Source organism: Rhinopithecus roxellana, chromosome 2 (assembly GCF_007565055.1).
Source record: "Rhinopithecus roxellana isolate Shanxi Qingling chromosome 2, ASM756505v1, whole genome shotgun sequence".
Classification (NCBI taxonomy): Eukaryota; Metazoa; Chordata; class Mammalia; order Primates; family Cercopithecidae; genus Rhinopithecus; species Rhinopithecus roxellana.
The window spans coordinates 186,035,275-186,179,453 of record NC_044550.1 but is presented as its reverse complement, the minus strand read 5'-3'; the positions used below and the strand labels follow the sequence as shown (position 1 = coordinate 186,179,453).

Sequence of the window (144,179 nt, the reverse complement as noted above, 5' to 3'; positions counted from 1 at the left end):
GTCTACACCTATTTTATTAATGTATTTACTGCATACACATTCATCCTGCAAATTTAATGTTAGTCTTTTCATTGATAAAAAATGAAATGGGAAGGAATTTACTTATATTCACTTGTTCCATAAATTAGAGTCTTATATTTGATAATTTACTAGAAAAGCAAATCTATGTCATCATCTATGTATGAGAGATCCATTAATCTACTTAGAAAGTACATATAATTTGTTTCTGATTACAATTTATTAAGCGCTTCTTCCAAGAAAAAATTGTGATATTTTTCACATATATCGAAAATGTTATCACATTTACTACCACTGCAAATTATTTAAATGTAAAAATATTGATTGGTAGTTTGTAAATAATAGAGCTGTTAAAAAATTTCCAAAATTGTGATGATGCTAAATTTTGTTCTGCTGACTGTTAACTCTTTGATAGTATACTCTAAAGCATTGACAGATTTTGTCTACCTTAAGGGCAGGATGTGATCCCTCTCTTTTTATTACATCTTCCTATCTGATATTGGCCAAGTCCAGTCCACCAAGGCAGTTTGGTTTTTCTGTTTCTCCAAATCTACATGGCTAAATGGGTACCTAGACTCAGGGTGGATGAGTTTGAGCTTCCTTTCTCTTAATAGCCCTCTGAACAATACACTGAATAGACCTATTTCAAAATTAGGTTAAGTAAATAGGCCCAGATTACATGGAAAGCCTAAACTCCATGATAGGTTTCAATATTTTTTCAAACCTACTTATTGTTATTATGCTAGTGAAGTAACACATAAAGTACAACTCCTTTCTGATAATATTTGTAGTATGTACAGCACGCTTAGGAATCCTATAAGTTACAGAATTGAATGGCAGAGCAGAATTTGGTGATATCCATTACCTGCCTCTACTATCATGATAATACTAAAATGCCACACTGCACCTCCTAATTATGTATTTTTTTCTAATCACAATGTTAATGCAAAGTATTATTAATCAACACTCTGTGCTATTTTATCATCTATCATGTATATTGTTTTTAAACTGACATCTTTTTGTGGGAATCAGGAGGACCAGAGAGAGTTCTTGGGGTATATACAAGAGGATATCTTCACTGAGTGCACTCAGGCACACTCAGCGGACTTAACGTCCAAAGATTGGGACCCCAACAAAGACAGCACTTGACTTTTATACACACTTTCCAAAAGGGGTGGGCTAATTTGATGCAGGCTTACAGTGGAGCAAAAGCAGGGATACAGAGGGAGAACAATTGACCAAATTGTGACAGCTCATAAGTCAGGATTACGCATGACTGTTGCTGTGCAAACTAGATGTCTGTTATCTAGGTTTTGCTCAAAACAGCCTTGCACTGGTTTACCTTCTAATCTTCAATATGGTGCCCAGACAGCTGTAGTTCAGGCCTGCTCAGGCCTCTCATGACCTTCACTGTACTTTTTAGACAAAATAGAATACTTGAAGTTGCTAGTTACAGAGAACAAAAATCTATAAACTCTTACCATAAAACAGAGGAAAATTTGTTTTTTTTTCCCTATGTTGAAGGAGTGCTGGGAGAGTCTCCGGACCACATTTTTTTGGTGTGTGTCCTGGTTTTTTAGATAGTATTACCAAGACTTTCCCTGGGTCTGGACTTCACCAATTGCTGCCTCTGGGACAAGTTAGTCTAATACAAGAAATCTTATTTCTCCTTTTTAATTTTTCTTTCTTTCTTTCTTTCTTTCTTTCTTTCTTTCTTTCTTTCTTTCTTTCTTTCTTTCTTTCTTTCTTTCTTTCTTTCTTTCTTTCTTTCTTTCTTCTTCCTTCCTTCCTTCCTTCCTTCCTTCTTTCTTCTTTCTTCTTTCTTTCTTTCTTTCTTTCTTTCTTTCTTTCTTTCTTTCTTTCTTTCTTTCTTTCTTTCTTTCTTTCTTTCTTTCTTTCTTTCTATTTTACACCTCATCTCCCCCTTTGATGCCTCCTATAATGGAATTTAATAGAAGGCATCACTATCATTTGGTTCCTCATTACATGTCAGTTCTTCTCTGGTACAGGTTGATACTGGGTTAGAGCCGTCAGTTCAGTGGAAGCGGTTCTGTTAACTATGGATTCTATGGTTGATTGGATGCTTCTGATGAGGAGGGGTAAAAGGCAAGGGAGCATTAGGCAATGTTTTAATACAGCCAACACCATCCCTAATGTTTTAAAACAACCAAAGGATGAAAACCAACCTCCTAAGAGGGAATCTAGAGACCATCCGAATTCCAGGTCTGAACTAGGACATGAGCTATCTTCCACATCCTTGCAGTTGTTTCTATGATGGCTTTCCTGTTATCATTAATTTCTAGGCAGCAATTCATCAGGCTCCACTTTCCACATACTCCTTCTTTCTGGGCTAGGAGGTAGTCTGAAGTCAGTCTATTCTAATAGATGGTGTTCCTTATTTCTGTGGCGTACTGGGCCAACAAGTCTAATGTATTTGCTGTCTCATTAGTGATAATTTCAAGTACTGTCTGCAATCTTATGATGTGATTAAGCATGTAAATAGGGGTACAGTATTCCCTGACCTATCTTGTGTCCAGGTACCTATAGTATGCATGGTACAATAAAATCTTAACTACTGTGTTTCTTATCCATGGAGTGTGCATAGAGTGAGGGCATTCTAATATGGGTCCTCTTCTTTCTAGCACAGATATGGGGATCAGCACAAACAAAGCAAACAGTAGCGTTCTTATGGCCAGCATGGGCAGTAAAGGCATGTAGGTGGTTGGTTAAAGCAATAGCACAAGAGCAATATAATGAATAATACAAAGAAGATTAGTGGGCCTAAGATTTCTGGCCACATTGACTCGTTTGATGATGATTCTTCAAGCTTTGGCCGTGCATAGATTAGTCAACTCTTGGTGTGACTAGAGCAGGGCTTGCTGTTTTCTCAAGCTTCCACCATGCATAGACTGGTCATCTTCCAGAGTCACCAGAGCAGGGCTGTTGTCGTCTCCACTGGCACCATGGTCTCATTGCAGGATCAGCTGGGTCGGATGGTCTGGGTCCTGCTGGCTTGTCCACTGGTCCTGGGCCGATGGTTTCAGCTGACTGTGGTGGATCCAAGGCATGACACCTGCAACTTTAACAACAGTAGGAGTGGACAAGATCACAGTATGGGGCCCTTCCCATATGAGGCACAGAGTAGTTGGATTCTATTTCTTAACCTAAACAAAGTCTTCAGGTTTTAAAGGGTGCACTGGGTCTGTCAAACTTACAGGCATTCTTTCCTGTGCCCCAAACAGACTTTTTTCATGGCCATATCTAAAATCTGCATTGGCCTCCTTAAAGTTAGTTTTTGTAGCTCATGGAGATTACCTTTACTCTGACTTATGATTGGGGGTGGCTGGCCGAACAAAATCTCACAGGGCAAATACTCAGTGTGGTTTGTTTTGTGGGGGTGCACCTGACTCAGAGAAGGACCATGGGCAAGACTTGGTCCCACCTCAGATGAGTTTTCTGACAAAATTTCTTCAGCAGCTGCTTGAGTGTACGTTCATGCACTCCATCTTTCCTGAGCTCTGAGGCTGGTAGGCTGTGTGCAACTTCCATTTTATTTTTGATAGTCGAGTTAATCCTGAACTATTTCAGCCACAAATGCTGGTCCACTATCTGACCCCAAAGTTAGGGGAAGTTCAATTCAAATCTGGGAATAATGTCTCTTAACAACACCTTGGTCACCTCTCATGCCTTCTCTGTCTGGGTGGGGAAGGTCTTGACCCATCCTGAAAAGGTACAGACAAGCACCAAAATGTACCGATAGCCCCCTGCTCGGGGCAATTCGGTGAAGTCCATAAGCAGGTTTTCACAGGACACAGCTCCTGTTTCTTGAATTCCCGGGGGCTGAGTAGGCCCTTTTCGGGAGTTGTTCTGAGCACAAGTTAAACACTGTTTACAAATGGCTCAAGTAATAGCGGTGAGCCATAGCACATAGAAATGATGCCCTAATCATGTCTCCAGCGCCGTTTTTCTCATGTGAGTTCCTTGGTGGAACTGTTTTACAAATCTGGGGGCCAACATTTCAGGTATGGTTAGGCTCCCATTGAAGAATTTCCACCATCCTCCTTCAAAGTCATTCCCATTTTCCTGGGTAAACCAAGCCCTTTTATTTGCAGTGTATGTTTGGGGTCCCTGGACCCCAATCTCCGGGAGGAGGGGGCAAAGCTAAGGCTTGTTCTTTAGAAGGTGGAGTCGCCATTGCAGCTTGCTTTGCCTCTTTGTCTGCTTTTCTGTGTCCTTTAGCCTCTAATGTTCCTGCCTTTTGCCTACATTGCATTACTGCTACCTGTTTGGGGGCCCATACCATATCTAAGAGCCATAGAATTTCTTCATTGTACTTTATTTCTTTACCTCCAGGAGTTGAGTTCTTTTTCTTTGCAAGTAGCCCCATGAACATGCAAAGTGGCTAAAGCATATTTAGACTCTGTGTAAATATTTGCTGCTATCAGACCTATCAGCTCTGCTTTCTGAGAGGAAGTTCCCGTAGACAAAGACTGTGCCTCTGCTACTGAGTCCAAAGTCACCACTGCATACCCAGTGTGGCAGACCCCTCTAGTATGAAGCTGCTCCCATCAGTAACATATTCAATGTCCAGGTGTCCAAGGGGATGGTCTGTCAAATCTCTCTGGCTTGAGAACACTTCATCTACCACATCCACTCAGCAATGAAGGGGGCTTCCTGACATTGATTCAATGGGGAGCAAGGTAGCTGGGTTTAGGGTATTCACAGTTTCTAAAGTTATGCAGGGATTTTCACATAGGAGCCCTTTTTATTGAGTTATTCTCGAATTTGGTAACCAATGGTGTCCCCTTTGGTCGGTCAAAGTTATAACTGAGTGTGGTACCTGGATTGTCAGTTGCTGTCCTAAAGTCAGTTTATTAGCTTCCTGTGCTAGCAAAGCAGTGACAGCTAGTGCCTTAAAACAAGGAGGCCATCCAAGTGCCACAGAATTCAATTGCCTGGATAAGTGTGCCACTGGGTGATGTCATGACCCTATGGCTTGAGTTAGAACTCTTACGGCCATTCCCTTTTGCTCATGGACATATAAAAAGAAAAGCTTAGTTAGATCTGGCAGTCCTAAAGCTGGGGCCTGAGTCAAGGCTTCTTTGATTTCCTTAAAGCCCTTCTCCTGATTGGCCTCCCAGAGGAAGGGCTCCTTTTTCCCCTCTTTTTGGCTTCGTATAACGGCTTAGCCACGAGCAAGAAATTTGGGATCCAGATGCGGCGGAACCCTGCTGCCCCTAGGAACTCTCTTGTCACCGGGTGGTTGGAGTAGAAAGCACATAACAGCCTGTTTCCATTTGCTACCGAGCCATCTTTTCCTTAGGCTTTTATAGAAACCTAAATACTGGTCACTTTTAGGCAGATTTGAGCCTTTTTCCCTGACACTTTATATCCTGCCTTCCATAGCAGGTGCAGGAGGTCTTGGGTCGCTTGGAAGCAGTCCTCTCGGGTTGGGACTGCTAGAAGAAGATCATCAATGTACTGGAGCAAAGCACAGTCACTATTCGGTGGGGTGTATCCTTTAAGGTCTGAGGCCAGTGCCTCTTCAAAGATTGTAGGAGAGTTTTTAAATCCTTGTGGGAGTCTTGTCCAAGTGTACGGTGATTCACCGCATTGAAAAGCAAAAATAGACAGACTGATTGGTGCAAGCCAGAGACAGAAAAATATGTCCTTTAAATCTAGGACTGTAAACAAAGTGGCCCTTGCTGTAATATGTCCCATTAAAGTAGACGGGTTTGGCACCACTGGGTGGATGGTCACCGTGGCCTGATTTTCCACACACAAATTCTGTACTGGTCTATATTCACCAGACAGCTTCCACCCTGGCAAGAGAGGGGTTTTCCGTGGTGACTGCCATTTGACTATGATTCCACGCTTATGAAGGCGCTCTAAATATTTGCGGACACCCCGCACGATCTTGGGGAGTATCAGGTCCTGTCGGACCAGAACCAGAGTTGCTCCCGGTTTTAACTCTACCACCACTGGTGCCTAACTTACAGCCAGTCCGGGTGAGATACTTTTGCCCAAACTCCGGGAATTTTAGTAAGCAACCCATGCATTTCATTTATTGCTGGTTCCAGAGTCTTATTTGCATATAGTCTCCATTCTTCAGCTTACGGAACAGTAAGGGTTAGTGTCATAGCATCTGGGAAAGGTAGCTTTAAAGTTACATTCCCTTTTGGCCAAAATATAGTCTGTGCCTGCAGTTTTTGAAGTGGATCTCTTCCCAGCAAAAGAACTGAACAATTTGGGAAGTATAGGAATTCATGTTGGACTTCTCATCCTCCTATAACACACCTCTTTGACCGACAGGTGGTCCTCTTTTCAGAGACTCCAGTGCCTCCTACAATAGTTGCACAGTTCTTGGATAGTGGCCCTCTAGGTTGGGTTACTACTGAGTGTTTAAGTTTGGTGTGTACCGCAAAGTCCACTAGCTGGCCTCTGTTCTAATCTGACTGTGGGCTCCTCCATGCCCAAAGTGAAGCAGCCTTGGCTGTCCTAATCCTCATATCTTTCATACCCTGCCAGGCTGATCAGATCAGGGTCTGGTTTCTCCTGGGTGTGGCAGCCCCCAACTGGTGGCCTTACTATACCATGGCCCTGACCTTTCTCCTTGATATTATTCTCTGGACACTCATCCTTCTAGTGTCCTTATCTTTTGCATCGTGCACACTGATCTCTTTCCAACCTCGGTGGGCTCTCAAGCCCCTGTCCATACTGGCCTCTTCCCTGCCTACCTCCGTGCCCACATCACGACCCCTTGCAAAGCCAGCTTCCCTCCCTGTGAGGGCTGCTGCCAGCAAATCAGCCTTTTTCTTAAGCCTTCAACAAGCCTCCCTCTTTGCCTCCTGATCTCGGTTAATGTACAACTTGTGGCCACTTCAGTAAGCTGAGTAGCATTCATGCCTGCAAAACCTTCCACTTTCTGCAATTTTCGCCTGATATCCCCCTGGGCTTGCAATACAAATGCCCTGTTCACCATGCGCTGGCCTCACTAAGTCTTTTATAAAACTGACTGGGGCTTTCATCTGCGCCCTGAAGCACCTCTGAGATGTTCCCTAAATTGATTGCCTTTCTCCCGCCTTCCCTTAAACTTTGCAGGGGTTCCTCTTGGTACCTGGGCAGCTGCTGTAGTTGGGCTGCCTCATTTGGATTCTATGGGGGTCCTCTTGTTTCCCAGAGACGCATTCGAATAGCCCGAACACGACCTGACTGGAGACAGCTTGCTTGATTTTCTTAGCATTTCACCTTAACTTCCTGGAGCGAGGGCTCAGATTTTTTCATCTCAGGAGAGACTGGGGGCTTGTATCCTTTTGAGCTTGTCTCCTGAGAGTCAGTAACCCTGGGTAAAGCGGGTTAGATTGGAACATATGGAGGAGGGGTCTCTTTTACCTCTAGCGGTTCTTGCAAAACCGGTTTTTCCTGCGACTTTCTTTCTGTCTCTGAGAAGCTTTCACTCTCCGCTCAGCTCATGCTACAAGCTCCTATGACTTTCTCTTTAGCTCTGTGTTTACAGGTGAAGCTTTCACTTTGTCTTTGTAGCTGCCAGAGCAGCTTATTTCTCTGCTCCAGTGCGAGCATTCCGCAATAAGCTGCTAAACAGGGCTGCATTAGTCCCTGAGTTAGTATAAGGAAATTTGGTCTGAACGCCGTGACTGTCCTCCCACTCTGTCACCACCTTAAACACATGGCCAGTGGTCTCCCTATCTGTAGTACATTTGGCAGGCCAGCCAACACCAAAAGAGGGCTATTCTAATTCACAGAGAGCTCTCAGCATTCGATGGGTTACTTGACTTCCTAACCCCACCCCCGCAAAGCCTTTCTTAAAGTTCTTTAACATGCATTCCAATGGGGTCGGTTTCCATGATTTTCCTCCCATTCCCTCTGGATTGTGACACAGCACATTCCCCTTTCCTTTCATTTTAGACCAATCAGACCCGGTTGGTCCTACACTTTGCTTGGATAGATGCTGGGATTGCTCCAAGGTCTGAGTTTTCATAATAGTGCTGTTATGAATATGGATGTGCAAATATCTCTTTGAGATCCTGATTTAATTCTTATGGATAAATATCCAGAAGAGGGATTGCTGCATCACATGGTAATCTTTTGTTAATTTTTTGGATAAACCTCCACACTGTTTTCAGTAGTGCCAAGTTTTTAAACAAACCTCATCACTCAGTTCCTTTGGAAGGAGGTATGTGCCACAAGGTACATTTCCTCTATTATTAATGCATAGTCATGCAAGTGTGCATGTGTGTATATTTGACTTAGTACATATAATAAGAATTAAAATAGCATCTTTGCACAGTAGTGGAGAAAGATACTGTTAAAAAAATATGGAAACGAGACTCTTCATTTATAATATTTTAATCACTAGTATGGATTCTTAGGAAGGTTAGTGTTATTTGTTTACATATCTTTAATTTTATATTTTTATAGTTCTGCTAAATAATTTGTATTTCTTCCAGGCAGCTTTTCTGTTTAGTCATGAGGATTTATTTACCTGACTATGAGCACAAAGGAAAAGTTACTTGTTATTGGGAAGACGTTATGTATTTCTCTCAACTATGTAATCTAACATAAAACATTTTTTCATGTTCTTATTGGACGTTTACATATTCCCTGGTAAAATTCCTGTTTAGATCTTTTAAACATTTTTTGATTAGGTTATTTGTCTTTTTAACATTGAGCTGTAAGCTTTCTTTATATATTTTTTATATAAGTCACTTATCAGGCATGTAACTTGCAAATATATACTTCAAACTCTGGTTTCTCTGTTGACTTTATTGATGGTGTTCTTTGATGGGTGAAAATCTTAATTTTGATGAAACCCAGTTTATCAATTTTACTTTAGTTGCTTCTGCTCCTGGTGTGATATTTAAAAACCTTGGCAATTTGGTGTTCCAAGAAATTTTATTGTGCTGTATATACAATTGTTTTTGGTGCTTTGAAATATTAATGAATTCATCCTGTCATCAACCCCATGAGTTTGATAGTACTATGACCACCACTGCCATTTCATTGGTGAGGAAGTTGAAGCAAATAAAGCCCAAGTAACTTGTCCAACCCCACATCATCATGTAGTGGTTTCTCAGAGACTTGAATCAAGGGCATCTGGATTCAGAGTGCCGGCTCTTAACCACCATGTTGTGCTGACTCTTCTATTTGGGGTCCAGATATTTTCAAAATATAATATTCCCTATTTTCCACTCATGTAGCTATATATTAATGATAATTTTATTACAAATGTGTAATTTAAAATATGTAGAATTATTATTCCAGTTATGTATCACTACATGACAAATTGTTCCCAAATGTCAGGCCTTAAAACAACTGTAATAATTTTATTATCATCGCTCAGAATTTGGGGGTGTTGGTTGGACTCAGTTATGTGTTCCTTCCACAGAGTTTCTTATGTAGCTACTTTCCTATGGTGCCTTGGTCTATAATTATCTGAAGGTCATTCGCTTACATACTTAATGATTCAAGTTGAAGGGATAAAAGTGCTCGTGGGCTACCAGGATTTCTTAGGCATGTATTTTTGTCTGTCTGCCAAATTGTCATTTATTACGGGGACTACAGATTGAGTTAAGGAGTAATGGAGAGGAAAAGAAACATACAAACAAAATATCCAAAAAGATGGAGAGAAAGAGAGAGAAAATATATTCTGTTTCCAACAGAACTTTTAAAGTTGAGCTGCATTGTTTCCACTACATCATTTTTGTTGAGACAGCTACAAGGTCTGCCAAACTTCAAAGGGAGGGGATGTTACTTGACAGGATAATTTTCAAAGTGTTTATAGTCATATCATAAAATCACAATCAACATAAACTTTTGAAGAAGACAGCAGAAGTTGTTAAGCTATTGTAAGATTCATAAAATATTAAAAATAATAAAAGAACAAAATATGAAAATTTTGTGAATTTAGATATCTTCAGTTCTTGCTATTTTTTAAACATTGTATTTTATGTATCCGTAGATATTTTAAACCTTGAATAAGTGTTCTAAAAAAAAGCTGCAAATGAGTAAAATCACATGTGAGAAACATGATCAAGTTTTTTGAATAACACTAATGAGTTAATAATGAGATGTTAATTTTTCAAACTTCCTGTATTGATTTTATGTTTATTTTACAAATTAATTTTTAAACCTCATAAATAACACATGAAAATATTGTAAAAGGTTAAATACTGCAGAATTCTGTAGAAAAACATCTAAAATTCCCATCCTTGGATTTATGTTTAGTCGTCTAGATTTCTTTCTTTCTTTTTCTTTTTTTTTTTTTTTTTTTTTTGGTGCAAGTTTACATGTATTTTATGTTATTTCATTGCAAGGAAGATTTTTTTTTTTTTTTTCTGGAAACTACTTTTTCTATTTAGCGGTGGAATAAACTATTCTCTGCAATGGCTACACTCATACATTTGTTGGAGCTATATGTGTTCATTGACTGGAGCCAATAGAGTGCTGGAGGAAATATTCTGTTCATTCATGTGCTTATGTGGAAGGATTTCTGCATGACAGATTTTTAGATGTAGAACTTCAGTTTCAAACTGTATACTGACATTTTATTTTAGAAGGTTATTTTACATTATACTCCCTCAAAAATAGATTTCTCAAGTTGTTATAGGTTGCAAATCTCTATAGCATTAGTTTGTTGGCATTGTTTCTATTTTCCTGAGCACCAATTACTTTATAATCTTTCACATGTTTTTGGCAATTTTTACTTTGAAGTGCACATTTATATTTACATTAAGTTTTATATTGGAATACTTCTCTTTTTTGGTTGGTGATTGTAGTACTTTCTAAACAATAGATACCCATCTTTTAAGTGTGTTGTAGAATAGGTTTAATGTGAATTAATTCAGGCTTATAAGAATGATAAAACAACATTATTAACCTTTGCCACCTTATTATTCCTGCTTTTCTGTATAAATACCTGGATGATTTGTATAAAATATTCTGTTGTAAACACTTCCTATAATTTTTTTAACAGCAGTGTTTTAATCTATATGTGTCTGTGTATGACATGATTTATATATACATACACAAATACAAATCTATATATTTAGTGATCCATATATAGTGATATATATGTGTGTATACACACACACACATAGAGTGATATATTTAAATCATGCCTTAGGCTCAAGAATATTTGTTGGGAAACTTGTTTAATGATGAGACTTCTGGTTACCAAAGACACCTGGATTTCTGTCAATCTGGACCACTTTGATCATAAAGTACTTCACTGATGTGCAGATTAAAGGTGTATGGCTTGATTTAGCTATTTTCCACAAAATGTATAAACTTTTTGTATTCTTTGTATATATATTTTTGTTATGCTGAAAATTTAGTGTTGCCATATTATATTTATAGGAGGGAAGAATCCAAAGACTGTGGAAAAGAGAAAAAAATTAGACATGATCATTTAAAATATAGTTATGTAGAATAGTAATTATTATTTCAAACTGTCTTCAATAAACACATTGAATTTTGCAACATACCTATTAGATAGTAAAGTGATGCTTTGTCTTGTTTCAAAAGAAATGGACATGTATATGTGCATATATGTTTAGCAAGACTGAAAATTGACTACATAACTTTAGAATGCATTTCCTTTATTATCATAAACTAAAATTAAGAACTTACATTTGCTATGAAAGGTCAAAAATGAGAATAAAACCAATATGAAATTTAGGATTGTTTTTCCTAGCTCTCTTAAGAATGATGATGATATGTTGATGAGAATTGCACTGAATTCATAGATTGCTTTTGGCTGTATGGTCATTTTCATAAAATTGATTCTACCCATCCATGAGCACGGGAGATATTTCCATTTGTTTGTGTCGTCTATGATTTTTTTTGACAGTATTTTGTAGTTTTCTTAGTGGAGGTCTTTCACCTTTTTGGTTGAGTATATTTCTAAGTATTTTATGTTTTTTTTTTTTTTTTTTCGTTTTGAATCAGCTGTTGTGAAAAGGGTTGAATTCTTGATTTGATTCTCAGTTTGAAGTCTGCATAGCCAAAGCAAGACTAAGCAAACGGAACAAATCTGGAGATATCACATTCCCCAACTTCAAACTACTACAAAGCTGTAGCTACTGAAACAGGGTGGTGCTGGTATAAAAACAGGCATGCAGACCAACGGAACAGAATCCAGAATCCAGAAATAAAGCCAAATACTTATAGCTAATTGACCTTTGACAAAGCAAACAAAAACATAAAGTGGAAAAAGGACACCCTATTCAACCAATGGTGCTGGGATAATTGACAAGCCACATGTAGTAGAATGGTACTGAATCCACATCTCTCAACTTATTAAAAAAAATCTACTTAAGATGGATGAAAAAATCACACCTAAGACCTGAAACAATAAAAACTCTAGGAAATAATATCAGAAAGTCTCTTCTAGACCTTGGCTTAACAAGGACTTCATGACCAAGAACCCAAGAGCAAATGCAACATAAACAAAGATAAATTGATGTGACTTAATTAAATTAAAACCTTCTGCACAGCAAAAGAAATGATCAGCTGAGTAAACAGACAACTCACAGAGTGGGAGAAAATATTCACAAACTATGCACCTGACAAAGGACTAAGATTCAGAATCTATGAAGAGTTCAAACAAATTAACACGAGAAAAACAAACAATACCATTAAAAAGTAGGCTGATCATGAATTGACAGTTCTCAAAAGAAAATATACAAATGTCCAACAAACATAAAAAGATGCTCAGCATCACTAATTATCATGGAAATGCAAATCAAAGCCACAATGCAATACTACTGTCCTCCTGTAAGAGTGAACATCATTAAGAAAATCAAAAAATAATACAATATTTGCATGGATGTGGTAAAAGGGAACACTTTTACACTGTTGGTGGGAATGTAAACTCGTACAATTACTATAGAAAACAGTATAGAGATTCCTTAAAGAACTAAAAGTAGATCTTCAGTTTTAACCAACTATCCTACTACTGAGTATCTACCCAGAAAAAAAGAAGTTATTATATGCAAAGACTTGCACACACATCTTTACACCAGTACAATTCCCAACTGTAAAAATATGGAACAAACCTAAATGTCTATCAACCAATGGGTGGATAAAGAAAACGTGATACACACACACACACACACACACACACACACACACACACACACAGGCACACTTGGAATACTACTCAGCCATAAAAAAGGAACAAAATAATGCCATTAATGGCAACCTGGATGGAATTGGAGACCATTATTCTAAGTGAAGTAATTCAGGATTAGGTAGCCAAACGCTGGATGTTCTCACTTGTAAGTGGGAGCTAAGCAATGAAAACGCCAAGGCTTAAGAGTAATATAATGGACTCTCAGGACTCCAGGAAAAGTCAGAATGGGAAGAGGGATAAAAGACTACACTTTGGGTGCTATATACACTGCTTGGGTGATGGGTGTGCCAAAATTTCAGAAATCACAACTGAAGAAATTGTCCATCTAATAAAACACCACGTGCTCCCTAAAATTTATTGAAATAATTTAAAATATGAGAATAAAATCAACCAGATGAATATTTTAAATGACCAGAAAAAATGGGTAAACTTAGGCTCAGGGTGAAAGATTGGCCCAGCAGAAGGTTGAGACTGGACCCTTGCTCTCCTGACTTTTATTCCGGTGTTCTCTTCACCACTCACTCACTCATTTCTCCATTTCTAATTTTTTTTTTTTTTTTGGACAAAGATGTCTTGATTTTTTTGATATCACATGGAAAGCCTGAATTGGGTCATAGAACCAAAGACTTAGTAAAATAGTTCAATATTACTGTGGGAAGCAGGTAGCAGTAGCTATATTTCTAATTCCACATACATACTACTGGGGAAATGAATAAAACTCTAAAATAATAAACATTTAGCCACAAGTTTTGGGAAAAAACTGACGCTAAAGCAGTATGCACTGTAAAGGCCAAGCAGCACTACTCATCTCAAAATACTAAAAGGAAGAGAAAGTTTTTTAATACAATTCAATTGTTTAATAATTCCTTTAGGAACAGTTAAAATATGAAAATTCTGCTCTAAATGAAGCCAAGTAATCTGAGTATTTGCAAAACAGTACCAATACTGTCAGTGGACTTCTTAATATTCTTGTGTTTAAGTAAAATACGTGAAATGTACTTAAACTCTGTAAAAATTATTTCACGTAACCTGTGAATGGGAGCAACAAATTTCAATATAAGCTCGACAAATTTAAATATCAGCTTGTATGGTTTCATACTTTTTAATATTTTTGCCAATATTTTCCCTCTTGACAAAAAGTATTTCTAACCATTAAACAGGTATTAAATCTCTGAAAACACATTTTTATTTGACAAGGTAAGTAAGTTTTAAACAGATTTCCTGTCACAGAAAGAAAGGAATCTTGCATCATAACCTTTCTTGTTGGAATAAACTGAAGAAGTCCCTTCTCTCTGGTTTCCCAGCTTCAAGCCTCATATACAGCTAATCTCTTTATCCCTTCTTTCCAGTTCTAGCAAATTTCCAGAAATAAAACATACAACATTTTATGATGGTAAATATCACAGTTGCCACACAGGCCAGGAGGAACCCAATCACATCCAAAGAGTGGTACTGGAACGAGGTGAGGTCGTGGGCTGCAAGCTGACGGTGCTTGGCTCCTTTATGGTGCCTGACAATTTCAATCCAGAAGACTGCACAACCTTTACTGGTTGATCATGACCAATTCTTGATAACTTCATAGTGTTCTCTTTATATCTGAAGGATAAACATAGAGATATCAAAATTGAAAGTAAGTTTATTTTCTTGAGCATATCAAGTCCATGTAAGGTTTTAATTTTTATTTTATTTATTTATTTGTTTATTGAAACAGAGTCTCGATCTGTTGCCTAGGCTGGAGTGCAGTGGTGCAGGCTCGACTCACCGCAACCTCCACCTCCCGTGGTGTCAAGAGGTTTTCCTGCCTCATCCTCCCAAGTAGCTGGGATTACAGGCTCACGCCACCACGCCTGGCTACTTTTTGGATTTTTAGTAGAGAGAGACAGGGATTTTCCATGTTGGTCAGACTGGTCTCGAACTCCTGACCTCAGGTGATCCACCCGCCTCGGACTCCCAAAGTGCTGGGATTACAGACATGAGCCACTGCGCCCGACACATGAAAGGTTTTTAAAGTGCCAAATGATTCAAAGTAAATGGCATATAATTGACATAGAATTTGTGCAATTTAGTTTGAGTCATCATAGAGACTTTGGCTTTTACATTGGAATTTTATCACTGACAAATTTTATAAAGTATAACGGAAAGTCAGGAAAATTAATTTCTTACAGGCAAAACAAATATAAGCCATTTTATTATTATTTTTTAGTTTGTTAACTTTTACTTTTTGTGTATATTTACCAGGTGTATATATTTATGGGTTGCATGAGATGTTTTGATACAGGCGGCAATGTGAAATGATCACATCATGGAGAATAAGGTATCCTTCCCTTAAATATTTATCCTTTGTGCTGTGAACAATCCAATTATACTCTTTTAGTTCTCAAACAGGCATATGAGAACATGGGCAATGTCATGAGCAATTTTAAGTGCTTTAAGAAAGATATTAAAATACAATTTGAGAATTATCATGTTTAAGTCCAAAAAGGAATTGTGTCATGGTGAGTGAAATGCCTCATAGCTAGTCACTCTGCTTCTATACTACCTTTTGCCTCCTACTGTTTCCTACCCAGTAGCCAAAATGATATTTTTGAAATAAAAGTCAGATTTTGTCACTCCTCTAATTAAGATTTTTGCCTGACTTCTCATCATATTAAGAATAAAATCCAACTCTGTTATTTGGCCTACAGGACCCTGCAATGTCAAACACTGGCAAGTTCTTCTCCTAACAAGTTTTCCATACACACTAGGTCTTCTAGAGACATTGACCTTCTATTTTTCATTAGGGTGTCAAAAGTGTACTCACCATAGCATCTTTACACATTTTGCCCCCTCTCTCATACTCCTGGAACATTCTTTCTTACAACAACCCAAGGCATGCTTCTTTCTCTTTTTGAGGCTTCCCTCTAAGTGTTACCTCTAAGAGAGGCTTTTCCTGGCCACACTATGATGGAACCTCTAGGATTTTCTCTATTGTTTTATGCTTATTTTGATATTTGATTCCTATAATTTTAAGTACATTATATATCCTATAAAATAAACCTTTACATATTAAAGCCAAAAGGTAAATATACATACACTAAGTGAATAGGTCAACAGTGTAAGATCATCTTGAACATTATCTTGAAGAGAAGATACCAATTTACCTACTGCTCAGATCATGGTGTAGGATATCACAACCTGTCTAGAATAACTCTCTTGTCCTAAACCATTTAGTCACCACTTTTGTCCTCCAATTAAATACTAGCCTGACTTCAAATATCATACATTAGTTTTCTTTGTTTATGTAACTGAATTATATAACATATATTCATTACAGTCTATTTTTTAAAACTTTTGTGTCGCAGTTGTTGGTTAATACCATTGCTGTGTAATATTTTGTTGATGGCTAAACCACAGATTATGTCATCATTTTATGAGCAATAGACATTTGGGTTACTAACAATTTTTGGACAATATTAATAATTCTGTCATAAACATTCTGGTATATGAAATGCATGAGTTCTTTGTCCCCCCCACAAGATGTGCGACAGCTGTGTGACTCATCTGCTCAGTCGCCATGCACGTTCAAGCCCCTTAAGGGAGAAGGAGCACACAGACAGGTAAGTGCAGGAGCCTGGGTGAGCACCCCTGGGCTCTGGCACCACGGCAGCATACAGGGGTGGATGTCTGCAACTCCTGAAGCCCAAGTGGGTATGTGTTAGTGTACGCTTTTAGCCTTGCCCTATACTAATGACTTAAGTGTTAACCAGTTCAGCGTCCTGTTAGTACTCAAGTCCTTGTCTAGCACCCAGGAAGAATCAGGTCACATATGGACTTGGAGGACAAATGCAGGGGTTTTACTGAGTGATGGAGGTGGCTCTCAGTGGGATGAATGGGGAGCCGGAATGGTGATGGAGTGGGAAGACGTTCTTCCTCTGGAGTTTGGTCATCCAGCATCCAATCTCCTCTCCTCTCCAACCGTCTTCAGCTGAACTACTCTCGGCATTCAGAAATTCCTTCTCTTCTCTCTGATGCACCATTCTGCCATTCTTCTGCTCTTCTGTTCATGCCGGGGGGTTGGGGTTTATATGAGTACAGAATAGGGGGGTATGGTAGGCCAAAAGGCAACTTTGGGCCTCAAAACAGAATGTCCGTTCTCGTTTAGGGCCAAGAGTTTTCAGGCTTGAGGGTGGAACATTTGCAGGGGAACCAACCACTTCTACCCAGTATTTTGCTGTTTCCTGTCCATGTCATATACAGCACTAGGTTTCCATATGAATACATATCTGTTGGGTAAATAATTGAAAGTAGAATTGCTGAGATAAAAGTGCATGCATAATTACAATTCACTTCTTGACTTTGTTTTTCTTTAATTTTTAATTTTTAAAGTTTTATTTATTTATTTAATTTATTTTTGGAAACAGTTTTGCTCTTGTTGCCCAGGCAGGAGTACAATGGCACGATCTTGGCTCATTGCATCCTCCAACTCCTGGGTTCAAGCAATGGCTTATGCCTGTAATCCCAGTACTTTGGGTGACCAAGGTGGGTGGATCATCCGAGGTCAAGAGTTTGAGACCAGCCTGACCAACATGGTGAAATCCTGTCTCTACTAAAATACAAAATTGGCCGGGCATGGTGGTGTATGCTTGTAATCCCAGTTACTGGGGAGGCTAAGACATGACTTTAAATTTTTTTGAAGTGTGTTTTCTTAATTTCCAAAATTAAAGATATTTTAGTTATATTTTTTAAAAATCTCCCTTTCTTCAATTAAGGCTGGATCATATATTGTTTATGATATTGAATCTTTTCAAATTTACTGAGTCTTGATTTCTGGCCCACCACAGGTCACTTCAAATAATTATTAACAATTCAATGTGCTCTAAGAAAATGTGTCTTCCAGTTGATATATATAACACATACATGTGCATATATATATGTGCATGCTTGTGTGTGAGTATCATGTTACATTATAAGGTTCCGTTTGTTAACTGTGTTCTTCTAATGTTTTCTGTCATTTCTCATTATTTGATCCTCTTTTTAAAGTCTATTTAGATTTAATGGAAGTATCTGTATATTTGCATTTAAATAAACCACCTTATTTTAGATTTCTTTTATATTGGTCCAACCTGTTTTATGGTACAATCTGTTATAAAAGCATTCCTTTAGGTGATACTTTTCTTTCATAAAAACATTATTGATAGTAGTTATAAATGCTGAATTGATGGTAGCTGGACTGGGTAGACATTTTGCACGCTGTATCCTTTGGAGTATAAATAAATCAATTATTAAAAATTTAATTTATTAAAATTAAATTTTTTGTACTTCAAAAGCCATCATCAAAAAAGTAAAATTTAGAATGACACAAAATATTTGATAATTATATATCTACGATTATATCCATGATATATAAATAGTTCTTAAAAGTCAATAATGGGACAAGTAGCAAAGTTTAAAAATGTTTCAAGGATTGGAATAGACATTTTTCCAAAGAAGATATATGGTCAGTAAGCACATTTAACAATGCTCCACAGTTTTAGCTGTAATGAAAATTCAATTGAAACCATGAGAGATCATTTCACACCCACTAAGAAGGCTATAACAAAAAGATAATAACACGTGTTGGCCACAGTGTGGAGAAATTGGAACCCTCTTGCATTGTTGGTGGCAATGACAAATATAACAAGTACTTTGGAAAACAGTTTAGTAATTCTTCATGAGCATACAGTTCCCACATGAGCCAGCAATTCCACTTATAGTATCAATCCCAAAGAAAAACATGTTTATGCAAAGACATGTGTAGCAATGTTCCTAGTAGCCACAATTGGAAACAATCAAAAGGCCAATGAACTGATAAGTGAACATAGAAAATACAGCATATCTACACTATAAAATATTATGCTGCTTCAAAAAAAAAAAGAAAGAAAATACACACTATAACATGAATGAATCTAAAAACCATTAAAAAACAAAAAAACAAAAAATTATGCTCAGTGAAAGAAGTCACTTATATAACACCCTGAATTGTATGATTCCAGATGGCCTCATGACTCATAAACATTCTAAATATATTGGGATTTTATACCTTAAATAGGTGGGTTTTAAGTCATGGAAATCACATCTAATTATTAAACATGTTACAATAATGGGAACAATAAAATGAATTTTTCATCAAGAAAGTAGTGATGCTTTTAGCGATTTTAGATATTTAATTTAAATATTTTATCATATTCCTTTAAGTTTATCCTTCCTTTCTACTGTGGACTGATTATATGATTTTTTTAAAAAACTGTCTTTTTAGGAAAAGAAGAAGTCAAATTGTCCCTGTTTGCATACGACATGATTGTGTATTTAGAAAACCCCATCATCTCAGCCCAAAATCTCCTTAAGCTGATAAGCAATTCAGCAGAGTCTCAGGATACAAAATCAATGTGCAAAAATCACAAGCATGCTTATACACCAGTAACAGACAAACAGAGAGCCAAATCATGAATGAACTCCCATTCACAATAGCTTCAAAGAGATTAAAATACCTAGGAATCCAACTTACAAGGGATGTATCTCTTCAAGGAGAACTACAAACCACTGCTCAGTGAAATAAAAGAAGACACAAACAAATGGAAGAACATACCATGCTCATGGATAGGAAGAATCAATATCGTGAAAATGGCCATAGTGCCCAAGGTAATTTAGAGATTCAATGCCATCCCCATCAAGCTACCAATGACTTTCTTCACAGAATTGGAAAAAGCTGCTTTAAAGTTCATATGGAACCAAAAAAGACCCCACATTGCCAAGACAATCCTAAGCCAAAAGAACAAAGTTGGAGGCATCATGCTACCTGACTTCAAACTACACTACGAGGCTACGGTAACCCAAAGAACATGGTACGGGTACCAAAACAGATATATAGACCAATGGAACAGAACAGAGTCCTCAGAAATAATATCACACATCTACACCCATCTGATCTTTGAGAAAACTGACAAAAACAAGAAATGGGGACAGGATTCCCTATTTAATAAATGGTGCTGGGAAAATTGGCTACCCATAAGTAGGAAGCTGAAATAAGATCCTTTCCTTACTCCTTATACGAAAATTAATTCAAGATGGATTAGAGACTTAAATGTTAGACCTAAAACCATAAAAACCCTAGAAGAAAACCTAGGTAATACCATTCAGGAAATAGGCATGGGCAAGGACTTCATGTCTAAAACAACAAAAGGAACAGCAAAAAAAGCCAAAATTGACAAATGGTATCTAATTAAACTAAATAACTTCTGCACAGCAAAAAAAAAAACTACCATCAGAATGAACAGGCAACCTCCAGAATGGGAGAAAAGTTTTGCAATCTCCTCATCTGACAAAGGGCTAATATCCAGAACCTACGAAGAACTCAAACAAACTTACAAGAAAAAAACAACCCCATCAAAAAGTGGGCAAAGGATATGAACAGACATTTCTCAAAAGAAGACATTCATACAGCCAAAAGACACATGACAAAAGGTTCATCATGACTCGTTGTCAGAGAAATGCAAATCAAAACCGCAATGAGATACCATCTCACACCAGTTAGAATGGCAATCATTAAAATGTCAGGAAACATCAGGTGGTGGAGAAGATGTGGAGAAATAGGAAAACTTTTTCACTGTTGATGGGACTGTAAACTAGTTCAACCATTGTGGAAAACAGTGTGGCGATTCCTCAAGGATCTAGAACTAGAAATACCATTTGACCCAGCCATCCCATTACTGGGTATATACCCAAAGGATTATAAATCATGCTACTACAAAGACACATGCATACGTATGTTTATTGCAGCACCATTCACAATAACAAAGACTTGGAATCAACCCAAATGTCCATCAGTGACAGACTGGATTAAGAAAATGTGGCACATATACACCATGGAATACTATGTAGCCATAAAAAAGGCTGAGTTCGTGTCCTTTGTAGGGACATGGATGCAGCTGGAAACCATCATCTCAGCAAACTATCACAAGAACGGAAAAGCAAACACCGCATGTTCTCACTCATAGGTGAGAATTGAACAATGAGATCACTTGGACACAGGAAGGGGAACATCACATACAGGGGCCTATTGTGGGAGGGGGCGGGGGAGGGGGCGGGGGAGGGGGAGGGATAGCATTAGGAGATATGCCTAATGTAAATTATGAGTTAATGGGTGCAGCACACCAACATGACACATGTATACGTATGTAACAAACCTGCAGGTTGTGCACATGTACCCTAGAACTTAAAAAAATAAAAATAAAAAAATCTATCTGTTTTATATTAGCTATATTACTTTATAATTACTTTTGTATGGAACATTGTTTCACTATTGGATACCCATTACATGTATGGAGTTCAAAACACGATTTTTAAATAACCACTCAAAAATATAAGATTATTTCAGATTGGTTACATCATGTAAATTCTTTCAAAATTAGTCTCTTAAAAAAAGGATGAAACCCATACCTACTATTGAGAAGATAAGCTATCTATAAATACCACCTAGTAAAAAAAATATTGTTACACTCACAAAGGGTCATTAATTACTGTCTTCAGTGCATTGAGTAAGTCTGTACTTGACACTGTGTTGAAGTTCAATCTAATAGCTGCTGCCCTGGCCTTCATTTGTGTAATGTTATCAGGTTGATCCTCCTCACACAATGGAATGCCCACCATAGGGATCCCATGGTAGATCACCTCGTGATGCCATTGGATCCATCATGAGTAAAAAAAGCACTGGTTTTTGGATGACCTTGGATTGGATAAATTTTAGCAATATTATTCATAGGAATAAAATGAGGAATGAACAACTAAACGCTCAAGTGACAGTGTTTTCTAGCTAAAACCTTGAAGTCAATTAAAATTGTGTTTCAGACTTCAGAGGAAGGAGCACCTACTTCTGCTGGAGATGTAAGTGAAAGCTGTATGGTGTGTGTGACTTCAGACTGAAAAAAAATTAAACAAGATTAACAGTTGGACTAAACAAAAATGCAATGTAAATAAAATGTGCAAAAAAAAAAAAAAAGAGAAAGAAAGAAAGAAACAAAGAAAAGAGGTGAACACGTAAGAATGTGTTCTCCTAAATGCAGTCACAGAATGTGAAATGTGAGATGTGCAAGGCAGCAGGCAGTGGGGTGGTGGTGGTGCTAGGATTGCAGGAGGACAGGTCACACTTCATCATGAAATGTGTCATCACATTATGATTAAGATTACAAATTTAATCCTACAGAAAATGGAGAGTCCCTGGTGATAGCAGAAGAGCTGTTATTTTTAGTGACATTTGAAATAACCTGCATAAAAAGAACAGGTGTAAAGTTACAGAAATAGGAGACAAAGAGACAATCTATGAAGTTGCAAACAATTCTTTGAGATGTAATAACACCTGAAATAAAAATACTCTGATTCTGACAATAAAGAATGTGAATGTATATCATAAAATGCCAACAATTACAGCTTATTATTTTCCCCATAGGAATGGAAAATAAATATAAAGAAGCTTCATTTTATTTTTAAGTTTTTCCATAACACATTTTCAATAACCTTATTTCATGATTAATAATTAATGCTCTAATGGGCTGTTACTAATATATTCAGTATTTGTACTCCAGAGTCATACCAAGAAGGTCAATCTGGGGTATCCACTTGTACACCTGGGTACTGAGTCCTAACGCATGTGGTCTATTCCCATCAAATCTCCACAGAACCTGTTACAGTAAAGAAAATATCTTATTCCATGAGTAGAACTCCAAAGTTATAGAATGTTAGAACACTAAAGATATTAAGAATGAGATCAGGGATGTTGAGTAATAAAATTACTCAAAGACTGATGTAAATAGAATGCCAACATTTCATTTTCTTAACTTCTGTAATTAGTTAAGTGTGTAAGGAAATCAGGATTTTCCAAATAATAGCTTGGAAAAAAATGAGATTGTAGATGAAAAGTTCAAGTATTTAGAAAATTGTTAGGCTTTTCGAAAGAAAACCCACGTATAGCCAACCATCGTATGAAAAAAATTTAACATCACTGCTCATTGGAGAAATGCAAATCAAAATCACAATAGATACTATTTTGCACCAGTCATAGTGGCTATTATAAACTCAAAAGGTAGTACATGCTAGTGAGATTGTGTAGAAAAAGGAATGCTTATCCTCTATTAGTGGGAATGTAAGTTGGTTCAACCATTGTGGAAGACAATGTGGCACTTCCTCAGAAACCTAGAGGCTAAAATACAATTCAACTCACCAATCTCATTAGTGGGTATATACGGAAAGGATGAAGAATGATTCTCTTATAAAGACACATATGCATGTTTATTAATAGCAGTAGTATTCACAATAATAAAAATATGGAATCAATCTTAATGCCCATGAATGATTGACTGAATAAAGGAAATCAAATGGTATACATATATACCATGGAATATTATGTAGTCATAAAAAAACCCACAAGATTTTGTATTTTACAGGTACATAGATGGAGCTGGAGGCTGTTATCCTTAGCAAACTAGCATAGAAACAGAAATCCAAATATCGCATGTTCTCACCATTAAGTGGAAGCTAAAAGATGAGAACACATGGAAGCATAGTGGGGAACAACATACACTGGGGTGTATTGGAGGGTGGAGGGCAGGAGGAGAGAGAAGATCGGCTAAAATAACTAATGGGTTCTGGTCATAATGCCTGGATGATTAAACAATCTGTAAAACAAACCCCCATGACACAGATTTATCTATGTAAGAAACCTGTTCCTGTAGGCCTGAACTTAAAATGAAAGTTAAAAAATAAAATAAATTTAATTTTAAACACATAAAAATTCTAAAAAATTATATGCAGAAAAAATTAAAATAATCATTATAATTCTAGTGAGAATAAGCAGTAACAATTTAATAATGACCTATATTATGTTTATTTTGTTTTATGTATTTTATACTAGTTTTCATCTTCCACATTGAATATTAATTTATTCATTTTTTAAGTAACATAGGAAGTATTTCATGTAATTCTGCTTGTCTATAAGTTATTATATTAGAGTTTTGTGTCCTTTAATTGACAAAAAAGCAAGTTGATAAAATAAGCTAATTGCAAGAAATAAATTAATGCTGCAAAGGGAATATGTATAACTTCTTTCAAATTACAAATTATCAAGCACTACTTGGAGGAGAAGTTTCAAGGGACAATTTCTGAGACAAATTCAGAGTATTATCAGTATTGCTAATTTTGGTTGCTGTTTCAGCATTGAAATGAGGAAACTTTTGGTATCATAAATAAAGATGGAACTGTTGAATAAATTCAGAATTGTGTTTTCCTCAATTTGGTTAACTGATTGTTAACACTTAGACAATGTGTTACAAAGTGTTGACAACAGTGATTAATATGCTCTACATAGCCAAGACATTTTTATGTTTAAGTTACTAATTATAGAACTCCCAAGCAATTCTCATAAACTGAACAATAATTTACAGTGTTTAACTTTTACTTGTTATATCAATATTAAAATAACTGAGTTTTCAGCAAAAAACTTTAGTATAGGTCATTACAAGAAGACTATATCAGATAGGGAACTAAAAAGTATTTGACAAATACACAAATGTCACCATTTTATTCTATACAGAAGAAAATATGTTTCCTACTATGTTCTATGGAGGGAACATCTGAACCTGTTCCCCCACCTGGCTTCCTTCTGTTTGACTCCTTCCTATAATTCCTTCTGCTGCCTCCATTGGGAGGAGTTGTTAATCTGATAGTTAGTGCTGACTCCTTGTGGAACATTTTATGCAGCACAGCATCCACCTTCAGGTCAGGATCTATCCCCATACTTTCTCTTTCATCTTCCTGCTTCAGACATTGGCTGGGCCCAGTCCAGCAAGGGAGGCTGCTTTTACTCTTTCTCTAAATCTACCTGGCTGATGGGAACTTGGACTAAGTCTGTCAGCCAAGGCCATTCTTTCTCTGAATCATACCCTGAAAATCACTCAGATAAGCCTAATCCAAAATGTACAGAAACTATATGAGGCTGGATTACATGGCAAGCTTAAACTGCGTGATGCATATTAGACATTTGCATATAGTATAAGTTTTTAATCATTCATTCATTTAAGATGTTGGATTACTTCCAATGTTAATTTTATGAATATTTTCCATAAATATTAAATATTCACATCTTGACTTATTTTTTCTCAGTATGATTACATGAGACTATATTGTGAAACCAATGGTTATGTGCATTTTTAAATCACTAGAAACATTTTGCCAAGTGTCTTTTTCTCTTAAAATATACACACCTATTCTGAGAATCTAATATTTAATTGAAAAGGAAACAACTTTGGTTAACAATTGTTCTACATAAGAAACAATTAGAGAACCAATTTTACAACCATTGATTGTCATTTAAATCTTTCTGCAACTTAATAACAACAGTTACTCTTAGTAATTATCACTATTTACTACAGGTCATACTTTTCTTGTCCTTTTACACCTCCTACTATCTTCTGCCTCCTTTTGGCACTATCACTTTCCCTTAATGTGAATAGGGAAATCTTTCAATACTAGGGTAGGGTGGCATAGAATTTTTATTAGTCTTACCTCAGCTTTTGTCTCTTTCAAAATTATAAAGTGCACACAATTTGTGTTCAACATAGATATTGTATTTTAACCATGGAATAAATTCTCAGTTTGATATAGACAAAAATCTTAAGAGATTGCTTAATAATGTACTAAAGAATGCTTACTTTCTTCAAATGTCTTAGAAGTATGATATTAATTTAAAATGTATGAGGGTGTTGTGTTCCTTTGAAAAGAATATCATCTTCTAAGTAGAATTCTTTCATTATTGTAAACTAAATTTACTACTATACAGCTACAAGTGATAGAAACTCTTTGGTATTTATAATAAGTGGATCGTTCATTTTCTCCGTGCTTTTCTGTAGGGAGCTTTGGTGTCTAGACACAAGTTCCACCAGGAAGCTGTACTAAGTTGCTCGTCATAAGACTGAAAACAACTTGTCTAATAGGGCAAGTTTCTGATCTAAGATGTAAAACTCTGGTATCTCAGCATAGAATGAGTTACATTCTTGTATAAAATCAAGTGAACAATGGATTTGGCTGCAAATATTATTAGGGGTACACATTTATATCATTGAGTTATTCTTTTAAGTTAGAATACTTAAGATCTGCATCACTTACAGTAGAATTTTAGAATAGCTTTCTTTATTATTATTATTATTATTACTATACTTTAAATTCTAGGGCACATGTGCAGCTTTCCCATCTTACTGGCAAAGATAGTATGTCTATTTTTATTCAAGTCCGCAATATATCTGTCATCCATGACCTCTCGAGAGAATGTAATCTTGTGCTGAACAATCTGGTTCTGTTAAATGAAGAATGATATCTCAAGTGACTTGCACATGTTAGGTAATTAGTAGTGTTAGTAATCATAACAAAATAACCATAATTGAAAAATTAATATATCTCTATCATTGAATATATAACAGAGACATTTTAAGTGTTTTGTCTGTATTAACATTTTTTTCCACAAAATGCAATATGAAGTGGGTGTTCTTACTGTAAATGTAGGCATGATTATTTCTATCAGCATTGTAGTTCACTTTCCATCATCTGCTACCAGATCCCATGCAAAATTTTCCAAATGGTCTGCTCTTTCTTTCTTTGTTTCTTTTTTTTTTAATTACCTTATCACACATCTTCATTTCCTGACTCTTTTTAGTAGTTCTCAAATGTGCTTGATAAATAAGTTAGCTCCTAAAAAGTACCTGGCTCTAACTTGCCTCTCAGCATCATCTGATTCTCACTCAGCCTTTCCCTGCAAACTCAACTTGGAGTCTTCAGAATTTTCCTCAATTCATTACCTTCTTTTCTCTTTTGTGTTTTCCTGCTCCCTCATTATTTCACCAATTTCTACATTGTTCAACTCTCAGCTTCCTTATCAGTGAGTCCAGGATACTTTTTATTATCTCCATTGATGCTATGTGCCATTGAGTTTTTCCTTGAGATAAAAGCTTTTGCACAATTTTTATTACTTGCACATATTCTGTCTTTTGAAATAGAATGTAATGTGTGTAGGGAGAGAAACTGTGTATTTTTTTCCTCTTGCCTGTGGTTTGTGTTAAACTTTTTATAAACATTCTTTTAATGAATGACCAATACCTTCTTAAGTGTTGCATAATCAAGGCTGAAATTTAACCACCCCTGTTTTCAAAGTCTTCTTAATATCCCTCTCTATCTATAATAATGATGAAACTCATGTACTTGTGATGGTATCAGCAAGTCAACATGTACGCATTTCCTAATTGGTATCTGCTTTACCCTGCCCACTGCCCATCTTTCTTTCTGTGTAACTCAAACACTCTGCATGAAGAGTGTAGAATTATCCCCACTAAAAATTCAAAGCCAACAAAACAAAACCAACAAAATTATCTTTAACATAGGTAGGGGTTTGGCAGGTTTGCAGTATAGTCCTCCAACAAAATCAACATTGGTAAGAGTGGATGAGGAAATTGAAAATCCCAGGAGTTCTTAGTAAGCCATATGTCAGCTTTCCCTATTGTCTCAGATAAGGTAGTGGGTCTTCCTGAGAAGAAAAAGGAAAGAAAAGATGGATGACACAAGATAATTACATTAGGTAATTTTCTGAAAGGGATTAAAATAATGTAGGCAAAAATGTAGGCAATGTGTCTGTGCTTTGAAATACATAAACATATAGTCAAATATTATAAGCATAATTTATTTTTTATGTAGTATATATTTGCTCGTGTGTATTTATAAGAAAGCAAGGTGATAAGAGAATTTTGAGAGTCAACTACATCATAGCCAATGTCACATCAGAATACTCACAATCGTAAACAATTACTAAAATAATCTATAGAGAAGTAAACATCCATTTCTTTACCCTTTAAAGCTTCAATAATAGCATGTAAACATTTAAAAAACTCTTCGAGCTCCACGATAAACTAATTCTGCTGTACACATGAAAACAATTTTCTAAGAAATCGTCTAGTTTCCACAGTTCATTACGCTAATCCTTTATCTTTGGTTTATTTATCTTTATCTTTGGTTATTCAAGTGAACTGTGGGCTATTTTGAGAGTATGGCTGAAATCCTTGTACCCACTACTGCTTTTGATGCATGCTAAGGTGTTAATCATATTAGCTTTTAAGTAAATATATTTGCAAATTACAGATAGAAAATTTTGAGAAATTATTCAAATAGAGATTTGTACCCAACCTTAATTTGGCTCATATTTTGTAAAACACATAGTTTAAAAAAAAAAACTATATAGATATAACAATGTTCAGACTTCAACAAGATGATTGGTCTTAAAATAAATAATTTTCAATCTTTTAGTGAAGGAATGTAGAGACATTAGAAACTACAAATTACACTTAGTGGTTTTTGCATTTGAGGTAGAGGCACTATTTCTCTCAACTGTGAAGGAAACCTTCTGGTGACATGGAGACATATTTTAATTTCAGAATAAGGAAACTGAGGTATACAAGGAAAAATAATTTCTGCAATGTTGCACAGATAGTTGTTGTAGAAAATTGAGTAACTACTCAATCTACGTGTATGCATTCAGTAAGATGCTTGTGGATGGGTCTGACTTTTTTTAAAATGAAGAAAATTAATAGTAAAACAGATGTGTGATTGTTTAAAGAAATATTAGGTGCACTAATTTACAGATTTATGACTTCCTAGAATGTTCTGTGTGAGCAATGGTCACAGGGTTTTAACTGACCTTATAATTTAAACTTTGGTATAATATTTGTACAATTGATAGATCATCTTGTGTTTTCATTTCATAAATTCACTTACCAAAAAACTCCACTACCAGCCCCATGTGGTGGCTCATGCCTGTAATCCCAGCACTTTTGAGGGCTGAAGCAAGCATATCACTTGACGTCAGGAGTTTGAGACCAGCCTGCACAACATGATGAAATCCCATACCTGCTAAAAATACAAAAAATTAGGCAAGTGTGCTGACACATTCTTGTAATCCTAACAGTGAGCTGAGATTGGATCACTGTACTCCAGCCTGGAAGAGAGAGAAAGACTCCACCAAAAGCAAACAAACAAACAAACAAACAAAACAAAAACAAATTTAAAACACCAAGTACCTTGACTTTATAGCTTTATATAAGCTCAGCTTCAAAGGCACAGGAAAGTTAATCTCCATGTTACCAAAGGAAAATTTTACTTACCTAGAACTTCACTGGAAAACTGATCCCACTTCTTCATATTAAATATTTGGAACCAAAATGGAAAATAAACCACATAGATCATATTTTTTTACCCTCACCATGAAAGTCATTTGGTCACTTAATTCTGACATAACAACAGGTATGTAAGAAGGTAGAAATAGAAATCCTCCACTATGCTTTTCAAGTGTGTAGCCAGCAGAGAAGGGGAGACTGTACACAAATGGTATGAAAATAGCTCAGCCAGCAGCTCCCCACAGGGAACAATCGCACTTGCAAGAACAACATCAAATTTTGACTCTTGTAGATTCTTCATAAGTTTCTTATTTGAAACTCTATCCTTACAGAACTTTCTAATTATGTCATTAAATGTACAGATGATTTCTTATGCTTGTGAAAAATATGACCAAAATGTGTCTTTTGGAATGTCTGATCATGATGATATCCTCGAAGTCAGTTATAATTAAAGATTCAGGAGAAACTTCAAGTTTAACAGTAGATGGGCTGTTGGGATAAAAAAATAGAAGCTGAAGATGCCAATACGGTCACCTCATGACCCCTCTGGACAAGCTCATCCAGAATTGTCTCTATATTCATCCAATGACTGAAATCTGTGGGCCACACCAGTACCTTTCCACAACTCCCAGAGCTAATGTAACAGGTCAGCTGTATCAGCAAAAAAACTGAAGTCTACTTCATACACTTCCTAGTGCAATGCAATGCTTTTTCCCATTTGCTGTTTCTTTCTGTCATTTCTTATGGTTATATCCACGGATAAATAAATCACAAAGTTCAAATGTAACTTTTACACTTCAAAGTAAATGTATTATTATTAGATTAACAGTCAGAACATGTAGATGGCAAGAAGATAAATGAATGTAGATGACCTGTTTACTCAAGTGTGTTTAATGTCCCTTTTATGTTTATAAGTGCTATTGTTGAGCTAATATTAATGTTCTTGTATGGACACATCACTTGTCTTATGTAATTTATTTTAGAAGAGTTTCCAGAAACGTAACTATGAGAGGTTCATGTTTTTGCATTTTGTTTGACAGAGAACTAAAGATAAAATAATGAAACATGGTTCAAAATTTTTTTATATACTATGTTTGCATATAATTTATATACAGAACCTTCAGCCGAAGCGCGGTGTGCACAGTGGGCTGCCATTTTTGCTGTTTGGGTAACTTAGCTGTTCTGCCTTTCAAGCTTTGGAGAGTTCAAATGTATTGGTGGTGGAAGGAATCCACCAGTTGCTGCACATCTAGTCTACAAAAACATTGCCAGACTGCTTCTTTAAGCAGTTACCAGATTTTGTTCCTCCTCACTGGGTGGGACATCCCAACAGGGGACTCCAGCCACTCCCACCAGTGTTCTTGGGTCTATAGAGATTTGAAAACTCCCTGTGGCAGAGCTCCCAGAAAGACGTATGGCCCGGCATCTTTGCTGTTTGATTGACTTATCGATTCCAGTCTGTAAGCCTGGAAGAGCCCAAGCTGACTGGGGTGGAAATGATACACCAGAAGAACACAGCAGCCATATAAAAATGGGGCCAGACTGCTTTTTTTATTGAGTTCCCGACCTTCGTCCTCATTACTGGGTGAAGCCTCCCAACAAGAATTTTTGGCGACCACCACTGGTATTCACCAGCTGACAGAGTTTCCAGGCATCCCTGGTAAAAAGACCCCAGGGGACAGGGCAGGCTGATATCTTTGCTGTTTGGGCAACTTAGCCATTCCAGCCTTCTAGCTTTGGAGTGTCCAAGGCAACAGGGGCTGAAGGATACCCCAGGGAAGCACAGCTGCTTTATGAAAATGTGGCTAGACTAACTTAAGCAGGTCCCTGATACCATTCCTTCTGACTAGGAGTCTGATCTCCCTACTGGGGTCTCCAGCCACCTCTTAGAGGAGTGTTTGTGTCAGAAACAGGTCCATATCTCCCTGAGATGGAGCTACCAGAGAAAAGGGCAGGCTTCCATCTTTCCTGTTTCTCAGCCTTCACTGGTGATACCTCCAGGTACTAGAAAATCTGAGGTGACTAGTGACTGGAGTGGGCCCCTAGCATACCACAGCAGCCCTACAGAAAAATGACCAGAGTGTAATGTGGTTGCCTGCTCCTGTATGTCCTCATCAGGCAGATATTCCAGGTCTAGGTCTCTAGCCAACACTTGCCAAATCTATCTAGATAGTAGAAACTTGGCAACTCCTTGGAGAGAGCCCCTGGGGCAACAGAAAGTCTCTTCACCACTGCCTCTGCAATGGAATTTCCCTTGCCTCTCTTGGACCAACAAAGGAGCAAAGACACTGAGCAGCTACTGACTTTCATTTCTCTGAGATGAAGTCACAGGAACAAACAAAGTAGCAAAGCAGCAAGCCAACTGATGTGGAGTCCAGAGGGGTGGGTGCAGGAGAATCTGTAGCAAAGTGTGGCCATCTCCGTAAGCTCAACTTTGATGAATAAGAGACCCTATCCCTTGGGTAAGAGTCAGACCCGATCCCTGCATGGTAATTCTGCACATCAGATGAGGCTGGTCTGATTTGAGCACTCCTTGATATTCTACCCTCTCCTGGAACCCCAGTCTTACCATGCCTACTTACAGGGCAGTCTTGGGTGTCCTGGGGTCCCACACCATAGTTTCTGCAACAGAGGAACAGGACTGACTGATAGAGGGTTCCACTGAGGCAGCCCTTACAACTGTGCACCAGTCTGCATGTTCCCTCCCATACTGCAGCTTCCCCTGAGCCTACAGAAACTCCTCACACCACTTTGCTGAATGCACGTCTGCATGGGTGGGATTTGCTGTACATGACCCAGCAGCACACAGGAGTGCAGTGCATCCCTCCATGCCCCCCACTCACCAGATTCACTCAAATCACCCTGACAGTCTTTGCAGCATTGCAGACAGAGTCTTGATGGGCACAGAACCAGAAATCCCTGTCTGGCCAGTGCCCAACTTTTTGCTGATGCTGCACAGAGGACATCCTCCCATACCTTGAGTGATCACTTCTGCTAGCGGGGCAAAGAGAAGGCACCCAGACTTGTGATGGCAATCACGCCACTCCTAACAAACACCACCTCCAATGTGACATAACACAGTCTGCAGCAGGGGCCTTCCATTTCCCTTACAACTGCTTTGCTTCTGCCACTGTGGTGAACACTCAGAAAGAGGCAGGCACTCCTGCACTCGCTAGCAGTCTGCTGCAGTTGCCGCACCTTGATCACTCCAGTGCACTAGGCCTTAAGCTTTGAAAAGCCAGAGAACAAAGCTGGGGCTCAATGCAAATCCACCAGAGTTAAGGCATACAGTCTAGGAACTGGAAACTGAAGACTACCCCCTCTACAAACAAAGCCAGTTGGCTGAATCCACCTTATATCACAAACAAACCCTCAAGGCAATCAAATAGCATAAAGAAGAAGAAGAAGAAGAAGAAGAAGAAGAAGAAGAAGAAGAAGAAGAAGAAGAAGAAGAAGAAGAGAAGAAGAAGAAGAAGAAGAAGAAAAAAAAACCAAAGGCCAGCAACCTCAAAAATGGAAGGCAGATAAGCACACAAAAATAAGAAAGAATCAGTGCAAGAACTGTGAAAACTCAAAAAGACAGAGTGCTTTCTTTCATCCAAATTACAGCATCACCTCTCCAGCAAGAGTTTGGAACTGGGCTGAGGCTAAGATGGCTGAAATGACAGAAGTAAAATTCAAAATAGGGATATAAACAAAGTTTGCTGAGCTAAAGGAGTATAATGTAACCCAATGCAAGAAAGCTAAAAATAAGAATAAAACATTGGAGAAGTTAACAAAGTAGCCTGTAAAGAGAAAAATGGAACCTACCTGATAGAGTTGAAAACAACACCACAAGACTTTTATAATGCAATCACAAGTATTAATAGCAAAATAAAACAAGTGAAAAATGACTATCAGATCTTTAAGACAGGCTTTCTGAAATAAGAGAGGTGGGAAACAATAGAGAAAAAATATAAATGAATGAACAAAACTTCAAGAAATATGGAATTATGTGAAAAGAATGAGTCTATGAGTAATTGGTGTATTTGAAAAAGATGACAACAATGAAATCAACTTGGAAAGCATGTTTCAGGATATCATCCATGAGAACTTTTGCAATCTAGCTAGAGAGGCCAATATTCAAATTTAGAAATGCAGAAAACGCCAGTGAGATAATCCATGAGAAGATCATCCCCAAGACAAACAATTACCAGATTCTCTAAAGTCAAAACAAAAAGAAACGTAAAAGACAACTAGAGAGAAAGGAAAAATTACAAACAGTGGGAAGCTCATCAGACTAACAATGGACTTTTGAGCCAAAATCCCAGAAGCCAGGAGAGATTTGTGGCCAATATTCAACATTCTTTTCTTAAAATTTTTTAAATTTTTTTTATTATACTTTAAATTCTAGGGTACATGTGCACAACATGCAGGTTTGTTACATATGTATACATGTGCCATGTTGATGTGCTGCACCCATTAACTCATCATTTACAATAGGTATATCCTAATGATATTCCTCCCCTCCTCCCTAAATAAGACCCAGTGTGTGATGTTCCCCTTCCTGTGTCCAAGTGATCTCATTGTTTAATTCCCACCTATGAGTGAGAACATGTAGTCTTTGGTTTTCTGTTCTTGCAATAGTTTTCTGAGAATGATGGTTTCCAGCTGCATCCATCACCCTACAAAGGACACAAACTCATCCTTCTTTATGGCTGCATAGTATTCTATATTGTATATGTGATACATTTTCTAAATCCAGTGTGTCACTGATGGACATTTGGGTTGATTCCAAGTCATTGCTATTGTGAATAGTGCCACAATAAACATACGTGTGCCTGTGTCTTTATAGCAGCATGACTTATAATCCTTTGAGTATATCCCCAGGAGTGGGATGGCTGGGTCAAATGGTATTTCTAGTTCTAGATCCTTGAGGAATCACCACACTGTTTTCCACAATGATTGAATTAGTTTACAGTTCCACCAACAGTGTAAAAGTGTTTTATTTCTCTACATCCTCTCCAGCACCTGTTGTTTTCCTGATTTTTTAATGATTGCCATTCTAACTGGTGTGAGATGGTATCTCATTTTGTTTCGATTTGCATTTTCTGATGGCAAGTGATGACGAGCATTTTTTCACGTGTCTGTTGGCTGAATGAATGTCTTCTTTAGAGAAGTGTCTGTTCATATCCTTTGCCCAATTTTTGATGGGGTTTTTGTTTTGTTCTTGTAAATATGTTTGGGTTCTTTGTAGGTTCTGGATATTAGCCCTTTGTCAGATGAGTAGTTTGCAAAAATTTTCTCCCATTCTGTAAATTGCCTGTTCACTCTGATGGTAGATTTTTTTTTTTTTTTTTTTTTTTTTTTTTTTTTTTTTTTTTTTTTTTTTTGTGCTGTGAGGAAGTTCTTTATTTCAATTAGATTCCGTTTGTCAATTTTGACTTTTGTTGCTGTTGCTTTTGTTTTTAGACATGAAGTCCTTGCCCATGTCTATGTCCTGAATGGTATTAGCTAGGTTTCTTTCTAGAGTTTTTATCTTTTGGGTCTAACATTTAAGTCTCTAATCCAAATTGAATTAATTTTCATATAAGGAGTAAGGAAAGGATCCAGTTTCAGCTTTCTACTTATGGCTAGCCAATTTTCCCAGCACCATTTATTAAATAGGAAATTCTTTCCCCATTTCTTGTTTTTGTCAGGTTTGTCAAAGATCAGATGGCTGTAGATGTGTGGTATTATTTCTGAGGGCTCTGTTCTGTTCCATCAGTCTATATCTCTGTTTTGGTACCAGCACTATGCTCTTTGGTTACTGTAGCCTTGTGGTATAGTTTGAAGTCAGGTAGCATGATGCCTCCAGTTTTATTCATTTGTCTTAGGATTGTCTTGGCAATGTGGGGTCTTTTTGGTTCCATATGAACTTTAAAGAAGTTTTTTCCAATTCTGTGAAGAAAGTCATTGGTAGCTTAATGGGAATGACATTGAATCTATAAATTTCTTGGGCAGCATGGCCATTTTCACAATATTGATGCTTCCTATCCATGAACATGGTATGTTCTTCTATTAAGTTTGTGTCCTCTTTAATTTCATTGAGCAGTGATTTGTAGTTATCTTTGAAGAGTCCTTTATATCCCTGGTAAGTTGGATTCCAGGTATTTTATTCTCTTTGAAGCTATTGTGAAGGGGAGTTCATTCATGATTTGGATCTCTGTTTGTCTGTCACTGGTGTATAAGAATGCTTGTGAGTTTTGCAAATTGATTTTGTATCCTGAGACTTTGCTAAGTTGCTTCTAAGCTTAAGTAGATTTTAGGCTGTGACAATGGGGTTGTTCTAAATATACTCATGTCATCTGCAAACAGGGACAATTGACTTCTTCTTTCCTAACCGAATACCCTTTATTTCTTTTTCTTGCCTGATTGTCTTAGCCAGAACTTCCATACTATGTTGAATAAGAGTGTGTGAGAGGGGCATCCTTGTCTTGCACCGGTGTTCACAGGGAATGCTTCCAGCTTTTGCCCATTAAATACTATATGGCTGTTGCTTGTCAGATTAGCCTTATTATTTTGAGATACGTCCTTCAATACTGAATTTATAGAGATTTTTTAGCTTGAAGGGCTTTGAATTTGTCAAGGCCTTCTCTCATTTATTGAGATAATCATTGGTTTTTTGTCCTGGTTCTTTTGCATGCTGGATTACATTCATGTATTGTGTATGTTGACAGCCTTGCACCCAGGGATGAGCCCCTCTGATCGGGGTGGATAACTTCTTGTGATGCTGCTCTGATTCAGTTCACGAGTATTTATTGAGATTTTGGCATCGATGTTCATCAGGGAGATATTGGGTCTACTTAACATTCTCTTTTTGTTGTATCTCTGTCAGGCTTGGTATCAGGATGATGTTGCTTCGTAAAATGATTAGGGAGGATTCCCTCTTTTTCTATTGATTTGAATAATTTCAGAAGGAATGGTACCAACTCCTCCTTGTACCTCTGGTAAATTATGCTGTGAATCTGTCTGGTCCTAGACTTTTTTGGGTGGAAGGCTATTAATTATTGCCTCCATTTCAGAGACTACTATTGGTCTATCAGAGATTCAACTTCTTCCTGGTTTAGTCTGGGAGAGTGTAAGTGTTCAGGAAATAATCCATTTCTTCCATGGTTTTCTAGTTATTTGTGTACGAAGCTTGTTTTATAGTATTCTCTGATGGTAGTTTATTTCTGTGGGGTCGGTGGTGATATCCCCTTTATCATTTTTTTATTGTGTCTATTTGATTCTTCTCTCTTTTCTTCTTTATTAGTCTTGCTAGTGGTCTATCAATTTTGTTGATCTTTCCCAAAAACCAGCTCTTGGATTCAATGATTTTTTTGAGGGTTTTTTGTGTATCTATCTCCTTCAGTTATGCTCTGATCTTAGTTATTTCTTGCCTTCTGCTAGCTTTTGAATGTGTTTACTTTTGTTTCTGTAGTTCTTTTAATTGTGATGTTAGGGTGTCAATTTTAGATCTTTCCTGCTTTCTCTTGTGGGCAATTAGTGCTATAAATTTCCCTCTACACAATGCTTTAAAAGTGTCCCAGAGATTCTGGTATAGTATCTTTCTTCTCATTGGTTTCAAAGAACATCTTTATTTCTGCCTTCACTTTATTTTTACCCAGTAGTCATTCAGGAGCAGGTTGTTCAGTTTCCATGTAGTTGAGCGGTTTTGATTGAGTTTCTTAGTCCTGAGTTCTAGTTTGATTGCACTGTGATCTGAGAGACAGTTTGTTTTAATTTCTGTTCTTTTACATTTGCTGAGGAGTGCTTTACTTCCAACTATGTGGTCAGTTTTTAAATAAATGTGATGTGGTGCTGAGAAGAATGTATATTCTGTTGATTTTGAGTGGAGAGTTCTGTAGATGTCTATTAGGACTGCTTGGTGCAGAGTCGAGTTCAATTCCTGGATATGCTTGTTAACTTTCTGTCTGATGATCTGTCTAATGTTGACAGTGGGGTGTTAAAATCTCCCATTATTATTGTATGGGAGTCTAAGTCTCTGTGTAAATCTCTAAGGACTCGCTTTATGAATCTGGGTGTTCCTGTATTGGGTGCATATATATTTAGGACAGTTAGCTCTTCATGCTGAATTGATCCCTTTACCATTATTTAATGGCCTTTTTTGTCTCTTTTGATCTTTGATTGCTTAAAGTCTGTTTTATCAGAGAATAGAATTACACCCCCTGCCTTTTTTTGTTTTCCATTTACTTTGTAGATCTTCCTCCATCCCTTTATTTTGAGCCTATGTGTCTCTGCATGTGAGATGGGTCTCCTGAATACAGCAAACTGATGGGTCTTGACTCTTTATCCAATTTGCCAGCCTATGTCTTTTAATTGGATCATTTAGTCCATTTACACTTAAGGTTAATATTGCTATGTGTGAACTTGAGCCTGTCATTATGATATTAGCTGGTTATTTTGGTCACTAGTTGATGCAGTTTCTTCCTTACGTCGATGGACTTTACATTTTGACATGTTTTTGGAATGGCTGGTACCTGTTGTACCTTTCCGTGTTTAGTGCTTCCTTCAGGATTTCTTTAAGGCGGGCCGAGTGGTGTCAAAATCTCTAAGCATTTGCTTGTCTGTAAAGGATTTTATTTCTTCTTCACTTATGAAATTTACTTTGGATGGATACGAATTTCTGTGTTGAAAATTATTTTCTTTGAGAATGTTGAATAGTGGCCCCCACTCTCTTCTTGCTTGGATGGCTTGTGCCAAAAGATCTGCTGTTAGTCTGATGGGCTTCTTTTTGTGTGTACCCTGACCTTTCTCTCTGGCTGCACTTAACATTTTTTCCTTCATTTCAGCTTTGATGAATCTGACAATTATGTGTCTTGGAGTTGCTCTTCTCTAGGAGTATCTTTGTGGCATTATCTGTATTTCCTGAATTTGAATGTTGGCCTGCCTTACTAAGTTGGTGAAGTTCTCCTGGATGATATCCTGCAGAGTGTTTTACAACTTGGTTCCATTTTCCCCGTCACTTTCAGACACACCAATCAGATATAGATTTGGTCTTTTAACAAAATCCCATATTTCTTGGAGGCTTTGTTCATTTCTTTTTACTCTTTCTTTCTCTATACTTCTCTTTTCACTTCATTTCATACATTTGATCTTCAATCACTGATACTCTTTTTTTTATTTATTTATTTATTTTTATTATACTTTAAGTTCTAGGGTACATGTGCATACCGTGCAGGTTTGTTACATATGTATACTTGTACCATGATGGTGTGCTGCACCCATCAACTCATCAGCACCCATCAATTCATCATTTATATCAGGTATAACTCCCAATGCAATCCCTCCCTCCTCCCCCCCCCCCCTGATAGGCCCCCCGATGTGTGATGTTCCCCTTCCTGAGTCCAAGTGATGTTATTGCTCAGTTCCCACCTATGAGTGAGAACATGCGGTGTTTGGTTTTCTGTTCTTGTGATAGTTTGCTAAGAATGATGGTTTCCAGCTGCATCCATGTCCCTACAAAGGATGTAAACTCATCCTTTTTTATGGCTGCATAGTATTCCATGGTGCATATGTGCCACATATTCTTAATCCAGTCTGTCACAGATGGACATTTGGGTTGATTTCAAGTCTTTGCTATTGTGAATAGTGCCACAATAAACATACATGTGCATGTGTCTTTATAGCAGCATGATTTATAATCTCTTGGTTATATACCTAGGTGTGGGATGGCTGGGTCATATGGTACATCTAGTTCTAGATCCTTGAGGAATCGCCATACTGTTTTCCATAATGGTTGAACTAGTTTACAATCCCACCAACAGTGTAAAAGTGTTCCTATTTCTCCACATCCTCTCTAGCACCTGTTGTTTCCTGGCTTTTTAATGATTGCCATTCTAACTGGTGTGAGATAGTATCTCATTGTGGTTTTGATTTGCATTTCTCTTATGGCCAGGGATGATGAGTATTTTTTCATGTGTTTGTTGGCTGTATGAATGTCTTCTTTTGAGAAATGTCTGTTCATATCCTTTGCCCACTTTTTGATGGGGTTTTTTTGTTTTTTCTTGTCAATTTGTTTGAGTTCTTTGTAGATTCTGGATATTAGCCCTTTGTCAGATGAGTAGATTGCAAAACTTTTCTCCCATTCTGTAGGTTGCCTGTTCACTCTGATGGTAGTTTCTTTTGCTGTGCAGAAGCTCTTTAGTTTAACTAGATCCCATTTGTCAATTTTGGCTTTTGCTGCCATTGCTTTTGGTGTTTTAGACATGAAGTCCTTGCCCATGCCTATGTCCTGAATGGTACTACCTAGGTTTTCTTCTAGGGTTTTTAAGGAATTAGGTATAACATTTAAGTCTCTAATCCGTCTCGAATTAATTTTTGTGTAAGGAGTAAGGAAAGGATCCCATTTCAGCTTTCTACTTATGGCTAGCCAATTTTCCCAGCACCATTTATTAAATAGGGAATCCTTTCCCCATTTCCTGCTTCTCTCAGGTTTGTCAAAGATCAGATGGCTGTAGATGTGTGGTATTGTTTCTGAGGACTCTGTTCTGTTCCATTGGTCTATATCTCTGTTTTGGTACCAGTACCATGCTGTTTTGGTTACTGTAGCCTTGTAGTATAGTTTGAAGTCAGGTAGGTGATGCCTCCAGCTTTGTGGCAATTAGGCAAGAGAAATAAATAAAGGGTATCCAGTTAGGAAAAAAGAAGTCAAATTGTCCCTGTTTGCAGATGACATGATTGTATATTTAGAAAACCCCATTGTCTCAGCCCAAAATCTCCTTAAGCTGATAAGCAACTTCAGCAAAGTCTCAGGATACAAAATTAATGTGCAAAAATCACAAGCATTCTTATACACCAGTAACAGACAAACAGAGAGCCAAATCAGGAATGAACTTCCATTCACAATTGCTTCAAAGAGAATAAAATACCTAGGAATCCAACTTACAAGGGATGTCAAGGACCTCTTCAAGGAGAACTACAAACCACTGCTCAGTGAAATAAAAGAGGACACAAACAAATGGAAGAACATACCATGCTCATGGATAGGAAGAATCAATATTGTGAAAATGGCCATAGTGCCAAGGTTATTTATAGATTCAATGCCATCCCTATCAAGCTACCAATGAGTTTCTTCACAGAATTGGAAAAAAACGGCTTTAAAGTTCATATGGAACCAAAAAAGAGCCCACATTGCCAAGACAATCCTAAGTCATAAGAATCACTGATACTCTTTCCTCCAATTGATTGAGTCAGTTACTGAAGCTTGTGCATTTGTCACGTAGTTCTCGTGTTATGGCTTTCATTTTTATCAGTTCTTTTAAGGTCTTCTCTGCATTGATTATTCTAGTTATCCATTCATCCATTCTTTTTTCAAGGTTTTTACTTTCTTTGCACTGATTACGTAGTTCGTCCTTTAGCTCTGAGAATTCTGATTGACTGAAGCCGCCTTCTCTCAACTCATCAAAGTCATTCTCCATCCAGCTTTGTCCCATTGCTGGCAGTACTACTCATCTTAAAATATCAATAGGAAGAGAGACTTTCTATACAATTTCACTATGTAATTGTTTCTTTAGTAGCAGTTAAAGCAATACAATGTTGTTCGAAATTAAGTCAAATTTTTCTGAGTATGTGCAAAACAGCACTGATACTGTCAGTGGACTTTTCATGTTCTTGTGTTTATGTAGAATGTATGAAATACAGTTAAGCTGAGTATTTTTTTTGTATAAACTATGAATTAGAACAACAAATTTCAATATAAGTTCAACAAATTTCAATACAAGCTCATATGAATTTACATTTTTTGTGTTTTCCCGAGTGTTTTCTTCATTTACAAAATATTTCTAACCATTACTGGGTGGTAATCTCTGAAAAAAATTTTTTTGACAAAGTAAATTTTGAAAAGTTTTTTATTTTATTTTTATTTTTTTGTTACAGGAAGAAAGAAATCTTGCATCATATCCTTTCTTCCTGGAATAAACTGAAGTAGTCTCATCTATCAGGTTTTCCAGCTTCAAATCTCAGAGATAACTAATCACTTTTTCCCTTCTTTCCTTTTCCAGCAAAATTCCAGAAACAAACAACAATTTCATGATGATAAAATCACAGTTGCCACACAGGCCAGCAGGAACCCAATCACATCCAAAGAGTGGTACTGGAACCAGGTGAGGTCATGGGCTGCAGGCCGAAGGTGTTTAGCTCCTTTGTGGCGCATGACAAATTCAATCCAGAAGACTGCTCGATCCAGGGGCTTCACCGGTTGATCATGTTGAATTCTTGATAATTTCATAACATTCTCTTTATATCTGAAGGATAAAAATAAAGATACCAATGCAAGGAAGAGACATAGACAAAACCCTCAACACCAAGTTAAAGAAGGAAGGGGTTTATTCAGCCAGGAAGCATCAGCAAGACTCCTGTCTCAAGAGCTGAGATCCCCGAGTGAGCAGTTCCTGTCCGTTTTAAGGGCTCACAACTCTACAGGGGTCCATGAGAGGGTCATGGTCAGTTGAGCAAGTAGTGGGTACATGACTGGGGACTGCATGCACCAGTAATCAGAAGAACAGAAGGGGCAGGGATTTTTACAACGTTTTCCATAAAATGCCTGGAATCTATAGATACATAACCAGTTAGGTCAGGGGTCGATCTTTAACTACCCGGCCCAGAGAGTGGCACCAGGCTGTTGCTTGTGGATTTCATTTCTGCCTTTTAGTATTTACTTTCTTTTTTTTCTTTGGAGGCAGAAATTGGGCATAAGACAATATGAGGAGTGATCTCGTCCCTTACTAACACTGAAAGTAAGTTAACTTGCCTGTGCATATCAAGTTTATGAAAGGCTTTTAAAGTGCCAAATAATTCAAAGTAAATGTCAAAGAATTGACATAGAACTTGTGTACTTTAATTGGTCATCATAGTAAGTTTGGCTTTTAAATTGAACTTTTCTCATTGACAAATGTTTTCTAAAGTAGAAATTGAATGTTAGGTGAGAAAGTTAATTTTTTTTGAAGCAGAGAAAATATAAGCATTTTAATTTTTTTTAATTGTTTAATTTTAAGTTTTTGTGGGTACATATTAAGTGCATATATTTATGGGGTATATGAGTGTTTATACAATGTGAAATAACACATCATGGAAAAGGATATTCATCCCTTAAGCATTTATCCTTTGTATTATGAACAATTCAGTTACACTGTTAGTTCTCAAGCAGACATATGGAGAACGTGCTCAACACATGAACCATTTTAAGTGCTGTAAGAAAGATCGTGAAAATGAATATGAGAATTATCATCTCTAAGTTCCTAAAAAGTAATTGTGTCATGGTGAGTGACATGCCTCATAGCTAGTCATGCTTCTACATTACTCTTTGTCTCCTACTGTTTCCCACCCTGTAGCCAGAATGATTTTTTGCAATTAAAGTCAGTTTATAGCACTCCCTGATTAAGACTTTGACTGGCTTCTCATTATTTAAAGAATAAAATCCAACTCTGTTATTTGGTCTACAGAACCCTACATTGTAAGACACTGGCAAGCTCTTTTCCTAACACTTTTCCCCTGCACACTGTCTTCTAGATTGGCCTTCTATTTTTTTCTTTAAGCTCCCAAAGGTGTTCTCGTCTTAGCACCTTACACATTTTTTCCCCTCTCTCCTGCTCTTGGAGTATTCTCTCTTGCTACAACCCAAGGCATGCTTCTCTGCCTTTTTATGGCTTCCTTCTATTGTTACTTCTAAGAGAGGCTTTTATTGACCACACTATGATGGAACCTCTAGGATTTTCTCTATTTTCTGTGCTTATTTTGCTATTTGATTCCTAGAATTGTAAAATGCATTATGTATCTCATAAATAAATATTTAAATAGTAAATACAAAATCATATATGTACTAAGTGAATAGTTCAAAAACGTAAGATCATCTTGAACATTATTTTGAGGTGAAGATATCTATTTACCTACTGCTCAGATCGTGGTATAGGATATCACAACCTGCCTAGAATCACTCTCTTTTTCTGAACCATTTAATCACTATTTTTGTCCTCCAATTAAATATTAGTCTGACTTCAAATAGCATGCATTAGTTTTGCTTGTTTATGTAATTGAATTATATAATATGTACTCATTAGTGTCTTTTATTATGTCGCAGTTGTTGGATAATTTCTTCGCTGTGTAGTATTTTGTTGACTGATAAAGCACAGATTTTTTCTTCATTTTAAGGTTAATATGTATTTGTGTTGCTAACAATTTTTAGACACTATTGATAACTCTTTATAAACATATTCTAGATGGTATTAGATTTGTATATTATACATATCTCTTGGGTCTATAATTGAGAGTAGAATTGCTGAGATAAAATTGGATGCATAACTGTTATCCACTTTTGACTTTAACATTTTTTGAAGTGTATTTTTTGATCTCTAAAATTTAAAGACATGTTATAGTTTTCATAACCTCCCTTACTTCCACTATGACTGCAATCATACAGTTTCTATGACATTAAATCTTATTAACTAAGTCTTTGGTTATTGCCCACCACATATCACTTCAAATAACTATTTGACATGCTCTAAGAAACTGTGTCTTTCAGTTGATATATATAATACATATATGTGTATTGTGTATGTACATATGTGCATGTGTGTGTATCATTTTACATTATAGATTCCATTTGTTAATTGTGTTCTTCAAATGTTTAATGTCTTTACCCATTATTTGCTCTTGTTTTAAGTCTGTTTAGATTGAGTGAAAGTATATGCATAATCACATTTAAATCTACCAGTTTGCTTTATATATATTTTTTTCTATTTGTCCAAGTTGGTTTGTGTTTCTTTTCAATTATTTCCTATCTTCTTTAAAGGTATTTTTATCATTCATTGACCTTCTTTTTTGTTGATAAAATAATTTTAATGTATTCCTTTAGATGATACTCTCCTTCTTTAAAAGCATTATTGAGAGTAGTTATAAATGCTGAATTGATGATAGCAGGACTCTGCAAGGAATTTTGCACACTGCTATCTTTGGGTGTGAGAAAATCAATTATTAAAAATTTGACTTGAAATTATATTTTTTGTGCTTCAAAGACCATCATCCAAAAGGAACATTTAGTGTACCCAGAATGGGACAAAACTTTTAAAAATTATATATCTGAAATGACCCATATATATAAATAGTTCTTAAAACTTAATAATAAGACAAATACCAAAGTTTAAAAATGTTCCAAGGATTGTAGTAGACATGTTTTCAAAGAAGATATACGAATCGTCAGTAAGCACATATAAGGATTCTCAACGTCTTTAGCCGTAATGAAAATGCAATCTGAGACCAGGATGAGAGATCATTTTACACCCACTAAGAAGGCTTTACCAAAAAGACAGATAATAATTCATCTGGCAAAAGTATGGAGGAATTGTAACTATGTTGCACTGCTGGTGGTAGTGACGAATGAAACAAGTACTTTGGAAGACAGTTTAGCAGTTCTTCATAAACATACAGTTCCCACATGAGCCAGCAATTCCACTTGTAGTATCAACCCCAAAGAAAGGAAAACAGGTTTATGCAAAACTTGTGTAGCAATATTCCTAGTAACCACAATTGGAAACAATCGAAAGGCCAATGAACTGATAAGTTAACAACTAAAATATGACATATCCTTACTAAAAAATATTAAACTGCCGTAAAAAGAAATGAAGTATTAAAATGCACAACAACATGAATAAAACTAATACCATAAAAAACAACAAAAAATTAAGCTAGGTGAAATGTCATTTACACAGCACCATAAACTGTATGATTCCATTTATATGAAATACCTAGAGAACAATCTCTAGAGAAAGAAAACAAATTAGTGTTTAGACTAGGGCTAAGTGGTCATAGGAAATGACTTCCGTGTCTTTGCAGTTTCTTTGTGCTGACAAAAATATTCTAAAATTATGTCATAGTGATGGCTTCATGGCTCTGTAAACATAGCAAATGTATTTGGATTTTATACCATAAAAGAAGGATTTTATGGTATCAAAATTAAATCTCATTGTCAAGTTCAATTACAGTAATGATAATAATAAAAGTTAATTTTTCAACAGGAAATAGTCATGTTTCTGAGGCATTTTAGATATTGAATTAAAATATTTACTATATTATTTCATTTATTTTTCCTTTCTACTAAGGATTCATTATGTCAAAATTTTAAGAAATGTATTTTTTTTTTTAAAGTGGACAAAGTCTATGAACCAGACACTTCTCGAAAGACATTTATGTGGCCAACAAATGTATGAAAAGCTCAACATCACTGATCATTAGAGAAATGCAAATCAAAACCACGATAAGGCTGGGTATGGGGCTCACAGCTGTAATCCCAGCATTTTGGGATGCCAAGGCGAGTGGATCACCTGAAGTCAGGAGTTTGAGACAAGCCTGACCAACATGGCAAAACCCCGTCTCTACTAAAAATACAAACAACAACAAATATTAGCCAGGTGTGGTGGCGTGTGCTTGTAATCCCAACTACTCGGGAGGCTGAGGCAGGAGAATCGCTTTGAACCTGGGAGGTAGAGGTTGCAGTGAGCCGAGATCACGCCACTGCCACTCCAGCCTGGGTGACGAGAGCAAAACTCCATCTCACAAAAAATACAAACAAACAAACAAACAAACAAAAACCCTAAAACCAATGAGATACCATCTCACACCATCACACCAGTCAATGGATTATTATTTTTTTATTTTATTTTTTGACAGAGAACATGTTTTATTCATCTTTGGGTTTTTTTTGTTTTATTTATTATTTGTTTATTTATTTTTATTATACTTTAAGTTCTAGGGTACATGTGCATAATGTGCTGGTTTGTTACATATGTATACTTATGCCATGTTGGGGTGCTGCACCATCAACTCGTCAGCACCCATCAGTTCGTCATTTATATCATGTATAACTCCCCACTGCAATCCCTCTCTCCTCCCCCCTCCCCATGATAGCCCCAGTGTGTGATGTTCCCCTTCCCGAGTCCAAGTGATCTCATTGTTCAGTTCCCACCTATGAGTGAGAACATGCGGTGTTTGGTTTTCTCTTCTTGTGATAGTTTGCTAAGAATGATGGTTTCCAAGCTGCATCCATGTCCCTACATAGGACGCAAACTCATCCTTTTTTATGGCTGCAGAGTATTCCATGGTGTATATGTGCCACATTTTCTTAATCCAGTCTGTCACAGATGGACATTTGGGTTGATTCCAAGTCTTTGCTATTGTGAATAGTGCCGCAATAAACATACGTGTGCATGTGTCTTTGTAGTAGAATAATTTATAATCCTTTGGGTATATACCCAGTAGTGGGATGGCTGGGTCATATGGTACATTTAGTTCTAGATCCTTGAGGAATTGCCATACTGTTTTCCATAATGGTTGAACTAGTTTACAGTCCCACCAACAGTGTAAAAGTGTTCCTATTTCTCCACATCCTCTCCAACACCTGTTTTTTTCCTGACTTCTTGATGATTGCCATTCTAACTGGTGTGAGATGGTATCTCATTGTGGTTTTGATTGCATTTCTCTGATGGCGAGTGATGATGAGCATTTTTTCATGTGTCTGTTGGCTGTATGGAATGTCTTCTTTTGAGAAATGTCTGTTCATATCCTTTCCCCACTTTTTGATGGGGTTGTTTGTTTTTTTCTTGTATAAAGAAATGTATTTTTTTATATTATCTATATCATTTTAAAAGTATTTTTGTGTAGAAAATTGTTTCACTAACTGGCTATTCATTAGATGTATGGTTTTCAAATACAATATTTAAATAGCTGATACAAAATAAAAGCAGATTTCAGATTGGTTAAATCATTTAAATTCTTTCAAAATTACTCTCTTAGAAAAAGGGTGAAACTCACACTCACTATTGACAAGAGAAGCTATCTATAAATACCATCTAGTGAAAATATTGTTCTACTCACAAAGGATCATTAATTACTGTCTTCAGTGCATTCGCCAAGTCTGTACTCGACATTGTGTTGAAGTCCAATCTAACAGCTTGCTCCTCTGGCCTTCATGTGAGCAATGTTATCAGGTTGATCAGCAAACAATGGAATGCCCACCATAGGGACCCCATGGTAGATTGCCTCGTAGATACCATTGGCTCCACCATGAGTTATAAAAGCTCTGGTTTTTGGATGACCTAGGATTGCATGAATTTTTAGCAAAATTATTCATAGGAATAAAATGAGATGCACAATGAAAGGCTCTAAAAGTGACATTGTTTTCTAGATAACACATTGAACTATTTTGCTATTGCTTTTCAGACTTCATAGGAAAAAACACATACTTGTGCTGGGTATGCAAGTGAAGGCTGCATGGTGTGTGAGACTTGAGACCGCAAAAACAATACAAGATTTCCAGTTGGACTAATGAAAAAGTGTGATCTAGATTTTTAAAATGTGCAATAAAGAAGAAAGCAAAGAGTTGGGCATGAAGTGAACTGCTATTTTAAGTGCAGTCACAGAATGTGATATGTGGGGTGTGCATGGCAGCAGGCAGTGGGTTGATGGTGGTGCTAGGATGAGGAAAGACATGTCACAGTTCATCATGACTTATCATCACTTTATGATTAAGATTAGCAATTTAATCCTTCAGAAAATGCAGAGTCACTGATGATAGAAGAACTATAATTTTTGGTGGCACTTGAAAAACCCTGCAGGAGAAGAAACAACAGGTGTAAAGTTGTAGAAATAAGAGACAGAGAGACAGCTCAGGAGTTATTGAAAAATTCTGTGAGATATAGTAATACCAGAAATAAAGATTCCTGCTGATTCTGACCATAAAGAATGTGAGTGTATATCATAAAATGCCAATAATTATAGCATATTCTTTTTCCCCTTTGACTGGCAAATAAATATAAAGAAGTTACGTTTTGTGTTTCCTTAACAAATATTGAAAAATCTTGTTTCATGATTAACTATTAACACTCTAATGTGCTGTTACTAATATATCCAGTATTTGTTCACCCGAGTCTTACCTAGAAGGTCATTCTGGGGTATCCACTTATAGAGCCGAGTATTGAGACCTAAGGTATCTGGCTTATTTCCATCATATCTCCACAGAACCTGTTACAGTGAGGAAAATATCTTATTCCATGAGTGGAATTCAAACTTATAGAATGTTCAAACTGTAAAAAGAGAAAAAGAGTAGGAACGAGATCAAGGGATGTTAGCAAATCAGAACTACTCAAAGAGTGATGTAAATAGAATACTCACATTTAATTTTGGCCAACTTCACATTTGTCAGAAGTTTCTATAATTGGATTACTTACAAACTTTAGCAGCCTCTTTCAGTAGTTTTCCATATCAGTAAGACATTTCATCTTACCTTTTGTGGAATCTGGGCAAGGGCTGATGCAATTACGTTGGCCCTTTCTTTTTTCATGTTAGTGACCATTGACCCCAGAGTAAACACCACAACACCATGTTCTCCAGAGCTCTGTACAAACTCTTCCATTTCCTGTGAAACAGAATTTGTTTCATCACAAAAGAATAACAGCGCAGCAGGCACTACTGAAAGAATTGGTACAAGTTACTAAAGAGAGAAAATCAGGTATTTTAAGGAATTATTGGAGTAAATAATATTTTCTAACTGATTCAATCACTCAGGTTTTTTGCAATTGGATATATAATGTGAGATAGGTGGACGCTGTTAGGATATTTGTGTAACTATGTGTGAATGTGTATATATTTGTGTGCATGTGTGTAAGGGAAAAAAGAAATGGAGCTATTTCACTGTAGTCAGGGAGATAATGTTAAAATATTACACACAGACTCTTATATTACTAAAATTACTAATATAAGTTCTTGGAAAGTGGCACCACTCAGCTTTAATTCTATATTGTTGTTCTACTAAGTCACTTGTGTTTATTTCAGGCAGATTTTCTGTAAGATTCTTTTAGTTGGAAGCCCTTAGTGTTTACTTCCCTCACTATGAGTTCTGAGGATAAGCTACTCACTATTGGGATAATTTTATATCTACATTTATGTTTCTCTACAGTGCTTTACACTTCACTTAAATTTGTCACAGTTTTCCGATAGCGTTTGAAAAACTAAAATAAATGAATAAATAAATAAATAAATAAAAGCTGACGGTTAAGAACCAGTGACATTCTGGAGTCGGGTATTGTAATTTGGAATTTCTGTGAATTAGTCCAGGAGTCTTATTTATAATACAAAATTGTACAGTATACAGTTACATAGTTGAATGATCATATTTTCAGGTTATTGTTTAGGTGGAACACCTACTGACCTGAAATCACACACACTGTTAAACTGAGGTACTATTTATAACTACATGTGAGGAACTCTCATCATCACTTTGTTGTGTCTCAGAGGCACCATTTGCATCAGAATAGAAGGGACCACCAGGCCTTTCTATAGGGGAGATCCTGTCTCTCTTTTGAGTAGCTCACTCACACCACATCACACTCCTGGTGAAGATGTGCTTGGCTGCAATTGATTGAGAATTATTCTGATTTACGTTCTCCAATGTATGCCAATATTTAAATTTAAATACTTTCAGATTTGATCATTGTGGTAAAACTTTTCCTAATGGTTCTTAACAAAACAAAGAAAAAACGTCCAAATGTTACCTGTGCAGACCACATATTACAGAGTGTTTTTTAAAATATGATTTTTAATCTTAAGGTAAGAGTCATTGTGCTGCTATTCCAGGTTATACCTTGGGCATCTAAGTATTGTGTGTGATTACAGTTGACTGTAGCCATATTTACCGTAACTGATGTTCAGTGTTTCACCTCACTAGCTTGATGCCAAGAGCCCTGTTTACCCATGCAGTGTTGAAGGAACCTAACCTCTGTTTACAGATTCATCACTGATATGGATTGGTTGTTTCTTCTTCTGTGATAATGTAATAAAATAATATAAGATTAATGTCAGAAATTTTATAAAAGCATGAAAAATTTTTTTAAATAAAATTTTTCTAAATTTTTATGTTGCGATATTATTTATATAAAATATATTTTTTCATCATGGCTTTTGTCCTATTTATAAAGCTCAATGTATACATGTGACACTTACTTAGAAAATGTTAATCTTACTGAGTATATGTTTTCCTCCTGCAAAAACTTGTCATCTTGTTGCCTTTATCATTTTCTAACTCCCTTTATTTGTATTACAGCTGACAGTGTAATTGAATATTTCATTGATAAAATTATTGTAATGCTATTGTATGCACACAGTATAAGTTTTTAATCATTCCTTCATTTAAGATGTTGGACTACTTCCAATGTTAATTTTATGCATATTTTTCATAATGTTGAATAGGTACATCTTGATTAATTTTTTTATCTGCATAATTTCACGTGAATGTATTATAAAACTCATGGCAATGTTCATTTTTAAAACACCTGATACATTTTGTCAAGTGTCTTATTCTCTTATATAGAAATTATCTGAGAATCACATATTTAATTGAAATGAAAGCAACCTGGCTGGGTTAGCAATTATTTTACATAATAAACAAAGAATTGGTTTCACAACCATTGACTTGCATTCAAATCTTTCTGCAAGTTAATAACAACAGCTAATAGTAGTAATTATCACTATTGTACTACTAGTCATCCTTTTTCTTATCCTTCTACAAGTCCTACTCTCTTCCCCTTCCTACTGACACCATCGGTTTCTCTTATTGTGAAGGGGGAAATATTTCAAGAGTAGGGCAGGGTGGCATAGATGTTTCATTAGTCTTACCCCAGCTTTTGTCTCTTAAGAAAGTTATCATATAAAGCCCATGCAATTTGCATTCATCATAGATATTGAGTTTTAACAATGGAATAAAATCTCAGCTTTATGTGGACAAAAATTATATTTTAAGAGATTACTTAATAATGTGATAAAGAATGCTTGCTTTGTACATATGTCTTAAAAGTATGATATTAATTTACAATATACAGGTTTATTGTATTCTTTCATAAAGAATATAATCTTATATGCTGACAGAATGTTTTTGGCATTGAAACTAAGGGCACAATTCAGATACAAGTGGTATAAATTATTTGGTCTTTATTATACATGCATTGTTCTTAATCTCTGTGCTTCTCTGTCAGGCAGCCATGATGTTAAGACAAGTTGGCACAGGGAGCTTTAATGAGTTGCTTGTCATATGGCAAAAATCATCTGCTTTCATAGGGTATGTTTATGCTGTAATATGTAAACCCTTGGGGTCTCAATGAAGAATGATTTAAATGCTTTAGTAAGATCAAGTGATCACTGAGTTTGTCTGCAAATATTAAAGGAACACATTTATTTTATTGAGGAAGTATTTTAAGCTGCAATACTGGTGAAGATCCTTGTTACCTATGGGAGAATTTTAGAATTTCCACTAGCTCATTGTTGCGGGAAGTCAGGGACCCCACAGAAGAAGTGAAAATGGCAGGTCCTTGCCTTAAGCGATGATATTATCCTGTGAAATTCCTTTTTCTGGCTCATCCTGGCTCAAAAGTCTCCCCCACTGAGCACCTTGTGACCCCCACTACTGCCTCCCAGAGAACAATACCCCTTTGACTGTAATTTTCCTTTACCTACCCAAATCCTATAAAACAGCCCCACCCTTATCTCCCTTTGCTGATTCCCTTTTCGGACTCAGCCCACCTGCACCCAGGTGAAATAAACTGCCATGTTGCTCACACAAAGACTGTTTGTTGGTCTCTTCACACAGACGCGCATGGCACAGGTGTCTGTCAACTATGACTTTGCAAGAGAAGATAATTCTGATGTACTGAAAAATCTGGCTCTATTAAATGGAGAATGATATCTCAAGTGACCTGCACATGTTAAGTAACTAGTAGTATTAGCAATAATAACAAAATAACAATAATTGCAAAATTAATAATATTTATGAGTAACTAACTACAGGCCAGAGACACACTTCAACTGTTTTGCCTGTGTTAATATTTTTTCCACACAACATGAAGTTGCCACTATTTCTGTAAATGTAGGCATCATTATTTTTATCAACATTCTAGTCTACTTTTCCATCATCTGCTACCTGAATCCATGCAAAATTTCCTGAATTGTTGGCTCTTTATTCTGACCCTCCTGCAATTTAATCATTGAATATCTTGAAAGCTCTTCTTAAAGAAGAGAATATTTTCATATATCTTTCTGTCTTAACTCTTTTTCATAGTTTTTCAATGTGCTTAATAAATATTTCAACTCCCAATATGTATCTGGCTCTAATTTGCCTCTCAGCATCATCTGATTCTTAGTCTCTTCCTGCAAACTAAACCTGAGGACTTGAGAACTGTCCTGACCACTTTACCTGCTTTCCTTCCTTTGTCTGTCTCTCTCTGTCATTCTTTTACTTATTCTTGCATACTGTTCAGCTCTCATCATAGTAATCAGTGACTCCAGGATACTTTCTATTATCTCCACTGATGCTTTCTTGACATTGGGTTTTTCCTTGAGATAATAGTTTTTATATATTTTTTATTACTTGCACATATTCTGTCTTTTGAAGTAGAATGTAAGGTATGTGGGGGCAGAAACTGGGTCCATTTTTTTTCTCTGAAAATTCTGCACTTACCTGTGTTTCGTGCTAATCCCTTTGTAAACATTATTTGAATGAATGACCAATATCTTCTTAGGTGTTAAATAATGAAGACTTCAATTTAACCAACTCTATTTTTTGAAGTCTCCTTAGTATTCCCCTCTATTTGTAGTACTCATGAAACTCATATACGTATGATAGTATCAATATGTACATGAGTTTCTAATTGGTATCTGCTTTACCCCACCCACTTCCCATCTTTCTTTCAGTGTAAGTCAACTACTCTGAATGAAGACCGTAGAATCAATTCTACTGAAAATTCAAAGCCAACAAAACAAAACCAATGAAAGTATGTTTACCTTAGGTAGGGGTTTGGCAGGTTTGCAGAGGAGTCCTCCAACAAAATCAGCATTTGGTAAGAGTGGATGTGGAAACTGAAAATTCCAGGAGTTTCGAATAAGCCATATGTCAGCTTTCCCCATTGTCTCAGATAATGTAGTGGGTCTTCCTGACAAGGATAAAAAAAGAAAAGGTGGATGACACAAGATTAGGTTATTTTCTGAAAAGGGTTAGAATAATGTAGGCAAAAATATAGGCAAAGTGTCTATGCTTTGAAAAATATACATATATTCATCTATAGACGTAATTTAATTTTATGTATTATTTATTTTGCCCATGTATATTTATAAGAAAGGCAAAATAGTAGGAGAATTGTGAGGATAAGCTACATCTCTAATGTCACATCAGTATACTCACAATTACAAACAATTATTAAAATAAGCCACAGAGAATTAAACATCAATTTCTCTTCTTTTTAAAGCTTCAATAGTAGCATATGGACATTTAAACAACTCTTTGAGCTCTATAGTCAATTAATTCCACTGTATACATAAAAATAATTTTCTAAAAGTTGTCTAGTTTGCACAAATCATTAAGCTAAATTTTTATCTTTGGTTCTTCAAGTGAACTGTGGACTATGTTGTGAGTATGGTTGAAATCCTTGTACACTTTTAGATTCAAGCTAAGATCTTAATAATATTATCTTTAAGTAAATATATTTGTAAATTATAGCTAGAAATTTTTGAGAAATTATTGAAATAAAGATTTGTACTCAACCTTAGTCTGTCTTATATTTTTTAATAAAAAGTCATAGTTTGAAAAAAACTATGTAGATATAACAACCTTCACACTTCAACAAGATGATTGGACTTTAAATGAGTGGTTTCCAATTCTTTAATGAAAGAGTATAGAAACATTAGAAACTTCAAATTACCTTTAATGATTTATGCATCTGAGATATAGACATTCCCTCTCTCTATTGTGAAGGAAACATTCTGGTAACATGGGAACATCTTTTGATTTCTAAATAAGAAAACCAAGCTTTACAAGAAAAAGTAATTTCTGCAGTTATATAGATAGTTGTAGAAAAATGTGTAACTACTCATTCTAAATCTATGCATTCAGTAAGATGTTATTTGATGCATTTTACTGTTTTTAAGATGTAAAGCAATGTATAGTAAAACAGATGTGTAATTGCTTAAAGTCTTAGATGCACTAATACATAGGTTTATGATTTCCTTGGGTGTTCTGTGTGAGTGATGGCCACAGGGTTTTACCTGACCCTGTAATTTAAACTTTTCTATAATATTTGTGAGATTGATAGATCATCTTGTATTTTTGTTTTATAAAAACACTTACCAAAACCCCACTACCCTGACTTTATGGCTTTATATAAACTCTGCTTCAAAGACACAAAGAAGTTACAGATTGAAAAAAAATACTTACCTAGAACTTCACTATAAAACTGATCCCACTTCTTCATGTCATACATTTGGAAACAAAAATCAAAATAAAGCATATAGATCATATTTTTTACCCTCTCTATGAAAGTCATTTGATCACTTAATTCTGACATAACAACAGGTACGTAGGAGGGAGGGAAAAGAAATCCTCCACAATGCTTTTCAAAACCATAGCCAGGAGTGAAGCGGAGACTGTACACAAGGGGTATGTTAAATAGCTCAGCCAGTAGCTCACTACAGGGAAAAATAGGATCTGCCAAAATGACATCAAATCTTGACTCTTGTAGTTTCTTCATTAATTTCTTATTTGATACTACATCTTTACAGAACTCTCTAAATATATCACCAAACTTCCACATAATTTCTTGCATTTGTGAAAAATATAACCAAAATGTATCTTTTGGAAGGTCTGACCATCTCTTAATCTCTTGTGTGACTAAATTCTCAAACTCAGGTTTAGGTAAAGATGTAGGAAAAACTTCAATTTTAAGAGCAGACGAGTTGTTGGGATCAAAAAGAATGGAAGCTGAAGATGCCAGTACAGTCACCTCATGACCTCTCTGGACAAGCTCTTCCACGATTGTCTTCATATTCATCCAATGGCTGTATTCTGCTGCCCACACCAGCACCTTTCCACAACTCCCAGAGCTAAAGTAAAAGCTCAGTTGTATTAGCAGAATTACTGAAGTCCATTTCACAGACATCCTGGTGCAAAGTAATGCTTGTTTTCCAGTTGCTGTTCCTTTCTGTCATTTCTCATGGTTATATCCAATGATAAATTAGCCAAGAAGTTAAAATGTAACTCATACTTCAAAGTACATACAATATCATTAAATCAACATTCCCAGCATGTGGATGGCAAGGAGACAAATGAAGGTAAATGACCTGTTTACACAGACATGATTAATTTCCCTTTTATGTTTCTGAGTGCTATCCTTCAGCTAATATCAAGGGTCTTGTATAGACATGCCATCTGTCTTATGCAATATATTTTAGAAGAGTGTCCAGAATTGTATCAGTGAAAGGTCATATTTCTGCAGTCCATTTCACACAAAACTAAAGATAAAATGACTAAACATGGTCCACATATTTTGTACACCTTGTTGACATATAATTTAAATATCATACAATTTATCAATTATTGTGTAAAATTTAATGTTTCATAGTATATTCACAGAATTGTGCATCTACCACAACAATCTATTTGAGAGCCCTTTTATCTCCCCAAAATAAGCCCTATAGCCTTTAGCCTTTTCCTCTCCACCTCTAGTTTCTGCATTTCCCCTGTACTGGGTAATTGCTAACTGCTTTTCTATCTCTATAGATTTGCCTATTCTGGACGGTTTTTAATACATGGAATCATACAATATGTGGTATTTCGTGACTGGCTTCTTTTATGTAACATAACATTTTAAATGCTCATTTATGATATAGCATATACACGTTGATTCTTACAACCATCATGTAAGATATTGAGAGTGTGAAGATGACACTATCTTTACAAACTTTGTTCAAGTAATCAAAGATAAAGAGAGAAAACAAGAAAAGTAAATCAAGCTTGTAGTACATTCAGCATTAATCATTAGGTTAACTTGTTCTCTGACTCACTTCCTCATAGTTATTTGGCTATTGTCCTAGAATTATGCAGATTCTGTTACAAGATTATAGTTCCTCTTAACTCTTCTATAGATAATAACTTAAACATTATGAAATGATCAACTCTCCTTCTGAGATATTCCTTCAGGTCCAGCACACTGATAAAACTACCAACTCAGCAGGTCTGAAGGACCTCACTGATGCCAGCTGATCTGAGGGACTTCACTGATGCCAGTTGATCTAGAGGACCCCACAAGGAACTGACTCAGCAAGAAATGTTGTTTCTTGCTCTGATAACTTTGTCCCCATTACCCTGAACAATCAATTACCCAGACTAATAAATTACCCAAATTTTCCAGTCCATCACCATCTGTGATCTCCTTAAAACCTCCAGCCCAGAACTCCTTGAGGAGTTGGATTTGAAGTTCTCTTCTTATTTCCTTGCTCAGTGCCCTGCAATTATTAAATTCCTTCTTTGCTGCCAAACCTGACGTCTCAGTGTAATCAGACTATTATTGGACAGTAAACATATGAACCTGCTGGTCCTATAACAAAACTTCAATGAAATAAGTAACTGCAAATATAATAAACTAGAAAGATAACTATCATTAGAAGTGGAACTTAATGATGTAACAGAATTGATGAAATCTCATGATAAAACAAATAAGTGAGGAGTTATTTCTTAGGAAGAGCAAAGAAACTTGTTTCTTGAGATGGAAACTACTCCTGATGAAGATGTTATGAAGACTGTTGAATGACAACAGGAGATTTAGAATATTACTTAAACTTACTTTATAGAGAAGCATTAGAGTTTGAGAGGATTGATTTCAATTTAGAAAGAAGATCCTCTATGGGTAAAATGCTATCTGACAACACTGAATGCTGAAAAAACTCTTTTGTGAAAGGGTGGGTTAATGTATGTGGCAAATAACATTGTTCTCTAATTTTTAAGAAATTGCCACAGCCATGCCAACTACTAGCAGCCACCACCATAATAAGTTATCAACCATCAACATTGATGCAAGACTCTCCGTCAACAAAAGTTGCACTCACTGAAGATTCAGATGATCATTAGCACTCTTTAGCAATTATGTGTCTTTTAATTAAGACATGCACTTTGTAGACTTAATATTATCGCAGACTGAATATGCTACAGCATTGTCTAAGCATAACTTTTTATATGCCTTAAAAATCAAAGCAAATTGTGTGACTCACTTCATTGCAATATTTGCTTTATTGTAGTATTCGAGAACCAAATCTGCAACATCTCAGAAGTATGCCTTGTATTAGTGAAAACACTTAATATGAGCTAAATTCTAAAATATGTATTTCAGATGAAGGGGCTCTATTTACTCACCACTTCTGTTCCTCTTTGTGAGAACCATGCATATCACCTACTTTCAGTCAGTCATCTTGGCCAGATACATTAACCCACCCTTTCACAAAAGATTTTTTTAAAGTTTCTAATTCACACAAAACACAAACATACACACACTTTCTGTCATTCCACACAAAACCCAAAGTTACCAGGTGGTTTTGGAAAACAAATATTTTACATCACTTTACCTATGTGGACCCTCACTAATTAGCCGATAATACATTGAATAGCTATAATATAAAGATTATTTTGATATGAATCACATGAATAATGCAGGATGTTTAGAGTTCCAGAGAAAAAACACAAGTACTTCTTTATGAAATAATTAGAAAAACTTAACGAGGCAGGTAACATATGATATAAGATGAAAGCTTTGATTGGACCTAGGCAGTGTGTGGCCAAGAAGGGATTTTCCAATAAAGAACAGAAGGAGTAAAGGTCATGGACATATGGAGAGCATCCCAATGTGTATGGATCACAGAGAAAGTTGAGGGCAGGAGATTGCAAAAGACAGTTAATTTGGAATGAAGACCTTAGGCAGTCTTACTTGTCACACTATGGATTTGGATTTTAATACACCACCAAAATTTACTTAGACAACTTTTAAAGAATGACAGTTATGAATCAAGATTTTCCTTTAGCAAGCAACTGTGTCAACTAACACTGGCATGTAAAGTCAAGACTTTAAAATTAGTGGCTCACGCCTGTAATCTTAGCACTTTGGGAGGCAGAGGCAGACTGGATCACGAGGTCAGAGGATTGAGACCTTCCTGTCTAACATGGTGAAATCCCCTCTTTACCAAAAATACAAAAAATTAGCCGGGCATGGTGGCGGGCGCCCATAGTCCCAGCTATTAGGCTACTAAAAATACAAAAAATTAGCTCTGGGTGGTGACAGGAGCCTGTAGTCTCATCTACTCAGGAGGCTGAGGCAGGAAAATGCCGTGAACTAGAGAGGGCAGAGTTTGCAGTGAGCGAAAATCACGCCACTGCAGTCCAGACTAGGCGACAGAGTGAGACACCGTCTAAAAAAAAAAAAAAAAAAAAAAAAAAAAAAAAAAAAAAAAAAGATTTAAAATAACAAAATGTGAGATAGAAACTTAATACCTTAGTTTCATTTTGTCACAAACAAATGACAAGAAAGAGAAGTATTTCCAAAGTTACTTCAAGAATTCATAGTCAAATGATTAGTTGAGCCCACATACACTACTATAATGTTTAAAATTTTTTATGTAGAAATAGTGCCTGTTAATGCAAAGGAGAAAATGAGATTCAAATTACAAGTGGAAAACCACACTTTCTTCACTGTATAAACGGCTGCTTATAAGGGTTGGAGGTAGTACTAACCTTCTGTGCAATCTGGGCCAAGTCTGAAGCGACGAGATCAGCCTTCTCTTCTGTAAGGTTTTGAGCAACTGGTCCCAGAGAAAACACCACAGTGCCATCTTTGCCAGATATATGGGCAAATTCTTTCATTTTCTACAAAGAAAATAATTTCTGCATCATAAAGATGCAATGTCATGTAGAATAATATAGTTTACTTATGCTTTAATAAAAATCTGAAGAAGTTTCCATATGTATAGTTATATTGTCCCTATATTCTGCCATATACTTCCAGTCTCTGCCAGAAAGTTTGTGTTAGAAACACATGGCTTCAATACATAGTAATTATTTACTAGAAATGGTACCCCACCAAATAATTATACAGAACACTTAAGTAATAAATATACAGCTCTTTTAATATTTGATAGATATCTAATTCTAAAATCATAATGGTTTGCAAACTCATAAAAATATTCCTTGAGGAGTGATGTCAGTAAAATGATGAAATAAGGCCCCCAAAATTACTTCCTACACAAAAATACAGCTAGTAACTATGGAAATACAAAAAGTCACCCTGAATTCACGAGAGCTAAAAAGAGAAGAAGAAAATCCCAAGACTCATACACATGGGAAAACTCACTATCTGTAAGAAGAATAATTCTTTTGGATTATGACACCCCTTTCACACAGCAAGAAGACACACCACTATGAGAGAACTTTACCTGAAGTTACCAAGATCAGAGGAGGAAATTTAAGGGGAATGTTCAGTTTCCTCATGGATCTGTGATTCTTTTTGCGAAGCCCATTTTTGTCCTACCCCAAGAGAAGCATTAGTAGTGGCTAGAGGGTTGAATGACCTGGGGTGAATTGGAAACAAGAGTGGGAGTACTAATCACAGTGACAGGCACACAGATCTCAGCAACTGCTTGGTGTTCCTATTAGCAGGAATGCCACGCTGCGGAGTTTGACCAGTACCATAACACTGCAGGGGCCAAAATCCAAGGAAAGTCTGAATCTTTGGCACGTATTTTTTTTACAATTCTCAGGTCCTCATGCAGAGCTTTTCTATGACCTGCAAACAAGTATAACGTTTGAGATTATGTTTCAGTTATTGCTTAAGTCTCTCCAAGACCTAGAAATCACTGCAAGTCTGGTTTTAAGTTACAGTGCAGAATTAAAGTTCAGATACTCCACAAAATTTTTGATAAATTCAGTGCACACCTATTTTAAAAATTCAGAAATCACAGCACATATGAATAGAAAGTTGAAAAAAACACACTTTAGAGAATAATCCAGGAAAAAGATGATAAATTTTGCAAAGAAGTGGAAATGTTTTAAAAATAAAAAATCCAATTAATAAGAAATAATTGAAGTGAATTGAAAAACTCATTAGAAAACTTCAACAGCAGATTTCATCAAACAGAGTAAAAAATCAGCAATCCTAAAGGTAAAACATATATAATTACCCAGGCAGAAGAACAAAAAATTAGAAATAATTAAAATTAATGAAGTAAGCCTATGGAAGGAATCAAACATTATTAAGCAAACTACCTCTGTATAATAGGAGTTCTTGAAGGAGATAAGAAATAAAAAGGTCTAGAAAGCATACTTAAGAAAATAATGATGGAACATTTTGTAAATCTAGAGAAAGATGACAGTATCCAGGTACCCTAATCAAATTTAATCCAAAGAGTATTTCCCAAAGGCACATCTTATTTACATGGTTAAAAGTCAAATACAAAGAAAAAATAGTGATAGCAATATGAGAAAAAGTTTGTACCATATTAAACAATGTCCCAATTCAGGTTTCATCAAATTTCTCAAAATAAATAAATACATAAATGAACTTGTAGGTAAGAAGACAACAAGATATACATTTAAGGTGCTGAAAAAAATCTGGCATGCAAAAATACTATGCCTACCAAAACAATTCTTTAAACTTGAAAGAGTTTCCCAGACAAACAAAAGCTAAGGCATTCATAAACACCAGACCAATGCCACAGTGCAATCAAACTAGAACTCAGGACTAAGAAAATCAATCAAAACCGCTCAACTACATGGAAACTGAACAACCTGCTCCTGAATGACTACTGGGTACATGACGAAATGAAAGCGGAAATAAAGATGTTCTTTGAAACCAATGAGAACAAAGATACAACATACCAGAATCTCTGGGACACATTTAAAGCAGTGTGTAGAGGGAAATTTATAGCACTAAATGCCCACAAGAGAAAGCAGGAAAGATCTAAAATTGACACTCTAACATCACAATTAAAAGAACTAGAGAGGCAAGAGCAAACACATTCAAAAGCTAGCAGAAGGCAAGAAATAACTAAGATCAGAGCCGAACTGAAGGAGATAGAGACACAAAAAACCCTCCAAAAAATCAATGAATCAAGGAGTTGGTTTTTTGAAAAGATCAACAAAATTGACAAACCGCTAGCAAGGCTAATAAAGAAGAAAAGAGAGAGGAATCAAATAGATGCAATAAAAAATGATAAAGGGGATATCACCACCGACCCCACAGAAATACAAACTACCATCAGAGAATACTATAAACGCCTCTACACAAATCAACTAGAAAATCTAGAAGAAATGGATAATTTCCTGGACACTTACACTCTCCCAAGGCTAAACCAGGAAGAAGTTGAATCCCTGAATAGACCAATAGCAGGCTCTGAAATTGAGGCAACAATTAATAGCCTACCCACCAAAAAAAGTCCAGGACCAGATGGATTCACAGCTGAATTCTACCAGAGGTACAAGGAGGAGCTGCTACCATTCCTTCTGAAACTATTCCAATCAATAGAAAAAGAGGGAATCCTCCCTAACTCATTTTATGAGGCCAACATCATCCTGATACCAAAGCCTGGCAGAGACACAACAAAAAAAGAGAATTTTAGACCAATATCCCTGATGAACATTGATGCAAAAATTCTCAATAAAATACTGGCAAACCGGATTCAGCAGCACATCAAAAAGCTTATCCACCATGATCAAGTGGGCTTCATCCCTGGGATGCAAGGCTGGTTCAACATTCGCAAATCAATAAACGTAATCCAGCATATAAACAGAACCAAAGACAAGAACCACATGAGTGTCTCAATAGATGCAGAAAAGGCTTTTGACAAAATTCAACAGCCCTTCATGCTAAAAACGCTCAATAAATTCGGTATTGATGGAACGTATCTCAAAATAATAAGAGCCATTTATGACAAACCCACAGCTAATATCATACTGAATGGGCAAAAACTGGAAAAATTCCCTTTGAAAACTGGCACAAGACAGGGATGCCCTCACTCACCACTCCTATTCAACATAGTGTTGGAAGTTCTGGCTAGGGCAATCAGGCAAGAGAAAGAAATCAAGGGTATCCAGTTAGGAAAAGAAGAAGTCAAATTGTCCCTGTTTGCAGATGACATGATTGTATATTTAGAAAACCCCATCGTCTCAGCCCAAAATCTCCTTAAACTGATAAGCAACTTCAGCAAAGTCTCAGGATACAAAATTAATGTGCAAAAATCACAAGCATTCTTATACACCAGTAACAGACAAGCAGAGAGCCAAATCAGGAATGAACTTCCATTCACAATTGCTTCAAAGAGAATCAAATACCTAGGAATCCAGCTTACAAGGGATGTAAAGGACCTCTTCAAGGAGAACTACAAACCACTGCTCAGTGAAATCAAAGAGGACACAAACAAATGGAAGAACATACCATGCTCATGGATAGGAAGAATCAATATCGTGAAAATGGCCATACTCCCCAAGGTTATTTATAGATTCAATGCCATCCCCATCAAGCTACCAATGAGTTTCTTCACAGAATTGGAAAAAACTGCTTTAAAGTTCATATGGAACCAAAAAGAGCCCGCATTGCCAAGACAATCCTAAGTCAAAAGGACAAAGCTGGAGGCGTCACGCTACCTGACTTCAAACTATACTACAGGGCTACAGTAACCAAAACAGCATGGTACTGGTACCAAAACAGAGCTATAGACCAATGGAACAGAACAGAGTCCTCAGAAATAATACCGCACATCTACACCCATCTGATCTTTGACAAACCTGAGAGAAACAAGAAATGGGGAAAGGATTCCCTATTTAATAAATGGTGCTGGGAAAATTGGCTAGCCATAAGTAGAAAGCTGAAACTGGATCCTTTCCTTACCCCTTATACGAAGATTAATTCAAGATGGAATAGAGACTTAAATGTTAGACCTAATACCATAAAAACCCTAGAAGAAAATCTAGGTAGTACCATTCAGGACATAGGCATGGGCAAGGACTTCATGTCTAAAACACCAAAAGCAATGGCAGCAAAAGCCAAAATTGACAAATGGGATCTAATTAAACTAAAGAGCTTTTGCACAGCAAAAGAAACTACCATCAGAGTGAACAGGCAACCTACAGAATGGGAGAAAATTTTTGCAACCTACTCATCTGACAAAGGGCTAATATCCAGAATCTACAAAGAACTCAAACAAATATATGAGAAAAAAACAAACAACCCCATCAAAAAGTGGGGAAAGGATATGAACAGACATTTCTCAAAAGAAGATATTTATACAGCCAACAGACACATGAAAAAATGCTCATCATCACTCGCCATCAGAGAAATGCAAATCAAAACCACAATGAGATACCATCTCACACCAATTAGAATGGCAATCATTAAGAAGTCAGGAAACAACAGGTGTTGGAGAGGATGTGGAGAAATAGGAACACTTTTACACTGTTGGTGGGATTGTAAACTAGTTCAACCATTATGGAAAACAGTATGGCAATTCCTCAAGGATCTAGAACTAGATGTACCATATGACCCAGCCATCCCACTACTGGGTATATACCCAAAGGATTATAAATTATTCTACTACAAAGACACATGCACACGTATGTTTATTGTGGCACTATTCACAATAGCAAAGACTTGGAATCAACCCAAATGTCCATCTGTGACAGACTGGATTAAGAAAATGTGGCACATATACACCATGGAATACTATGCAGCCATAAAAAAGGATGAGTTTGCGTCCTTTGTAGGGACATGGATGCAGCTGGAAACCATCATTCTTAACAAACTATCACAAGAACAGAAAACCAAACACCGCATGTTCTCACTCATAGGTGGGAACTGAACAATGAGATCACTTGGACTCGGGAAGGGGAACATCACGCACTGGGGCCTATCATGGGGAGGTGGGAGGGGGGAGGAGGGAGGGATTGCATTGGGGAGTTATACATGATATAAATGATGAATTGATGGGTGCTGACGAGTTGATGGGTGCAGCACACCAACATGGCATAAGTATACATATGTAACAAACCTGCACGTTATGCACATGTACCCTAGAACTTAAAGTATAATAAAAAAAAAAAAAGAAATAAGAAACAAATAAATGCTATTTTAATTAAAAAAAAAGAAATAATAAGAAGGATTTTTTTTTTTTTTATTGGAAAGAAAGGGACACTCACATGTAATAAGTACATGTCTGAAGGCATAAAAAGCACTAGTAAAGCAATTGTAAAGACAAACTCAGAATACTCTAATAGTATAATTGTGGTATATAAGCCATTTATATCTTTACCATGAATGCAAAAGACAAAGATATTAAAGAAAATAGTAAATACAATTGGTTAAGAGATGGAAATTTGAAAATATATAAATTTAGACATCAAAAAGTCATTATGTGGAAGACAAAATTATGTCAAAATACAGTTTTGTTTATTTTTCTTTGTGCTGAAAGTTGTCATCAGTTTAAAATATCTAACAATAAAATATTCTTGTAAATCTTTCATTAACTAAGAAGCCAAATTTAGACACAATAAACAAAAGTGGCATGAAATCAAAACATACTATTTGAGAAAATTACTTAACCATAAAGGAATGCACAAAGAGAGATAGAGAGACAGAGAGAGAGAGAGAGAGAGAGAGAGAGAGAGAGAGAGAGAGAGAGAGAGAGAGAGAGAGAGATTGAGAAAGAAAGGAGACACAGAAAGTAACCCAGAAAACAATTAACAAAATAGAGGTAGCAAATCTTTATCTATTAATAATATTACAGAATGAAATTGATTGAATGATCCAGGTGAAAGACATAGAGTGACTGAATGGATAAATAATTAAAACTCAACTCTATTGTCCCCACAGGAAACTCACTTCCCCTATGAAGGCATACACAGACTAAAAGGAAATAAATAGAAATTTTTTTTCTTGTCATTGTAAACAATAAAAAATTACAGTGTAGCTATACTTAGTTAAAATATATTTTAAGTCAAGATTGATAAGAAATTGGCCATTATATAGTAATCAAGAGCACAATAAAGCAACAGAATAAAATTGTAAATACATATGGTCATAACACTGGAATATCCAAATATATAAAGCAAAATTTACAGAGCTGAAGAGATTTACTATGATATAATAGTAGAAGACTTCAGCACTTTACTTACAATATGAAAAATAAAATTCAGACAGAAAATCAAAGAAGAAACCTCAGAGTTAAACTGCACTCTAGGTAAGATAAACCTAACATGGACATTTACAGAACATTCCATCCAGCAGCGGCAAAATATGCAATCTTCTAAACCTAATCAAAATTAGGTCAATTTTTTCCACAATGAAATAAAACTAGAAATCAATAAAAGAAAGAATTTGTGAACATGTACAGCTATACAGAAATTAACTGTGTTCATAAAAAACCATTGAGTATATAGATACATTATTTTAAAACATATGACAAAAATAAAAATGGAAAGACAATATAACAAAACCTAGAAGATATAGAAAAAACAAGTTTTAAAACAACAAATATATACCAATAAATGGCTATGTTAAAAATGCAGAAATATCTTAAATAAGCAACCTATACCACCTCAGGAAATGTGAAAACAGAAACTAAACTAAAAAAAAAAAACAGTAGATAAAGAATACAACAAAGATTATTGTGGATATAGATAAAACAGATTTTTAAAATATTTAAAAATCAACAAGACAAAAGTTGGTTTATTGAATACATAAAACTGAAAAATCTTCAGCCAAATTAACTACAAAAAGTTATGACTCAAATAAATAAAATGAAAGATGGAAAAGATACATAACAACTGATACACAGAAATGCAAAGGATTATAAGATACTGTTAAAAACAAGTTCATGCCAATAAATAAAAAAAATCTAAAGGATATAAAAAATTTTTGGACACACACAACCAACCAGTATTGAATTAAAAAGAAATAGAAACATGTACAGGGAAATAATGAGTAACAAGATTGAAGCAGTAATAAGAACTCACATCAAAAAACAAAAACTAAAAACCATGAACTGATGGCTTCAGTACTAACTCAAGATGGATTAAAGACTTAAATGTAAAACCTAAAACCACAAAAACCCTAGGAGAAAACCTAGGCAATGCCATTCAGGATGTAGGCATGGGCAAATACTTCATGACTAAAGCACCAAAAGCAATTGCAAAAAAAGCCAGAGTTGACAAATGGGATCTAATTAAACTGAAGAGCTTCTGCACAGCAAAATAAACTATCATCAGAGTGAACAGGAAACCTGCAGACAGGGAGAAAATTTTTGCAATCTATCCATGTGACAAAGGGCTAATACCCAGAATCTACAAAGAACTTAAACAACTTTACAAGGCAAAAACAAACAACCATATCAAAAACTGGGTAAAGGATATGAACAGACACTTCTCAAAAGAAGACATGTATGCAGCCAACAAACATATGAAAAAAAAGATCATCATCATTATCATTACAGAAATGCAAATCAAAACCACAATGAGATACCATCTCACAGTAGTTAGAATTGTAATCATTGAAAAGTCAGGAAACAACTGGTGCTGGAGAAGATGTGGAGAAATAGGAATGCTTTTACACTGTTGGTGGGAGTGTAAATTAGTTCAACCATTGTGGAAGACACTGTGGCGATCCCTCAAGAATCTAGAACTAGAAATACCATTTGATCCAGCAATACCATTTCTGGACATCAACCCAAAGGATTATAAATCATACTACTATAAAGACAATGCACAAATATGTTTATTGCAGCACTATTCACAAGAGCAAGGACTTAGAACCAACCCAAATGCCCCTCAATGATAGACTGGATAAGGAAAATGTGGCAATATACACCGTGGAATACTATGCAGCTATAAGAAAGAATGAGTTTGTGTCATTTGTGGGAACATAGACCAAGCCAGAAAACATTATTCTCAACAAACTATCACAGGAACAGAAAACCAAACATTTCATGTTATCACTGCTAAGTGCAAGTTGAACAATGAGAACCCATGGACACATGGAGGGGTATATAACACACTGGGGCCTGTCATGGTGGGTGGCAAGCAGAGGGAGAGCATGAAGACAAATACCTAATTCACGTGGGACTTAAAATCTAGGTGACTGGTTGATGGGTACAGCAAACCACCATGGTACATGTATACCAATATATCAAACCTGCATGATCTGCACATGTATGTTAGAACTTAAAGTATAATTAAAAAATTAATTCATTTTTTCTCAAATGTTTTTTCCAAAACACTGAAGTAAATGCTTTAAAAATAATTTTTCAAGAGTGTGTTTACCTTGATACTAAAACCAGAAAGAAGGAGCCAGAGAGAGAGAGAGAGGGTTGGGGGGAAGGGGGATTTATAGACCAACAATCCTGATGAACACAGATGCAAAAATGCTCAACAGCTGCTAGCCAACCAAATCCAGGAGCGCATCAAAGAGATTATACACTATGGTGAACTGGGATTTATCCCAGAGATGCAGAGAAGGTAAAGCATATGCAAGTAAATAAATGTAATACATTACATCAAGAGAATTAAGAAAAAACATATAATTTTATCAGTCGATGCACAAAAAGCATTTGATAAAATTTACATTTCTTCATGAGGAAAACGTTAAACTTTAAAAAAATAAAGTATACTAAAAAACACTTCAAACTTATTCAGGCCATATATGACAAATGCACAGGTAGCATCACACTAAAAAAGAAAAGTTGGAAATCTTTGATTCTAAAATCTGGAACAAGACTAAGATGTCCATGTTGACCACTCTTGTTCAATATAACATTAGAATTTCTAGCCATAGCAATTAGCCAAGAGAAAGAAATAAAGGACATTCACTGGAAAGGAGAAAATCAAATTATCCCTCTCTGCATATGACATGATTTTATATGCAGAAAATCCTAAAGACTCCAGCAGAAGCTCTTAAAATTGATCAACAAATCCGGTAAAGGCAGATGGTAGTAAATCATCATCCAAAAAATCAGTTGTGTTTCTGGATTCCAATATCTAAATGAAAAAAATAAAAAAAAGAGTGAAAAAAAGAAATCACATTTACAAAGCTACAGAAATGAAATATGTAGGAATAGATTTAGCCATGAAGATATAAGATCTTTACAATAAAAATGATAAAACATTACTGAAAGAAATTGAAGAAAACATATCTGTAGTTACAAAGTCTTGAACTTCTCAAGTCATCCACGAGGAATGGAATCCAGTTCTTCCAAACTCCTGTTAATGTTGATATGCTGTCCTGCTCCTGTGAATCGCAAATATTTTAGTTTCTAATATGGTAAATTATTTACAGAAGGTATACAATTTACTCTGTTTTATTAATCACAGAAATCACAATCTAAGACAACAATAGCATTACAAAATATATTTCTTAAATGATAAAACTTGAAAGTAAATTTACACCTTTATTAGTAGGCTGCAGAATAGATGTAATGCTGGTGGGCATGAAAACAGCATTAATATCTTTGTACATTTTCATCAGAACTTTTGGGTGTCCATGTGCATTGTCAATAAACAGTAATATTTTGAAATAAATTTTATTTTCTGAGGAGTAGATCTCAACAGTCAGCTTAAAATATTCAGTGAGTCATGCTTTAAACAGATGTGCTGTCATCTAGGCATTGTTTTTCTGTTTATAGTACACAGGCAGAGCGGATTCTCAAGGGCTCTCAATGCATAATTGTCAAAGACTCTAGAACTTTCAAAATAATAAATGAACATTGCCTTCAACTTAAATTCACTAGCTGCATTAGCCACAAACAAAAGAGTCAGCCTGTCTCTTAATGCTTTAAAGTCAGGCATTGACTTCCCCTCTTTAGCTATTAAAGTCTCAGATGACATATTTTTTCAATAAAGGACTGTTTTGTCAACATTCAAATTCTGTTGTTTAGTGTAATCATCATCATTAATGATCTTAGCTAGGTTCTCTAGATAATTTTCTGTAGCTTCTACATTGGCACTTGCTACTTTACTGTTGCACTTCTTTGTTATAGAGACAGATTTTCTTTTTTCTTTCTCAGCCTCATGGGCCAATGTCTGCTAGCTTTCCAAATTTTTCTCTGTGGCTCCCTCACTTATTTCAGCCTTCATAGATTAAAAAGAGGTAGGATCTTGCACTGGATTGGGGTTAGACTTAAGTTATGATTGTGGCTGCTTTGATATATCCAGATTAAAACATCTTCACATCAATGATATTGGGGTTTTACTTTTTACCACTTGGGCATTCACTGGAGTAACACTTCTAATATCCTTCATGAACTTTGTTTTATCTTTTTTTTTTTTATTCTCAGCTTGACCATTTTATGCAAGAGGCCTAGCTTTAAGTCTTTCTAAGCTTTTAACATGCATTCCTCATGTTTCTTAATTATTTCTAGCTTTTGATTTAAATTGAAAGATGTGGTACTCTCCTTTCTACTTTGGGACCTTTGTAAGTTTATTAACTGGCTTAATTTCAATGTTGTTGTGTCTCAGGAAATAGGTGAGGGATGGGAGAGGGACTAGGAAACAACTGATATGTGGGGCACTCAGTAGACACCCATTTATTAAGTTGGACATCTTATATGTGATGCCCCAAACCAATTACAATAGTAATATGAAAAATCATCAATCACAGATCACCATGGCAAATATAATAATAGCAAAAAAGCTTGAACTTTTGTGAAAAATTAACAAAATGGATCACAGAGATATAAATTAGTTACTTGCAGTTTGAAAAATAATGTCAATAGACTTGCATGATGTGCAATTCCCACAAACATTCAATTTGTAAAAAAAAAAAAAAAAAAAAGAAAAGAAAAAGAAAACAAAAAACAGAAAAGAAACTAAATGTGTGCAAACCATAATAAAACAAAGTGCAATAAAGTAAGGTATGCTTGTAGTCTGAAGGATATTATGATGTGTGATATAAATGGTGCAACATGATCAGAAACCCAGAGAAAACCGTTAGTTATCTGTGGAGCAATCAGAAAAAGCTGATGTGACAGATCACATATACGGTGAGATGAAACCTTTGGTAGACTCTAGACAGAGTGTGGCTAAAGGAAATAAATCACAAAATGAGAGAAAGTCCTGATATTTGCAAACTATTCCCACAAGTATGAATTTTAGAGTAAATTGTATACCAGAGATTATTAAAAAAAAAAAAAAGGTTGAAATTGCAGGCCTTGTGTAGCTTTATGTGATGTATACAGGTTTCTGTTCTAATTCACAGGCAAAATAATTTAATCTAGTATTAAGGAAAACCAGCCAAAACATCATTGTTGTTTTGTTTTGTTTCTATAGCAAGCCAGTCTGGCAGCTAAACAAAGATTGGCAAGTAAACAGAAGAGCGTAAATGTAGGGAAAATAATTAAAAGTATATATTAGGAAACCAAGTGTAAGACTATAGGGCTGTGGCTTGCATGATAGTAAATGTGAGGAATATAATTTGAATTTGAGATTACCGACTGACTACATCTGAGGCTGAAAGTATTGTATCCACAAAGACACAGATATGGTTTCTACCTGAATGGTCAAAACATTGACAATGTCTTCAGGTAAAATATACACAAAAAAAGAATACTATGCTTGGGAAAAATATGACCTTTCTGCAACTGGTTTTTCTTCAGTGATTAATTAATAATAATACTTCTCTATGTAAATAATTATAATTTCCTAGGAGACTCATTGTTGGGTATAGTGATAGAGTTTCATAATATAAATTAGATAATAATTTATCTACTCAGCTATCTATGATTCTGTTTATTTATTTCATGTTACACATTAAATGCACAATTTACAGCACTTATGTAATCCATTCATGAATGGTATATAGGGAATAAAAGAGAATGTAATATAGTTCCTGTGATCAAGTATCTCACATGTTTATATTTAAATAAAAAAGTCATTATAATTTGAATGGCATTTATTTCTATATTAAAGAAAGGTCTACAATCAGAGGGTTAAGATGGCCTAATAGGAACAGCTCCAGCCTCCAGCTCCCAGCATGAGCGACAGGGAAAATGGGTGATTTCTGCATTTTCAACTGAGATACTGGGTTCATTTCACTGGGTTGTGTCGGACAGTCACTGCTGGTCAGTGGGTGAAGCCCAATCAGTGAGAGCTGAAGCAGGACAAGGCATCATCTCACCTGGGAAGTGCAAGGGAGAAGAGAATTCCTTTTCCTAGCCAAGGGAAACTGAGACACGCAACACCTGGAAAATCGGGTAACTCCCACCCTAATAGTGTGCTTTACCAAGGGTCTTAGCAAATGGCACACCAGGAGATTATATCCCACACCTGGCCCGGAGGATCCCATGCCCAAGGAGCCTCCCTCATTGCTAGCACAGTAGTTTGAGATCTAACAGCAAGGCAGCAGCAAGGTTGGGGGATGGGCACCCGCCATTGCTGAGGTTTAAGTAGGTAAACAAAGCCACTGGGAAGCTTGAACTGGGTGGAGCCCACTGAAGCTCAAGGAGGCCTGCCTGCCTTTGTAGACACCACCTCTGGGGACAGGGCATAGTTAAACAAAAAGCAGCAGAAACTTCTGCAGATGTAATTGTCCCTGTCTGACAGCTTGAAGAGAGCAGTGGTTCTCCCAGCACAGAGGTTGAGATCTGAGAATGAATAGATTGCCTACTCAAGTGGGTCCCTGACCCCTGAGTAGCCTAACTGGGAGACATCCCCCACTAGGTGTTGGCTGACACCTCACACCTCACATGACTGGGTACACCTCTGAGACAAAGCTTCCAGAGCAAGAATCAGACAGCAACACTTGCTGTTCAGCAATATTCTCCCTTCTGCAGCCTCCACTGCTGATACCCAGGCAAACAGGGTCTGGAGTGGACCTCAAGCAAACTCCAACAGACCTGCAACTGAAGGTCCTGACCATTAGAAATAAAACTAAGAAACAGAAAGGACACCCACACCAAAACCACATGAGTACATCACCATCATCAAAGACCAAAGGCAGGTAAAACCACAAAGATGGGGAAAAAACAGGGCAGAAAAGCTGGAAATTCAAAAAATCAGAGTGCATCCCCCACTGCAAGGGAATGCAGCGCATCATCAGCAATGGAACAAAGCTGGTTGGAGAATGACTTTGACGAGCTGAGAGAAGAAGGCTTCAGTTGATGAAACTTCTCAGAGCTGAAGGAGGAACTAGGTACCCAATGAAAAGAAACTAAAAACCTTGAAAAAATAATGGATAACTAGAACAACCAAGGCAGAGAAGTTCATAAATAAACTGATAGAGGTGAAAAGCATGACATGAGAATTCCACGACAAATGCACAAGCTTCAGTAACCGACTCGATCAACTGGAAGAAAGAGTGTCAGTGATTGAAGATCGAATGAATGAAATGAAGCAAGAAGAGAAGTTTAGAGGAAAAAAAAAAAAAGAGTAAAAAGAAATGATGAAAGCCTCCAAGAAATATGGGATTATGTGAAAAGACCAAATCTACGTCTGACTGCTGTGCCTGAAAATGACGGGGAGAATGGAACAAAGTTGGAAAACACTCGGCAGGATAATATCCAGGAGAATTTCCCCAACCTAGTAAAGCAGGCCAACTTTCAAATTCAGGAAATACAGAGAATGTCACAAAGATACTCCTGGAGAAGAGCAACTCCAATACATAATTGTCAGATTCACCAAAATTGAAATAAAGGAAAAAATGTTAAGGGCAGCCAGAGAGAAAGGTTGGGTTACCCACAAAGGGAAGCCCATCAGACTAATGCAGAAATCTCGGCAGAAATGCTCCAAACCAGAAGACAGTGGGAGCCAATATCCAACATTCTTAAGGAAAATAATTTTCAACCCAGAATTTCATATTTAGCCAAACTAAGTTTCATAAGTGAAGGAGAAATAAAATCCTTTACAGAAAAGCAAAGGCTTAGAGATTTTGTCACCACCAGGCCTGCCCTACAAGAGATCCTGAAGGAAGCACTAAACATGGAAAGGAACTACCAGTACCAGCCATTGCAAAAACATTCCAAAATGTAAAGACCATCGATATTAGGAAGAAACTGCATCAACTAATGAGCAAAATAACCAGCTAATATCATAATGACAGGATCAAGTTCACACATGACAATAATAACCGTAAATGTAAATGGACTAAATGGTCCAACTAAAAGACACAGACTGGCAAATTGGATAAAGAGTCAAAACCCATCAGTTTGCAGTATTCAGTAGACCCATCTCACACGCAGAGACACACATAGGCTCAAAATAAAGGGATGGAGGAAGATCTACCAAGCAAACAGAAAACAAAAAAAAAAGGCAGGGGTTGCAGTCCTAGTCTCTGATAAAACAGACTTTAAACCAAGGAAGATCCAAAAGATACAAAGAAAGTCATTGCATAATAGTAAAGGGATCAATTCAACAAGAAGAGCGAACTATCTTAAATATATATGCACCCAATACGGGAGCACGCAGATTCATAAAGCAAATCCTTAGAGGCTTACAAAGAGACTTAGACTCCCATACAATAATAATGGGAGACTTTAACACCCCACTGTCAATATTAGACAGATCAACAAGACAGAAAGTTAACAAGGATATTCAGGAATTGAACTCAACTCTGCACCAAGCAGATCCAATAGACATCTATAGAACTCTCCACCCCAAATCAACAGAATATACATTCTTCTCAGCACCACATCGCACTGATTCCAAAACTGACCACATAGTTGGTAGTAAAGCACTCCTCAGCAAATGTGAAAGCACAGAAATTATAACAAGCTGTCTCTCAGACTACAGTGCAATCAAACTAGAACTCAGGACTAAGAAACTCATGGAAAACCACCCAACTACATGAAAACTGAACAACCTTCTCCTGAATAACGACTGGGTACATAACAAAATGATGGCAGAAATAAAGTTACTCTTTAAAACCAATGAGAACAAAGTTAAAACATACCAGAATCTCTAGGACACATTTAAAGCATGGTGTAGAGGGAAATTTATAGCACTAAATGCCCACAAGAGAAAACAGGAAAGAAATTGACACCCTAACATCACAATTAAAAGAACTAGAGAAGCAAGAGCAAACACATTCAAAAGCTAGCAGAAGGCAAGAAATAACTAAGATCGAGGCAGAACTGAAGGAGATAGAGACACAAAAAAAACCGTCCATAAATCAATGAACCTAGGAGCTGGTTTTTTGAAAAGATCAACAAAATTGCTAGACCATTAGCAAGACAAATAAAGAAGATACGAGAGAAGAATAAAATAGACACAATAAAAAATAATAAAGGGGATATTACCACTGATCGCACAGAAATAAAAACTTCCGTCAGAGAATACTATAAACACATCTATGCAAATAAACTACAAAAACTAGAAGAAATGCATAAATTCCTGGACACATATGCTCTCCGAAGACTAAACCAGCAAGAAGTTGAATCCCTGAATAGACCAATAGTAGGTTCTGAAATTGAGGCAATAACTAATAGACTACCAACCAAAAACAGTCCAGGACTGGATGGATTCGCAGCTGAATTCTATGAGAGGTATAACGAGGAGTTGGTACCATTCCTTCTGAAACTATTCCAATCAACAGTAAAAGAGAGAATCCTCCCTAACTCATTTTATGAGGCCAACATCATCCTGATACCAAAGCCTGACAGAGATACAACAACAACAAAAAAGAGTATTTTAGACCAATATCCCTGATAAACATCAAGCAAAAATCCTCAATAAAATTCTGGCAAACTGAATCTAGCAGCACATCAAAAAGCTTATCCACCACCACCATGATCAAGTGGGCTTTATGCCTGAGATGCAGTGCTGGTTTAACGTATGCAAATCAATAAACGCAATCCAGCATATAAACAGAACCAAAGACAAAAACCACATGATCATCTCAATAGATGTAGAAAAGGCCTTTGACAAAATTCAACAGCCCTTCATGCTAAAAACTCTCAATAAATTCGGTATTGATGGGTTGTATCTCAAAATAATGAGAGGTATTTATGACAAACCCACTGCCAATATCATACTGAATGGGCAAAAACTGGAAGCATTCCCTTTGAAAAGTGGCACAAGACAGGGATGCCCTCTCTCACCACTCCTATTCAACATGATATTGGAAGTCCTGGCTAAGAGAATCAGGCAAGAGAAAGAAATCAAGGGTATTCAGTTAGGAAAAGAAGAAGTCAAATTGTCCCTGTTTGTAGATGACATGATTGTACATTTAGAACACCCCATTGTCTCAATCCAAAATCTCCTTAAGCTTATAAGCAACTTCAGCAAAGTCTCAGGATACAAAATCAATGTGCAAAAATCACAAGCATTCTTATACACCAGTAACAGACAAACAGAGAGCCAAATCATGAATGAAATCCCCTTCACAATAGCTTCAAAGAGAATGACATATCTAGGAATCCAACTTACAAGGGATGTAAAGGACCTCTTCAAGGATAAATTGCAAATCACTGCTCAGTGAAATAAAAGAGGACACAAACAAATGGAAGAACATATCATGCTCATGGATAGGAAGCATCAATATTGTGAAAATGGCCATGCTGCCCAAGGTAATTTATAGATTCAATGTCATCCCCATTAAGCTACCAATGACTTTCTTCACAGAATTGGAAAAAACGGCTTTAAAGTTCATATGGAACCAAAAAAGACACCGCATTGCCAAGACAATCCTAAGCCAAAGGAACAAAGCTGGAGGCATCATGCTACCTGATTTCAAACTGTACTACAAGGCTACACTAACCAAAACAGCGTGATACTGGTACCAAAACAGAGATATAGACCAATGGAATGGAACAGAGCCCTCAGAAATAATACCACACATCTACAGTTATCTGATCTTTGACAAACCTGACAAAAACAAGAAATGAGGAAAGGATTCCCTATTTAACAAGTGATGCTGGGAAAATTGGCTACCCTTAAGTAGAAAGCTGAAACTGGATCCTTTCCTTACTCCTCACATGAAAATTAATTCAAGACGGATTAGAGACCTAAATGTTAGACCTAAAACCATAGAAACGCTAGAAGAAAACCTAGGTAATACCATTCAGGACATAGGCATGGGCAAGGACTTCATGTCTAACACACCAAAGGTGATGGCAACAGAAGCCATAATTCACAAATGGGGTCAAATTAAGCTAAAGAGCTTCTGCACGGAAAAGAAACTACCACCAGAGTGAACAAGCAACCTACAGAATGGGAGAAAACTTTTGCAATGTACTCATCTGACAAAGAGCTAATATCCAGAACCTACAAAGAACTCAATCAAATTTACAAGAAAAAAACAAACAACCCCATCAAAAAGTGGGCAAAGGATAGGAACAGACACTTCTCCAAAGAAGACATTTATACAGCCAGCAGACATATGAAAAGATGCTCATCATCACTCGCCATCAGGGAAATGCAAATCAAAACCACAATGAGATACCATCTCACACCAGTTAGAATGGCAATCATTAAAAAGTCAGGAAACATTAGGTGCTGGAGAGGATGTGGAGAAATAGGAACACTTTTGCACTGTTTGTGGGACTGTAAAGTAGTTCAACCATTGTGGAAAACAGTGTGGCGATTCCTCAAGGATCTAGAACTAGAAATACCATTTGACCCAGCCATTCCATTACTTGGTATGTACCCAAAGGATTATAAGTCATGCTGCTATAAAGACACATGCACATGTATGTTTATTGCGGCACTATTCACAATAGCAAAGACTTGGAATCAACCCAAATGTCCATCAGTGACAGACTAGATTAAGAAAATGTTGCACATATACACCACGGAATACTATGCAGCCATGAAAAAGAATGAGTTCGTGTCCTTAGTAGTGACACAGAGGCAGCTGGAAACCATCATTCTCAGCAAACTATCACAAGAACAGAAAACCAAAGACCACATGTTCTCACTCATAGGTGGGAAGTGAACAATGAGATCACTTGGACAAAGGAAAGGGAACATCACACACCAGGGCCTATTGTGGGGAGGGAGTACAGGGGAGGAAAAGCATTAGGAGATATACTGAATGTAAATGATGAGTTAATGGGTGCAGCACACCAACATGGCACATGTATACATATGTAACAAGCCTGCATGCTGTGCACATGTACCCTAGAACTTAAAGTATAATAAAATAAATAAATAAATAAAGGGCTCCATTAAAGATATTCCATAGTGAGGAGAAGTATGTTTAGTATAGAAAACTAAATGCATTTGATTTTTTTCAGATGAAGCTGTGCTTCAACTGAGACTTTTCAATAGGTGCTTAGAAAGTCAAAGAATGTTATTTAAAACCCCAATCAACTTTAATAGCCTCATTTTGCTTAGAAGAGAACCACACGCAAATTTGGAAGTGTAGTCATTGAGAGATTTTTTTTTTTTTTTTTTTTTTTTTTTTGAGATGGAGTTTTGCTATCTTCAGCCCAGGTCCAAGTGTAGTGGTGTGATCTCAGCTCACTGCAACCTCTGCCTCCTTGGTTCAAGCAATTCTGTGTCTCAGTCTCTGGAGTAGCTGGGATTACAGGCATGTGCTACCACACCTGGGTAATTTTTGTATTTTTAGTAGGGACGGGGTTTTACCATGTTGTCCACCCTGGTCCCAAACTCCTCACCTAGGTTGATAAAACCATCTCATCATCCCAAAGTGCTGGGATTACAGGTGTGAGCCACCACACCTGGCTGACAGAATTTTTGAGAGAGGGAGAAAGGATCAGATATTTCATATTTCCCAACTTTTTTTTTTTTTTTTTTTTTTTTTTTTTTTTTTTTTACTGTTAATGTTGTTGTGCTTTGATACAACAAATGTCTCAGAGACTCAGGGTCATTTATATAGCAGAACCTATTGGAGAGGAAGGATTAGAGTCAACAGTTGGACAATGATTCACTTTGTATAAATAGGCAAGGTGACAACAGATTTTCTGGTAGTAATCGATAGAGTGAATGGCACTTCACAGGGAAAAAATGCAAAAAAAAAATAAAAAGATGCTGAGATTAATAAATATCTTAGAAGAAAGTTAAATATTTATAAATATTTGACAATAAATATTATTTCCTACCTATATACAGAACTCAGGCATGCTAGGATTATGGCATGGCTGTATCACTTCTGTAAAAAACACAAATTGGATTAAAAACCTTATTAATAACACCAAATGCCAATGTTAGGTTTTAAGATTATATTCACATTGTATATGCCAAATACAAGTAAATTTTGCTTATGCGAGAAACTTGACCCTATCCAGAGAGGCCAAGCAGGTGTTCATATGATTTAGTGACTACAATGATTTTAGAATATAATCACCAATTTCTAGAAAATATAGTGGTTTACAAAAATTAAGATTGAATGCAAAATTAATGGAAAACTGAAGCTTAGGTAAAATTCAGGTATAAAGATATACTTCAGAGGATAATAAATAAATGTAGTAAACCAAGAAAGACCAGTCACAATATGCTATGTTGTGAAAAAAGAACATGACTGTATTTTTAAAGTCTGAGAGATTTGATAGTTTTTTCTTTTTGGATTAGCTCCTCCATGTGCTTTAATTAATTAAGAATCAACTTGTATTACTATCATCCTTGCTAGAGCTTCCGGTTCAGCAGTTTCACTTCTGTTTAAATGCAGCAGAAGGATGCAGCTTCCTGTTGTCCCAGGAAACAGCCAGATGGCATGGCACACAACCTCACCCATTCTGCTGCTGTTAGCCAGATGGGCAATGCTTGCTAGAGCTTCCAGCCAAGTGGCCTCCTTTTTGTGTGAACTCAGCTGGAGGACTCAGCTTCCTATTGTCCCAGGAAACACCTGAATAGCAGAGGATGTTCCACCTGAACCTGTCACTGGTAACCAGGCAGGTAATACCTGATACAGCTTCCAGCCCAGTAATCTTGCTTTGTGTGAGTTCAGGTAAAGTGTGAAGCCTCCTGTTACCCCAGGAAACACTTGTATGGCAGGATGTGTGACATTCCAACCACTACTGCCACTTGTCACTAGGCAGTGCAGACTCCTATTGTCCTCGTAACATACCGACAGCATGGCAAATAACTTCATTTATCCCGACCTTCCATAGCCAGATGGGCCACATCTGCAAGAGCTTCCAACCGATCTAGCATTTCCACTTTCATCTGAACTTCAGGAAGCACAAAGACAGCAGATGAGGGTTGACAGGCCAAAGATTACAACCCACCTAGCATTTTCACTTTCATCTGAACTTCAGGAATCACAAAGGCAGCAGATTAGGGTTGACAGGCCAAAGGTATGGTTTTGTGTGTCATCTATGGCCCCTTCCTGAGGAGGACACCTGGTCAGAACATTTAACAAAAGATAAACAGTCATGGAGAAAGTAATCAGAAGGGGCTCCAGTAAGACCCAGGAGTGGACTAGAATCAAAGATAGTCAACTGAATTCATCATATTTAATATTTAAACCCCTAAGAGCATCAAGAAAGGAGAAAGAAAAACAAGCTCTGAAATTGAGGTAGTAATTAATAGCCTACCAACCAAAAAAAGTTCAGGACCAGATGGATTCACAGCTGAATTCTACCAGAGGTACAAAAAGGAGACGGTACCATTCCTTCTGAAACTATCCCAAATGTAGAAAATGAAGGAATCCTTGTTAACTCATTTTATGAGGTTAGCATCATCCTGAGACCAAAACCTGGAAGAACCACAACAAAGAAAAGGAAATTTTGGTGAATATCCCTGATGAAGATCGATGTGAAAATCCTAAATAAAATGCTGGCAACACAAACCCAGCAACACATCACAAAGTGTATCCACCATAAGCCAGTTGGCTTCATACTTGGGATGCAAAGCTGATTCAAACTACCAAAATCAAAAAAAGTAATCCACAACATAAACAGAACCAATGGAAAAACAACAACAACAACAACAACAACAACAACAAAAACATGATTATCTCAATAGATGCAGAAAAGGCCATTGATAAAATTCAACACCACTTCATGCTAACAACTCTCAATAAACTAGGTATTGATGAAACATATCACAAAATAATAAGTACTACTTATGACAAACCCCACAGCCCATATTATATTTAATGGGCAAAAGCTGGAAGCATTCCATTTGAACATCGGTGCAAGAGAAGGATGCCCTCTCTCACTCCTTCTATTCAACACAGTATTGGAAGTTCTGGACAGGGAAATCAGGCAAGATAAAGAAATAAAGAGTATTGAAATAAGAAATGAGGAAGTCAAATTCACTCTACAGATGACATGATTATATGTTAAGAAAACCTCACTGTCTCAACCCATAATCTCCTTAAACTGATAAGCAACTTCTGCAAAATCTCAGGATAAAAGTCAATGTGCAAAAATCACAAGCAATCCTATACTCCAATAATAATAATAATTTGAAAACCAGAGAACAAAATCATGAGTGAACTCCCATTCACAATTGATACAAAGAGAATAAAATACCTATGAATGCAACTTACAAGGGATGTGAACAACCTCTTCAAGGAGAACTACAAACCACTGCTTAAGAAAATAAGACAGGGGGGCGGAGCAAGATGGCCGAATAGGAACAGCTCGAGTCTCCAACTCCCAACGCGAGCCACACAGAAGACCGGTGATTTCTGCATTTTCAACTGAGGTACTGGGGTCATCTCACTAGGGAGTGCCGGACAATCAGTGCTGGTCAGCTGCTGCAGCTCGACCAGCGAGAGCTGAAGCAGGGTGAGGCTTCGCCTCACCTGGGAAGTGCAAGGGGGAAGGGAATCCCTTTTACTAGCCAGGGGAACTGAGACACACAACACCTGGAAAATCGGGTAACTCCCACTCCAATACTGCACTTTAAGGAAACGGGCACACCAGGAGAATATATCCCACACCTGGCCAGGAGGGTCCCACGCCCACGGAGCCTCCCTCGTTGCTAAAACAGCAGTCTGCGATACAACCGCAAGGCAGCAGCGAGGCTGGGGGAGGGGCGCCCACCATTGCTGAGGCTTAAGTAGGTAAACAAAGCCGCTGGGAAGCTTGAACTGGGTGGAGCTCACAGCAGCTCAAGGAAACCTGCCAGTCTCTGTAGACTCCACCTCTGGGGACAGGGCACAGATAACAACAACAACAACAAAAAAGCAGCAGGAACCTTTGCAGATGCAAACGACTCTGTCTGACAGCTTTGAAGAGAGCAGTGGATCTCCCAACACGGAGGTTGAGATCTGAGAAGGGACAGACTGCCTGCTCAAGTGGGTCCCTGACCCCTGAGTAGTCTAACTGGGAGACATCCCCCACTAGGGGCAGTCTGACACCCCAAACCTCACAGGGTGGAGTACACCCCTGAGAGGAAGCTTCCAAAGTAAGAATCAGACAGGTACACTCGCTGTTCAGCAATATTCTATCTTCTGCAACCTCTGCTGCTGACATCCAGGCAAACAGGGTCTGGAGTGGACCTCAAGCAATCTCTAACAGACCTGCAGCTGAGGGTCCTGACTGTTAGAAGGAAAACTATCAAACAGGAAGGACACCCACACCAAAACCCCATCAGTACGTCACCATCATCAAAGACCAGAGGCAGATAAAACCACAAAGATGGGGGCAAAGCAGGGCAGAAAAGCTGGAAATTCAAAAAATAAGAGCGCATCTCCCCCTGCAAAGGAGCGCAGCCCATCGCCAGCAACAGATCAAAGCTGGTCAGAGAATGACTTTGACGAGATGAGAGAAGGCTTCAGTCCATCAAACTTCTCAGAGCTAAAGGAGGAATTACGTACCCAGCGCAAAGAAACTAAAAATCTTGAAAAAAGAGTGGAAGAATTGACAGCTAGACTAATTAATGCAGAGAAGGACATAAACGAAATGACAGAGATGAAAACCATGACACGAGAAATACGTGACAAATGCACAAGCTTCAGTAACTGACTCGATCAACTGGAAGAAAGAGTATCAGCGATTGAGGATCAAATGAATGAAATGAAGTGAGAAGAGAAACCAAAAGAAAAAAGAAGAAAAATAAATCAACAAAGCCTGCAACAAGTATGGGATTATGTAAAAAGACCAAATCTACGTCTGATTGGGGTACCTGAAATTGAGGGGGAAAATGGAACCAAGTTGGAAAACACTCTTCAGGATATCATCCAGGAGAGCTTCCCCAACCTAGCAGGGCAGGCCAACATTCAAATTCAGGAAATACAGAGAATGCCACAAAGATACTCCTCGAGAAGAGCAACTCCAAGACACATAATTGCCAGATTCACCAAAGTTGAAATGAAGGAAAATATCTTAAGGGCAGCCAGAGAGAAAGGTCGGGTTACCCACAAAGGGAAGCCCATCAGACTAACAGCAGATCTCTCGGCAGAAACTCTACAAGCCAGAAGAGAGTGGGGGCCAATATTCAACATTCTTAAAGAAAAGAATTTTAAACCCAGAATTTCATATTCAGCCAAACTAAGTTTCGTAACTGAAGGAGAAATAAAATCCTTTACAGATAAGCAAGTGCTTAGAGATTTTGTCACCACCAGGCCTGCCTTACAAGAGACCCTGAAGGAAGCCCTAAACATGGAAAGGAACAACCGGTACCAGATATTGGAAAAACATGCCAAAATGTAAAGACCATCGAGGCTAGGAAGAAACTGCATCAACTAACGAGCAAAATAACCAGTTAATATCATAATGGCAGGATCAAGTTCACACATAACAATATTAACCTTAAATGTAAATGGACTAAATGCTCCAATTAAAAGACAGAGACTGGAAAACTGGATAAAGAGTCAAGACCCATCAGTTTCCTGTATTCAGGAGACCCATCTCACATGCAGAGACATACATAGGCTCAAAATAAAGGGATGGAGGAAGAACTACCAAGCAAATGGAGAACAAAAAACAGCAGAGGTTGCAATACTAGTCTCTGATAAAACAGACTTTAAACCAACAAAGATCAAAAGAGACAAAGAAGGCCATTACATAATGATAAAGGGATCAATTCAACAGGAAGCGCTAACTATCCTAAATATATATGCACCCAATACAGGAGCACCCAGATTCATAAAGCAAGTCCTTAGAGACTTACAAAGAGACTTAGACACCCATGCAATAATAATGGGAGACTTCAACACTCCACTGTCAACATTAGACAGATCAACAAGACAGAAAGTTAACAAGGATATCCAGGAATTGAACTCATCTCTGCACCAAGCGGACCTAATAGACATCTATAGAGCTCTCCACCCCAAATCAACAGAATATACATTCTTCTCAGCACCACATCGCACTTATTCCAAAATTGACCACATAATTGGAAGTAAAGCACTCCTCAGCAAATGTAAAAGAACAGAAATGATAACAAACTGTCTCTCAGACCACAGTGCAATCATACTAGAACTCAGGACTAAGAAACTCAATCAAAACTGCTCAACTACATGGAAACTGAACAACCTGCTCCTGAATGACTACTGGGTACATAACGAAATGAAGGCAGAAATAAAGATGTTCTTTGAAACCAATGAGAACAAAGATACAACATACTAGAATCTCTGGGACACACTTAAAGCAGTGTGTAGAGGGAAATTCATAGCACTAAAGGCCCACAAGAGAAAGCAGGAAAGATCTAAAATTGACACCCTAACATCATAATTAAAAGAACTAGAGAAGCAAGAGCAAACACATTCAAAAGCTCGCAGAAGGCAAGAAATAACGAAGATCAGAGCAGAACTGAAGGAGATAGAGACACAAAATACCCTCCAAAAAAATCAATGAATCCAGGAGTTGGTTTTTGGAAAAGATCAACAAAATTGACAGACCGCTAGCAAGACTAATAAAGAAGAAAAGAGAGAGGAATTAAATAGATGTAATAAAAAATGATAAAGGGGATATCACCACGGACCCCACAGAAATACAAACTACCATCAGAGAATACTATAAACACCTCTACGCAAATCAACTAGAAAATCTAGAAGAAATGGATAATTTCCTGGACACTTACACTCTTCCGAGACTAAACCAGGAAGAAGATGAATCCCTGAATAGACCAATAGGAGGCTCTGAAACTGAGGCAATAATTAATAGCCTACCAACAAAAAAAAGTCCAGGACCAGATGGATTCGCAGCTGAACTCTATCAGAGGTACAAGGAGGAGCCAGTACCATTCTTTCTGAATCTATTCCAATCAATAGAAAAAGAGGGAACCCTCCCTAACTCATTTTATGAGGCGAACATCATCCTGATACCAAAGCCTGGCAGAGACACAACAAAAAAAGAGAATTGTAGACCAATATCCCTGATGAACATCGATGCAAAAATCCTCAATAAAATACTGGCAAACCGGATTCAGGAGCACATCAAAAAGCTTATCCACCATGATCAAGTGGGCTTCATCCCTGGGATGCAAGGCCGGTTCAACATTCACAAATCAGTAAACATAATCCAGCATATAAACAGAACCAAAGACAAGAACCACATGATTATCTCAATAGATGCAGAAAAGGCCTTTGACAAAATTCAACAGCCCTTCATGCTAAAAACGCTCAATAAATTCGGTATTGATGGAACATATCTCAAAATAATAAGAGCTATTTATGACATACCCACAGCTAATATCATACTGAATGGGCAAAAACTGGAAAAATTCCCTTTGAAAACTGGCACAAGGCAGGGATGCCCTCTCTCACCACTCCTATTCAACATAGTGTTGGAAGTTCTGGCTAGGGCAATCAGGCAAGAGAAAGAAATCAAGGATATTCAGTTAGGAAAAGAAGAAGTCAAATTGTCGCTGTTTGCAGATGACATGATTGTATATTTAGAAAACCCCATTGTCTCAGCCCAAAATCTCCTTAAACTGATAAGCAACTTCAGCAAAGTCTCAGGATACAAAATTAATGTGCAAAAATCACAAGCATTCTTATACACCAGTAACAGACAAACAAAGAGCCAAATCATGAATGAACTTCCATTCACAATTGCTTCAGAGAGAATAAAATACCTAGGAATCCAACTTACAAGGGATGTAAAGGACCTCTTCAAGGAGAACTACAAACCACTGCTCAGTGAAATAAAAGAGGACACAAACAAATGGAGGAACATACCATGCTCATGGATAGGAAGAATCAATATCGTGAAAATGGCCAAACTGTCCAAAGCTATTTATAGATTCAATGCCATCCCCATCAAGCTACCAATGAGTTTCTTCACAGAATTGGGAAAAACTACTTTAAAGTTCGTATGGAACCAAAAAAGATCCCACATTGCCAAGACAATCCTAAGTCAAAAGGACAAAGCTGGAAGCATCATGCTACCTGACTTCAAACTATACTAAAAAGCTACAGTAACCAAAACACCATGGTACTGGTACGTAAACAGAGATATAGACCAATGGAACAGAACAGAGTCCTCAGAAATAATACCACATATCTGCAGCCATCTGATCTTTGACAAACCTGAGAGAAGCAGGAAATGGGGAAAGGATTCCCTATTTAATAAATGGTGCTGGGAAAATTGGCTAGCCATAAGTAGAAAGCTGAAATGGGATCCTTTCCTTACGCCTTATACGAAGATTAATTCAAGATGGATTAGAGACTTAAATGTTAGACCTAATACCATAAAAACCCTAGAAGAAAACCTAGGTAGTATCATTCAGGCATAGGCATGGGCAAGGACTTCATGTCTAAAACACCAAAAGCAATGGCAACAAAAGCCAAAATTGACAAATGGGATCTAATTAAACTAAAGAGCTTCTGCACAGCAAAAGAAACTACCATCAGAGTGAACAGGCAACCTACAGAATGGGAGAAAATTTTTGCAATCTACTCATCTGAAAAATGGCTAATATCCAGAATCTACAAAGAACTCAAACAAATATACAAGAAAAAAACAAAGAACCCCATCAAAAAGTGGGCAAAGGATATGAACAGACATTTCTCAAAAGAAGACATTCATACAGCCAACAGACACATGAAAAAATGCTCATCATCACTCACCATCAGAGAAATGCAAATCAAAGCCACAATGAGATACCATCTCACACCAGTTAAAATGGCAATCATTAAAAAGTCAGGAAACAACAGGTGTTGGAGAGAACATGGAGAAATAGGAACACTTTTACACTGTTTGTGGGACTGTAAACTAGTTCAACCATTATGGAAAACAGTATGGCAATTCCTCAAGGATCTAGAACTAGATGTACCATATGACCCAGCCATCCCACTACTGGGTATATACCCAAAGGATTATAAATCATGCTGCTATAAAGACACATGTACATGTATGTTTATTGCGGCACTATTCACAATAGCAAAGACTTGGAATCAACCCAAATGTCCATCTGTGACAGACTGGATTAAGAAAATGTGGCACATATACACCATGGAATACTATGCAGCCATAAAAAAGGATGAGTTTGCGTCTTTTTTAGGGACATGGATGCAGCTGGAAACCATCATTCTTAGCAAACTATCACAAGAACGGAAAACCAAACACTGCATGTTCTCACTCATACGTGGGAACTGAACAATGAGATCACTTGGACTTGGGAAGGGGAACATCACACACCGGGACGTATCATGGGGAGGGGGGAGGGAGGAGGGATTGCATTGGGAGTTATACCTAATATAAATGACGAATTGATGGGTGCTGACGAGTTGATGGGTGCAGCACACCAACATGGCACAAGTATACATATGTAACAAACCTGCACGGTATGCACATGTACCCTAGAACTTAAAGTATAATAAAAAAAAAAAAAAAAAAAAAAAACAGGCCAAAAAAAAAAAAAAAAAATTGAGCAGAGGAGAGGCCAGGAGAAGAAATTCATCCAAGTCACATTCAAAGGCCAAGAGCAACTCCACATTACAGGGACATGAAGTGGGGCAGCCAAAGACTAAACCATGCCTGTGGTTCATGGCACTCGTGGGTCCAGTCATTCTCAGCTAAGTTCTCATTTCTTCCTGGTGGATGAGAGAAGGTTGATTCCTATCAGAATTTGAATTGAATCTATTCAATTTGACCAAAAAATGGCACAGATACTTCTGAAACAATACATACTACATTTCCCCCACCTTCCCCTGTTGCTGCTTAATGGAGACTGTCAACCTGGATGGAATGCTGGGATGCTGTCTGTTCATTATTTTTTCCACTTGAGTCAATAAATTCTGGTGTTGAATTAAAAAAAAAAAAAAAAAGAAGACAGGACAGAAATAAATGGGAAAGCATTCCAGGCTCATGGATAGGAAGAGTCAGTATCATGAAAATGGCCATACTGCCCAAAGTAATTTATAAATTCAATGCTATTGACATCAAGCTATCATTGAGTTTCTTCCCAGAATTGGAAATAAGAAAAACTACTTTAAACTTCATATGGAACCAAAAAAGAGCCTGCAGAACCAAGACAAACCTAAGCAAAAGGAACAAAGCTGGAGACATCATGCTACCTGACTTCAAACCATATTACAATTGTACAGTAACCAAAACAGCATGGTACTGGTATCAAAGCAGATATATAGACCAATGGAACAGAACAGAGGCCTCATAAATAACACCACACATATACAACCAACTGATCTTTAGCAAACCTGACAAAAACAAGCAATGGGGAAAACATTCCCTATTTAATAAATGGTGCTGGGAAAACTGGCTAGCCATATTCAGAAAACTGAAACTGGAATCCTTCCTTACAACTTATACAAAATTAACTCAAGATGGACTAAAGACTTAAACATAAGACTTAAAATCATAAAAATCCTAGAAGAAAACTTGGGCAATACTATTTAGGACATAGGTGTGGGAAAGACTTCATGACTAAAACACCAAAGCAATAGCAACAAAAGCCAAAATAAACAAATGGGATCTAATTAAACTAAAGAGCTTCTGCACAGCAAAAGAAACTATCATCAGAGTGAACAGGTAACCTACAGAATGGGAAAAAGTTTTCTAACCTATCCATATGACAAAGGGCTAATATTCAGAATCTACAAAGAACTTAAACAAATTTGCCAGGGAAAAAACAAAACAACCCTATCAAAAAGTGGGTGAAGGATATGAACAGACACTTCTCTAAAGAAGACATTTATACAGCCAACAAACATATGAAACAAAGCTCATTATCACTTCTCATTAGAGAAATGCAAATCAAAACGACAATGAAATACCATCTCACTCCAGTTAGAATAGTGATCATTAAAAAGTCATGAAACAACTGATGCTGGAGAGGATGTGGAGAAATAGGAATGCTTTTACACTGTTGGTGGGAGTGCAAATTTGTTCAACCATTGTGGAGGACAGTGTGGTGATTCCTCAAGGATCTAGAACTAGAAATACCATTTGACCCAGCAATCCCATTACTGGGCATATACCCAATGGATTATACATCATTCTGTAAGACACACACATACATATGTTTATTGTGGCACTGTTCACAAGTAGAAAGACTTGAAACAAACCAAATGTCCATCAGTGATAGACTGGATAAAGAAAATGTTGCACATATATAATATAGAATACTATGCACACATAAAAACGGATGAGTACAGGTCCTTTGCAGGGACATGGATGAAGCTGGAAACCATCATTCTCAGCAAACTATCACAAGAACAGAAAACCTAACACTGCATGTTCTCACTCATAAGTGGGAGTTGAACAATGAGAACACATGGATACAGGGAGGGGAACATCACAAAATGGGGCCTGTCACGAGGTCAGGAGCTAGGGGAGGGATAGCATTAGGAGAAATACCTAATATAGGTGACAGGTTGATGGGTGCAACAAACAACCATGGCACATGTATACTTATGTAGCAATCCTGAAAGTTTTGCACATGTATCCCAATAATAAACAAATACAATAAAGAAATATCCTTGCAGTTATTTATCACTTTATAAAAAACTACCCTCTATTGTGAGTATTTTGAAAAACATTAAGCATTTTATAACAACTCCCATAGCATGAGTGTTGGGTACCCTCAGTCAAGTGGTTCATACACAGTATTTCTCAGGCCGTTACTTTCGTATGGTGGTTGGGGATGTAATCATCTGAAGGTCATTCATTCACACTTGGTGATTGATGTCAAAAGACTCAAATTCCTGTGAAACCAAATAATCATGACTTCTTAGTCTCCTCTTTGCATCTCTCCTTGAAATTGTCTTTTATCATCAGGACTTCGTGTGTGATACTGGGCTCCAAAGAGTGTACAGGGAGAAAAAGAGAAAGAGGGAGAAGGAGAAAGAAAGAGAGAAAAAAGTATAAGTAGAAGACAGAGACAGACAGACGGAGACAGAGAGATGGAGATAATGTACTGCCTTTTCTAACACAGTCTTCAAAATTATGCTGTCACTTTCACTATAAATTTGCTGAGCAAGCAACAAGCCTTACCGCATTTCAAGGGGAGGAACCATGTTTAATAAGAATGTCAAAGTATTTGCAGTGATGTATCAAAATTCCACAAATTTAAGCTATTGATTTGGTCAACAGAAGTCTGTAAGCAACTATGAAATTATTACATATGGACATTAAAAAAAATACAATCCTAAAGATTGTGTGAATTTATATTTTTACAACTACTGAATCATTCATTAAGCATTTTAAAATATTTACTTATAGATTTTTATATACGAAATAGGTGGCCTAAAAACCAGACTCAAATAAATTAAACGACACAGTATACTGAGGTGATCATAAGTGACTCAACTTTTTCCAACTTATTCTGCTCCAGACACATATACATGCATTAAAAAATGATGTCAAAATACATATATAGTCTAGTATACAATGAAGGAAGAATGCCCACCAATTATTAAAATTGGAGGAAATTCTATGAATAGATGCTTGTGAAAACTATGAGAAAGTGACTTTTGTGAGGAAACCAAATGAAAAATAGTACCTTGAAGTAAGGAAAAAAAATTTACAGAGTGCAGTGATTTTTGTTTAAAAAATAAAATAAAATATGTGTGTAACTGGAGGTCTCCCTAGACTGCAGCAGGGGCATTTTTAAATATTGTGAAAGGTTTCTCTTACAATAGAGAATATGAGGGATGTTGCAGAAATCAACACATGTTGAAGATTTCCTCAAGAAAACCGTGTGAGGAAATAACCAGTGATACACAGTTGGAAGATTTTCACCCAAGGATTGCAGATAGAGGACACAATCAGAATGAGGCTTTGATTTATAATATATATATATATATATATAAAGATAAGATATTATTCCATCGTCCAGGCCGAATGAAATGCAGTGGAGTGTTCAGGGGTCACTGCAGCCTCAACCTACAAAGCTCAAGTGACTCTCTCACTCTGCTGTCCAGCCCGGAGTGCAGCGGTGTGATCACAGCTCACTTCAGCCTCAACCTCTGAAACTCAAGTGATGCTTTCACCTCAGTCCCCCAAGTGGCTGGGACCACAGGTGCATGACACCACACCCAACTAATATTTTAATTTTTTACAGTGATGAGATCTCATTAGGTTATCCAGGTTGATCTCAAACTTCTGGGGTCAATCCTCCTATTTCAACATCCCAAAGTGTTGGGATTACAGATGTGAACCACCATGCCTGGACAAAATGAGATTTTTAAATAAGCATGATTGAATTGTTCAGAGATGCAAGCATCACTAATATAAAGCAAGAATGAGATGAGGTCAGGAGGATGAATAAAAAAAATCAGATATTTCTGAAATCAGACATGGGCTCCCTAATTATATATAAAATGATGGTTGATTACACAAAATAAAATGAAACCAAATGCTTGACTCATAGAACCCCCAAGAGAAATCACCTAATGCTCTAGAAATTGTCAGCAAACAGATTAAAACCTAAAAGCATTGCTTGTTAACACCTTACATTAGAAATTTCCTGATTACGTGTTTTTCTCCAAAACTCTCTTGTTTCCACTTGTTTTCTTGGTCTTAACTACTCATCATATGCTTTGTTCAAACATTTATAACCTGATTCAATGTGTTTGTCTCAAGTTGTATTTCATTCTGTCTTAACTCTTGCAACCTGCATGTCCTCATTATGATGGATTAATCCAATAGCAAAGTTCACCTTATCTGACTGAGGATTATTCATTAATTTTTACTTGTTTATCTGACCTTTATCAATCTTGTTTTAGACAATCACTCTGAGCCACTGTCATGATGAGTCAGGATTCTAGATCTCTTATGAAGAACAAATTCATCCTTAAATAAAGTCTCTATACCAAAGACGAATCTACAGAAAAATGTCACTTGAAAAAAATCAGTGCAGTACATGAATGAAATTCTCACTGGATCATAAATCCAAAAAGTGATTAAGGAGGCTAATAATTAGGAACTTGCAATGAAATCAATGAGACAGCTTGATATGCTTTGAAATGGTGACGGTTAATATCCATTATAGGTAAATCACTAAATATCTGACTGCTCCAGTGTTGATTTGTTGGGAGTATGAATAGAGTGGTGATAGGCTAAGGGTATGCATTGGGTCCAGCACAACAAAACTTCCTCTAACCAAGTCTGAGCTAGCTACTACTGAAATAAAAAATCCAGCATGCTAATATGTCAATTCTTATTATATATTTTGACATTAGGGAAGTGATGACCAAGGGGGTGGTGAACCCCGTTGGCCAACTCTAAGTCATCTTTCTCAGAATTGCTACATGCCCCCACTTTCAAAAATGTTATTTTAAAAAGAAAGCCATGCCTCTTACTTATCCAATTTTTTTCCAAGATTTAGTGTCAGAAGGAACACAACTTTTAGAATGATAGCGAATGAAAAATTTGAAAATTTATGCTTTATGAGTTTTCAATTTATTGTCCCCTGGGTGCAAATATAACTTTATGATACTGAATCTGGATCCTGTAAGCATTCCTCCTTTGTCAGCTAGTTGAATGTTAAGCTTCATCAATAGAGAACACTGGAGAGGTTGTGAGGTGTTAGATGCTGGAAGACACATCCCTTCTAAGACCCTACTCTTTACTGTTATTCAGTAATTTTTATAATTATTATTGTGTTTTAGGAATTAGTATTTTAAAGAATATATTTATGACTATTAAAGAATATACTTAAAGAATATAAGAAGGAAACTTCTAATTAGCACATTTGTTTTATCTTTTAAGAAACATTGCCTTCTGCATAGATATTAATTCAGAAAACTACATAAACCGTTTGTCCTTGACACAAACAGATTCAGCTTCATATGTTGCTTTCATCATTAAATTCACAATTATGTTATTTTTGTCTTCAACTTCTGTGGTGCTTCATATTCCAGTCTTTAAGCAGCATATTCAAAATTTTATAGAAAAAGATGATCACGAGAATGAAGAATGTTATTTCAATTCAATGATTCCAGGTGATTAGAATTTCTGTGTTTAAATTTTGTTAATTCCTGAGATATTTAAAAGCTTTTAGAATCAATCTCAAAGAAACAGACACATGCGCAATATTGGAAATTTTAGAATTTCATATACTATGTGCTTTTATGAGTCTCAAGTAAACCTTCATATTCACATACTTTCCTAAATATAAGTGTACATAGTATTTTATGTGAAAAGTTTTCTCAATATGAAAACAAATGAAAGTATTCTTTGATAACTCATGAATAGACATAGATTTTGGTATCTGGCTATATGGTCTATGAATTGCAAAGAGGATCTATTTTGGCAAGGTCCTTGATGCATTTGCAGAAGTTGTTTCATTAAGAAAATATAAATAGACTAAAATTTAGTTTGTGTAGTACACGTTGAGTTACATTATTTCCCCAGACTAATATTTATCTATAAAGTTTCCCCTTTTATAAAGAAGACATTTCTATAAAAAGCACTAATGCATTACACTTTTTTCTTGCACTTTGCTATTTTTTTCTTTCTACTGGCATGACTTTATGTTCAAAGTGTAGTAAAGTCAAATACTTAGTGTATATTTCTTTTCTAGACATTATAATAATTCATTTTATTACCAATTATTGCTACAGCATTTTCTCCTAGAGAAGAAAACTATAAAAGTCTATTTCATGTGTCACAAAAAATCATTATGCCTCTCTTTCTTTCAACTGTTTTAGACACAACTCTGGTCAGACAGAAGAACTGCTCTTAAGTTGGTTCCCTTATTTGTTATTTTCTTTTAAAACCTTGTTCTGAGTCCAAAGGCTGTAATGAACAACAGGTGAATGTAGGTATTGGAGAGCTTTTTGCCATTTACTACCTTTTTTCCATCATAGACTTAAAAATTGTTGCACGTGATATTTGGCTCCTTATTCTACCTACAATTTAGTTTTTAGTATGTTATGAGAAGAGAATAAGTAAAATAATTATATACATTTCTGGTTGGTATATCCTCAGTATACCAGGCATTAAAGTAGGTGGAGGTATCATACTTGACAAGGTAAGGACAAGAAATGTGAGATCTTATTGCAGGAGAGAAATCAGGTAACATTATAATCTAGAGGGACTGGACTAAACCTGCTGGACCATGTCTATAATTCCTAACTAAAGGGAACTAGCCTTTTCTTTTCTTTTATGTATTACTATCCAATTGCAAATTGTCATTACTAAAGCAAAAATAGTAACTCAAGTTAGTCAAGGTCTCATGTGGAAAATATCTTCAGTCTTTCTAACCAAACATTTTACCAGGTTGCATAGTTTTACATAGGAAGCCAGTTATGACTATCTAGAGTTTTGAAATAAAGAAAATTTTCATGAGAAAATATTTTGCATTTCATGAAGGATGTGAATTGGAAACACCCATTTAACACAAAGAACTTGTCTAAACACCATGCTAAGAGAGTTGGCTAAGTTTAGTCCAGCTTGTATGTGCACTATGTCATGGATTTGTCCTGGAAGGTGACCCTAGCCTTCATGCTGAGGCTTTGCTCAATAAAATGTGATCCTGCCAAATTGCAAAATTACCCTGTCTAACTCATCGTATCTAATAATCAATCATGTACACTTAATATTTATGTAATTTTCTATTTCCATATAGCCAACTACTCTCTTTTTGGTTTCCTTATTTTTATTTCCTCATATTCCCTTTTTATTCACAAACAGATTCTCTTTAAAAAAGTCTCAGTTAACCTTTGCCTTAGTTGGGGTTGAGTTCAGTACATATTGCAGTCTCTATCCTCTACTTCAGTAGTCAAAATAAAATTTGTCTTGCAATTATTGACAAGGATGTTGCTTAGTGTTTCTTTTTTTTTTTTTTCTGACAGGCACACATATATTCCATATAATTTTATTTGTTTACATAGAAGAGGGTTCTTTATCTATGTAATAAACATGCACATCCTGCACATGTATTTCTGAACTTGAAATAAAATTGAAATAAAATAATAAAAATATAATATATAAATATTTTATTTTATGTGTTATATAAATGTATAAAAATGTATAATATATGAATTTATTATATGTTACATAAATATATATATGTAAGAAGAGATTTCTTAAAATAAAAATATATCTAGTCTTTCTGGCCCTCTCAAGGAAACAGACTGAGTTTCTAGTGAATCTCATTTTATTTTCAGTTTAAAAATATATAGATAAGCATTAAAAGTGAATTACTACAGGTTTTCTGAAATCAAAATTGTACATTATTTAATGTTTAACAAATATTAGAAATTTCAAACAAATCAAGAAAGCATAGATTTTCTAAAATGCAGTGAAGTATTTAGTCCATACCTTGATATATGCTGGCGGCATTAAATGGCATGATTTTCTGTATCACGCCTGCCTGCCTTAGATCTCAAACAGATCTACTCTCTTTTCTTTCTTTCTTACCTTAACAAACAATTGATAATCAAGCCACATATTATGACAAAGAGAGTGACAATTGCCATGCAGGCCAGCACATCCATAGAGCAGTACTGCAACTAGGTGAGGTTGTGGGTAGGTGGCAGCAGGTACTTGGTTCCATTGTGGTGCATGGCAAACTCAATCCAGAAAAGTTTTTGGTCCAAGGGTTTCAGAGACTGATCATAATAAATGATTGATAACTACATCGCTTTCTTTTTACAGCTAATGGAAAATCAAATAGACATTGACTTATATAATGATGTCTATTGTGCACTATGTCATGGATTTGTCCTGGAAGGTGACCCTAGCCTTCATGCTGAGGCCTTGCTCAATAAAATGTGATCCTGCCAAATTGCAAAATTACCCTATCTAACTCATCTTGTCTAATAATCAATCATGTACACTTAATATTTATGTAATATTTCATATAATGAACCAGAAAAGACAAATATGTGAAATTTTTGTGTAGATGTTAAAAATGAATGTCACATAAAAGTGGATGAAAAATAAAATATTTTATTTCATGGTGGTTATAGAGATTTTGCTTCATGGGCTAGAATTTGTTTCATGCATAAGATTTCAAGATGTAAAAAGGTAATTTAAGAGAGAACAATTATTTTTAGCCTAGAAATTGAAATTAGAGAAGTCCAAAGGGTTAAAAAAATCATTTGAGAGTACAGAAATTGACTTACCCATTAAAAAAAAAAATAATGGACCTGGTGTACAAGTTTCAAAATAATATCAAAGTCTAGAGATAGCAGACAAATCTGACGAGGTCAGGTACACGTCAGGACAAAGCTCATAAGAAGTTGGCACTGACCAAGAGTTGGAATTAACATTATATCAGTGGATTCATGGTTAAAAGTATGAAAGTGGATGGCCTTAATTTGATTCCTAACCTGATATCTACTGGTCCTTTTTTTAAACAATGTATCTGTTCAAGTTTTTTTAATTGCTAATTTGAATGAATAAGAATTGTATCTTTCTTGCCTGATTATTGTGAGTCATCATGTAATGATTCTCAGAATACTTCATAGAATTATTCTCATCATAAAGTGATTGTCAGTAAATGATCAGTGTCATTACTATTTTTCTTGTATTGATATTTTAGAATCTAAGTGGCTTTCAATATTTTACTTTGAGATGTTGCAGTTCCATTTGTTTCTAGTGTTGAAATAATTATGGACTAATAGACAAAGAATAAGGATGCATGTAAGTATATCGCTTACCAAGTCAAAACCAAAAAGTGCTAAAGCATGGCACTGTAGCACTAGCAATGGAGGTAACTTCTCTCCTTGTTACTTAAAAAAACACGTGGTGGAACGGTGTTTTTCAGAAGAGGGCACTAATTCTGATATATTTTTTCATACAGTTGGGTTTCATAATACAAAGAACCAATACAATGTGTGCCACACACATTCAGTCTATATCAAATAATTAAAAACTGTCATTTTTCAATACCAGAGCTGTTTATTAAAAATTATTGCTATTACTAATATAATAGTAATAGCATAACTGAAATTAATGTATATGGTGAAATAATTTTTAAACCACATATTTCTGGTTTCATACAATTTGGCTATTAAACAGAAATATTCCAACTTATCTCTTTCAAATCAACTTTTTGATTTTTAATTCTTCCAAATAAGCAAATCAACCACCACTGTAAGAACAAATAAATGGCTACATTTATACTAATATCATCTCTTTTCAATAATTTTTAAAAGGTAAATTTGCAAGCTCTAGCTGTTTACAAATTATCAATGATGGGATCAAAATGTAGTGTGAAAATTTGTAAAACATTGAATATGATGGTAATTAGAGATTGACTATGTCATGATTATTACTGAAAATAAATCATCAGGAATGCTTTAGAAACAAAAGAAATGTATAACCAATAGGAGATAATGAATATGTTTATTTGTTTTATCATGGTAACTTTTAAAATATGTATTTATATTCCATAATATTATTTTATATACCTTCAATATACACAAAAAATATTTTAAAATTAACATTTGATGAGTTCTCTTGCTGAAAGACAACATAAGTGTGCTGAAAATTGGTCAGTACTGTAATAATATTTACAGTTTTCTGCTTCAACTTTGTCCTCAATCTTCCTTATAATCTTTCTGTTACCATCTTTAGCAATTCCTATTATTTCACTTTTTGGCTATTTTAGAACTTATGCACTATCCTAAAACCCCTGAAAAATGTTTTCACTAAATCAAACAAACAAAAAAACATACTGTGATACAATGATGTATTGATCATGGCCTTTAGGTGTTGCAAAAAATATATGTACTCAGCACTGTGTTCATGTTCAGAATCACTGTAGCTCCCTTGGCCTTCATGTGAGAAAGCATGGATACATGCTATGAGCTTAAAAAATTTATATTTGTGTAGGGTCATTAATGACTGCTTTTAATGTATTGAGCAAATCTGTAATTTGCATTGTTTTTGAGTCCAATCTAACAGCTTCCCCCTTAGCCTTCATGTGAGCAAAGTTACCAGGTGGATCTGCAATAAAGGAAGGCCCACCGTAGGGATTCCATGGTAGATTCCCTCATACATTCCATTAGATCCATCATGAGTTATAAATGATTTAGTTTGTGGATGATCTAAGAGTAGATGATTTTTTGAAAAAGTATGCATTATAAGTCTTAGAACTAAAATGAGCAATGCACAATATGAGTCAATGAAACAGGCAGTGTTCTCTAGATCACAAATTATTGTAACAGTAAAACTGCGTTAAAATCAGTTTCAGATCACAAAGGAAGAAGCACCAAGTCCCCTGGGGCAGTAAGTGAAGGCTACACATTAAGACATGGTATGTGACTTGAGACTTGAAGAATTAATACAAGATTGTCACACGGACAAATAGAGAACACTGTGGATAAAGATAATTGTGTATCACCCATTTCTCATTACAACCTTCCCCAAAAAAGAAGCAGCATGCATGCCAGAACTTGTTCTCTTAGAGAAATGATGAAGTCACTGAGTATGATAGGGCACAGTATCCAGTGCAGCAGGGAGTGGGGTGGTGGTGGTGCTTGGATAGAGGAAGGACAGGTCACACTCTATCATGAAATGTGTTACCACCACTCCATGATAAAGATAGGGGATTTACTCTCATAGAAAATGAAGCAACTGGTAATGAAAGAAGAGCTGTCATTTTTCTGTTGCATTTGTAACATCTATACATTAGGAGAAAGAGTAGGTGTGATGATTGAATTAGGAGACAGACAACCCAGAAAATTATTGGAAAACAATTTTGTGAAAGGTAACGACACTTGAAATTAAGATAGTTTGTTTCTGGCCATAAAGAATGCGACTGTGTATAATAAAATGTCAATACCTTTTAGTTTATTATATTTTTCCTAGGACTGGAAGACAAATGTAAAGAAGTTAGATTTTATTTTTGACTTTTTAAATGATAAATGGTGAATCAATTATTATTTCAACAGTGTGTTTTCCGTTGAACCATTTTCATCCTCACAGGCTGTTACCCAAGTTTTCAATATTTGATCCTCAGAACCTTACTGAGAAGGTGATTCTGGACTACCCACCATATTGTTGAATATTAGTAATAAGGTATCTGATTTCCTGTCGTCAAATTTCCATAGAACTATACAGATAAGGGAGCCTAACGATGAGAACATGCGGACACATAGATGGCAACAACACACACTGAGTCCTTTCAGAGGGTGGAAGGTGGGATGAGGGAGAGGAGCAGAAAAAATCACTAATGAGTACTAGGCTTAATGCCTGTGTGATGAAATAATCTGTCAAACAAACTCCCATGACACAGTTTACATATGTAACAAACTAGAACATGTGTCCCTGAACTTAAAAGTTTTAAAAATGAATGTACTTTGTTCTATGAGTAAAATTCAAATTATAGCATGTCTGTTAGAATTCTAAACAGATTGAGATCACCTGGTCAAATGCCTTCCATATGGCTAATAAGGAAATGAGAAACAGTTAAGTAACAAGAACTATTAGAAGACTGAAGTAAATAGAACAACTATATTATCTTGACTAATTTTTATATTGTCAAGTTAAATGCAATCATGAGGTTTCATATATAGTGACTTAGAGAATTGTGATAGTAAATTAAAACTTCAAATATTTAAGTAATTGTTAGGCAGACATAATCCTAGTATAAAGAAGAGTAAAAAGTTACTACTAATGGTCTACACCTATTTTATTTATGTATTTACTACATACATATTCATCTTACAAATTTAATGTTAATCTTTTCATTTCTAAAAAATGAAATGAGAGGGAGTTTACTTATATTCACTTGTTCCATAAATTAATCTTATATTTGAAAATTTACTAAAAAAGCAAATCTATGTCATCATCTACATATGAGAGATCCATTAATCTACTTAGAAAGTACACATAATTTGTTTCTGATTACAAATTATTAAGTGCTTCTTCTATAAACTCATACCATAAAACAGAGGAAAATTTGTTTTTTTTCTCCCTATGTTGAAGGAGTGCTGGGAGAGTCTCCGGATCACATTTTTTTGGTGTGTGTCTTGGTTTTTTAGATAACATTACCAAGACTTTCCCTGGGTCTGGATTTCACCCATTGCTGCCTCTGGGACAAGTTAGTCTAATACAGGAAAGGTGATTTCTCTTTTTAATTTCTTTCTTTTCTTTCTTTCTTTCTTTCTTTCTTTCTTTCTTTCTTTCTTTCTTTCTTTCTTTCTTTCTTTCTTTCTTTCTTTCTTTCTTTCTTTCTTTCTTCTTTCTTTCTTTCTTTCTTTTTCTTTCTTTCTTTCTTTTCCTTTTTATTTTCCACCTCATCTTCCCCTTTGATGCCTCCTGTAATGGAATTTAATAGAAGGCATCACCATCATTTGGTTCCTCATTACAAGTCAGTTCTTCTCTGTTTGGTACGGGTTGATACTTGGTTAGAGCCATCAGTCGAGTGGAGGTGGTTCTGTTAACTATGGATTCTATGGTTGATTGGATGCTTCTGATGAGGAGGGATAAATGGCAAGGGAGCATTAGGCAACGTTTTAATACAGCCGACACCACCCCTAATGTTTTAAAACCACCAAAGGATGAAAACTAACCTTCTAAGAGGGAATCTGGAGACCATCCGAGTTCTAGGTCTGAACTGGGGCATGAGCTATCTTCTACATCCTTGCAGTTATTTCTATGATGGCTTTCCTGTTATCATTAATTCTAGGCAGCAATTCATCAGGCTCCACTTTCTACATACTCCTTCTTTCTGGGCTAGGAGGTAGTCTGAAACCAGTCTATTCTAATAGATGGTGTTCCTTGTTTCTCTGTGGTGTGCTGGGCCAGCAAGTCTAACGTATTTGCTGTCTTATTAGTGATGATTTCAAGTACTGCCTGCAATCTTACGATGTGATTAAGCATGTAAATAGGGGTAGAGTACCCCCTGACCTATCTTGTGTCCAGGCACCTATAGTATGTATGGTACAATAAAGTCTTAACTACTATGTTTCTTATCTATGGAGTGTGCATGCAGTGATGGCATCCTAATATGGGTCCTCCTCCTTCTAGAACAGATATGGGGATCAGCACAAACAAAGCAAACAGTAGCATTCTTACGGCCAGCATGGGCAGTAAAGGCATGTAGGTGGTTGGTTAAAGCAATAGCACAAGAGCAATATAATGAATAATACAAAGAAGATTAGTGGGCCTAAGATTTCTGGCCACATAGACTCGTTTGATGATGATTCTTCAAGCTTTGGCTGTGCCTAGACTAGTCAACTCTTGGTGTGACTAGAGCAGGGCTTGCTGTTTTCTCAAGCTTCCACCATGCATAGACTGGTCATCTTCCAGAGTGATCAGAGCAGGGCTGTTGTCATCTGCACTGGCACCGTGGTATCATTGCAGGATCAGCTGGGTTGGATGGTCTAGGTCCTGCTGGCTTGTCCACTGGTCCTGGGCCGATGGTTTCAGCTGACTGTGGTGGATCCAAGGCACAACACCTGCAACTTTAACAACAGTAGGAGTGGACAAGATCACAGTATGGGGCCCATCCCTTAAGGGGCACAGAGTAGTTGGATTCTATTTCTTAACCTAAGCAAAGTCTTCACGTTTGAAAGGGTGCACTGGGTCTGCCAGACTTACAGGCATTCTTTCCTGTGCCCAAAATAGACTTTTTTCATGGCCATACCTAAAGCCTGCATTTGTCTCCTTAAAGTTAGTTTTTGTAGTTCATGGAGATTACCTTTAATCTGACTTATGATTGGTGGTGGCCGGCCAAACAAAATCTCACAGGGCAAATACCTAGTGTGGTTTGTTTTGTGGGGGTGCACCTGACTCAGAGAAGGACCATGGGCAAGACCTGGTCCCACCTCAGATGAGTTTTCTGACAAAATATCTTCAGCAGCTGCTTGAGTGTCCGATTCATGTACTCCATCTTTCCTGAGCTCTGAGGCTGGTAGGCTGTGTGCAACTTCCATTTTATTTTTGATAGTCGAGTTAATCCTGAACTATTTCAGCCACACATGCTGGTCCATTATCTGACCCCAAAGTTAGGGGAAGTTCAAGTCTGGGAATAATGTCTCTTAACAACACCTTGGTCACCTCTCATGCCTTCTCTGTCTGGGTGGGGAAGGCCTTGACCCATCCTGAAAAGGTACAGACAAGCACCAAAATGTACTGATATCCCCCTGCTCGGGGCAATTCGGTGAAGTCCATAAGCAGGTTTTCACAGGGCACGGCTTCTCTTTCCTGAATTCCCGGGGACTGAGTGGGCCCTTTTCGGGAGTTGTTCTGAGCACAAGTTAAACACTGTTTACAAATGGCTCAAGTAATAGCGGTGAGCCATAGCACACAGAAATGATGCCCTAATCATGTCTCCAGCGCCGTTTTTCTCATGTGAGTTCCTTGGTGGAACTGTTTTACAAATCTGGGGGCCGACATTTCAGGTATGGTTAGGCTCCCATTGAAGAATTTCCACCATCCTCCTTCAAAGTCATTCCCATTTTCCTGGGCAAACTAAATCCTTTTATTTGGAATGTAGGTTGGGGTCCCTGGAAGGCAAATCTCCGGGAGGAGGGGGCATCTTCTCTTTAGAAGGCTTCTTCTTTAGAAGGTGGAGTCACCATTGCAGCTTGTTTTACCTCTTTGTCTGCTTTTCTGTGTCCTTTAGCCTCTAATGCTCCTGCCTTTTGCCTATATTGCATTACTGCTACCTGTGTGGGGGTCCATACCACACCTAAGAGTCATAGAATTTCTTCATTGTACTTTATTTCTTTACCTCCAGGAGTTAAGAGTCCTTTTTCTTTGTAAGTAGCCCCATGAACATGCAAAGTGGCTAAAGCATATTTAGACTCTCTGTAAATATTTGCTGATATCAAACCTATCAGCTCTGCTTTCTGAGAGGAAGTTCCTATAGACAAAGACTGAGCCTCTACTACTGAGTCCAAAGTCACCACTGCATACCCAGTGTGGCAGACCCCTCTAGTATGAAGCTGCTCCCATCAGTAACATATTCAATGTCCAGGTCTCCGAGGGGCCGGTCTGTCAAATCTCTCTGGCTTGAGAACACTTCATCTACCACATCCACTCAGCAATGAAGGGGGCTTCCTGACATTGATTCAATGGGGAGCAAGGTAGCTGGGTTTAGGGTATTCACAGTTTCTTAAGTTATGCAGGGATTTTCACATAGGAGCCCTTTTTATTGAGTTATTCTTGGATTTGGTAACCAATGGTGTCCCCTTTGGTCAGTCAAAGTTATAACTGAGTGTGGTACCTGGATTGTCAGTTGCTGTCCTAACGTCAGTTTATTAGCTTCCTGTGCCAGCAAAGCAGTGACAGCTAGTGCCTTAAAACAAGGAGGCCATCCAAGTGCCACAGAATTCAATTGCCTGGATAAGTGTGCCGCTGGGTGATGTCATGACCCTATGGCTTGAGTTAGAACTCTTGTGGCCATTCCCTTTTGCTTATGGACATATAAAAAGAAAGGCTTAGTTAGATCTGGCAGTCCTAAAGCTGGGGCCTGAGTCAAGGCTTCTTTGATTTCCTTAAAGGCCTTCTCCTGATCGGCCTCCCAGAGGAAGGGCTCCTTTTTCCCCTCTTTTTGGCTTCATATAATGGCTTAACCACGAGCAAGAAATTCAGGATCTAGACGCGGCAGAACCCTGCTGCCCCTAGGAACTCTCTTGTCACTGGGTGATTCGAGTAGAAAGCACATACACAGCCTGCTTCCATTTGCTATGAGCCATCTTTTCCTTTGGTTTATATACAAGCCTAAATACTGGTCACTTTTAGGCAGATTTGAGCCTTTTTCCCTGACACTTTATATCCTCCCTTCCATAGCAGGCGCAGGAGGTCTTGGTTCCCTTGGAAGCAGTCCTCTCAGGTTGGGACTGCTAGAAGAAGATCATCAATGTACTGGAGCAAGACACAGTCACTCTTCGGTGGGGTGTATGCTTTAAGGTCTGAGGCCAGTGCCTCTTCAAAGATTGTAGGAGAGTTTTTAAATCCTTGTTGGAGTCTTGTCCAAGTGTACGGTGATTCACCCCACTGAAAAGCAAAAATAGACTGACTGATTTGTGCAAGCCAGAGACAGAAAAATGTATCCTTTAAATCTAGGACTGTAAACAAAGTGGCCCTTGCTGGAATATGTCCCATTAAAGTAGACGGGTTTGGCACCACTGGGTGAATGGTCACCGTGGCCTGATTTTCTACACACAAATTCTGTACTGGTCTATATTCACCAGACGGCTTCCGCCCTGGCAAGAGAGGGGTTTTCCGTGGTGACTGCCATTTGACTATGATTCCGCAGGATCATATGTCATATGATTCCGCATGACATCCGCAGGATCTTGGGGAGTACCGGGTACTGTTGGACCAGAACCAGAGTTGCTCCCGGTTTTAACTCTACCACCACTGGTGCCTGCCTTACAGCCAGTCCAGGTGGGATACTTTTGCCCAAACTCCGGGAATTTTAGTAAGCAACCCATGCATTTCATTTACTGCTGGTTCCAGAGTCTTATTTGCATATAGTCTCCATTCTTCAGCTTACGGAACAGTAAGGGTTAACATCATAGCCTCTTGGCGAGGTAGGTTTAAAGTTACATTCCCTTTTGGCCAAAATATAGTCTGTGCCTGCAGTTTTTGAAGTGGGTCTCTTCCCAGAAAAGGAACTGAACAATTTGGGAGGTATAGGAATTGATGTTGGACTTCTCATCCTCCTATAACACACCTCTTTGACCGACAGATGGGCCTCTTTTCAGAGACTACAGTGCCTCCTACAATAGTTGCACAGTTCTTGGATGGTGGCCCTATAGGTTGGGTCACTACTGAGTGTTTAACTCTGGTGTCTACCCTAAAGTCCATTAGCTGGCCTCTCTCTTCTAATCTGACTGTGGGCTCCTCCATGCCCAAAGTGAAGCAGCCTGGTCCTTCCTAGTCCTCATATCCTTCATCCCCTGCCAGTCTGATCAGATCAGGGTCTGGTTTCTCCTGGGTGTGGCAGCCCCCAACTGGTGGCCTTACTATACCATGGCCCCGACCCTTATCCTTGATATTATTCTCTGGACACTCATCCTTCTAGTGTCCTTATCTTTTGCATCGTGCACATTGATCTCTTTCCAGCCTCGGTGGGCTCTCACATCCCTGTCAATACTGGCCTCTTCCCCGCCCACGTCCGTGCCCACATCAGGACCCCTTGCAAAGCTAGCTTCCCTTCCTGTGAAGGCTGCTGCCAGCAAATCAGCCTTTTTCTTAAGCCTTCAACAAGCCTCCCTCTTTGCCTCCTGATCTCGGTTAATGTACAACTTGTGGCCACTTCAGTAAGCTGAGTAGCATTCATGCCTGCAAAACCTTCCACTTTCTGCAATTTTCGCCTGATATCCCCCTGGGCTTGCAATACAAATGCCCTGTTCACCATGCGCTGGCCTCACTAAGTCTTTTATAAAACTGACTGAGGCTTTCATCTGCGCCCTGAAGCACCTCTGAGATTTTCCCTTAATTGATTGCCTTTCTCCCGCCTTCCCTTAAACTTTGCAGGAGTGCCTCTTGGTATCTGGGCAGCTGCTGTAGTTGGGCTGTCTCATTTGGATCCTATGGGGGTCCTCTTGTTTCCCAGAGACGCATTCGCATAGTCCGAACACGACCTGACTGGAGACAGCTTGCTTGATTTTCCTAGCATTTTACCTTAACTTCCTGCAGCGAGCGCTCAGATTTTTCATCTCAGCAGAGACTGGATGAGTGTAGCCTTTTGAGCTTGACTCCTCAGAGTCAGTAACTCTGGGTAAAGGGGGTTAGATTGGAACATATGGAGGAGGGGTCTCTTTTCCCTCCAGTGGTTCTTGCGAAACCGTTTTTTCTTGCGGCTTTCTTTCTGTCTCCGTGTTTGCCAGAGAAGCTTTCACTCTCCGCTCAGCTCATGCTATAAGCTCCTATGACTTTCTCTTTAACTCTGTGTTTACAGGCGAAGCTTTCACTTTGTCTTTGTAGCTGCCAGCGCAGCTGATTTCTCTGCTCCAGTAGGAGCATTCCGCAATAAGCTGCTAAACAGGGCTGCATTCAGCCATGAGTTAGTATAAGGAAATTTGGTCTGAACGCCACGACTGTCCTCCGACTCGGGTTACCACCTTAAACACGTGGCCAATGGTCTCCCTATCTGTAGTACATTCAGCCGGCCAGACAACACCAAAGAAAGAGGGCTATTCTAATTCACAGAGAGCTCTCAGCATTGGATGGGTTAACTTGACTTCCTAACCCCCCGCAAAGCCTTTCTTAAAGTTCTTTAACATGCATTCCAATGGGGTGGGTTTGGAAGATTTTTCTCCCATTCCCTAGAAGTTATGACACCGCACATTCACTTTTCCTTTCATTTTAGACCAATCAGATCCGGTTGGTCCTACACTTTGCTTGGATAGATGCTGGGATTGCTTCAAGGTCTGAGCTTTCATAAAAGTGCTGTTATGAATATGGATGTGCAAATATCTCTTTGAGATCCTGATTTAATTCTTATGGATAAATATCCAGAAGAGGGATTGCTGCATCACATGGTAATCTTATGTTAATTTTTTTTTTTTTTTTTGAGAAACCTCCACATTGTTTTCAGTAGTGCCAAGTTTTTAAACAAACCTCATCACTCAGTTCCTTTGGAAGGAGGTATGTGCCACGAGATACATTTCCTCTATTATTAATGCATAGTCATGCAAGTGTGCGTGTGTGTGCGTGTTTGACTTAGTACATATAGTAAGAATTAAAATAGCATCTTTGCACAGTGGTGGGGAAGATACTGTTAAAACATACGGAAACCAGACTCTTCATTTATAATATTTTAATCACTAGTATGGATTCTTAGGAAAACTAACATTATTTGTTTATGTATCTTTAATTTTATATTTTTATAGTTCTGCTAAATAACTTGTATTTCTTCCAGGCAGCTTTTCTGTTTAGTCATGAGGATTTACTTACCTGACTATGAGCACAAAGGAAAAGTTACTTGTTATTGGGAAGACGTTATGTATTTCTCTCAACTATGTAATCTAACATAAAACATTTTTTCATATTCTTATTGGACGTTTACATATTCCCTGGTAAAATTCCTGTTTAGGTCTTTAAAACATGTTTTGATTAGGTTGTTTGTCTTTTTAACATTGAGCTGTAAGCTTTCTTTATATATTTTTTATATAAGTCACTTATCAGGTATGTACTTGCAAATATATACTTCAAACTCTGCTTTCTGTTTTGACTTTATTGATGGTGTTGTTTGATGAGTGAAAATCTTAATTTTGATGAAACTCAGTTTATCAATTTTATTTTGGTTGCTTCTGCTCCTGGTGTGATATTTAAAAACCTTGCCAATTCAGTGTTCCAAAAAATTTTACCATGCTGTATATACAATTGTTTTGGTGCTTTGAAATATTAATGAATTCATCCTTTCAGGAACCCCATGAGGGTGATAATACTATGACCACCACTGCCATTTCATTGGTGAGGAAGTTGAAGCAAATAAAGTCCAAGTAACTTGTCCAACCCCATATCATCATGTAGTGGTTTCTCAGAGACTTGAATCAAGGGCATCTGGATCCAGAGTGCCGGCTCTTAACCACCATGTTATGCTGACTCTTCTATTTGGGGTACAGATATTCTCAAAATATAATATTCCCTATTTTCAATTCTTGTAGCTATATATTAATGATAATTTTATTTTATTTTATTTCATTTTTTTTTTGTTTTGAGACGGAGTTTCGCTCTGTCGCCCAGGCTGGAGTGCAGTGGCCGGATCTCAGCTCACTGCAAGCTCCGCCTCCCGGGTTTACGCCATTCTCCTGCCTCAGCCTCCTGAGTAGCTGGCACTACAGGCGCCCGCCACCTCGCCCGGCTAGTTTTTTTTTGTATTTTTTAGTAGAGACGGGGTTTCACCGTGTTAGCCAGGATGGTCTCGATCTCCTGACCTCGTGATCCGCCCGTCTCGGCCTCCCAAAGTGCTGGGATTACAGGCAGATATTCTCAAAATGATAATTTTATTACAAATGTATAATTTAAAATATGTAGATTCATTATTCCAGTTATGTATCACTGCATGACATGTTGTTTGCAAATGTCAGGCCTTAAATCAACTGTAATAATTTTATTATCATCGCTCAGAGTTTGGGGTTGTTGGTTGGACTCAGGTATGTGTTCTTTCCACAGAGTTTCTTATGTAGCTACTTTCCTATGGTGCCTTGGTCTATAATTATCTGAAGGTCATTCGCTTACATACTTAATGATTCAAGTTGAAGGGATAAAAGTGCTCGTGGGCTACCAGGATTTCTTAGGCATATATTTGTGTCTCTCTGCCAAATTGTCGCTTATTACGGCGACTACAGATTGAGTTGAGGAGGTGTGGAGAGAAAAAGAAACATATAAACAAAAGATCCAAAAAGAGGGAGAGAAAGAAAGAGAGAACACATTGAGTTTCCAACAGAACTTTGAAAGTTAAGCTGCATTATTTCCACTACATCATTTTTGTTGAGACAGCTACAAGGTCTGCCAAACTTCAAAGGGAGGGGATTTCACTTGACAGGATAATTGTCAAAGTATTTATAGTCATGTCACAAAATCACAACCAATATAACCTTTTGAAGAAGACAGCAGGAGTTGTTAAGCTATTGTAAGATTCATGAAATATTAAAAATAATAAAAGAACAAATGTGAACATTTTGTGAATTTAGATATCTATAGTTCCTGCAAATTTTAAACACTGTATTGTATGTATCCATAGGTATTTTAAACATGGAATAAATGTTCTAAAAGAAGCTGCAAATGAATAAAATCACATGTGAGAAACATGATCGATTCAAGTTTTTTGAATAATACTAATGAATTAATAATGAGATGTCAATTTTTCAAACTTCCTGTATTGATTTTATGTTTATTTCACAAATTAATTTTTAAACCTCATAAATAACACATGAAAATATTGTGAAAAGTTAAATACTGCAGAATTCTGAGAATAAAATCTAAAATTCCCATCCTTGGATTAATGTGTATTCTTCTAGATTTTTTTTTTTCCTTGTATGAGTTTACATATATTTTAATTTATTTCATTGCAAGGAAGACTTTTTTTCTGTAAACTACTTTTTCTATTTAGCAGTGGAATAAACTGTTCTCTGCAATGGCTACACTCATACATTTGTTGGAACTATGTGTGTTCATTGACTGGAGCCAATTAAGTGTTGGAGGAAATATTCTGTTCATACATGGGCTTATGTGGAAGGATTTCTGCATGACAGATTTCTAGATGTAGAACTTCAGTTTCAAACTGTATACTGACATTTTATTTTAGAAGGTTATTTTGCATTATACTCCCTCAAAAATAGATTTCTCAGGTTTTTATAGATTGCAAATCTCTATAGCGTTAATGTATTGCAATTGTTTCTCTTTTCCTGAGCACCAGTTACTTTATAATCTTTTATATGTTTTTGGCAATTTTTACTTTGAAGTGCACATTTATAGTTACATTAAGTTTTATATTGGAATATTTCTCTTTTTTGGTTGGTGATTGTAGTACTTTCCAAACAATAGACACCCATCTTTTAAGTGTGTTGTAGAATAGGTTTAATGTGAATTAATTCAGGCTTATAAGAATGATAAAACAACATTATTAACCTTTGCCACCTTATTATTCCTGCTTTGCTGTATCAATACCTGGATGATTTGTATAAAATATTCCATTGTAAACACTTCCTATAATTTTTTTTAACATCAGTGTTTTAGTGTATGTATGTCTGTGTATGACATGATTTATATATACATATACAAATACAAATCTATATATTTAGTGATCTATATATAGTGATATGTATATGTGTATATATACACACATATATACATATATATATATATATATATATATATATATATAGTGATATATATTTAAATCATGCCTTAGGCTCAAGAATATTTCTTGGGAAACTTGTTTAATGATGAGACTTCTGGTTAACAAAGACAAATAGGTTTCTGTCAATCTGGACTACTGTGATTGATCATAAAGTGCTTCACTGATGTGCAGATTAGAGGTGTATGGCTTGATTTAGCTATTTTCCACAAAATGTATAAACTTTTTGTATTGTTTGTATATATCTTTTTGTTATGCTAAAAATTTAGTGTTGCCATATTATATTTATAGGAGGGAAGGATCAAAAAAACTGTGGAAAAGAGAAAAAAATAGACATGATCATTTAAAGTATAGTTTTATAGAATAATAATTATTATTTCAAACTGTGTGCAATAAACACATTGAATTTCCCAACATACCTATTAGATAGTAAAGTGATGCTGTGTCTTGTTTCAAAAGAAATGGACATGTATATGTGCATGTATGTTTAGCAAGATTGAAAATTCACTAAGTCCCTTTAGAATGCATTTCCTATATTATCACAAACTAAAATTAAGAACTTAATTTGCTACTAAAGGTCATAAATGAGAATAAAACCAATATGAAATTTAGGACTGTTTTTCCCGGCTCTATTAAGAATGATGATGGTATGTTGATGAGAATTGCACTGAATTCATAGACTGCTTTTGACTGTATGCTCATTTTCATAACATTGATTCTACCCATCCATAAGCATGTGAGATGTTTCCGTTTGTGTCGTCTACGATTTTTTTGACAGTATTTTGTAGTTTTCTTAGTGGAGGTCTTTCACCTTCTTGGTTGAGTATATTTCTAAGTTTTTTTTTTTTTTTTTTTCTTTTTTCGTTTTGAATCAGCTGTTGTGAAAAGGGTTGAATTCTTAATTTGATTCTCAGTTTGAAGTCTCCATAGCCAAAGCAAGACTAAGCAAAAAGAACAAATCTGGAGGTGTCCCACTACCCAACTTCAAACTACTACAAGGCTGTAGCTACTGAAGCAGGGTGGTGCTGGTATAAAAACAGGCATGTAGACCAACGGAACAGAATCCAGAATCCAGAAATAAAGCCAAATACTTATAGCTAACTGATCTTTGACAAAGCAAACAAAAACACAAAGTGGAAAAAGGACACCCTATTCAACCAATGGTGCTGGGATAATTGACAAGCCACATGTAGTAGAATGGTACTGAATCCACATCTCTCAACTTATTTAAAAAAATCTACTTAAGATGGATGAAAAAATCACACCTAAGACCTGAAACAATAAAACTCTAGGAGATAACATTAGAAAGTCTCTTCTAGACCTTGGCTTAACAAGGACTTCATGACCAAGAACCCAAAAGCAAATACAACAAAAACAAAGATAAACAGATGTGCCTTAATTAAACTAAAAAGCTTCTGCACAGCAAAAGAAATAATCAGCTGAGTAAACAGACAACTCACAGAGTGGAAGAAAATATTCACAAACTATGCACCTGACAAAGGACTAATATTCAGAATCGATGAAGAGTTCAAACAAATTAACAAGAGAAAAACAAATAATATCATCAAAAAATAGGCTGATCATGTATTGACAGTTCTCAAAAGAAAATATACAAATGTCCAACAAACATAAAAAAATGCTCAAACATCACTAATTATCATGGAAATGCAAATCAAAACCACAATGAAATAGTACTGTCCTCCTGTAAGACTGGACATCATTAAAAAGCTCCCAAATAATACAATGCTGGCATGGATGTGGTAAAAGGGAACACTTTTACACTGCTGGTGGGAAAGTAAACTAGTACAACCACTATAGAAAACAGTATGGAGATTCCTTAAAGAACTAAAAGTAGATCTACATTTTTACCCAACTATCCTACTACTGGGTATCTACTCAGAAAAAAAGAAGTCATTATATGCAAACACTCATGCACACACATCTTCACAGCAGTACAATTCCCAACTGTAAAAATATGAAACAAACCTAAATGTCCATCACCCAATGGGTGGATAAAGAAAATGTGATACACACATACACACATACACACACACACACAGGCACACACTTTGGAATACTACTCAGCCATAAAAAGGAACAAAATAATGCCATTAACAGCAACCTGGATGGAGTTGGAGACCGTTATTCTAAGGGAACTAATTCAGGATTAGGTAGCCAAACCTTGGATGTTCTCACTTGTAAGTGGCAGCTAAGCTATGAAAATGCCAAGGCATAAGAGTAATATAATGGACTGTCAGCACTCCGGGAAAGGTCGGAATGGGAAGAGGGATAAAAGACTACACTTTGGGTGCTGTGTACACTGCTTGGGTGATGGGTGTGCCAAAATTTCAGAGATCACAACTAAATATATTATCCATCTAATCAAACACCACCTGTTCCCTAAAATCTATTGAAATAATTTAAAACATGAGAATAAAATCAACCAGATGAATATTTTTAAATGACCAGAAAAATTGGGTACACTGAGGCTCAGTGTGAAAGATTGGCTCACCAGAAGTGTGGGACTGGACCCCAGCTCTCCTGACTTTTAGTCCAGTGTTCTCTCCACCACTCACTCACTCATTTCTCCATTTCTAATTTTTTTGGGGGCAAAGATGTCTTGATTTTGTTGATATTGTAAAATAGTTCAGTATTAATGTAGGAAGCAGATAGCAGTTGCTATATTTGTAATTTCACATACATTCCACTGGGGAAATGAATAAAGCTCTAAAATAATAAACATTTTGCCATAAATTTTAGGAAAAAACTTGATTTATGCCCCACCATATATCACTTCAAATAAGTATTAAAAATTCAATATGCTCTACGAAAATGTGTCTTCCAGTTGATATATATAAAATACATATATGTGCATATATATATGTATGCATGCATGTGTGTATGTGTATCATGGTACATTATAAGGTTCCATTTGTTAATTGTGTTCTTCTAATGTTCTATGTCATTTCTCATTATTTGCTCCTCTTTTTAAAGTCTGTTTAGATTTAATGGAAGTATCTGTATATTTACATTTAAATAAACCACCTTATTTTATATTTCTTTTATATTGGTCCAACCTGTTTTATGGTACAATCTGTTATAAAAGCATTCCTTTAGGTGATACCTTTCTTACATAAAAACATTATTGATAGTAGTTATAAATGCTGAATTTATGGTAGCTGGACTGGGTAGATATTTTGCACATTGTATCTTCGGAGTATAAATAAATCAATTGTTAAAAATTTAATTTACTAAAATTAAAATTTTTGTGCTTCAAAAACATTATCAAAAAAGTAAAATGTTAGCACACCAAGAATGAAACAAAATATTTGAAAATTATATATCCAACATAATATTCATGATATATAATTAGTTCTTAAAACTCAATAATAAGACAAGTTGCAAAGTTTAAAAATGTTTCAAGGATTGGAATAGACATTTTTCCAAAGAAGATATGTGGTCAGTAAGCACATATAACAATGCTCCACATTTTTAGCTGTAATGAAAATCCAATAGAAAACGACAATGAGAGATCATTTCACTCCCACTAAGAAGGCTACAGCAAAAAGATAATAACAGATGTTGGCAACAGTGTGGAGGAATTTGAACCCTCTTGCATTGTTGGTAGTAATGGCAAGTGGAACAAGTACTTTGGAAAACAGTTTAGCAGCTCTTCATAAACATATAGTTCCCACATGAACCAGGAATTCCACTTATAATATCAATCCCAAAGAAAAACATATTTATGCAAAAACATGTGTAGCAATGTTCCTAGTAGCCACAATTGGACACAATCAAAAAGCCAATGAACTAAGTGAACAAAGAAAATATGGCATATCCATACCATAAAATATTATACTTCTACAAAAAGAAATGAAGTATTAATACACACTATAACATGAATGAATCTAAAAGCTATTTTAAAAAAAAAATTATACTCAGTGAAAGAAGTCACTTTCACAACACCTTAAATTGTATCGTTCCAGATGGCTTCATGATTCATAAGCATTCTAAATATATTGGGATTTTTCACCTTAAATACGTGGGTTTTAAGTCATGAAAATTACATGTAATTATCAAGCCTGTTACAATAATGAAAACAATAAAAATGAATTTTTCATCAAGAAAATAGTTATACTTTTAGACATTTTAGATATTTAATCAAAATATTTTACCATATTTCTTTAAGTTTGTCCTTCCTTTCTACTGCGGATTGATCATATAATTTTTTTAAAAACTGCCTTTTTATATTAGCTATATTACTTTAAAATTATTTTTCTGTAGAAAATTGTTTCACTATTGGATACCCATTACATGTATGGAGTTCAAAACACAATTTTTAAATAACCACTCAAAAATAAAAGATGATTTCAGGTTGGTTACATCATGTAAATTCTTTCACAATTAGACTCTTTAAAAAAGGATGAAACTCATACTTACTATTGAATAGATAAGCTATCTAAAAATACCACCTAGTACAAAAATATTGTTACACTCACAAAGGGTCATTAGTTACTGTATTCAGTGCATTGAGCGAATCTGTACTTGACACTGTGTTGAAGTCCAATCTAATAGCTGCTTCCCTGGCCTTCATTTATGTAATGTTATCAGGTTAATCCTCATACAATGCAATGCCCACCATAGGGATCCCATGGTAGATCACCTCGTGATGCCATTGGATCCACCATGAGTTATAAAAGTCCTGGCTTTTGGATGACCTAGGATTGGATAAATTTTAGCAATATTATTCATAGGAATAAAATGAGGAATGAACAACTAAACGCTCAAGTGACAGTGTTTTCTAGCTAAAACGTGGAACTAAATTAATATTGTGTTTCAGACTTCAGAGGAAGCAGCGCCTACTTCTGCCGGAGATGTAAGTGAAAGCTATATGGTGTATGTGACTTCAGACTGAAAAAAAATTAAACAAGATTACCAGTTGGACTGAAGAAAAAGTGCAATCTAAATAAAATGTGCAAAAAAAAAAAAAAGAAGCAAAGAAAAGAGATGAACATGTAAGAATGTGTTCTTCTAAGTGCAGTCACAGAGTGTGATATGTGAGATGTGCGAGGCAGCAGGCAATTGGGTGGTGGTGGTGCTAGGATTGAGGAAGGACAGGTCACACTTCATCATGAAATATGTCATCACATTATGATTAAGATTAGGAATATCATCCTACAGAAAATGCAGAGTCCCTGGTGATAGCAGAAGTGCTGTTATTTTTAGTGACATTTGAAATAACCCTGCATAAAAAGAAAGAACAGGTGTAAAGTTATAGAAATAGGAGACAAAGAGACAATCTATGAAGTTGTAAAAAATTCGGTGAGACATAATAACACCTGAAATAAAAATACTCTGATGCTGACCACAAAGAATGTGAATGTATATCATCATAAAATGACAAAAATTATAGCTTATTATTTTCCCCATAGGACAGGAAAATAAATACAAAGAAGTTTCATTTTATTTTTAAGTTTTTCCATAATACATTTTCAATAAGCTTATTTTATGATTAGATATTAATGCTCCAATGTATTGTTACTAATATATTCAGTATTTGTACTCCAGAGTCATGCCAAGAAGGTCATTCTAGGGTATCCACTTGTATACCCGAGTACTGAGTCCTAAGGCATGTGGTCTATTCCCATCAAATCTCCACAGAACCTGCTACAGTAAAGAAAATATCTTATTCCATGAGTAGAATTCCAAAATTATAAAATGTTAGAACACTAAAGAGATTAAGAATGAGATCAGGGGATGCTGGGTAATAAAACTACTCAAAGACTGATGTAAACAGGAGGCCAACGTTTCATTTTCTTAACTTCTATAATTAGTTAAATACGTAAGGAAATCAGGATTTTCCAAATAATAGTTTAGAAAAATGAGATTAGAAATGAAAAGTTCAAGTATTCAAAAAATTGATACACTTTTCAAAAGAAGACCTATGTGTGGCCAACCATCATATTAAAAAAACTTAACATCACTGCTCATTGGAGAAATGCAAATCAAAATCACAATAGATACTATTTTGCACCAGTCATAACGGCTATTATAAACTCAAAAGGTAGTACATGCTAGTGAGATTGTGTAGAAAAAAGAATGCTTATACTCTGCTAGTGGGAATGTAAGTTGGTTCAACCACTGTGGAAGACAGTGTGGCACTTCCTCAAAAACCTAGAGGCTAAAATACAATTCAACTCACCAATCTCATTAGTGGGCATATAAGCAAAGGATGAAGAATGATTCCCTTATAAAGGCACATACACATGTTTATTAATAGCAGTAGTATTCACAATAGTAAAGATATGGAACTAACCTTAATGTCCATCAATGATTGACTGAATAAAGAAAATGGAATGGAGTACATATACATCATTGTACATAATATAAAATATTATGCAGCCATAAAAAAACAAGACTTTGTATTTTACAGGGACATATATGGAGCTGGAGGCTGTTATCTTTAGCAAACTAGCATAGAAACAGAAATCCAAATATTACATGTTCTCACTATGAAGTGGAAGCTAAAAGATGAGAACACATGGAAACATAGTGGGGAACAACATACACTGGGGTGTATTGGAGGGTGGAGGGCAGGAGGAGAGAGAAGATCAGGTAAAATAACTAATGGGTACTGGTCTTAATGCCTGGATGATTAAACAATCTGTAAAACAAACCCGCATGACACAAATTTATCTATGTAAGGAACCTGCACCTGTATGCCTGAACTTAAAATTAAAGTTAAAAAATAAAACAAATTTAATTTTAAACACATAAAAATTCTAAAAAATTATATGCATGAAAAATATTTAAATAGTCATTATAATTCTTGTGAAATTAAGTAGTAACAATTTAGTAATGACCTATATGTTTTTTTATGTGTTTTATACTAGTTTTCATCTTCCACATTAAATATTAATTTATTCATTTTTTAGTAACATAGGAAGTAGTTCATGTAATTCTGCTTGTCTATAAGTTATTATACTAGAGTTTTGTGTTCTTTGATGGACAAAAAAACAAGTTGATAAAATAAGCTACTTCTAAGAAATACATCAATGCTACAAAGGTAGCATGTATAACTTCTTTCAAATTACAAATTATCAAGCACTACTTCAAGGAGAAATTTCTTTTTTTTTTTTTTATTATTATACTTTAAGTTCTAGGGTACATGTGCATAACGTGCAGGTTTGTTACATATGTATACTTATGCCATGTTGGTGTGCTGCACCCATCAACTCGTCAGCACCCATCAATTCATCATTTATATCATGTATAACTCCCCAATGCAATCTCTCCCTCCTCCCCCCTCCCCCCTCCCCATAATAGGCCCCAGTGCATGATGTTCCCCTTCCTGAGTCCAAGTGATCTCATTGTTCAGTTCCCACCTATGAGTGAGAACATGCGGTGTTTGGTTTTCTGTTCTTGTGATAGTTTGCTAAGAATGATGGTTTCCAGCTGCATCCATGTCCCTACAAAGGACGCAAACTCATCCTTTTTTATGGCTGCATAGTATTCCATGGTGTATATGTGCCACATTTTCTTAATCCAGTCTGTCACAGATGGACATTTGGGTTGATTCCAAGTCTTTGCTATTGTGAATAGTGCCGCACTGAGACAAATTCAGAGCATTATTAGTATTGCTAATTTTGGTTGTTTGTTCAGCACTGAAATGAGGAACATTTTGGTATCATAAATAAAGATAGAGCTGTTGAATAAATTCAAAATTGTGTTTTTCTGAATTTGGCCAACTGATTGTTAACACTTAGACAAAGTGCTACAAAGCTTTGACAACCATGATTAATATGTTCTACTATAGCCAAGACATTTTTATGTTTAAGTTACTAATTTGGGAACTCCCAAGCAATCCTCATAAACTGAACAATAATTTACTGTGTTTAACTTTTACTTGTTATATCAGTATTAAAATAACTGAGTTTTCAGCAAAAAGCATTAGTATAGGTCATTACAAGAAGACTATACCAAATAGGGAACTAAAAAAGTAATTGACAAATACACAAATGTCACCATTTTATTCTATACAGAAGAAAATATGTTTCCTACTACGTTCTACTATGTCAGTGTTAATGTGAGAGTCATTGTACTACTGTTCCAGATGACACATGGGGCATCTAGGCATTTTGTGTGATTGCAGTTACCTGTTGCCACATTTAATGTCATGCGTGTTCAGTGTTTACTCTCAGTGTCTTGATGCCCGGAGCCTTCTTCATCCACCAGTGTGGAAGTAATCTAAACTCTGTTTACTGATTCATCACTGATGTGGACTAGTTGTTTCCCACTCTGTGACAACTTCATGAAAATAATACAAAACCTATGTAAGTAATTTAATAAAAGTATGAAAAGTTTCAAAAAGAAAAGGAAATATTTCTAAAATTTCTCTCTAGAGATATTACCAATGTAAAATATGTATGTTCTCATCATGGCTTTTATTCTATTTATACATGTACACACATGCCATTTATTTAGAAAGTTTTAGCCTTATTGTACATACATTTTTCTCCTACAAAAAACTTGTCATCTTGTTATATTTACCATTTTCTACCTCACTTTACTTGCATTTTGGCTCACAGTGTAATTGAATATTTGATTGATAAAATTATTGTAATGCCATAGTATGCATATAGTATAAGTTTTTAAGCATTCCTTCATTTAAGATGTTAGATTACTTCCAATGTTAATTTATGAATATTTCCATAAATATTAAATATGCACATCTTGACTTATTTTTTTCTCAGTATGATTACATGAGACTATATTATGAAACAAATGGTTATGTGCATTTTTACATCACTAGAATCATTTTGCCGTGTCTTTTTCTCTTAAAATATACACATATATTCTGAGAATCTAATATTTAATTGAAAAGGAAACAACTTGGGTTAACAATTATTCTACATAATAAACAGTTAGAGAAACAATTTTACAACCATTGATTTTCATTCAAATTTTTCTGCAAATTAATAACAACAGCTACTATTAGTAATTATCACTATTGTACTATTAGTCATCCTTTTCCTTGCCCTTCCACACCTCCTACTCTCTTCCCCCTCCTATTGGGACTATTACTTTCCCTTAATGTGAACAGGGAAATCTTTCAATAATAGAGTAGGGTGGCATAGAATTTTCATTAGTCTTACCTCAGCTTTTGTCTCTTTCAAAAGTTATAAAGCACATAAAATTTACATTCGATATAGATATTGTATTTTAACCATGGAATACGTTCTCAGTTTTATGTAGACAAAAATCTTAAGAGATTACTTAATAATGTATTAAAGAATGCTTACTTTCTACATATGTCTTAAAAGTATGATTTTAATTTAAAATGTATGAGGGTGTTGTGTTCCTTTGTAAAGAATGTCATCTTCTAAGTAGACAGAATTCTTTCGTTATTGCAAACTAAGTTTACTACCATACAGATACAAGTGATAGAAATTATTTGGTACTTGTAATACGTGCATCGTTCATTTTCTCCATGCTTTTCTGTAGGGAGCTTTGGTGTCTAGACACAAGTTCCATCAGGAAGCTTTACTAAGTTGCATGTCATAACGCTGAAAACATCTTCTCTAGTAGGGCATGTTTCTGTTCTAAGATGTAAACATCTGGTATCTCAGCATAGAATGAGTTACATTCTTGAGTAAAATCAAGGGAACACTGGGTTTGGCTGCAAAGATTATTGGGGTACACATTTGTATCATTGAGTTATTCTTTTAAGTTAGAATACTTAAGAGCTGCATCACTTACAGTAGAATTTTAGAATAGCTTTCTTTATTATTATTATTATTATTATTATTATTATTATTATACTTTAAATTCTAGGGCACATGTGCAACTTGCCCATCTTACTGGCAAAACTAGTATTCTTACTTTTATTCAAGTCCACAATATATCTGTCATCCAAGACTTTTCAAGAGAATGTAATCTTGATGTGCTGAACAATCTGGTTCTATTAAATGAAGAATGATATCTCAAGTGACTTGCACATGTTAAGTAACTAGTAGTGTTAGTAATCCTGACAAAATAATCATAATTGCAAAATTAATATTTCTGAATCACTAACTATATAACAGAGACATTTTAAGTGTTTTGTCTGTATTAACATTTTTTCCACAAAACACGGTGTGAAGTGGGTACTATTACTGTAAATGTAGACATAACTATTTCAATCAACATTCTAGTTCACCTTTCCATCATCTGTTACCAGATTCCATGCAAAATTTCCCAAAAAATCTGCTCTTCCTTTCTTTGTTTCTTTTTTTTAATAACTTTATCATATATCTTCATTTCCTAACTCTTTTTAGTAGTTCTCAAAGGTGCTTAATAAATATGTTAACTCCTAATAAATATCCGGCTCTAACTTGCCTCGCAGCATCATCTGATTCTCACTCAGCCTTTCCCTGTAAACTAAACTTGGGGTCTTGAGAACTTTCCTGAATACTTTACCTTGGTTTCTTTTTTTTGTGTTTTCCTGCCCCCTCATTATTTCACCAATTTCTGCACATTGTTCAGCTCTCAGCTTCATTATCAGTGAGTCCAGGTTACTTTCTATTCTCTCCGCTGATGCTATCTTGGCATTGGGTTTTTCCTTGAGATAATAGCTTTTGCACAATTTTTATTACTTGCACATATTCTATCTTTTGAAATAGAATGTAATGTGTGTAGGGACAGAAATTGTGTCTTTTTTGTTTTCCTCTTGCCTGTGGTTTGTCTTAAATTTTTTATAAAAATTCTTTTAATGAATGACCAATACCTTCTTATGTGTTGCATAATCAAGGCTTAAGTTTAACCAACCCCATTTTCAAAATCTTCTTAGTATCCCTCTCTATCTATAATAATGATGAAACTCACGTACTTGTGATGGTATCAACAAATCAACATGCACATGAGTTCCTAATTGGTATCTGCTTTACCCTGCCCACTGCCCATCTTTCTTTCTGTATAAGTCAAACACTCTGCATGAAGAGTGTAGAATTATTCCTACTAAAATTTCAAAGCCAACAATACAAAACCAACAAAATTGTCTTTACCGTAGGTAAGGATTTGCCAAGTTTGCAGTGCAGTCCTCCAACAAAATCAACATTTGGTAAGAGTGGATGAGGAAATTGAAAATCCCAGGAGTTTTGAGTAAGCCATATGTCAGCTTTTCCCATTGTCTCAGATAAGGTAGTGGGTCTTCCTGAGAAGAAAAAGGAAAGAAAAGATGGATGACACAAGATATTTACATTAGGTAATTTTCTGAAAGGGATTAGAATAATGTAGGCAGAAATGTAGGCAAAGTGTCTGTACTTTGAAATATGTAAACATATATTCAAATATAAGCATAATTTAATATTTATATATTATATATTTTGCCCATGTGTGTTTATAAGAAAAGCAAAGTGATAAGAGAATTTTGAGAGCAAACTACATCATTGTGCTAAGGTCACATCAGAATACAATCATAAACCATTATTAAAATAATCTATAGAGAAGTAAACATCCATTTCTTTACCCTTTAAAGCTTCAATAGTAGAGTATAAACATTTAAACAACTCTTCGAGCTCCATGATCAACTAATGCTGATATACCCATAAAAACAATTTTCTAAGAAATAGTCTAGTTTCCACAGTTCATTAAGCTAATCCTTTTATCTTTGGTTATTCAAGAGAACTGTGGGCTATTTTGAGAGTGTGACTGAAATCTTTGTACCCACTACTGCTTTTTATTCATGCTAAGGTATTAATCATATTGGCTTTTAAGTAAATATATTTGCAAATTACAAATAGAAAATTTTGAGAAATTATTCAAATAGAGATTTGTACCAAACTTAATTTGGCTCATATTTTGTAATACACAGACATAGTTTTTTGTTTGTTTGTTTGTTTTGTTTTTTTGTTTTTTTTTTAAGTTATATAGATATAACAATGTTCAGACTTCAACAAGATGATTGGTCTTAAAATAAATAATTTCCAATCTTTTAGTGAAGGAATGTAGAGACATTAGAAACTACAATTTACCCTTATTTGTTTTTGCATTTGAGATAGAGGCACTATTTCTCTCAACTGTGAAGGAAACCTTCTGGTGACATGGGGACATATTTTAATTTCAGAATAAGGAAACTGAGGTATACAAGGAAAAACAATTTCTGCAATGTTGCCTAGACAGTTGTTGTAGAAAATTGTGCAACTATTCAATCTACATGTATGCATTCAGTAAGATGTTTGTGGACGGGCCTGACTTTTTTTAAAATGAAAAAAAAATTAATAGTAAGACAGATGTGTGATTGTTTAAAGAAATATTAGGTGCACTAATTTACAGGTTTATGACTTCCTAGAGTGTTCTGAATTAGCAATGGCCACAGGGTTTTAACTGACCTTATAATTTAAGCTTTTCTATAATATTTGTGCAATTGATAGATCATCTTGTGTTTTCATTTCATAAATTCACTTACAAAAAAACTCCACTACCAGCTGGGTGTGGTGACTCATGCCTGTAATCCCAGCACTTTGGGAGGCCGAGGCAGGCATATCATGTGAGGTCAGGAGTTTGAGATCAGTCTGGCCAACATGGTGAAACCCCATATCTACTAAAAATGCAAAAAATTAGCCAATCGTGCTAACACATGCCTGTAACTCCAGCAATGAGCTGAGATTGCAGCATTGCACTCCAGCCTGGAAGACAGAGAAAGACTCCACCAAAAACAAACAAACAAAACAAAAACAAATTTAAAAAACCAAGTACTCTGACTTTATTGCTTTATATAAACTCAGCTTCAAAGGCACAGGAAAGTTACATCTCCACGTTACCAACTGAAAAAATTACTTACCTAGAACTTCACTGGAAAACTGATTCCACTTCTTCATATTAAATATTTGGAACCAAAATTGAAAATAAACCACATAGATCATATTTTTTTACCCTCTCCATGAAAGTCATTTGGTCACTTAATTCTGACATAACAACAGGTATCTAGGAAGGTAGAAATAGAAATCTTCCCTTATGCTTTTCAAATGTGTAGCCAGCAGAGAAGGGGAGACTGTAACATGAAGAGTATGTTAAATACCTCAGCCAGCAGCTCCACACAGCGAACAATAGTGTCTGCAAGAACAGCATCAAATTTTGACTCTTGTAGTTTCTCCATAAGTTTCTTATTTGAAATTCCATCCTTACAGAACCTTCTAATTGTCATTAATAGTTCACATGATTTCCTGTACCTGCGAAAAATATGACCAAAATGTGTCTTATGGAAGGTCTGACCATGATGATATTCTCAAACTCAGTTTTAGTTAAAGATGCAGGATAAACTTCAAGTTTAAGAGTAGACAGGCTGTTGGGATTTAAAAAAAAAAAAAAAAAAAAAAAAAAAAGGAAGCTGAAGATGCCAATACAGTCACCTCATGACCCCTCTGGACAAGCTCATCCACTATTGTCTTTATATTCATCCAATGACTGAAATCTGTGGGCCACACCAGTACCTTTCCACAACTCCCAGAGCTAATGTAACAGGTCAGCTGTATCAGCAAAAAAACTGAAGTCCATTTCATACACGTCCTGGTGCAATGCAATGCTTTTTCCCATTTGCTGTTTCTTTCTGTCATTTCTTATGGTTATATCCACGGATAAATCAATCACAAAGTTCAAATGTAACTTTTACACTTCAAAGTAAATATATTATCATTAGATTAGCAGTCTGAGCATGTACATGGCAAGAAGATAAATTAAGATAAATGACCTGTTTACACAAGTGTGTTTAATGTCCCTTTTATGTTTATAAGTGCGAACATTGAGCTAATATCAATGTTCTTGTATGGACTCATCACTTGTCTTATGTAATTTATTTTAGAAGAGTTACCAGAAACATAGCCATGAGAGATTCATGTTTCTGTATTTTGTTTGACACAGAACTAAAGATAAAATAACAAAACATGGTTCAAATTTTTTTTGTACACTTTGTTTACACATAATTTATATACAACACCTTCAACTGAAGCATGGTGTGCAGAGTGAGTTGCCATTTTTGCTGTTTGGGTAACTTAGCTGTTCTGCCCTTCAAGCTTTGGAGAGTCCAAATGTACTGGTGGTGGAAGGAATCCACCAGTTGCTGAACATCTGCTCTACAGAAACATTGCCAGACTGCTTTTTTAAGCAGCTACCAGATTCTGTTCCTCCTCACTGGGTGCGACTTCCCAACAGGGGACTGCAATCACTCCCACCAGTGTTCTTGAGTCTACAGAGATTTGAAAACTCCCTGTGGCAGAGATCTCAGAAAGAGGTATGGGCTGGTATCTTTGCTGTTTGAGGAACTTATCAATTCCAGTCTGTAAGCTTGGAAGAGACCAAGCTGACTGGGGTGAAAATGATACACCAGAAGAACACAACAACCATATAAAAATGGGGCCAGACTGCTATTTTAATTGAGTTTCTGATCTTCATCTTCATTACTGGGTGGAGCCTCCCAACAGGGATTTTTAGCTACCACCTCTGGTATTCACCGGCTGACAGAGTTTCCAGGAATCCCTGGTAAAGAGACCCCAGGGGGCAGGGCAGGCTGACATCTTTGCTGTTTGGGCAACTTAGCCATTCCAGACTCCTAGCTTTGGAGTGTCCAAGGCAACCAGGGGCTGAAGTATACCCCCAGCGCAGCACAATAGCTTTACAAAAATGTAGCTAGACTACCTTAAGCAGGTCCCTGACACCATTCCTTCTGACTGAGGGTCTGATCTCCCAACGGCAGTCTCCAGCCACCTCTTAGAGGTGCTTTTTTGCCAGAAACAGGTCCATATCTCCCTGGGATGGAGCTACCAGATAAAAGGGCAGTTTTCCATCTTTCCTGTTTCTCAGCCTTCACTGGTGATACCTCCAGGTACTATAAAATCTGAGGAGACTAGTGACTGGAGTGGGCCCTAGCATACCACAGCAGCCCTACAGAAAAAATGATCAGAGTGTAATGTGGTTGCCTGCTCCTGTATGTCCTCATCAGGCAGATTTTCCAGGCCTGAGTTTCTAGCCAACACCTGCCCAATCTATCTAGCTAGTAGCAACTTGGCAACTCTTTGGAGAGAGCCCCTGGGGCAACAGAAAGCCTCTCGACCACTGCCTCTGCAATGGAAGTTTCCTTACCTCCCTTGGACCAACAAAGGAGCAAAGACACTGAGCCATTGCTAACTTGCATGTCTCTGAGATGAAGCCACAGGAACACAGTAGCAAAGAAGCAGGGCCAACTGACGTGGAGTCCAGAGGGGTGGGTGCAGGAGAATCTGTAGCAAAGTGTGGAGATCTCTTCAAGTTCAAGTTTCATGAATAAGAAACCCTAGCCCTTGGGTAAGAGTCAGACCTGATCCCTGCATGGTGATCCTGCACATCAGATGAGGCTGGTCTGACTTGAGCACTCCTTGATCTTCTACCCTCCCCTGGTACCCCAGCCTTGTCATGCCTACTTACAGGGGAGTCTTTGATAACCTGGGGATCCACACCATAGTTTTTGCAGCAGAGGACCAGGCCTGAATAATAGACAGTTCCACTGAGGCAGCCCCTACCACTGTGCACCAGTCTGCATGTTCTCTCCCATACTGCAGCTTCCCCTGAGCCCAGAGAAACACACCACTTTGTTGAGTGCATGTTTGCATGGATGGGTTTTGCTCTACTTGACCCAGCAGCACACAGGACTGCAGTGTATCCCTCCATGCTCCCCACCACATTCACTAAAATCGCTGACAGTGTTTGCAGCATTGCAGACAGAGCCTTGATGGGCACACAACCAGAAATCCCTGTCTGGCCAGTGCCCACCTTTCTCTGATGCTGCACAGAGGACAGAGAATCCTCCCATACCCTCCCATCAATTCTTCTTGCAGGACACAGAGAAGGCACACAGACTTGTGCTGGCAATCACCCCACTCTAAACAAACACTACCTCCAGGGTAACATCACATAGTCTCCAGCAGGGGCCTTCCACTCCCCTTCCAACTGCTTTGCTTCTGCCACTGTGGTGAACACTCAGAAAGAGGCAGATATTCCTGCCCTCACTAGCATGCTGCTGCAGTGGCCGCACCTTGATCACCCCAGTGCAGTAGACTTAAAGCCTTGAAAAGCAAGAGAACAAAGCTGGGGCTCAATGCAAGTCCACCAGAGTTAAAGCATACAGTCCAGGAACTGGGAACTGAAGATTGCCCCCTCTACAAATAAAACTAGTTGGCTGAATCCACCTTATATCACAAACAAACCCTCAAGGCAATCAAATAGAATAAAAGAAAAAAAAAATCCGAAGGCCAACAACCTCGAAAATTGAAGGCAGATAAGCCCACAAAAATAAGAAAGAATCAGTGCATGAACAGTGAAAACTCAAAAAGGTAGAGTGCATTCTTTCATCCAAATTACAGCATCACCTCTCCAGCAAGGGTTTGGAACTAGGCTGAGTCCAAGATGACCGAAACATCAGAAGTAAAATTCAAAATAGGGATATAAACAAAGTTTACTGAGCTAAAGGAGTATATTGTATCCCAATGCAAGAAAGCTAAAAATAATAATAAAACATTGCAGGAGCTAACAAAGTAGCCTGTGAAGAGAAAATGTAACTGACTTGATAGAGTTGAAAACAACACCACAAGACTTTTGTAATGCAATCACAAATATATCAACTGAAAAATAATAGCAAAATAAACGAACTGCAAAAAAGATTATCAGAGCTTTAAGACAGACTTTCTGAAATAAGACAGACAGGCAATAAAAATAAATCAACTGAAAAATAATAGCAAAATAAACCAACTGCAAAAAAGATTATCAGAGCTTTAAGACAGACTTTCTGAAATAAGACAGACAGGCAATAATAAAGAAAAAAGAATACAAATGAATGAACAAAATCTCCGAGAAATATGAGATTATGTGAAAAGAATGCATCTATGAGTAATTGGTGTATCTGAAACAGATGGGGACAATGAAATCAACTTGGAAAGCATATTTCAGGATATCATTCATAAGAATTTTTCCAATCTAGCTAGAGAGGCCAATATTCAAATTTAGAAATGCAGAAAGCCCCAGTGACATAATCCATGAGAAGATCATCCCCAAAGCAAACAATTATCAGATTCTCCAAAGTCAAAATAAAGAAAAAAATGTAAAAGACAACTAGAGAGAAAGACCAAATTACCTACAATGGGAAGATCATCAGACTAACAAAGGATTTCTCAGCTGAAATCCCAGAAGCCAGGAGAAATTGCTGGCCAATATTCAACATTCTTAAAGAAAATAAATTTCAATCTAGAATTTCATATCCAGACTAACAAAATTTAATAAGCAAAATAAGAATCTTTTCATGCAAGTAATGGCTGAGGAAATTTGTCACCACCAGACCTGTCTTGCAAACATTTCTGAAGGAATCATTGAATATGGGGGGGGCGGGGGGGGGAAGAGTGTTACCAGCCTTTATAAAAGCATACTGAAGTACACATACTATTGACACTGTGAAGCAAACACATAAACAAGTCTGCAAAATTACCTGCTAACATCATTAGGGTAGGATCAAGTCCACATATATCAATATTAACCTTAAATACATATGGACTTAATGCCCCTATCAAAAGACACTGAGGGGCAAGCTGATTAAAGAATGAAGACCCTAGCAGGCTCTGAAATTGAGGCAACAATTAATAGCCTACCCACCAAAAAGAGTCCAGGACCAGATGGATTCACAGCTGAATTCTACCAGAGGTACAAGGAGGAGCTGGTACCATTCCTTCTGAAACTATTCCAATCAATTGAAAAAGAGGGAATCCTCCCTAACTCATTTTATGAGGCCAACATCATCCTGATACCAAAGCCTGGCAGAGACACAACAAAAAAAGAGAATTGTAGACCAATATCCCTGATGAACATCGATGCAAAAATTCTCAATAAAATACTGGCAAACCGGATTCAGCAGCACATCAAAAAGCTTATCCACCATGATCAAGTGGGCTTCATCCCTGGGATGCAAGGCTGGTTCAACTTTCACAAATCAATAAACGTAATCCAGCATATAAACAGAACCAAAGACAAGAACCACATGATTATCTCAATAGATGCAGAAAAGGCTTTTGACAAAATTCAACAGCCCTTCATGCTAAAAACTCTCAATAAATTCGGTATTGATGGAACGTACCTCAAAATAATAAGAGCTATTTATGAAAAACCCACAGCTCATATCATTCTGAATGGGCAAAAACTGGAAAATTTCCCTTTGAAAACTGGCACAAGACAGGGATGCCCTCTCTCACCACTCCTATTCAACATAGTGTTGGAAGTTCTGGCTAGGGCAATCAGGCAAGAGAAAGAAATCAAGGGTATCCAGTTAGGAAAAGAAGAAGTCAAATTGTCCCTGATTGCAGATGACATGATTGTATATTTAGAAAACCCCATTGTCTCAGACCAAAATCTCCTTAAGCTGATAAGCAACTTCAGCAAAGTCTCAGGATACAAAACTAATGTGCAAAAATCACAAGCATTCTTATACACCAGTAACAGACAAACAGAGAGCCAAATCAGGAATGAACTTCCATTCACAATTGCTTCAGAGAGAATAAAATACCTAGGAATCCAACTTACAAGGGATGTAAAGGACCTCTTCAAGGAGAACTACAAACCACTGCTCAGTGAAATCAAAGAGGACACAAACAAATGGAAGAACATACCATGCTCATGGATAGGAAGAATCAATATCGTGAAAATGGCCATACTGCCCAAGGTTATTTATAGATTCAATGCCATCCCCATCAAGCTACCAATGAGTTTCTTCACAGACTTGGAAAAAACTGCTTTAAAGTTCATATGGAACCAAAAAAGAGCCCGCATTGCCAAGGCAATCCTAAGTCAAAAGGACAAAGCTGGAGGCGTCACGCTACCTGACTTCAAACTATACTACAAGGCTACAGTAACCAAAACACCATGGTACTGGTACCAAAACAGAGCTATAGACCAATGGAACAGAACAGAGTCCTCAGAAATAATACCACACATCTACAGCCATCTGATCTTTGACAAACCTGAGAGAAACAAGAAATGGGGAAAGGATTCCCTATTTAATAAATGGTGCTGGGAAAATTGGCTAGCCATAAGTAGAAAGCTGAAACTGGATCCTTTCCTTACCCCTTACACAAAGATTAATTCAAGATGGATTAGAGACTTAAATGTTAGACCTAATACCATAAAAACCCTAGAAGAAAATCTGGGTAGTACCATTCAGGACATAGGCATGGGCAAGGACTTCATGTCTAAAACACCAAAAGCAACAGCAGCAAAAGCCAAAATTGACAAATGGGATCTAATTAAACTAAAGAGCTTTTGCACAGCAAAAGAAACTACCATCAGAGTGAACAGGCAACCTACAGAATGGGAAAAAATTTTTGCAACCTACTCATCTGACAAAGGGCTAATATCCAGAATCTACAAAGAACTCAAACAAATATACAAGAAAAAAACAAACAACCCCATCAAAAAGTGGGGAAAGGATATGAACAGACATTTCTCAAAAGAAGACATTCATACAGCCAACAGACACATGAAAAAATGCTCATCATCACTCGCCATCAGAGAAATGCAAATCAAAACCACAATGAGATACCATCTCACACCAGTTAGAATGGCAATCATTAAGAAGTCAGGAAACAACAGGTGCTGGAGAGGATGTGGAGAAATAGGAACACTTTTACACTGTTGGTGGGATCGCAAGCTAGTTCAACCATTATGGAAAACAGTATGGCAATTCCTCAAGGATCTAGAACTATCCAGCCATCCCACTACTGGGTATATACCCAAAGGATTATAAATTATTCTACTACAAAGACACATGCACACGTATGTTTATTGCGGCACTATTCACAATAGCAAAGACTTGGAATCAACCCAAATGTCCATCTGTGACAGACTGGATTAAGAAAATGTGGCACATATACACCATGGAATACTATGCAGCCATAAAAAAGGATGAGTTTGCGTCCTTTGTAGGGACATGGATGCAGCTGGAAACCATCATTCTTAGCAAACTATCACAAGAAGAGAAAACCAAACACCGCATGTTCTCACTCATAGGTGGGAACTGAGCAATGAGATCACTTGGACTCGGGAAGGGGAACATCACACACTGGGGCCTATCATGGGGAGGGGGGAGGAGGGAGGGATTGCATTGGGGAGTTATACATGATATAAATGATGAATTGATGGGTGCTGACGAGTTGATGGGTGCAGCACACCAACATGGCATAAGTATACATATGTAACAAACCTGCACGTTATGCACATGTACCCTAGAACTTAAAGTATAATAAAAAAATAAAAAATTAAAAAAAAAATTAAAAAAAAAATAGACCTAGAAATAGAACCCAGGTATCCCAATATCTACCTTCCTCTCCAAAAAGACAACAGTAAGAACTAGCTTTAAATGATCACTTTGCCATGTACAGGCATTTACATTTATGTTGATCCTTACAAAACAATCTTATGAGGTAGGGGTTATTATTATCACAATTTGCAGGGGAGTAAACCTGCTCAGAGAGACTGTCATTTTCCAATTTGAGAGTGCCAGTAAGCAGTGGAGTAGGATTTAAACTTGGGCTGCGTGAGTGCACATTCTTAACCACCATAACATTCTGCTTCTAATCCTGAGATCTCATCTTAACAGTCATCAATCTGATTTTTTCCTTTAAGCACTTTTCACAGCTCACTCTTTCAGATATTAGATGCGGAGCATAAAATGCAATGCAACTGCCCATTTATTCCAGGAGTTCCAGAAGGACTAGCGAGTTAGAGCTTGGGCACGGTAGAGAAAGGTGAGAGAAGACACATTTTGTTCAGCCCCAAAGTCCACAAAGACAAAAGCAGAAGATATCTTTAAAATGGAGGTGAGCAGAAGGAAGCAACATTGTCTTTTACTAGAGGAGTGGTTTTTCCTCAGCCTCTTTCTTCTTTTCCCTTCGTCCACTGCAGTAGCCACAGCAGAGTAACTCCACTTAAAAAGGAAAAGTTGATGCCATTCAACTGTGACTTCCTAATAATTCAGCAGCAATTTTTTGTGTGTTGCAGCAAAAATAGCACAGAACTGGAAGCTAAGAGACCTGAATTATCTATCCGAGATCAACCAATTACCAGCCTTTTTTAGGCAGTGTTCCCTCTTCCATAAATAAGGGTATGATATTGACTTACGCGTGGGCTTGCTTCTTCCTGCTCCACAGCTATGAGATCAAGCCATAAGAAATTGCCAATATCTGGCTATTTTTGACTACAAGAGTGGTGATTTTCTAATACACAGACTTACACACAATTGCTGACGCTAAAGTATCTGTTTCTTACCTTCTTAATCTAATTCCACATAATTCTAGCATCTGCCAACGTTCAAAACTTGTGGCTGTCAAAAGAAATTCAAGTACCAGCTCAAAGTGGAGAAATATTTAATTCAACTAAAGAATCCTTGAAATGTGAAGGAGGACTAATACATCTAAAATAAGGAGGTGCTATAAGCAGTTCCAGAAAGACACCACTAATCACAGCTAGGGGATATACGGAAATGCAGTTTTAAGAGGCTACGTAAGCCCTGAAGCTCTGGATCACCCCTAGTCCCACGGGCTTCCTGAGCCCTCTTTTCCATAGTAGAGGGATATTAAATACTTTGGGTTGGGTGTGTATATGTTGGCAATGATGATGGGCTGATAGTGATTCTATTCTACTTTTAGCAAATACGCTTACCAGCAATATGCAACGAGAAAAGGAGAGACAACTTTAGTTATTAGAAACTCTCAAAAGAAAATCTGCTGTCTCTAAAATTTTCCTGAGTTGTGGTATTTATGCAGTTTGAACTAAGGTTTCCATGTCCAACTTAATATGAAAAGTCATCTGTTCCCAAGCCTTAGACAATGGCCACACAAAAGTAAAACAAAAGCTTATGCAGTTGCAACAGTGACCCTATTGTTTGTCAACCCAGATTTAACAGAAAGTGAAAAAATCCAGCAGAATCATTTCAAAGCTTTATCTGACTAGCTAACTTTGTTTTTTAAACTTATAATTTCATACCATTATAAAAATAGTAGTATCCTATGAATCCTTTGCCCTACTTCTCCCCATAATCCAACGATACCAGCTCTTAAAACTATAACATAGCATCAAAACCAGAAAATTGTCATTAGCACAATATTGTTAACTAGACTATACACTTCGTTCAAACTCCATCAGTTTTGACTTGCGTTCATCTGTGTGTGTGTGTAGGATTGTATAGAAGTATACACATACACTTTAGTGTAGTTTCTCATAATCACTTTATGATTTCATATAACTAACCACCAAGATCAAAACAAAGAACTATTTCATCACCACCAAGGGCTTCCTTGTGCTACCCGCTTTATAGTTGCTTCCTGCTTCCAACGTCCCTATACCCTAGAAATCACTATTCCATTCTCCATTTCTAAAACTGTCACTTCAAAAATGTTACAAAATTAAAGCATGTATTATATATGCTTTTTTGAGACTGGCCTTTTTCATTTAGCATAATGCTCCTAAGATGCACCCGGTTGTTATGTACCAATAATTCATTTCTTTCCATTGCCGAACAGTATTGTATTGCATGGATGTACCAGTTTGTTTAACCATTCACCCATTAAAGGACATCTGTAGTAAAAATAAAATAAAATAAAATAAAATAATAAAAAAGAACGAAGACCCATTGATATGCTGTGTTCAAGAGACCCATCTCACCTGCAGTGACATATATAGGCTCAAAATAAACAAATGGAAAATAATCTAACAAGAAAATAAAAAAATAAAATAAAATAAAAAAGCAGGGGTTGCAATTCTAATTTCTTTCTAAACAGACTTTAAACCAACAAAGATAGATAAATGACATAGAAGGATGCTACAGATGTATAGGATTAAGATAAAGAAAATGAGGCAGGACCAGTTTGCAGCTTCTACTCAAATGGACAGAGCGGTGTGTTGGAACTCATGTCATGAACTTTTTCTCCAATAACTATGGCAGGAACACATCAGGAAAGGTAAGAAAATTCACAGATACTTTGAAGGAAATGGATCACCACTGCAGGTTTCCTGAGATGCTGAAAAACTGAGTCTGCTTGCTTTCTAGGTGGGGAGGCTTGTGGTATTGGGCAAGTTCTCAGCCTTGGTCACTGGTTGCATAAAAATAGACCCAATTCTGTTGGTGGGGTGGGGGGTGGGGCATGATGGGAGTGAGACCAGGCTTTAGGACTGCAGGCTGCATGATAGCAGGGTGAGGCCTATTACTGCTGCCATTTCCCCACTTCCCTGGTGACCTGCATGACTCAGTAGAGATATCCATAATCCCTCTGGAAATATAACTTCATTGGCCTTGGAACTACACCTCCATCCACCACAGCAGCTCCAGCAAGCCCTGCCAAAAGAGAGTTTGAGCTCAGACACACCTATTCATGCCCCAACCTGGAAATTTTTTTCTACCCATTCAGATAGCCAAAGACAACAGTCATAATATCTTGGGATTTCTATTGCCTTGCTCACCTCCTGAGAAACCTTAATACTTAACCAGGCATCCTTAGGAAAAGTTTGCATTCTTCCTATAGTACTGCAGGTGATGTGCTCTTGAAAGTACCACCTTCTGTCTGGAGGTCAGCCAACATAAAACCAGTGCACTGAACAAAAATGCAACCAAGGACCCTTACAGAGTTTACCTCATTCCTCTGCAACCTCCACCAAAGCACATGCTGATATCCACTGCTGAAAGACCTGAAGATGGAACACATCACAGGACTCTTTGCAATCACTTTCCAGTACAGGCCAGAGTCCAGTAACTCCACTGAGTGGACAGACCCAGAAGAACAAAAACAATCACTGCAGTTCAGCTCTCAGGAAGCCCCATACGTAGAGAAAGGGGGAAAACACTACATCAAGGGAATACCTTGTGGCACAAAAGAATTTGAATCTTGAGTCCCATATCTTTCCTGTGACACAGTCTACTGAAATGAGAAGGGACCAGAAAAACAATTTTGGTAATATGACAAAACAAGGTCCTTTAACACTTCTAAATAATAATACCAGCTCACCAGCAATGCATTCAAACCAAGATGATATATCTGAATTATCAGGAAAAAAAAAAAAAAAAAAAAAAAAAAAAACAGAAGGTAGACTATTAAGTTAATCAAGAAGGAGCCAGAGAAAGCTAAACTCCAAATTAAAGAAATCAAAAACATGATACAGGATATAAAAGGAAAAATCTTCAGTAAAATAGCATAAATTAAAATAAAAAAGTCTCTGGAAATCAAAATCACACTTTAGAAAAATGCAAAATGCACTGGAAACTCTCAGAAATAAAATTGAACAAGCTCAAAGTCAAGGCTTTTGAATCAACTCAATCTATCAAAGACAAAGAAAAGCTAACTTCAAAAAAGGAGCAAAGCTTCCAATAGGGTTGGGACTATGTTAAATGTCCAAATATAAGAATTATTGATGTTTCTGAGGAAGAAGAGAAATGTAAAAGTCTGGGAAACATATTGGAGAAAATGATCAAGAAAAACTTCTCTGGCCTTACTAGAGATCTAGACATCAAAATACAGGAAACTCAAAGAGCACCTGGGAAATTTATTACTAAATGATCATTGCCTAGGCACACAGTCATCAGGTTATCTAAAGTTAAGTTAAAGAAAAAAAAAAAAAAAAGAATCTTCAGAACTCTGAGGCAAAAACATCAGGTAACCTACAAAGGAAAACCTATCAGATTAACAGCAGATTTCTCAGAAGAAACCCTACAAGCTAGAAGGGATTGGAGTGGTGTTCTTAGCTTCCTTAAACAAAACAATTATCAGCCAAGAATTTTGCATTCAGTGAAACTAAGCTTCATAAATGACAGAAAGATAGTCTTTTCCAGATTAATAAATGCTGAGAGAATTCAACACTACCTAGCCAGCACTACAAGAACTGCTGAAAGAAGCTATAAATCTTGAAACAAATCCTGAAAATACACCAACATAGAACCTCCTTAAAGCATAAATCTTAAAGAATCTATACAACAATAAGATAATGAAAAAATGCCAAGCTACTCAGGTAACAAATAGCATAATGAATAGAATATTATTTCACATCTCAATATTAACATTGAATATAAATGACCTAAGAGCTCCACTTAAAAGATAAGAATGGCAGAGTGGATGAGAATTCACCAAACAAGTTTCTGCTGTCTTTAGGAGACTCATGTAACACATAAGGACTCAAATAAACCTAAGGTAAAAGGATGAGAAAAGATTTTGCATGCAAATAGACACCAAAAGCAAATAGAAATAGCTGTTCTTACATCAGATCAAACAAACTTTAAAGTAACAGAGGTTTAAAAAGACAAAGAGGGACATTATATAATGATAAAAGGACTAGTCCAACAAGAAAATATCAAAATCATAAATATATATGCACCTAACACTGGAGGACCCAAATTGATAAAACAATCACTATTAGACCGAAGAAATGATATAGATGGCAACACAGTAATAGTAGGGAACTTTGATACTCCACTGACAGAACTAGACAGGTCATTAAGACAGAAAGTCAACAAAGAAACAATAGATGTAAATTATTCCATACAAAAAAAGGACTTAACAGATATTTACAAAACATTCCACTCAAGAACTGCAGAATATACATTATACTTATCAGCACATAGAACATTCTCTAACATAAACCATGTGATGAACCACAACATAATCTCAGCAAATTTAAGAAAATCAAACTTATATCAAGCACTCTCTCAGAAAACAGTAAAACAAAATTGGAAATCGTCTCCAAAGGAAACCTTCAAAACTATGTAAATATGTGGAAATTAAATAACCTGCAACTGAATTATCATTGGGTCAAGAATAAAATCAACATAAAAACTAAAAAAAAATTGAAATGAATGATAATAGTGATACAACCTATCAAAACCTCTGGAATACAAGAAAAGTGGTGCTAAGAAGAAAGTCTTAGCCTACATCAAAAATTTGAAAGAGAACAAATAGACAGTTTAAGCTCACACCTTGCAGATCTGGAGAAACAAAGAACAATTTAAACCCAAACCCAGCAGAAGAAAATAAATAACAAATATCAGAGCAGAACTAAATGGAATTGAAACAAAACAATACCAAAGATAAATGAAACAAAAAGCTGGTTCTTTGAAAAGATAAATAAAATTGATAGACCATTAGTGAGATTAACCAAAAAAAGAAGAGAGAGGATCCAAATAAACTCAATTAGGAACAAAACAAGAGATACGATAACTGATGCCATAGAAAGACAGAGGATTCTTCAAGGCTATTATGAATACCTTTGATACTGGTGGGAGGCAGACAGGTTCCTAGGTGGAAATGTGTGGGTCCCTTGTGAAACTCCACCTTTAAGCCAGGGACAGATTGAAACCTTGGGGCTGGGCTGACAGTTTTGGGTGGAGCCCACCATCAAGAGAGAACTTCCTCAATGCCCTTTGGCCAACTGGATGGTGGATTTTCCAGGCCCACCCATGGCTGTCCATAGACCAATTAGCATGAACTTCCTCCATTCTGGGCCCATAAAAACTCCAGAAACAGCAAGACTCAGATGTTCATTGGGATGAACTCCCTATAAGATAGGAGCTACCCACATCAGGTCTCCTCTCTGCTGAGAGTTGTTCTGTCACTCAATAAAGCCTTGCTCACCATCCTGTTGTCTCTGTAACCTCATTTTTCATGGTCACAAGGCAAGAACTTGGGACCCGCTGAACGGTGTGAGTGAAAGGAGCTATCACTTTCTTGTCCATCTCACCAAGCTGTGGGCAGGAGCTAAAGGGGGTGTAACACTATAGCCCTCCCTCTCTCTACCACTTACAGTAAGTGTAGTCCAGCCACAGCATCATATAAAGCCAGATCCTGTGCTGGTACCTTAAGTTATCCACCTCACCACAGCAGCTGGCATGCCTGGCTGTGCACAGTTGCCAGAACCCATGCTCACTTGTTTACACACTGCTAATTGTTCCACACCTGGCTTGCCCTTGGCAGGTGTGGGATCTGGGCTGGGAGCATGAGCTGAGTGTAGCCTGCCAGGCCAAGTTGGCGGAAAGAGCCCAGCAGGTGCAATCAAACTCAAGCAGAGGCACTGCCAGCCACAGAGGTTTCCAGCTGCTGTGGCGGTACCCTAAGGATCCTGAGATATTTCTGGGGAGCTCATCCAGAATCTGTGAGGGAAAATGGTCCAAGGCCTCATATGTGCAGGCTTGCCTTGCCTTACAGGGTAACCTGAACCTTTGCCAATATTGTAGGATGGATACAATTTTAAAAAGTGAGTAAAATCATACTTCTTTTTTTTCAGAGTCCCTAAACTCCACAACAGCCAAAATGAAAGTAAAACACCGGACTTCTGTCAACCAGTCAAAAGTGACTAGCATGGCTCTCAAACTTAACACATAGTGGACAGGCTTGCTGGGGAGAACACTGCCAATTCCCCATCTTCCTTGGGTGTTGGGAATGCTGATTCTGTTTGAAACCAGTTTCCCTTCATGGAGGTCTAGCCATCATGTCTGAGTGGAAGGAGGTCCTGGGGCAACTGAGGGTATCTGACTGAGGCTATACACATCGGTGTTATCCAAAGGCCTCTGGAATAGCTCCAGTCCCTGGCTGCCTGTTAGGGTGTTTGCATTAAGATCCCTAGGCTTTCCTATTGCATTTTATTTATTTTTTTCTTTCAAAGACTGCCATAGCGGATATCTTCTTTTTACATTCTAAGCAAAGGGTGTTGTTGCAAACCACAGAGATAATATTACTCCGTAGAATGAGCATTTGGTTTGTCACCAGGGGAGCAAAACAGAATAATGTAGTATCTGTCTATTATTAGAAGCAAGGCAGATGTAACAATTGAGAGGCTTTTTTCCCCTGTTGAAAGAAGCCATTTGCATAGGGCAAGAGGCTTTTTCCCCAAGACACTTTCTCCTCCCCTGAACATCAGGTTTTTTGTTTGTTTGTTTGTTTGTTTCTATTTCCTCCAGCTTGTCAGGAGTCAGCAAAGTCCTGCAAATACAGGGAGTTTTTTCTATGAGAGAGATTGACCTTTTCCTCTTGGGAGCCATCTTGTTGGACCAGGTCTCCAATCTGCATGCCCTTGTTTGAGGAGGACCTGGTTCTACAGCTTCACCTTAGAATTCTGCTTATGACAGGGAATGAGTGAAAGAACTGCACTGCTGGGTGCTGACTACAATTTGGCAAGGGCCACCTGGGACTTAATTAAATGGGTTCATACATTTCCCTGAGACACATTTTTTATGCCAAATTTTATTTCAAGCCTTGATTTGAAGACCTAATTAGGAAAAGTAGATCAAGGGACCTGAAGGCAGTTACAGTGGAAGGTTAGAACTATTTCTGCCTAATAGGCCTTTCCACTTCTTGGATGTAGGTTATGCTTGCATCTGTGGTATAGATGAGGTCTAGGGAATCCTTAGGTTACCAACAGTGGGAGGATAGCAAATAGGTAAGTGAAAATATTCCTACACACCAGGCCTGCCTGCTACATGGGTGGAGGTTTTACTCGCATTCTTGGGTGGCACCTGCAAGAGTCACCAGACTCGGAGATATAAGAACAGAAGAGAAAAAGAGGACACTTTTTTTTTCTCTCCATCACACACCCTGGGTTTTCACTGGAAGAGACAGAGGGACTAAGGGATAGCTTTTCCCCTGCCTTTTAGATTAATAACCAATCATTTTCATCCTACATTCCTCTGGAATGTATCCTGAATCACCGGGACTTTTTTGAAACTCAGATTCTGGAGAAAAGCACCTCATGTTTCCTTTGTACAAAGGTGTGACCAGATTATCTTCTGCAGGAAAGAGAATATTGGCCTCAGGAAGGATTAATTTCAGTATCATCCTGCAGCTGGATCTTTTCTGTAAACATAAGAGCAAATGGTCCAAGGCCTCATATGTGCAGGCTTTCTTTGTTTTACAGGGTAATCTGGACCCTTACCAATGTTATAGGATGGATTCAGCCCTCCTAGTGGCCATCTCAGGAAAGACTGCAAAGGGCAATTTCAAGGAACTAGAGAAGAAAACTCTAGAGGTGCCTCTAGTGGGGGAGTTAAGCTCCTCCATTCCACCCTACCCAGGTTTTCTGTCAAGCTTGTCCCACCCTTGAAATATTTATTTTAGGTAGGTCCAAGTCTTGCTTCTGCCACTACAACAGATGTCTAGTCAATATGGCTCCATTGAGTTCCAGGTCCCCTTTTCCCTACAAGACTTAAGGCAAATTAAGGGAGATCTTGCCAAGTCTACAGATGATCTTGACAGGTATATAGAGGCTTTCCAGAATTTAACCCAAATATGTAAACTCTCCTGAAAGGACATTATGTTACTTTTGAATCAAACTTTGACTGCTGCAGAAGACCGGCAACCAATCAATTGCTGACTGCTGCTGGTTGCCCTGTAAGTGGCAGAAAATTTGGGGGATGAGCTTTACATTTTACATAGTGCTAGAGATGAGTCTTATCTAATTGGAAAGATACCATTGGAGGACGCTAGATGGGACCCCACTGATTAAATGGGAGAAGGGAGGAGGAAATACTTTCAGGTGTGCATACTGGAGGGCTTACAAAAAACTCAAACTAAGCTTCTCAATTATTCCAAGCCATCCTTGATCAACCAGGGATTAGATGAGAATCCCACTGCCTTCCTGCAAAGGCTACAAGGAGCCCTGGTAAAGCAAACCTCTCTATCTCCTGATTCAGTAGAGGGACAACTGATCCTAAAGGATAAGTTTTTTATAGGTGGCCCCTGATATCAGGAGAAAGCTGAAGAAACAGGTCATGGGAGCAGATAGTATTTTAAAGAACCTCCTGAAAGTGGCCAGCTTGATCTTTTAAATAAAGATTGAGACAAAGCCAAAGAGAGAGAGAGAGAGGAGACACACAAACAAAGACAGAGGCTCTAATAGCCACCTTGCAGGCTAACAAAACCCAGAGTCCCCAAGATGCACCTGTTAACTGCTACAAATGTGGCAAGCCAGGTCACTTTATGAAAAACTGCCCAAGCAACATAAGGAAGCCAACGTGACCCTGTCTAATTTGTGATGGGAAACACTGCAGGGTGGACTGTCCCCAGAGGCACAGGTCGCCAGGGCCAATCCAAATGGTCCAGCATGACTGAGGGTTCCTGTGCCTCCCTCCTTGGCCTGGGTGTTTCTGGAAGTTGAAGGGTGGAAGGTGAATCTCCTTCTGGTCACTGGAGCAAGTCTTTCACTGCTCCTGTCCAATCTAATCCCACTCTTCCTCTTTTAGCACTACTATGGGAGAGTGTCCCAGGAAAACCTTTAAGTCAATATTTTTCCCAACCCCTAAGCTGTAAGTGAGGAGACCGCTTGCTTACTGTTCTCACCTTTGCTCTATTCCTCACCGTAAGCGGTTTTTTTCAAGGACTCCTTAACCCTGAACTCCCAAGGGATTATCTACACCCCTAAACAGTTATTTTTATTTCAAAAGTTTAAGCTCCTCCATAAAAATTTTAATTTATTTCACTAGTATAAAACAGCTCTAGCCACAATATTGTTTTCAGAATAATTAGTCTATTTTACTTCTTATTTCTGTTATCTTTGGCACTAGATTTTTTCTTTTAGATCCTCTTTGTATAATATTCATATTTGGTCTATGCATACTTAACATCCTCTTAAAATTTGTTTCTTCTCACCAAGAAGCCATTAAACTCCAAGTGATAATGCAACTGCAGCCTTGGATGATGGCTGTCTGTTTACTGGGAACGTTAAATAGGCCTCTGAGAAATATCTGACTGCTGCTTTCCCCCAAACAATGCAGGAGGCATTTGTGCTGACAGGGGGTCAGCAAGAAGCAGTTAAGAATGATAATTATCCCTATCCTAAAGGCAGTTAGGTGTGCCTCTTCAGAGGGGAAATTGATGGCTTCAGTTGGCAGGCAAGTTCCTAGTCAGGAAGGAGCAAGTCCCTTGTGAAACCCCATCTTCAAGTCAGGGATGGCCTGAAGCCTGAGGCCAGGCTGCCAGTTTTGGGTGAAGTCTGCAACCCAGAGTGAGAACTTTCTTGATGTATTTTGGCCAATTAGATGGTGCTTCTTACAGGGCAGTCCATGACTGCCCATAGAGCAATCAGCATGCACTTTCTTCTGCCCATGGACCAATCAGCATGCACTTTCTCCATTCGGAGGCCATAAAACCCGGGACTCAGTAGTATTCAGACACCCCTTGGGATAACTTGGCTGTGTGCAGATAGGAGCCACCCACTTCAGGTCTCCTCTCTTCTGAAAGCTGTTCTGTTGCTTAATAAAGCTCCTCTTTGCCTTGTTCACTATCCAGTTGTCCATGTAACCTAAATCTTCCTGGATACAGGAAAGGAACTTGGGACCTGTTGAACAGCAGGAAATAAAGAAGCTGTACCATTTCCCTGGCCACCTCACTGAACTGTGGGCAGGAGCTGTAGGGGCTGTAATACTTCCCTGGCCGGCTTGCCAAGCTGCTGGCAGGAGCTAAAGGGGCTGTAAGACAATACATACAATAGCCCTCCCACCCTCCGCTGGTGCCGGATGGCTGACCCACACAATGAGAAGCAGTAGTGGGGCCAGAGCAGGGTTGCAAGACAGAAAGGGTTGTAACACAAACAGGCTGAAACAAGCCCTCCACCAAAGACAGCCCACAACTTGCTGCACTGCAGGCAATAAGGAAAAATGAACTGTTGCCCTTTTCAGACCCCAGACCTCTGGGCTTACAGAATCAGTGATATGACGTTCTGTAACCCCCTCTTTGGGGGCTCTGCTGTTTCTGGTGTCTCCGAGCTTTCAGGCACCACCGTGTTTCCTGTGTCCAGATTCTGGTGCCTGCAGCAGAAGTCACTTGTTGTATGTCCGGTCCAGCCACAGTTTCGTATGGCACTGGTGCCTGTGCAAGTGCCTGAAACTGCCCACCATGCCACAGCAGTTGGTATGCTTGGCTGTGTGCAGTGGCTCGACCCTGCACTTGCTCGCCATCACACCCCTTGCTGCTCTGTGCTTTCCTTGCCCTTGGCAGGCATGGGATCTGAGTGTGAGCTGAGAGAAGCCTGCTGGCCTGAGTGGGTGGAATAAGCCTGTGGGCACAATCAAAACTCAAGCAGAGGGAAGACTGGCCGCAGAGGTCTCTGGCTGGCAAAGTGACTCTCTAAGGATCCTGAGAAAATTTTACACGCATAAACTAGAAAACCTAGAGGAGATGGATAAGTTCTTGGAAATATACATCTTTCCTAGATTAAACCAGAAATATTTTAGGAACTCTGAACAGACCAATAACAAGCAGCTGTATTTAAATGGTAATTAAGAAATTTGCCAACAAGTCCAGGATCAGACAGATTCACAGCTGCATTCCCTTAGATATTCAAAGAAGAACTGGCACAAGCCTTATTGACACTATTCTAAAAGATAAAGAAAGACGGGGGTGTTCTTTAATTCACTCTATGAAACCAGTATCGTGCTGATACCAAAAACAGGGAAGGACATAACAACAACAAAAAAACTACAGACCAATATCCCTGATGAACATAGATGCAAAAATCATCAACATAATATTAGCAAACCAAATCCAACAGTATACCAAAAAGATAACCCACCATGATCAAGTGGGCTTTATATCAGAGAGACAAGGATTAACTTATGTAAATCAATATATGTAATGCACCACATAAACAAAATTAAAAACAAAACAACATGATCATCTCAATAGAAACAGAAAAAGCATTTGGCAAAATCCAGCATCCCTCTATGATTAAAATACACAGAAAAATTGACGTAGAAGAGACATACCTTAAACTAATAAAAGCCATCCATGGCAAACCCCCAGTCAACATTATACTGAATGGGAAAACGTTGAAAACATTCCCCCTCAAAACTGGAACAAGACAAAGATGCCCCCTTTTACCACTTCTCTTCAACATTGTACTGGAAGTCCCAGCCAGAGCAATTAGACAAGAGAAAGAAATAAAGGTCATCCAAATTGGTAAAGAGGAATTCAAACTGTTGATGTTTACTCATGATATAATCATATACCTAGAAAACTTTAGAAAATCATCAAAAAACTTCTACAACTGGTAAATGGATTCAGCAAAGTTTTGGGATACAAAAGCAATGTACACAAATCATTAGCTCTGCTTTTTACCACCAGCAACCAAGTTGAGAATCAAATCAAGAGCTCAACTCCTTTTACAATAGCTAAAACAAATAGAAAATAAAACAACATACTTAGTAATATATCTGATTAAGGTGGTGAAAGTTGTCTATGAGGAAAACTACAACACAATGCTGAAAGAAATTGTAGAGGACACAAACAAAGGGAAACATCAAATGCTCATGTACAGGTAGGATCAATATTGTGAAAATGATCATACTGTCAAAAGCAATCTACAAATTTAATGCAATTCCCATCAAAATGCTACCATAATTCTTCACAGAATTAGAAAAAACAATTATAAAATTCTTGTAGAACCAGAAAACTTCCCACAAAATCAAAGCAAGAATAAGCAAAAGACCAAATCTGAAGGCATCACATTAGTCGACTTCAAACTATAACATAAAACAATAGTCAAGAAAAGCAGTATGGTACTGGTCGGTATAAATACAGGCACATAGACCATTGGAACTGAATAGGGAGCACAGAAATAAATCCAAATACTTACAGTCAAATGATCTCTAACAAAGCAAACAAAAACATAAAGTGGATAAATGATACCCTTTTCAACAAATGATGCTGGGATAACTGCCAAGTCCATACGTAGAAGAATGAAACAAAATCCTCATCTCTCGCCTTATGCAAAAATTACCTCAAAATGAATCGAATAATTAAATCAAGACCTAAAACCATAAAAATTCTAGAAGACTTCAGGAAAAACCTTTTCGACGTTGGCTTAGTCAAAAACCAAGTACCCAAAAGCAAATGAGGTAAAAACAAAGATAAATAGATGGGACTTAATTAAACTAAAAAGCTTCTGAAAAGCAAAAGAAATAATAGCAGAGTTAACAGACAACCCACAGAGTGAAAGAAATCTTCACAATCTATTCATACAACAAAGGACTAATACCAAAAATTTACAAAGAACTAAAACAAATCAGCAAGAGAAAAACAAACAACCCCATCAAAAGTGAGCTATGGAGATAAATAGACAATTCTCAGAAGAAGATATACAAATATGCAATAAGTATATGGAGAAATGCTCAACGTCACTAATTATTAGAGAAATGCAAATCAAAACCACAATGCAATACCACCTTATCCTGCAAGAATGGCCCTAATCAAAAAAATCAGAAAATAATTGACATTGGCATGGATGTGGTGTAAAAAGAACACTTACACTGTTCTTGGGGATGTAAACTGGTACAACTGCTACGGAAAACAGTGTAGAGATTCCTTAAGTAACTAAAAGTAGATCTACATTTTGATCCAGCAATCCCAGTGCTGGTAATCTACCTAGAGGAAAACAGGTCATTATATAAAAAGATACTTGCGCATGCATGTTTATAGCAGCACAATTCACAATTGCAGACATCTGGAACCAGTCTAAATGTTCATCAATCAATGGGTGGATAAAGAAAATACAGTGTGTGTACATACATATATCTATTATATATATATATTCATATATATATGAATACTCTTCAGCCATAAAAAGGAACAGAATAATGACATTGACAACAGCAACCTGGATAGAATTAGAGACTATTATTCTAAGTGAAGTAACTCAGGAATGGAAAACCAAATATTATATGCTGTCACTCACAAGGGGAGCTAAGCTGTGAGGATGCAAACACGTAAGAATGGTACATTGGACTTTAGAGACTTGGGGAAAGGATGATCGGGGGTTAAGGCAGAAAAGACTACACATTGGGTACAGTGTATACTGTTCTGCTGATGGGTGCACCAAAGTCTCAGAAGTCACCACTGAAGAATTTATT

At 36.9% G+C, this 144,179-nt stretch overlaps 3 pseudogenes; all 3 read right to left on the bottom strand.

Annotated features, from left to right (window-relative positions):
• Positions 1-14,503: 14,503 nt before the first annotated feature.
• On the bottom strand, positions 14,504-30,543 carry LOC115892744 (annotated as a pseudogene).
• Positions 30,544-41,379: 10,836 nt separating this feature from the next.
• On the bottom strand, positions 41,380-55,373 carry LOC115893286 (annotated as a pseudogene).
• Positions 55,374-58,945: 3,572 nt separating this feature from the next.
• On the bottom strand, positions 58,946-122,802 carry LOC104667782 (annotated as a pseudogene).
• Positions 122,803-144,179: the final 21,377 nt, after the last annotated feature.